The sequence below is a fragment of the Onychomys torridus genome, chromosome 13 (assembly GCF_903995425.1).
Source record: "Onychomys torridus chromosome 13, mOncTor1.1, whole genome shotgun sequence".
Lineage (NCBI taxonomy): Eukaryota > Metazoa > Chordata > Mammalia > Rodentia > Cricetidae > Onychomys > Onychomys torridus.
Genome location: NC_050455.1, coordinates 38,824,030 through 38,968,208, shown reverse-complemented (window position 1 = coordinate 38,968,208; position 144,179 = coordinate 38,824,030). Strand labels below are relative to the sequence as shown.

The 144,179-nt window shown below is 41.2% G+C and overlaps 1 protein-coding gene across 1 annotated transcript; it reads right to left on the bottom strand.

Annotated features, from left to right (window-relative positions):
* Positions 1–54,505: 54,505 nt before the first annotated feature.
* On the bottom strand, positions 54,506–136,341 carry Hsd17b4 (hydroxysteroid 17-beta dehydrogenase 4). The gene is made up of 24 exons (XM_036204869.1): positions 136,141–136,341; positions 134,292–134,345; positions 119,594–119,701; positions 117,201–117,260; positions 114,562–114,583; positions 114,416–114,462; positions 112,423–112,507; positions 110,646–110,833; positions 103,147–103,238; positions 98,835–98,859; positions 96,887–97,015; positions 95,309–95,409; positions 92,776–93,012; positions 88,707–88,758; positions 84,512–84,583; positions 82,939–83,042; positions 81,697–81,762; positions 78,790–78,859; positions 77,958–78,064; positions 76,437–76,523; positions 72,085–72,171; positions 69,635–69,773; positions 59,985–60,112; positions 54,506–54,925 (listed from the first exon to the last, which is right to left on the bottom strand). Exons 1-24 carry the CDS (start codon positions 136,196–136,198, stop codon positions 54,836–54,838), a joined length of 2,208 nt encoding a protein of 735 aa, XP_036060762.1. The 5' UTR covers positions 136,199–136,341; the 3' UTR covers positions 54,506–54,835.
* Between the last annotated feature and the right edge of the window lie 7,838 nt (positions 136,342–144,179).

Here is a 144,179-nt window from a genome sequence, read left to right as displayed (position 1 = left end):
CAGACTCCCCATCTCCCCAACATCTAGCCTAAATAGACACCCACATTTTTCTTGAATACTAATGTAAGCATCTGGCTTCAGATTTGATTGTATGTCATTTAGAAATAATCATGTTTCCATTCTGACCTCTCACTTTCACAGGGGATGTTTGAAAATTCCAAGTCATGAGTATCTAAGATTACCTATTACTATTACGGAGGAGGGGGAACCATTGCCCCCCTCATGTCCCAGACAGACACACTGAACTGGCACACTAGGTCTAATCTATTTGGAAAATTGGTTGGCATTGACATTTCTTATATATTTAAAGTTGACCCAGTTTTAAGCTCTATTTCTCTCCTAAAATAATGGTGTTCCAAAACACGGCTCTAACAGGAGGGGTCAGACGAGGCTGATGGGGAAAGGCAGTGTCTAATATATCCAATTTCTGACCTATGCTTCAGCAAGCTAAAAGAAAATTTTGTTGGTCTCCAGCGTACACCCTGAGCAGTAAAATGAAGACGGCTCACTCCCACACTGCTTCAGACAGACTGAAGTAGTTGTTAACCGTTGCGGCTTTAGCAACTTGAGTGGGAGATGATGAGGATTCTGAAAGAAGTTCATTTACTGCAAAACATCCCAAATATCTCCTTAGTCTGCTTTTCATTCTGTAAACTTCCCTTTCATTAAAAGTGCCACGCTCTGCAGCTCAGGACCAAGCAGTACTGGGTCTAGGAAGGCACAGCAGCAAATCTGAAGCAACAGTTTGACTTCCAGGCCTCACAGGCAGGCCAGTCCCCTTCCCCATTGTGGTGGTATTGTGTTCCCAAAAATATTGTGCACCCTAATAAATTTATCCGGGGTCAGAGAACAGACAGCCACTAGAACAAAGCCAAAAAATGGTGGCTAGAAAAAGGGGGGGGGGGGTGCACGCCTTTAATCCCAGCACTTCGGAGGCAGAGCTAGGCGGATCTCTGAGTTCAAGGCCACTTTAGAAACAGCTAGGCTTGGTGACTCAAGTCTTTAATCCCAGAAATCCAGCCTTTAATCCCAGGGAGAGGGGGCAGAAAGTAGAAAGGTATATAAGGCGTGAAGACCAGAAACTAGAAGCTTTTTGCTAGTTAAGCACTTTGGCTGGTTAAGCATAGGCTTTGAAGCAGCACAGTTCAGCTGAGAGCCATTGGGATGAGGATTCAGAAGCTTGCAGTCTGAGGAAACAAGACCAGCTGAGGAACTGGTGAGGAGAGGTAGCTGTGGCTTGTTCTGCTTCTCTGATCTTCCAGCATTCACCCCAATAACTGGCCTCAGGTTTGATTTTATTAATAAGAACCTTTAAGATTCATACCACACCCCATCATCTCTTGTACCTTAGTTTCTTCATCTGAAAGAAGACAGCTGCCTCTGAATGCTGAGATCAGTTGTAGAACTTGGGTGACTTGCTTTGTTTCTTCAAGGCTCATATCGTCATCTCCAAAATGAAGCCCATAAGAGTATCAATTTCCCACAATTTGTGATGAGTATTTAATGAGTGAATACATGCAAACTGATTAGAAGTTAGTGGATTAAGTGCTCCATAAGCATTTTTCATCATCATCATCATCAATTAATGACACATGTAAAGGGTGCCTTGCACAGTATCATGAAAGATAATAAAAAATGTAGGGGGAAACATCTCTGCTCACACCCAGAAACTTTCCACTGGGATCTAAGAAAATTATAGGATGCAATGATATATTCTATTATACAAAATGGACTCAGGATTTTAAGGAAGGGATCATGGAAACCAAGCTTCTTTCCAAAGGCAGACAGGGGTTTCCCTAAAAAGCTGACATAGTTAATATTGACATAGTAAAAATGTCAAGTCTTCTGAAAACTGTTCACTGCATTTTTGTCCCCATATTTTCTGCTTTTTAAAATCACCTTCCTACAAGTAGGTTGCATACTATCAGCTGGTATCTGCTCTTTTTTTTGCAGTGTCTGTGGGATCAGGATAGTTGGAGGTGATTAACTGAATGGAAAGGATGTCACCCCCAGTAAATTTTCCTAGGAGGCCCAGTTCAGACTGGGAAGCTTTCATCCCCCTCTAAATACAGAAGTAGTGCGCCTAGATGTGTTGCCCAATTATTCAAATCCAGCACGTTCTGGCTTCCTTGGCCAATTTTATTTATTTTTTTAATTGAAAATAGATTCTTCTCTCATATAATACATCCCTATCACAGATTCCCCTTCCTCCAATCCTCCCTGCCTTCCCCTACTACCTCACCACTCCCACAGATCTACTCCCCATCCATTTCGTCTTTGGAAAAGAACAGGTCTCCAGGAGATGTCAGCTAAACAGAACAAAAGAAGATACAATAAGACAAGGTAGGGTTGGGGATTTAGCTCAGTGGTAGAGCACTTGCCTAAAAAAAGAAAAAAGAAAAAAAAGGACAAAGTAAAAGCCCTCATACTGAGCTCAGACAAGGCAACCCAACAGGCGGAAAAGAGTCCCAAGATCAGGCAAAAGAGCCAGACACACACCCACTCCCACTGTTAGGAGTCCCACAAAAGCACCAAGCTACACAACCACACCATATGCATAGAGGACCTGGTGCAGACGCATGCTTGCTGCTTCAGTCTTTACAAGCCCATGTGAGCCATGCTTAGTTGATACTATGGGCCAGGTTCTCCTGGTGTCCTCCATCCCCTCTGGTTCCTACAGTCTTTCCTCCCCCTCTTCCATGGGTTTCCCCAGTCACTGAGGAAAGGGACCCTATGAAGACCTCCAATTTAGACTCTATCTACACATAATGTCTGGCTCTTGGTCTCTATATTTGCTACCTAGTGCTGCCAGAGGAACAGATGCCTCTATGATGGCAATTGGATAAGGCACCAATCTATGAGTATAACAGAATATTATTAGGAATCATTTCATTGACTTTTCTTTTCTTTTTTTTTTTTTTTTGCCAGTTGTGTTTGATCTCTAGGCCAGCAATCTCAACCTGGGGGGTCACATATCAGATACTTACATTACAATTAATAACAGTTGAAAAATTGCAGCTACAAAGTAACAATGAAATAATTTTATGATTGGGGGGTCACCACATCATGAGGATCCATATTAAAGGGTCACAGCATTAGAAAGGTTGAGAACCACTGCTCTGGGCTATCCTGTCCCCAGTTTCTGGCCATCCAGGCAGTATCTAGTGTGGGCTTGCTCTTAGGCATGGGGTTTCAAGTTAAACCAGACATTGGTTGGCCACTCTCAGAAGTTCTGTGCCACCACTGCCCCAGCATATCTTGTAGGTAGGACAGATTATAGGTCAAGGGTCTTGTGACTGGGTTGATGTCCAGTTTCCTCTTTCTGAAACTTAAAGGACACCTTCATATGCCAAAGAGACTAGAACATATTGGTGAAAGCTCCACACAGGCACCAGCTTGACCTCTACATTCAATGAGATGTGTGGATGTTGTCCTCAGCAATGGTACCCCACTGTTAGAGGAAGCAACCCTCTGAACTAGCATCACCCTGGGTTGTTTGGAGATCTCCACAGGACCCCCTCAGCCAACAGCTCAACGAAATGCAACCTAATCCCACCACTAGAAGCCTTGACTGGATACAAAAGATGGCCAGTGTCACCCTCATAGATTCCAGGATGTTTCCACTGCACTATGTTTCCACACCATGCTCCTAATGCTCCCAAATTTGAACTGTCTCTCCCTACACTCCCACCATCCGTTACACACACACACACACACACACACACACACACACACACATACACACTCACACCTGATTCTTCCCATGTATTCCCACCCACCTCTAGTCCACTCACAAAATTCATTCTATTTCTCTCTCCCAAGGAGGTGCATGTGTCCATGTCCCCCTACACACCTCCACTTTACCTAATCTCTTAGGGTCTGTGAACTATAGTTTGATTTATCATTTACTTAACAGCTAATATCCACTTATACATACCCCATATTTGTCTTTCTGGTTCTGGGTTATCTCATCCAGGGTGATTTTTCCTAGTTCTATGCATTTGCCTGCAAATTTCATGATGTTGTTGTTTAACAGCTGAGTAATACTCCATTGTGTCAATTATCATATTTTCTTTATCCATTCTTCTGTTAAGAGTCATCTAGGTTTTTACTGGTTTCTGGCTATTACGAAGAAAGCCACAATGAACATTGTTGAGCAAGTGTCCTTGTGGTAGGATGGAGTGTCCTTTGGGTATATGCCAAGAGCAGTATAGCTGGGTCTTGAAATAGATTGATTCCCAGTTTTCTGAGGAACCATCATATTGATTTCCATAGTGGCTGTGCAAGTTTGCACTCCCACCAAAAATAGGGTTCATTCCCCTTGCTCCATATCCTTGCCAGTATGAGCTGTCACTTGATTTAATCCATTCTGAGAGGTATCAGATGGAATCTCAAAGTAGATTTGATTTGCATTTCCCTGATGGATAGGTATGTTGAACATTTCCTTAAGTGTTTTTCAGAAATTTGAGTTTCCTCTATTGAGAATTCTGTCCAGCTCCGTACCAATTTAAATTAGATTATTTGATTTTTTATATCTATTTTTCTTGAGTTCATTATATATTTTGGATATTAGAGCTCTAGTGGATGTGAAGTTGGTTAAAAAAAAAAAAAAAAAAAAAAAAAAAAAAAACACTTTTCCCATTCTGTAGGCAGCCACTTTGTCCTATTGATAGTGTCCTTTACCTTACAGAAGCTTTCAGGTTCATGAGGTCCCATTTATGAATCCTTGATCTTGATGACTACACTGATGTTACACTTTCTGCTCAGAAAGCTGTCTACTCTGCCAATGTGTTCAATGTGTTCTCTTCTATCAGGTTCAGTGTGTCTGGTTTTATGTTAAGAATTTTAATCCACTGATTTGAGTTTTGTGCACGGTGATAAATATGGATCTATTTGCATTCTTCTACATTCAGAAATCCAGTTTGACCATCACCATTTGTTGAAGATGCTTCCTTTTACCAGTGTGTATTTCTGGCTTCTTCATCAAAAATCAAGTGTCTATAGGTGTGCGGGTTAATGTCAGGGTCTTCAATTTGATTCTATTGGTCCACATGTTGGTTTTTATGCCAGTACCAAGCTTTTTTTATTATGGTAGCTCTATAGTAGAGCTTAGGTCGGGGATCGTGATGCCTCCAGAGGTTGTTTTATTGTACAGGATTCTTTTGGCTATCCTGGGTTTTTTGTTTTTCCATATGAAGTTCAGTATTATTCTTTCCAGGTTTGTGAAGAATTGTGTTGGTAATTTGATGGGGATTGTGTTGAATCTGTAGATTGTTTTTGGTAAGATCACCATTTTTACTATGTTAATCCTGCCTATCCATGAGCATGGGAGATCTTTCCATTTCCTGACATCTTCTTCAATTTCTTTTTTCAGGGACTTAAAGTTCTTATCATATAGGTCTTCCACATGCTTAGTTAGAGTAACCCCAAGGTATTTTATATCATTTGTGGCTATTGTAAAGGGTGATGTATCTCTGATTTCCTTCTCAGCCCATTTGTCTATTGCATATAGAAGGGCTACTGATTTTTTTTTAGTTGATCTTATATCTGGCTATGTTGCTGAAGGTGTTTATAAGCTATATCAGTTCCTTGGTTGAACCCGCACACCTATGAACATATAATTTTTGACAAAGAAGCCAAAAATGTACAATGGAAAAAAGAAAGCATCTTCAACAAAAGGTGCTGGCATAACTGGATGTCAATGTGTAGAAGGCTGCAAATAGATCCATATCTGTCACCGTGCACAAAACTTAAGTCCAAGTGGATCAAAGACCTCAACATAAATCCAGTTACTCTGAACCTGATAGAAGAGAAAGTAGGAAGTAGTCTTGAATGCATTGGCACCGGAGATCACTTTCTAAATATAACACCAGTAGCACAGACACTGAGAGAAACAATCAATCAATGGGACCTGTTGAAACTGAGAAGCTTTTGTAGAGCAAAGGACATGGTCAACAAGACAAAGCGACAGCCTACAGAATGGGAAAAGGGCTTCACCAACACCACATCTGACAGAGGGCTGATATCCAGAATATATAAAGAACTCAAGAAATTAGACATCAAAATGCCCAACAGTCCAATTAAGAAATGGGCTATAGAACTAAATAGAGAATTCTCAACAGAGGAAGTTCAAATGGCGAAAGACATTTAAGGAATTGCTCAACATCCCTAATTATCTGGGAAATGCAAATCAAAACAACTCTGAGATACTACCTTACACCTGTCAGAATGGCTAAGATCAAAAGCACAGAAGACAGCTTATGCTGGAGAAGATATGGAGCAAGGGGATCTCTCCTCCACTGCTGGTGGGAATGCAAGCTTGTACAGCCACTTGGGATATCAATATGGCACTTCCTTAGAAAATTGGGAATCCATCTCCCCCAAGACCCAGTTATACCACTCTTGGGCATATACCCAAGGTATGTTCAATCATACCACAAGGGCATTTGCTCAGCTATGTTCATATCAGCATTGTTTGTAATAGCCAGAACCTGGAAACAACCTAGATGCCCTTCAACTGAAGAATGGATAAAGAAAATATGGTACATATACACAGTGGAGTACTACTCAGCAGAGAAAAACAATGACATCATGAGGTTTGCAGGTAAATGGATGGATCTATAAAAAATCATCCTGAGTGAGGTAACCCACACTCAGAAGGACAAACATGATATGTACTCACTCATAGGAGGATACTACATGTAAAACAAAGATGACTAGACTGCTACACAACTCCAGGGAGGATACCTAGAAAATGGGACCCTTGGAAAGACACAGGTATCGCCCACTGACAGAGAAATGGATGAGATCTACATGAACAACCTGGACGACAGTGGGAGTAATGAAGGGCAAGATTTGAGGGAAAGAAAGCTTAGGGGAGCAGGAGATCCCCGCTGGATCAAGAACAGAAAGGGAGAACAAGGAATAACAGACCATGATAAATGATGACCACATGAGAACAGGAATAAGCAGAGTGCTGGAGAGGTCCCCAGAAATCCACAGTGATACATCCTCTGTAGACTGCTGGCAATCATCAAGAGAAAGCCTGATCTGACCTAGTCTGGTGATCAGATGGCCAAACACCCTAACTGTTGTGCTGGAACTCTCGTCCTATAACTGATGAAAGTGGATGCAGAGATCCTCGGCCAGGCCCCACGTGGAGCTCCAGGAGTCCGATTGTCGAGAAAAAGGAGGGACTATAAGAGTGTGAATTGTTGAGACCAAGATTGGAAAAGCACAGGGACAAATAGCCAAATTAATGGAAACACATGAATTATGAACCAAAGGCTGTGGAGCTCACAGCTGGATCAGGCCCTCTGGATGAGTGAGACAATTGAATGGCTTGAACTGTTTGGGAGGCACCCAGGCAGTGGGACCCAGACCTGTCCTTAGTGCATGAGCTGGCTGTTTGGAACCTTGGGCTTACATAGGGACACTTTGCTCAGCCTGGAAGGAGGGGACTGGACCTGCCTGTATTGAATCCACCAGGGTGAAATGAATCCCCAGGGGAGTCTTGGTCCTGGAGGATATGGGAATTGAGGGGAGGGGCTTGGGGAAAGGTGGGGGTGAGCAGGAGGGGGGAGCACAGGGGAACTCATGGCTGATATGTAAAATTAAAACACAAATATAATAAATTTAAAAAAGGAAAAAATCAAGTGTCTATAGGCTTGTTGTGAATTGATGTCTTGGACTTCAATTTTATTCCATTGACCAACATGCATCAATTTTTATACCAATACTATGAAGTTTTCATTGCTTTAGATCTGTAGAACAACTTGAAATAAGGAATGATAATACCTCCAGCAGTTGTTTTATTGTTCAAGATTGCTTTAGCTATCCTGGGTTTTTTGTTTTACCATACAGAGTTGAGAACTGTTCTTTCAAGATATGTCAAGAAGTATGTTGAAATTTTGATGGCAATTGCATTGAATCTGTAGATTGCTTTGATAGGATGGCCATTTTTACTATGTTGATACTACTGATCCAGGAACATGGGAGATCTTTTATTTTCTGATAACCTCTTCAATTTCCTTCTTCAAAGACTTGAAGTTTTTAATCATACAAGTCTTTCACTTGTTACACCAAGATATTTTATATTGTTTGTGGCTATTGTGAAAGGTGTTTTTCCTTGATTTCTTTCTCAGTCTGTTGTCATTTGCATATAGGAGGGCTACTGGTTTTTTGTTTGTTTTTTGTTGTTGTTTTTGTTTTTTTAGTGAATCTTGTATCCAGCCACTTTGCTGAAAATGTTTATCAGCTATGGGAGTTCCCTGAGGGAATTTTTAGGGTCACTTATATATACTACCTTATCATCTGAAAAAAAAAGGACAATAATTTGACTTTCTCCTTTCCAATTTGTGTCCCCTTGATCTCCTTCAGTTGTCTTACTGCTCTAGCAAAAACTTCAAGCACTATACTGAATAGATATGGAGAGAGTGGCAACCCTGTCTTGTTCCTGATTTTAGTGGAATTGCTTTGAGTTTCTCTCCATTTAATTTGGTGCTGGCTACAAGCTTGCTATAAATTGCCTTTATTATATCCCTTGTATCCCTAATCTCTCCAGGATTTCTATCTTGAAGGGGTGTTGGAGTTTGTCAAAGGCCTTTTCAGCATCTTATGAAATAATCATGTGGGTTTTTTTTTTCCTTTCAGTTTGCTTATGTGGTAGATTTACATTTACTGATTGTTGTGTGTTGAACCATTCCTGCACCTCTGGGATGAAGCCCACTTGATATGGTGGATGATCCCTTTGATGTGTTCTTAGATTTAGTTTGAAACTATTTTATTTTTGCATCTATGTTCATAAGGGAAATTGATCTGTAATTCTTTTCTGTTGTAGAATCTTTATGTGGTTTGGGTGTCAGGGTGACTGTGGCCTCATAAGGTGAATTGGGCAATGTTCCTTCTAATTCTATTTTGTAGAATAATTTGAGGAATATTGGCATTAACTCTTCTTTGAAAATCTGGTAGAATTCTGTGCTAAAACTGTTTAGCCCTAGGCTCTTTGTGGTTTGGAGACTTTTAATGGCTGCTTCTGTTTTACTAAGGGTTACAGATTTATTTAAATTGCTTATCTGATCTTAATTTAACTTTGGTAAGTGGTACCTATCAAGAAATTCATTCTGTATAGATTTTACCAATTTTTAAAGTATGTGCTTATGATTCTAGATTTCCTCGATGTCTATTGCTGTCTACCTTGTTTTCTCTTCAGTTGTATTCATTCTGATATTCTCTCTGTGTCCTTTAAGTTAGTTTGGATAAGGGTTGTTTATCTTGTTAATTTTCTCGAAGAACCAACTCTTTGTTTCATTGATTCACTGTATTTCTCTCTTTGTTTCTGTTTTATAGATTTCAGCCCCAAGTTTGATTATTTCTTGCCATCTACTCCTCTTAGGTGTGCTTACTTCTTTTTTTTTATAAATAATTTTTTTCTTTATTATTATGTGTTTTAAATTTTATACATCGGCCATGGGTTCCCCTGTCCTCCCCCCTCCCGCCCGCATCTCCGCCTTCCCCCCAGCCCCTCCCCTCCATTCCCATGTCCTTCAGGATCAAGGCACCCCTGGGGATTCATTTAAACCTGGTGGATTCAGTACAGGCAGGTCCTGTCACCTCCTTCCAGGCTGAGCATGTGTCCCTGTGTAAGCCCAAGGTTCCAAACAGCCAGCTCATGCACTAAGGACAGATCCTGGTTCCACAGACTGGGTACCTCCCAAACAGTTCAAGCTATTCAATGGTCTCACTTATCCAGATGACCTTCTCCAGCTGGGGGCTCCACAGCCTTTGGTTCATAATTCATGTGCTTCCATTCATTTGGCTATTTGTCCCTGTGCTTTTTGCAATCTTGGATTCAACAATTCACACTCTTGTAGACCCTCCTCTTTCTCGACAGTTGGACACCTGGAGCTCCATCTGGGGCCTGGCTGAGGATCTCTGAATCCACTTCCATCAGTTATTGGATGAGAGTTCCAAGATGACTGTTAGGGGTTTTGGCCATCTGATCACCAGACTAGGTCAGATCAGGCTTTCTCTCGACCATTGCCAGCAGACTACAGAGGATGTATCATTGTGGATTTCTGGGGACCTCTCCAGCACTCTGCCTATTCCTGTTCTCATGTGGTCTTCATTTATCATGGTCTGTTATTCCTCATTCTCCCTTTCTGTTCTTGATCCAGCTGGGATCTCCTGCTCCCCTAAGCTTTCTTTCCCTCAAATCTTGCCCTTCATTACTCCCACTGTCATCCAGATTGTTCATGTAGCTCTCATCCATTTCTCTGTCATTGGGTGATCCTTGGGTCTTTCCTAGGGTTCCGTTTTCTAGGTAGCCTCCCTGGAGTTCTCCATAGAGGAAGTTCAAATGGCTGAAAGACATTTAAGGAATTGCTCAACATCCCTAATTATCCAGGAAATGCAAATCAAAACAACTCTGAGATACCACCTTACACCTGTCAGAATGGCTAAGATCAAAAGCACAGAAGACAGCTTCTGCTGGAGAGGATGCAAGGGGAACTCTCCTCCACTGCTGGTGGGAATGCAAGCTTGTACAGCCACTTTGGAAATCAATATGGCGCTTCCTTAGAAAATTGGGAATCCATCTCCCCCAAGACCCAGCTATAACACTCTTGGGCATATACCCAAGGTATGTTCAATCATACCACAAGGGCATTTGCTCAGCTATGTTTGTATCAGCTTTGTTTGTAATAGCCAGAACCTGGAAACAACCTAGATGCCCTTCAACTGAAGAATGGATAAAGAAAATATGGTACATATACACAATGGAGTACTACTCAGCAGAGAAAAACAATGACATCATGAGGTTTGCAGGCAAATGGATGGATCTAGAAAAAAATCATCCTGAGTGAGGTAACCCACACTCAGAAGGACAAACATGGTATGTACTCACTCATAGGAGGATACTAGATGTAAAACAAAGATGACTAGACTGCTACGCTTACTTCTTTTTATTCTAGAGCTTTCAGGTGCACTGTTAAGTCTCTAGTGTGAGATCTCTCCAACTGTTTTATGTAGGCACTTAGTCCTATGAACTTTCCTCTTAGCACCACTTTCATTGTGTCCCATAAATTTGGGTATGCTGTGCATTCATTTTTATTAAATCCTAGAAAGTCTTTAATTTTTTTTCTATTTCTGTCTTGACCCATTTTTCATTCAGTAGAGAGTTGTTCAGTTTCCATGAGTTTGTAGGCTTTCTGTTGTTGATATCCAACTTTAATCTATTGTGGTCTGATAGAACTTAGAGAGTTATTTCAATTTTCTTATATCTATTGAGACTTGCTTTGTGTCTAAGTATGTGGTTAATTTTGTAGAATGTTCTATAAGGTACTGAGAAGAAGGTATATTCTTTTGTTCTTGGATGGAATGTTCTATAAATATCTGTTGGATTTATTTGGTTTATAATGTCAGTTAGGTCCAGCATTTCTGTGCTTATTTTTTATCTGAATGACCTGTTCTGTGATGAAAGTAAGGTATTTAAGTCTCCTGCTATCAGTGTGTGATGGTCAATATATGATTTAAGCTGTAGTAGTGTTTCTTTTACAAAAGTGTGTGTTTGAGGCATAGATGTTAAGAATTGAAATGTCATCTTGGTGGATTTTTCCTTTGATGAATATGTAGTGTCCTTCCCCATCTCTTCTGATTAATTTTGGTTTGAAGTCTATTTTGTTAGATATTAAAATGGCTGTTCCAGCTTGCTTCTTATATACATTTACTTGGAACATATTTTTCCAACCCATATCCCTCAGGTGATATCTATCATTAATGTTGAGGTGTTTCCTGGGTGCTGTAGAAGGACAGATCCTGTTTTCCATCCATTCTGTTAATCTGTGTCTTTTTATTGAGGAATTGAGTACATTGGCATTGAGACATATTAATGACTAGTGATTATTATTTTCTGTTATTTTGTTGTTAATGATGGTGGTGGTAGTGGTGGTATGTGTGTGTACATGTAGGTATGTGTGTGTGAGAGAGAGGGGGGTAGAGCACTTCTCTTCTTTTGGTTTTTCTGGTATGAGATTATTTATTTCCCATAGTTATGGGTGTAGTTAACCCCCTTCTCCTTTCCTTCTAGTACCTTTTATATAGCTGGATTTGTAGATAGTTATTATTTAAATTTGACCTTATTGTGTAATATCTTATTTTCTCCATCTATGATGATTGAAAGTTTTGCTGAGTATAGTAATCTAGGCTGGCAGCTGTGGTCTCCTAAAGTCTGCAGCACATCTATCCAAGTTCTTCTGGCTTTTGGAATCTCCATTGAGAAGTCAGGTATTATTCTAATAAGTCTGCCTTTATATGTTACTTGATATTTTTTTCCATTGAAGCTTTTAATACTCTTTCTTTTTTCTGTATGTTTAGTGTTCTGATTATTATGTGGTGAGGGGATTTTCTTTTCTGGTCCAGTCTATTTGGTGTTCTGTGTGCTTCTTGTGCCTTCATAGGCATCTCCTTTAGGTTAGGAAATTTTTCTTCTGTGATTTTGTTGAAACTATTTTCTGGATATTTGAGCTGAGATTCTTCTCCTTCTTCTATTCCTAATATTCTTAGGTTTGGTCTTTTCAAAGTGTCCCAGATTTCCTGAATGTTTTGTGTCAGGATTTTTTTAGATTTAATATTTTCTCTGACTGGTGTATCCATTTCTTCTATCAGATCTTCAGTGTCTAAGGTTTGCTGTTCCCTCTCTTGTATTCTATGGGTGAAGCTTGCCTCTATAGTTCCTGTTTGAATTCCTTAACATTTCATTTCCAGGATTCACTCAGTTGTGTTTTCTTTATTGCTTCTATTTCCATTTTCAGGTCTGGAACAGTTGTATTTCTTGACTTGTTGTTTGATTGTTCTTGGCTTTCTCTGGGGTTTTATTCATTTTCTTCCACTGTTTGTGTTTTCCTGGATTCCTTTAAGGGATTTATTCATTTCCTCTTTAAGGACCTCTATTATCTTCATATAGTTGGTTTTATGGTCTTTTTCTTATGTTTAAGCTTTGTGGAAATGAATACTCAGGCCCTGCTGGGGTAGGGTTGCTGGACTCTGGTGGAGACATATTGCCCTAACTGTTATTGATTGTCTTCTTTCACTGACATCTAAGCATCTGAGTTTGGATGATTATAAGTCTCAGTGTTATCTTTATTGGGTGGGTGTTCTGTTCCTTGATTTCTGTTTTTTCTCTAAATTTTCAGTGTGTTGATACTATGTTGCCTATTTTACTAGTCTGCTAGGCTGGTGTGTTCATGGGGGACAGGGGAGCTTGGTACTGTTGGAGGCTGGGAAAAGGAGAGGCCAAGGAGAGGTGGTCTGTTGCATCACTAGGGGTGACCCTAAGAATTAGGTCTGGGAGAACAGAGATGAATGGAAAATGTCCACAGACAGCATACCTGGTCATCTGGCAGCTGTGGCCTGTGGTTGAGCAGGGGTGTCTGCCTAAGTTGGGGGCTGGGCACAGCAATAAGGCAGGGAGGGAAAGCTGTGGGGGGGTCTATGGGATCCACAGAAGGTATGGATATTGGGGGGTGGGGGTCTGCAGCTGGTGTTCTGTTGCAGGGCTAGGAGTGACCCTGAGTGTTGGGGTCTAGGGTAACCGAGATAGTTCCCTTGGCTAATTTTAAATATCTCTTTTCATAGATCCATTTAGGTTTATTTTGTTGTGTATGTACAAGGTAACTGAGTTCCAGATTCTTGATTTCTTAGCCCTGGGAAGTGAGTAGAAGTGAGTAGCCCTTCTCAGCTGAGTTGATGTCACATACTACCAGAGGGAAATAGCCTGTCCCTCTTCTGATTGGAAAGATGTAACTGCTTCAGTCTGCCGTCATTTTCTTCTTTCCTCTCACAGAGACAGATCTGACCTAAGGAGTTTGTTTTACAAAGCAATTTCCTTTAACAAAAGAAACAGAAATCAAGAATGCAAGAGAGAGAAAGAGAAAGAGAATGGGAAAACAGAAAATATATCAGTCCTGAGTTGAGCACAAAGTACTGACAGAGTTTGTTCCCAATGGGCCCCTCTAGCAGACCATTAAAGAAATGAGGTTAAAGTCCATTTGCATGGGGCCAAACAGAAGACAAGGGGTCCACAGCATTTGATATTTTTCCAGCTTTGTTCATATCTATCTACCCTCATAGGCTCAGATCTTGGTACTAAAAACAGAAACACCTGTATAATCAAGAAATAAAGAGAAAAATATAATAAAAAGCTGCTTCAGCCTGGCCCACATCAAGACCTCAAGGAAGGAAAGAAAAGTTAGAGACAGACATGGTAGCCAGGGAGGCTGCCAGCTACTGGCTACCAGCTGAAAGTAGAGGATGTGTCCCTTCCGAGAATAGCCAGCCTGACACTGTGGGGCCTGATGCAGGAGGATGAAAAACATACATTCTAAACTCCTTGGGGTGTTTGGTAGAACTAGGAAACACATGTAAGAAAGCCCTTGGGGGAGTCCACTGGGGTAAATAGGGGTAACATGATGTGTAATCAACAGAGAAATCAAAAGCTAAAGTTGTGTGATATTAACATTGATCTGACTCAAGCTACGGGTTTCTATAACCTGAGAAACGATATTGCGTTAGAAACGCTCCATCCTGAATGATAGAAAGAAATAAAAAGGAAGGACATGACTGTTCCTAGGTATGGTGGAGAAGTTTATTGCATATTTGAGGGACAGCATAGTCAGAGACAGAGACAAAGACTTCTGGGAGATTGTGATGTGAACATGAACCTGAGCCATGTGAGGAGATGGGAGAGGAGAGAGGGAGGAGCCAGGAGAGTAAAGGGTAGATAAAAAGACCCCATAACTTTAATGGCTAGATTACATAGGGAAGGGCAGCTGAGGGAAGGGCAGCCCAGCCCCTGGGCTGGAGAAGTTTAAGGTAGGGGGTGTGGTATGCCATACATACCCTGTAACAGGTAGGGACTGAGGGATGCTGGGAAACCTAGCAACCAGATCTGCCTTGATGTGTTAAATAGGTACCTCAGTTAGCCCTTTGTCCTGGGTTTGAGACCTAACACCACCTTTTCTTCCTCTGTAATTTGAACTCCCTATGAGGATCTCTAGCAAGCTGTTTATCCTAACTAACTCCACTCTTTGTAGTTTCTAGGAGGGTGGGAAATTTTGATTTGGGTACTTAGAGTTTCTTCATTCAAATTACTGTACTGCATAGCACTGTAAGAGGTTGATACTGAACCACCTGTTTTCTCCTTTGGTTTCTCAAACACACTTCAGAAAGCCTAGGTCAGGGTTAGAGGGAGTCTGTGCCCTTGACAAAATCACTGTGTAAATACACGTTATATATAATACATGTAACTAAGGAGAGCTGGTTCAGAACATAAAAAAAAAAAAATACTCATTATCATAGAGCCTACCTTAGCCTATCTTGGCCTCAGTTCCTTCATAAATTATAAATAATCTTGCAGATAATCTCTCTTAATATCTACCCCTTCCCTGCATTCTCTTGAGGGTCAGAACAGATTGTTTGAAAGCTTTATTTTCCTATAAGGGATCATAAATAAAGGATTGCTTGGTCCATTGGAAAAATAGAAACAAGTTTATGGGTGAGTTAACATGGAAACCTAGATGTTGGTATTCAAATGGAATCATTTATCCAGTTTGCCAATCTAGTTCCTCATTCTTCTGTGGTCACATGACATATGGGTAGGGAGATATAGGAACAAACCCTTCCACTAGTCTTCTGGCAGTCACAGCTCATAATGGAAATCTTTGATGGATGCTACATACTAGAACCCAAAATCAAGATTTCTTTCAGAAAACAGAAAAGAATATATACCAATACTAAATTGCTTTTGCTGTTCTCTTCAATGCACACTGAAAATCAATATGCCACCAACTTAGTGACATGTGGCTGCACATACAAAAAGCGTGATGAAAAAGAAACATCTTTCCTATGAAAAAATAAAAAATAAAAATAAGAACATCAGTGGCTTTTAGTGAACTTAGAAAGGAAGAAATTAGAGTCTGTAGATGGTGATGGCAGAAGCAGATCATTCTTTTAAATCCTGCTTCTTTAGAGAGTTTATGCTAACAGAAGTCCCACCTCCAAAATATGTTTCCATAACTACAGCGGTGGTTCTCAGTCTGTGGGCCTCTAACCCCACAGGGGTCACATGTCATATATTTACATTGCAATTCACAACAGTAGAAAAATTACAGATATGAAGTAGCAATGAAATAATTTTATGGTTGGGGGTCATCACAATGTGAAGAACTGTATTAAAAGGTCACAGCATTAGGACCTTTTAATAGGTTGAGGACCACTGACCTACAGGAAGTGATGCTACAGTACTCTGAATGCTTTTTTAATAACTTGCCTTAAAACCATATGCAACTGAGAACCCCCAAGCCTATGAATCTTAGCAAAGCACTTGTTTCCTGTGTTTGGATTTGGCATTCTTTCTTCAGTTATGGATGAATAACCTTTTCAATCAAGTAGTTTCTCTTGTTACTCTGGGAACCAGACTCTTTCTATAAGCATAATTTTCCATTTCAGACTTCTCTTTCTAGTCCCAGATAGAATATAATTAGCATTTCAGGAACTATATGGGGTTGTGGAGGAAATGCTGTATTGGAGGAAAGTACCTTTGAAATCCTAGAAGTACCTCCAAGAAGATGCTTAAGCCCTCCCTTTGAATCAGGATCCTCTATCCCATCAGCCTGGATAACAGAAAACTTTGCAAGAATCATCTAAGACTTCATTCCATTGCATCCCCTTAATGAATGCTTTTCTATCCACTTGCCCCCAGATTCCCAGTAAGAATGGCCCCTGCTTTCCACATTGTGCTCCCACAAAATTTATGCAGCTAACATTTTAGCCCATTTATTTCTTGATATTTCCTTCTTCTTCAGCTAGACTTAAAGCTTTGAAGAGCAAAACATTTGTGGTACTTATCTTAAGAAGACTCAAATCAAGATTACTGATGATTGTCCTGTTACGGTTTCAAAGAAATTTCTATTCAAGTACTGATTTGTTAATTGAGTAGTTGATTGATTGATTGAACAAGTCCTGCAAATGAAAGCACCTTGTAAACCTCCGAACACTAGACAAATGTAAGGTATTATTAGATGTAATTCCATGAATTAGCTTGGAACATAAGGTAATTAGGCAATTACTCAAAGTCAAAAGGTAATGGACCTTGTAAATGGTCTTATTTCATAGCATTCTTAGCTTTTGTTTATTTGTTTAAGCCAGACAGCTGCCACAATTTAAACACCCTAAAACAACCACAGTCAAACATAGACTATACAATAAATATAATGATAATATTTTGTTAGTTAATTTAGTGTTGCCTCTTAGAGGCACAATGATGGAATGATGGCCATACTTTAATTTCTTCCTCTGGTACAAGATAGTTGATGGCAGGATACAATACTAAGGCCAAGAAAGAAAAAAAAATGAACTAAAGGGATTCTTTTTTCCTTAGCAATTGCCATCTATATGAGGATACTTAAAAGTAGTAGATAGATTGGGATTTTTTTTCCTATTAGTTAATGTAATACCATAATATTAGAAACTGCCTACATGCTAGTTAAGTCTAACATGGGTGTAGGCTTATGAAATAGTCTTGACAAGACTACAAGGCAGAAAACAGATATCATAAGACAAATACACACTTTCCCAGGGTCACAAGTCTAGAAAGAGAGAAATATCAGCAACTGGAGAAGTTCAAAGCAGGGGTCATAGAGGAGATAGACTCCATGATGAAGGGTAACATTTGGCAATACTTCAACCCAATAGTAAAAGCAGAAGACAGTGAGGGCTTCCAGGAGGCAAGGCACATACAAATTACCTAAGGAAGGTGAGCTGCCATGGCTAATGCTGTTCTTCATTTGCATAGCTTCAACATCATTGTTCCTCATCTGACATCGGCCAAACCATTTTGAGATTGCCTGCATTTAACATAAAATTGCACTGATATTATCATTGTAAATATATCTCCTCCTTAAGAGCTACAACAAATGCCTTCAGGTAATGTGTCAAATGCCACATCTGAGTAATATCCTTGAGAATCTATTCAAACATTAAAATATATTTTGAATGAACCATAACTACATTCTCTTTGGCTTTCATTACATTTTGTACAAATTCCCAGTCCTTTTTGAAAGTATTCTGTGCCTCACAAGGTGAAGAACTGTGGAGTACATATCTTAAAGTATGCCACTTAGGTTTCAGGATTATTTGAGCCAAAAGGAACTCAAAAGCAGAAGAGTTCTATGCCTCCCACCCTAAACATTTTGCTAAAAGGACACAAATTTGCAAAATTTCACCACCAACACAGTTGCAGATCATTACCAACCTGGGGATACTCAAAAATAAAAGGCTCACAGCAAACTTTACCAACTGCTCTACCCCACCACTAATTTCCCACATAATTATGTTCTCAAATTTTGCAGTCACTAGAGACTAAGCTACTTCTTCTTTAGCTTGTGACATCCCTAAAAATATTGAGTAGGCTAGATGAACTTCTATGAGTCTTTTTCAATTTCTCTGTTTCTCCACATATATTTGAAATATACTTCATTGTTTTTTCTTATATGTTTTTGTTATGAAGGTTCCAGTCAATAACTTAGGAAAATAGAAGGAAATTTTTTTGCCTCCCCTTTTAAAGAAAAAAAAAAAAGCTTAAATTTTTATAGCATCACATTTTACTAACAGCTATATCATTCCATCCTTGCTAAACTCCGTTGCCTATAATTAGCTCCTTTATTGTATTTTTGAGACATGGAAAAATGGACACATACAAGTGTGTAGTGTTTCTAATTTGTAAGCCCATCTAATTCTGGAGTTGCTCTTTGATCTGTAGGAGAAATAAAGAATTGTCTTACTAGAATACCTCCAAAATTGTCATTCTACAAGATGTCTATAGCTATTTCTTTTAAAAATAGCAAAGGATAAAATACCAAAGTAAATAAACAAGTTTTTGTTTTGTTTTATCAACAGAGATTTTGGGCTTTAGTATGTTCTTGCAAGTGGTAAAAATCCAAAGAAAAATACATATATTTGTACAATTATTTTACAGTGAAATATTTTATCCACAACTATAAATTCCAAGAATTTGTTTCAAGATCAATCTTTCTACAAAAAAAGCATCTAAATACCTGTGAAAATAAAGGGTCATACTTTGGTGGGGAGATGGCTCAAGAGTAAAGTCCATGTTGTGTGAGCATAAGGACCTGAGTTTGAATCCCCAGAACCTATGTAAAAGTGAGTGTTCATGATACACATGTAATCCCAGTGGGAGACACAGAATTCTCAGAAGCTCATGTGTCCTTCTGTAGAGTTGGTGGGGTCTGGGAGAATGGATCCAATAAATGAGATAGACCAAAGTCTCATAGAGTAGCCAACTTTATTCAGAGTATTAGACAATTTCTACTCTGAGAGTTAAGAAGAATCACATGAGTAAAGTATACAGTCACAAGGGCACACACATGGCTGACAAGCTGCATGTGGCAAAAACATGGTTTTCCATAGAGGCGTATAAACAAATAGCCATAGCCAATTGTAGTGAATAATCTGAAGCAGACTCACTCCAGTCACACATGGGTGGAGTATGAAAGCATAATCCAAGAACAACTCCCTGTTTTTGAAGAAACTGAGGTCACAAGGCTCCTGTCTTGGTTTCTAGGAGTTTTCTCACAAGCACGCAGAAGTCTCCTGACATGACTCCATTCTTGGACTGTATTCCAACACTCCCAGGCTGGATAGCCAGGTGAATGCATTGATGAACACTGTCTCCAACAAGGGAGGTAAGGATGGACATCTGAAGTTATATTTTGACCTCGACCTGTATCCCATGGCATTTGTGCACTTGCATTTACACACACACACACACACACACACACACACACACACACACTATACACACACATAAATAATTAAAATTAAATATTATTAACAAAAACATGTTTAAATTTCCAACAGGGTATATGTGAGGGAAGTAGGGTCTGTGGCATTGTTCCAGCAATTCTGATAATAAAATATACCAACCTAAAGACAGTAAACTAGCTTGAAATAAGTTGAGTAGGAAAAATTCCAAAGTATATTAATTAATAGCATCTTTAGAAAAGATCTATCTTCATCTGAAATGGTTGTAAAAACAAAAAGGTAAAACTTTGGTTATGCACATTTAGATATGACAGTCAAAAATGTTCATAGGGGAGAGGCACAGGATTTGTCTGGGGTTTAAGGCCTAGAGATTGGAGTGGTTTAGCTGAGAGACCAGTCACTCATTTGTTCTTCCCATTGGTGTGGGTGGCACTTGTGCCTTTGGGGTCTGCTGATATCGCCAGAGAGCACTGTCCACGGGGAGGATGCTGGGGTAGGTGGGTTTGGCCGGCAGGCAGAGTGAGTCTTGTGGAAACAGAGTCCAGCAGGTGGCAGAAGCGGTGGTACAGCCTGCCTGCAGGCCTCTCACCTGCTAGCCTGCTGCTGGGGTCTATTGAAAATATTTTTTTTTCATGCAATATATCCTGATTGCTGTTTCCCCTCCCCTAGCCCCTCCCACTTCCTCCTTCTCTCACTCCCCCTCCTATTCTGGATCCACACCTTTTCTGTCTTTCCTTAAGGGGGAAACAAAACAGGCATCTAAGGAATAATATTTTTTAATGGATTAAACAAAAAACAAACAATTTGGAATAGGACAAAACAATCAGAAGAAAAACGAATAAAAGAAAAATCATGAGAAACACAATGGAGACACACACAGGTCCACACGCGCGCACATGTGCACATACACACACACACACACACACACACACACACACACACACACACATTCATACACAGGAATCCCATAAAAACACAAAAAGGAATCCATAATATATATAAAGGACTTAAAGCTCTTGTCATACAAGTCTTTAACTTGCTTAGTTAGAGTTACCCCAAGGTATTTTATATTATTTGTGGCTATTGTAAAGGGTAATGTTTCTCTGATTTCTTTCTTTTTGTATATAGGAGGGCTACTGATTTTTTTGAGTTCATCTTGTATCCTGCCTCCTTACTAAAGCTGTTTAACAGCTGTAGGAGTTCCCTGGTAGAATTTGGGGGGGTAACTTATGTATACTATCATATAATTTGCAAATAGGGAAAGTTTGACTTCTTCCTTTCCAATTTGTATCCCCTTGATCTCCTTATGTTGTCTTATAGCTCTGGCTAGAACTTCAAATACTATGTTGAATAAGTATGGGGAGAGGGGACAGCCTTGTCTTGTTCCTGATTTTAGTAGAATCACTTTGAGTTTCTCCCCATTTAATTTGATGTTGGCTGTTGGCTTGCTGTAGATTGCCTTTATTATGTTTAGGTATGTTCCCTGTATTCCTGATCGCTCCAAGACCTTTATCATGAAGGACATGTAAAGTTAAACAAAAATGCTTAAGACACAACATTATGAGACAAAGAACCCCCCAAAATGCCAAATATGTGAAGATACCATTTAGTTTGGTTTGTGTTGGCTATCTCCTGCTGGGCATGGGGCCCACCCTTAAGAGGGAGTTGTTTCCCCAGGGACACCCACTTGGAGAAAACTGATTTTTCATTTGCAAGTGGTTACCAATTGGAGACAGCTTCTGGGTTAGGTATGAGAGCATATATCTACCTCTCCTCTCATCTCCAGGACCCCATCTCATGCAGACCCATGCATGTCCTGTACATGCTGCCACATACTCTGTGAGTTCATATGTGCGTTAGTCATGCAGCGCTTGGAAAGCCGAGTTGTCTTGGTGTTCTCCATCCCCTTTGGCCTCCTTTTTCACAGGGTTCCCTGAGCCTTGAGGGGAATGATTTAATGGAAACATCCTGTTAAGGGCTGAGTGTCCCAAGGTCTCTCATTCTTGACACAATGGTAATAGCCTGGGTTGTTCCGGGGTTCCCATGGGACCCTTTTGACCAACAGCTCAATGAAATGTAACACATTTCTGGTACTGGAGGCTTTGTTTGGTGATGAGAGATGAGAGGTGCCCACTTGGGGCTCTGACCTCCCTGTTACTTGGCAATTTCATTTAAATTGACATCATATATGTGTATCATTCAGGAAGCTTCTGCTGTATTAGGTCTCCACACAAGCCCTCAAATGGCCCTTAGTTTTTGATGTTTAGCTGTCTCTCCCTGTAGTTCCCCCTCAGTCTCCTCCTCTCTGCCCCTCCCCATTTGATTCTCCTGTTCCAGCCCCTCCCCCAGCCATCCATAACTATCTATTCTATTTCCTCTTTCCATCACCGTGACAAAACACAATGACCAAGGAAACTTATAGAAGAAAATGTTTAATTTGAACCTCATAATTCCAGAGGGTTAAAGTCCATGGCCATCATGGCAGGGAGCACAGCAGCAGTCAGACAGGTGTGGTGCTGGAGCAGTAGCCGAGAGCCTACATCAAAATGCACAAGCACAAGGCAGAGAGAACTAACTGGGAATGGTGTGGGCTTTTGAAACCTCAAGGGCTGAGTGATACACCTCCTTCAACAAACCATACCTCTGATACTTTCCCAAACAGTTCCATCCGCTGGAGACTATTCAAACATGTGAACTTCGGGACCACTGTCATTCAGACCACCACAATGCCTGTGAAAGAAAAAATGCAAAAAGGCAACATTTGGCAGGAGGCACATTAAGCTGAAACATGGCCAATCCACCATATTTCACCAAACCCAGAGAAAACTTCCTGAGCAAACATTGCCTGTTAGCCTATATTGAGCGGATATGACCCAGCCAAGTGTCTCCTGCCATATGCCAACAGTACCTGGAATATTCCTAAAGAAATTGTAGCCTTTGTTCCAAAGTTGAGGAATATCCAAAAGACAATGAATTTGGTGGTTCTTAGGATGACAAATTATTCATTGAAAGGAGACTGGAGCTTTGCACCTCTGTGATCATGGCTTCTACTGCAGTGAAGGTATCAGCTCTGATATCTTAGAGCTAGAATTACTGCCAGCAACTATTGGTGGAAGTATTAAGGCCACTCCACATAATTAAAAGGAAGGTTTATTTTGTGGGATAACTTACAAGTGAAGGGATAGGTTACAGGGTCCGGGAGAGGTGAAGTGCAGTCCAGCAGTGTTCTCTGGAGAACTCTGCTCAGTCTACCTCCAGCATTTAGGATCCAGGAACCAAGAGAGCCAGCACATCTGGATCTCAGGTCTTAAGGGCTCCTGTCTCAGCTCTGCCTCATAGGTGTGACAGTTAGTTACTGGAAGCCTCAATGGGGGTAGTACTTTTAGGTCAAAGCTGGAACAGCAACCCACTACAAACAACCTTCTAAGCCCCTCTTTAAACACACCACCTCTGGATTCTCATTGCATGAGAAAAATTAAACCCCTAATTTATTTAGTCCTCTGTATCGAGGTTTCAGTTCACTGTGCTTCTGTGAATTGTTAACCCAGATTCTTTCTACTTGCTGATTCCCTAGTTAATAGTAAATTGGATGTCTGGAGAGATGAATTCATTGTTCTGGGCTGAGGGAGTTCTGTTGAATGAAATAATACCTGAGAAGTAATGTGGCCACCAGTCAAATACAAGCATCACTTTCTTTGGATAACTTAATAGCGAAAGCAACTTGAATAATTACCTAACAAAACAGAAATGGCAGACTGAACCATGGTCTGTTCAAAAGGGCCGATACATGGGTACTGGTGCAAAGCCCTTTTCTACAGCTCCTCACATTAACAATATAGTTTTAGTGTCAATTCATAACTGCATTGTCAGTGATTGAAATGTAAGAAACATGTCTTCTAGATAACCTTAGGGAGCACACAGACTTCAAATTCCTGCCATATAAAATGAGCAGGGTAAGTATGCACCACTGCAAATATTTGTAACAGAGGGAACTCAGTGTAAAGAATGATTTACACAGGACATAGAGAAGCTGACAGCCAGGTTGATGTGATGTAGTAACTCAGATATTAGCCACAACAGGAAGCCAATACCACATTGGACAGAAGCACTGGTACTCCAGAGCACAGGAAGGTCAATAATCTTACAGAGGCTGAAGCAGTGGCAGGCTGATCCTATGAGAACTGGAGCATGGAATAAATTCAGTTGCTGTGCAAGAATCACTCAAGGCAGAAAGGAAGAAGGGGAGAATACCCCGGCTTCTCTCTTTCTCCTCACTCTACCCCTCTCCCATCATCGATGTCTTCCACTAGTTGAACTCATCCCACTGGCTTATTTCATCTCCCAGTTCTCAGGTCACACTCCATCACTGAGGGAATTCTGGGCAGGAACCCAAGGCAGGAATCTGGAGGAAGGAACTGAAACAGGGCCAAGGGGGAATGCTGCTTACTGACTTGATCTTCAGGAATTGCTTTCTTAAACAATCCAGGACCACCTGCCCAGGGGCTGCACCGGTCACAGTGACACAGGCCCTCCCACATCTATCATTAATCAAGAAAATTTCTAACAAATTCACCTCCTATAGGCCAATCTTATGGAAGCATTTTCTCAATTGAGATTCCCTCTTCCCTGATATGTCTAAGTTTGTGTCAAATTGACAAAAAAACAATCAGCACACAGAGGGGACCTCCCACAGAAATGTGGTGCATAACAACCAACCCTCATAAGTCAGCTCTACAATGAAAGGATAGCACAAGCAAAAGCAAAAAAAAAAAAAAAAGAATCAGAAGCCAGGCAGGTCTAAATCAGGGGCATCCAGCAGCAGCAGGATTGTATGGAAGTAAAAACATACAGGAAAAGAGCTTGAACTTAAAATGAGTATGGCTAGAGAAGACCCATGATTGGTAATAAATATGAAATTTTATTCAACTGTAAGACAAATACATCCCAACATGTACTGTGTTCATAATCTACTTGTCAAGTGGGTATGATATGATTTTGGCTGAACTATACAGTTCAAAACTATATACTTAATAAAACACATTCCCTTCACTTCTGCTATGTGATTCCAGAGGGCACTGACATATACAACAGGAGCTGACTTACATATATGTTTTGTTTATTAATCAAAAGTTTCAAGCAAACTCAAAATCTAAGCAGTAGGGAACTATGTTGAACTGAGAGCCTCTTACTGGCCACCAGCCAATACACAAAGAAGTGTTTCTGGTTGCAGTGGTTTTCTTTCCATGGCTACAGTGCCTGGGCCTATGTAGGAAGGCTCCCAGAAGACTCAAGGAAGGTTGTGAATCTGTCACACTGGTCATGCTAACGTTGTCAACCTTCACCAGGCTACAGGGTACTGACCCTCGGTTAGGAAGTTGCTACAGACTGGATGTCAAAAGTCACCCAAAGGTCCAGATGTTAAAGCTTTGTTCCATAGCTTGTGGCACTATTCGGAAGTTGTGGACCTTTAAAAAGTGCGGCCTACAGGGAAAAATTTAGGTTTGGGGTGGGCTTTCAAAAGAAATTGCAGAACCCTGGTCTCTTTCTCTTTTTCATTTTTGGCCATACAGAAAAAGTACTTCATCTGTGGCACACTCCCACATGATATACTCCATTCCTACAGGCCCCAAGCAACAGTCCAATGCACAGTGGACTGAAACTGTCAGAGAGACAAAATAAACCTTTCCTCTCTTTAAGTTCAGTGTCTTAGGTATTTATAACCATAGTGGGACACTGTGTAACACAGAAATTCTTTAGGTCAAGATCCCCATGTCATACAGATGATCCCCAAAAGCACTTAGAACTGATAAAATGAACTAACTCCCAGAATTAAAAGGATTTATTTCCCTTCAGTTACAGGAGGAACTGGGTTTTCTGAATTGATTGTCATTAAGAGCAAAGCCAAAAGGAAAATTCCTTCCCAATCCTGCCCCTCGGTGAGTTTCTTGAGGAGCCAGGTTGATGCTGCACAACAGGTCACTGGGAATAGAATACGCTGGTTGTGCCTTGTATGAGTATTGACCTCTTCACCCACACTTTCAGTCAGGAGCTGGCATGGTCACTGCAACTGCAGGAAACCATGAGCATTCAAAAGTAAGGCAGCCAGCACACAGAATTTCCTTCATGCCTTAAAAAAATTCCCCCATGCCTCCCACTGCCCACAGTGTGGGAATTCAGGAAGGAGTCAACACGGACAACCACTGGATTGACAGAAGTTATCAAACTCACTGGAAATTCTATCTGAGAGAGAACTTTCACTCAAAAGAAGGCATTTATCTGAGGCAACCTATGGGTCTAATTTGTTTACACTTAACATTTTAATAGCTGGAAGGTTAAGGTTTGGGAGCAAGAATTGCTGTTATTCATCTAGAAACAACTGATTGTGTTTTTGTGATCTTTCTTCTCCTGTGAGTATTTAAAGGGGGTCTGTTATAATGTCAAGCCCTGATCTTTTTCTTCAAAGGAGGCAGGAGACATAAGAATTAACTCAATAAAATGGCACTGTAGCACAGGGAAGCCAGCCTACCCATCTGCCCTTGGGGGAGATAAGTACAGACAAGGCTGAAAAGAACACAAGGCATTTGGGGACTCGGACTTGATGAAAAGTTCATTCTGCAGAAAAGTAAAGGCAGATTCTGAAGGGCCTTCAGGTGGTGACTTCTCACTGCAGGCAGAAGCACAGCAACAGCTTTCTCCTAGCCATTGCTCACCACCCATTCTTGCCCTCTTCTCTGCAGGATACAGATAATTAACCAGCACGTGTGGCCAAGGCTCTCGAAATTGTCCTTTAGTGTTTCTTCCAACTGACAAGTTAACAAGGTTCTGGGGTTTTCTAAACCAACTCAACACAAGGACCAGAAAACCCATACACTGTGGATAATCTTTTCGGAGTTAAATGTGCTGTCTTCAATCTTGTGCTCCCATTTAAATAGCCAATTCTATACACATTATGGCTTTGGAGAAAGTGCTGTGATTTCCAATTTGAGGGGTAACAGAGTACTTGAAGGCAATTGATCTCAGAGGGAGCAAAATAACTCAGTGCCCAGGAGTTTTTAAAAGCAATCGCAACTGCTGAGGCCACTTTGCGCATTCAGCTCCAGTGTGAACATAGGAAGAATGCCTCCGTAGCAGAAAACATGGGGAGAAAAATGGAGTAAAGCATCCAAAAGTACCTAAATACCCATCCTTATTCAGAACTTGAAGTTAAAATGACAGAATTTTGGAAATCAAAGTGGGAAAGTGGGGCCATCAGATCCAACTTTTCCAGCCTAGGCTTTATAGTTTTTCTTACAATTACATGTTATTAGCTCTGTGGGCCACATTGGATTCACCCTGGGAGCTTCTAAAAGAGAAACTAGATGTATGTCCCCATGCCACATCAATTAAATAAATACATGAGGGGAGGGGACAAGCTCTGAGCAGTTTAAAAACCTTTGTTAGATGATTCCAGCATGGCAGGAACTGAGAGCCATGAGACCCTGGCAGCCCAACTTGATCAGAGGCCACATTTGGAATGCCCAGTGACAAGCATCTTTGTGGAAATCCCTTTTCAGAACATTCTGTGTTGTGTTTGTTTGTTTTTGTTTTTATTAAGTTTTACTTTGTTTTAGAGTATAGTCAAGTTTTTTTATTTGGGTTAGTTGTAGCAGAAGCCCGATCCTTCTCTCCACAGTTCCAATCCTATACCTACACAGTTGCTTAAGCTGGTGTCTAGACAAAACTCCGAGGCATCACTCCCACCTAGCATAATGGGCTCCCCAGCTTTTCAGATGTTTCCTTTGGGCAAGAAGGACTTGGGAAAGGGTTTTGCTGTATCCTCGACTGACCTTGAACTGACTTTACAGCCCAACTGAACCTCAAATTTCCATCAGTCCTCCTGACTCAGCCTCCCACGTGTTGGCGATTACAGGCTTGCTCTACCCAGTCAGCTGTTTCCTTCAAAGGGCTCCTTGAGGCAGCTGTTATGAACTTAAGCTGATCGGGCCCCTTTTCCTTTGTATATTGTTAGTGGGCACTCAAACTCCGCCCATTCTTCCTGCCTTGGGTAATTCAGCAATGGAGGGCTATCGGGATAGTTGCTTCATCTTTGCCTGCCATCTACTCTAATTCCATTGGACATTTTCCTTAGTAAAGGCTCAGAAAGCGAAGGCTGTAGCAGCATGAGTGCCAGGACAGATTTCTGGCTGGATGATGGCAAATGGTGGGCAGTCACTATACGGTCATCTGGTGCTGTGGCTACAGAAATTACCTGTGCTTCCTAGGGCTGCATTCAACCCTGCCATCTCCATAAAGAGGTAGGCAGGCGGGATACCTGGAGTAGGCCAGAGTGACTGCGCTTCAACACAGAAAAAGAGAGGAAAATGTGCTCACCAGGTGAGGATTGCTTTTTAAGTTTTCAGAGAGCTGTGGGAAACAAAGTAATGATACACACCTGTGATCTCGATGCTCAGGAATGGGAAGAGCAGAGAGCTCTCAAGTTCGAGGCCAGCCTGGGCTATAGCGGAAGACCATGTCTCAAAACAAAAACATACTTCTAAAAATTCAATTTGTTAAATTTAAAAAAAATCAAGAACTAAGAGGGAGGAAGCAAATGAAATGAACAACATTGAAAAAAGAGAATCTAGCATTTGAGTACATGTCTGGGCCAGGTGTCCTGTATACACGAGTTTAGGCAGTCATCAGCAATGCCCCATGGGTTACCTAATTAAAAGGGAAGATGCTCACATGGCTTCAATAGATAAAGCTTGGAAAGGGGGAAGAGTTACCTTCAAGCTTAAAAAAGAATAAAACCATTTTTATTTTCTCTTTGGGTGTCTGTTGGGAAAGGTAAAGTACTCAGGTTATTGATCTACACTGGCCCCATCTCTTACTAATTCCTTAATCCTTTTGCTTTTCCCCATGTATATGTTTTATTATGCTTATTTTTTTTTGGGGGGGGGAGGCACGGGCCCATGGGTACTACCACACACATGTGGAACCCAAAGGACAATTTGCAAGGAGTCTGTTGTCTCTTTGTACCATGTGAGGCCTGGGAATCAAACTCAGGTCATCAGGCTAGGCAGCAAGCACCTTCACCTGCTGGGCCATCTCACTGGGCCCCACGTATGTTTTAAATCCCCACGTCATACTAGAATTTCCCTCCATCTTTATAGATAAATATAAAAGTTCTATTATTTGTATATGTTCTTATAAATTTTGTGCATATTTATGCATTTTTGTTTCCTAGAGTTTGCTCTTTCCACTGAGATTAGTTTCTTTTTCTTATTAATTTAGTTCTCCTAGGTGTCCTGGATACTAGTCCCTTGTTGGCCTTAGAAACTTGATTTATAGTCTATTAACATTCACATCTTTCTAACAATGTTGCTTAGTTGTAATCGAAATCAATTTTTTCCTATAGATATCACATTTGAATTTTTATTCAATAAATCCTTCCTGCCTAAAGGTCAGAAAGCTAATTCTTCACTTTATTTCTAATTCACCTCCTGGTTTTGACATTCATATTTGTAACTTTAAGCCATCTGAACTCTACCTTTATACAAGGTATAAAAGGTATAAAGCTCGATCTTCTGCCTGTAGTGATCTTGTTTGTCTGACCACATCTGCTGCTGCTGTCCTCCTTCCCCATGGACCAGGGTCCCACCTCACTATATTTCCTTCCAGTCTGTTTTGGTTTTTTCTTGAGACAAGGCTTTTCTGTGTAGCTTTGGATATGCTGGCACTCACTCTGTAGACCAGGCTGACCTCGAACTCACAGAGATCTGCCTGCCTCTGCCTCCCGAGTGCTGGGATTAAAGGTGTGCGCCGTCACCACCACCACCACCACCACCACCACCCGGCTTTGTTTTCTTCCAGTCTGTTTATGAGGTTGTTGTTGGCTCTTCTTTGCCTTGTTTGGCTTCTTTGTACCAGGGTAACGCTATGTTTTTCACCAGTTTTATGGGCTGTCTTAACTTTTGCCAGGACAGGATACCCTGTTTCTCTTTTCCAAAATTGATTTGCTGCATTAAAAGCAAAAATAAAAATTTTTTAAAAAAATTAATAAATAAATAAAAAGACTTGATGGGGCCGAATCAGCTTGCTGCACACAAAGGAACACACTTGTAAGTGAACATGCTTGTAAGTGGACACACTTGTAAGGGAACACACTTTTGTAAGTGAACACACTTGTAAGTGGACACACTTGTAAGTGGACACACTTGTAAGTGGACACACTTGTAAGTGGACACACTTGTAAGGGAACACACTTGTAAGTGAACACACTTTTGTAAGTGGACACACTTGTAAGTGGACACACTTGTAAGTGGACACACTTGTAAGTGGACACACTTGTAAGTGGACACACTTGTAAGTGGACACACTTGTAAGTGGACACACTTGGAGACTGAAGCTGAACAATCACTTGAGTTCAAGTTCAGGACCAGCCTAAACTTTTAACAAGACCTTTCCTCATAGATTAATGGAAGTTAGATGGATGGATGGATGAATAGATAGATTTTTTTTTTTTTTTTGGTTTTTTGGAGACAGGGTTTCTCTGTGTAGCTTTGCGCCTTTCCTGGAACTCACTTGGTAGCCCAGGCTGGCCTCGAACTCACAGAGATCTGCCTGGCTCTGCCTCCCGAGTGCTGCTGGGATTAAAGGTGTGCGCCACCGCCACCACCCAGATAGATGTTTTTTAATTACTTTTAGAATAGCTAACTTAGTATTTGTGAACTTCCATTTTCCTAAGTAAATTTTAAATCAAAGAAATCAAGTTCACCTAAAAACAACTTTAACTACAAGATAGTTAAAGTTATTATAATAACTTACACACACACACACACACACACACACACACACACACACACACAACTACCCTGTTATCTAGTCCTGCCCAAAGAGCATCTCTCCATTTATTATTTATTCTTTCTGTCAGTTACAGATTGAACTTGTATTTTATAGGATTCCTGTGTATTCTTGAATGAATTAAATTCGGTCTGTATTCAAGGATTTCCTGGATAGGGACACAGAAATAATGCCAATTTTACAGAAGGCTCTGATTAGTATGACTTTCCTCAGCACATTAACATCCTAACACCATGTACCACCCAACAACATCAGCTAGATACAAAATAGCTACTCCAACTGCCCCACTCACCTGTCTCCTCACGGTTCTATTCTACCCATATCTGGCCGCCATCTGCCTTAAGTCCTAATTCTGTGGCAACTTGACCCTTCCCAGAACCTGGCCACCCAGTACCAAATCACCTAAGATCCGACGAGTCCTTTTTTTTCCCCCCTGGCCAATTGATGCTCAGTTTCCCCCATTTGGCAGCCTTGGCTTATCCCTTCCCAGCCAGCACCTGCCTGCAAGCAGCAGATTTCAGGGGAATGTAAGGAGAAAGGTTTGAGTAGTTGGGAGGGCATGGCTACCGAATAACCTGTGACGTCACTCCAGTCAAGAGAGCATTCACTCAGCCTGATGGAGAGAAATGATGCCCTTGCTGTCTGGAAACCAATACGAAGATCTCTGTAGGCACTTCAAACCTGTCATTTGGTGATTGCCAGTTTCTTTCTTTCTTTCTTTCTTTCTTTCTTTCTTTCTTTCTTTCTTTTTTTTTTTTTGTTTGGTTTTTGTTTGTTTGTTTGTTTTTGTTTTCTTTTTCGAGACAAGGTTTCTCTGTGTTGCTTTGCGCCTTTCCTGGATCTCACTCTGTAGACCAGACTGACCTCAAACTCACAGAGATCTGCCTGCCTCTGCCTCCCGAGTGCTGGGATTAAAGGCGTGCGCCACCACCACCTGGCATTTTGCCAGTTTCTTGAGTGCCTATTTAATCACGCAGCCTCATCCTCGAAACCACACTTGTGCATGACCCAGATTCCCGTAAAGGGAAGTGCTAGGATGATATTCCTGGTGCCCTGGGCCTGACATGTATAAAGACAGCAGTATAGGTCTTTAGGCAGGAACACACAGCACGTTCATCCTCTGGGCCACATGGGGTGAAGCAGGGAGCCAGGCATCCTGTGGCACACTTTTATGCACAGTGGGCAGCCGGTACTAAGGACACCTCACACCCTGGTAGAGGACGTCCCCTGCCTGTGCTCTGAGGATCGTTCATCACTCTAGATCCATAAATGTGTTTCCTCATTTTGTTTCCCAGCTTATCTGAGTGAGAAATCAACTGTTTCTTAAAAGGTCAGCAGAACTTTCCAGTGAAAGCCATTTGAGTCTGGAGTTCAAAGTGGGAGAAGAGTTATTAAACACCATTTCAATTTATTTAACATTTATGGTTCTGGTCAGTGTTTGCTTACTTGTTGCTAGAAAATTATTGAACCTATAAATGAGGGAATGTTTGACTATGAAATTGATGAAATGCCCAGAAGTTTCAAAGTTACTTCGTTAGCGCAGATTTAGCCTGGAGAGCTGCCGTGTGTTGCAGTGTGCTGCCACCTAGTGGTATCTTTTCTCTCTGGTTTGAAAATTGACGGGGCAGCCACTAGAACTATGGCTAACTCAAATCCCCCACAATTCCCAGAGTTCAGTGTGGTGAGCACACACTGAGTTGTCTGCTGCTGCTGCTGCTGCTGCTGCTGCTGCTGCTGCTGCTGCTGCTGCTGCTGCTGCTGCTGCTGCTGCTGCTGCTGCTGCTGCTGCTGCTGCAGGGTTAGGCCAAAGGCATGCCTACTGCCTTTAAGAATTCCGCAGAAATGACCTGCTGTTGTTTCCCAAAAAGATCAACAGGAGCCCACCACCATTTGGGGACAGGGAGACGATAAGGGCATCAATTCCAGGCCATTAAATTCACGTTGTCACGTTCCTTTTAATTATTCTTATCGTATTGGTCTGTATTTGGCTATTATCTTTCTGCGTTGTATTTAATTTTATTCACTTTCCTCTCTGTTGCCATAAGTTTGTCTATCTTATCAAACTGCTTTCAGTTTTGTCAAATTGCTTTTTATTTCGTTTTTTTAAACTATGTGGAATTTATATACCATAAAAATCATTTGAGCCAGTGGTTTGTGGCATAGTTGTATTAGGTAACTCTTAGCACTATCTAATTTCAGAACATTTTTATCCCCAAAGACCCTCTTCCCATCAGCCCTCACTTGCTGTTTCCTTCTCTCTCACAGCCTCTGTCAACCACTAAGCTTCCTCCTGTCTGCACAGATACTTCTATCACAGCCTAGATAGTTCATAGAAATGAGATCACACAGTATGTGGCCTTTAAAGCTGAGCACCTTCCTTTTCTACAAGGAGGGTAGCCAATGTTTCAGTAGATAGTCCAGCGACTGTGTATGTCATTTGGGGGATAGTTCCACCTTCTCATATCTTCCATCTACATACAAGAAATGTCTTTTCACCATCATGGTGGCACAGGCTTTTAATCCCAGCAATTGGGAGGAAGAAGCAGGCAGATCTCTATGAGTTGGAGGTCTGCCTGGTCTACATAGTGGGTTTCAGGACAGCCAAGACTATCTAGAGAGACCCTGTCTCAAAAAAAATAATGACTTTTCATTGACTTAGGATTTTGATGGTATTTTATAGTTTTACTATACAGGACTTGCTATTTGGTTAAATTTATTCCTGAGTGCTTTATTCTTGTGACGTCATTCAAAATGGAATTGCTTTCTTAATCTTTAGTTTTCTCATTGCAAATATACAGATATAATTGGCTTTTGTAGACGGACAGTATCCTGCAACCTTGAGAAGCTCTTTCGCTAGTATCAATAGATTTGAGTTTCAAATTAAAATAAACTACCTCGTTTCTCTTCTTCAGTTTTGTCACTCCAACTCCTCCTATGCCCCTCTTGGGCCCTCACAAACCCATGGGCTCTTTTTCTTTGTTAGATAGATAGATAGTTAGATGATAGATAGATAGATAGATAGATAGATAGATAGATAGATAGATAGATAGATAGTGAAAGAAAGAAAGATGGACAGACAGATAGATGGACAGATAGATAGATGGACAGACAGATATCATATATGTATAATATAATACATATACCATACATGCATAAATATATAAATATAACCTGCTGGTTCTCCCTTCCTGGGAAGTTATTAGTTTCCTGTAGTGTTTAGTCTAGGTATGGGACCCTGTGAAATTTCCCCATTCCGCATTAACATCCCACTGATAGTGTGTTGTTCCCGACTTGTTTATGCAGCCATCTCTAGGAGAGAATGTTTCACAAAAGACTTTCTGATATTCTAGGTCTTAGAATCTTTCCACCCCTCTTCCATGATGTTCCCTGAGCCATAGATACAGAGGCTGTGATATAGATCTATCCATTGGTGCTGGGCTCTCCACAATCCACTGATCTTAACTATTTCATAGTTTTTATGGAATTTTTATGCTGTTTTTTCAAAGGTTATTTAATATCATGCAACTAAGTCCCTCTACATATGATGTTTTTCTATGCTTTGGCTCAATTTCTCATTTTATGGCACTATTTTATTGATCCTCTGACTTTTATCAAGGCCTATTAAGTGTAGACTTTAAGTATCTAACTCCTTAAGCAGATGAATTATTGTTATGATTTGATGGTAAAGTGTTACCCACAGGTTCATGTACTTGAATACTTAGTCCCCAATTGGTGGTTCTATCTGGGGAGGTTGTGTAACCTCTGGGACATGGAGCCTAAATGAAAGACTCAAGGCCATATCGACAGGGGTAGGGGTTTATGCCTTCCAGCCCAAGGCCTATGTTTTCTGATCTGGGAAATAAAATAGGTCATGCCACCTGCTCCCATTACCACAGACAGAATCTCATCCTCAACACCTCCCCACATGAAACTATGAACCAAAATTAATGCTTCTTCCCCTAAACTACTTCTTTCCCTGACTTTGATCACTGACAGGAAAGGTAACTAATGCAGTTATGTATTTCAGAACATCACTGTTCATAGTTAGTTAGTCTTTGTCATTTGGATCACATTTGCTTTTTTCTTTTAAACTCCGTTTCTGTTTTTATCAATATTTTATAGTAATTATACATATTTTATTGTATATTATTATTGTATATTTATTGTGTGCATATAGTGTGTAAAAATTTAATCAGTGGTTGACATGTCTGTCACCTCAGATGTTTATAATTCCTCTGAGGTAGGAACATTTAAAATCCTTCCTACATCCGTTTGAACTATTCAGCTAATTATCATCAGCCACAGTTGTTCTATGCGTTACTCTTTCTATGTAACTTCATCCTGTACCCACTCACCATCCTCTCTCTTCTGCTTATTTCCCTTCTCTGGTTCCCATCACTCTATTTCTACAAGATGAAGTTTTTATCTTCCACATGTAGGTATTAATGTGTGGCATTTCTCCTTGTGTGTCTGGCTTATTTCACTAAGAACATTCCAGTTTCATCCATGCTTCTGAAATGGATAGATTTTCATCCTTTTGTGGATGAATATTATCCTTCTGTATATTACTATATTCATTAATTGAAGGACAAAGAGGTTCCTATAACCTGGCTAATGTAAATAATACTGTTATAAGTGAGCTTGTTGGTTTTTATAGTTAACTTGACATAACCTAGGGTCATCTAGGAAGAGGGAATGTAGTCAGAAGATATTCCTGTGTCCCACCCAGTCTGCAGCCACTCAGACCCAAGCAAATACACAGAGGCTTATATTAATTAAAACTGCTTGGCCATTAGCTCAGGCTAACTACTGACTAGTTCTTACACTTAAATTCAGCCCATTTTTGTTCATCTATGTTACCACGTGTTCCATGGCTTTACCTGTGTGCCATTACATGCTGGTCCCTAGACAGCGGGCTGGCATCTCCTCACTCAGCCTTCCTCTTCCCAGGATTCTCCTTGTCTGCTTACCCTGCCTATACTTTCTGCCTGGCTACTGGCCAATCAGTGTTTTATTAAACGAGTGTACAAAAGCATTATCCTACAGCAAGGGAACCTCTGTGAAGAATTGCTTCAATCAAATTCCCCTGTTACCATGTCTTTGAGGAATTGTCTTGATTGGTGATTTATATGAGAGGACCCAAGTGCACTGTGGGCAGCACCATCTCTAAGCAAATAGTCCTGGACTGTATAAGAACACCAGCAGAGAACAAACTGAAAAGTGAGTCAATAAGCAGAATTTCCTCTGAGGTTTCTGCTTCAGTTCCTGCTTGATTTTATACCCTCAGTGATGGACTGTAACCTGAAAATATAAAACAAAATAAACTCTTTCTTGCTCAAGTTGCTTTCCATCACAGTGTTTTATCACAGCAACTGAAAACAAACTTGAGTAGTCAGCATTCTAGTGGTAATATTTCTCCAAGACACTGATTTCATTTCCTTTGAATATATATTTGTGGTTATAGGAGTTCTGGATCACAAAATTGTTTTGTTCTTAAAGAACTTGCATGGTGCTTTTTGTAGTAACTATAATAATTTATAGTTGTACCAACAGTACAACCATAGCTGTACTGAGTTTTTATAGAGTTGTCCCTTCTGTGACTCCTCACCAGAATTTGCTGTGTTCCTCTTTGTAATACTAGCTATTCTGACTGGGTAAGATGATACTGTGATAAGTTTTTACTTACTTTAGTGATAGAAGACTTTTTATAAGCTGTTTGGCCATATTACACCCTCTTATCCTCTTGAACAATGTCTATTCATGTCATTTATCATCTTAAAATGTGTGTGTGTGTGTGTGTGTGTGTGTGAGTGAGAGAGAGAGAGAGAGAGAGAGAGAGAGAGAGAGAGAGAGAGAGTTGTGGTGAACTATTTGAATATCTTATATTCTGGACAATAACCCCTTGTTGCCTACATCATACCTTCCAATGTCTAAAGTGTAAGTACAATGTTCTTCCTTCACTGTGAATGATAAATTGTTTGGTTAGCCTACAATAGGGAGTAGCTTACATAACCACGTAAGTGTGTAGCTATAGTGATAGTTTCCCTTGTCTGTTGTTATAGTTACCTATTATTTCTGTCTACATATAGTTAACCATATATAATATGTAACTATGTAAATATTGTATAACTACATGTTTAAAACACTATTCTAATATTATGTTTTACATGTGGGTTTATATCCCATGGGGTGAAAAATAAAAGCCTATGCTTGTTAAGAGCTAGTCATGTTTTCTGAATGTATTTCTGATTCCAGTTTGTTGCTTCACATTTATTTCCCAAAGATATTGCCAAATGGACTTTTATCCTGAAGTCCTGAAGCTTCATTTGTTTAAAAATGCATTAACATAAAAGACTCCTGACTAGAACTCAAAAGAAGATATATTACTTCATTTTTTCTAGATATCTAAGGGCAGAAAGCACATATTTTATTTAAAAGACTAGAGTTTATCAAAACAGCATATGGAAATCAGATTCATTATTTCTAAAATATGTAATGGAAATAATAAGTCATAGAGTAAACATATGAGGAACTGAGGGATCTTTTTCTAGTCTGTGTCCAACTTTTCTTTCATTCTTTGTTTTATTTTGTTTTGCTTTTGTTGTTGTTTTATTTTTGTTTTTGTTTTTTTAATTTTGTTTTGTTTTGTTTTTGTTTTTGTCTTGCAACAAGGTCTTACTATGCAGCCCTGCCTGGCCTGGAACTTACTGCATAGATCAGGTTAACCTTGAATTCACAGAGATCATCCTGCCTCTGCCTCCTGAGTGCTAGGATTCCAAATTCCCTTTCTAAACATTTTGACTATTCACCATTTCAAACCATTCATGATAGAGAATCGGGTCAAAATGATACTCAACAGAGGGTCATTAGTTCAGCACATTATATACAAGAGGGAAGGGAGACAGGAGTCCAAGATCCCAAAGTTAATGGCTCCTCCCTTATCTATATAAAGTATTTTATTTTCAAAAGCTTTGGGCTTTGCTTGAGGTCAGAGTTGCTTGTTATTGTTGTTGTTTTTTTAAGTTGTCTATAATCACATAGTTTACTTACTCTTCATGTGGTATGGCTTTCTTTCTATTATTGCTTGGAGAAAGGAAGAGAACATTGCTATGCGACCACCCACAAAGAACTGTGCTGCTGGTCACATTGATGAAGGGAAAGAAGCATAAGGTTCTGTATTCCATTGGCTGTTTGCACCTTAGTAAATGAATCAACCTTCCCGCAGGATAACTTTGCCCACAGTATTATTTTAAGAAAGGCTTCATATTTCTACATGTACCATTGAATTCCTGAATCCAGGTTACACTAGGCTTTAGTAATCCTGTGACAGTTACAGGTGACTTTCATCCTACCTCTCATTTGTGCAGAGTTAACAGTGCAATCTTTGCAGAGGACAACAACCTATAAAGAAATTTTAACAGTTTTATTGAACACCCACCCAAGTTCAATTTTCTATGACACATTCAATTAATATGTTCATATTATGCATTTATTCTAGGATAGCATGCATTCAGTATCATCAAATAAGTTCCCCTTGGAGCGTAGGGATTATCATATTGTCAACTTGGTAATCCTAAATCAAGTCTGTGATTTAATGTTTCTTGGAATCATCCTTTTTGTTTTTTCTCCCTTCTTAGGTCCAGAAGTATTTTTCCATTTTTTTATTTGTGTGGTGGTGGTTGTGGTGGTGGTTGTGGTGGTGGTGGTGGTGGTGGGTGCGTGTGTGCGTGCATGTCTGTGTGTGTGTGTGTGTGTGTGTGTGTGTGTGTGTGTGTGTGTGTGTGTGAGAGAGAGAGAGAGAGAGAGAGAGAGAGAGAGAGAGGTGGTGTGATCAAACTCAGGTCTCCAGGCTCATGTGGCCAGCACTATTGCCCACTGAGCCATCTCACCAGTGGCCAGAAATATTTTATATGGCAAAGAAAAGGTACCTCCCAGATTTTTAAAAAAAGAAATTTTGTAGAATTTGTCCTCAGTGCTAGCCACTGAAACGCCACCTCCTGTTCCCTCATTCACTACCCCAGGACTCAGAACCCTGGTTCTCATCTTTACCATTTCACCAAGAGTCACTTTGGAAATCCCACAGTGTTCCTGATTTGAGAGTCCATTAAGGCTCTTATCCTGAGCATGCATCGGAATCACCAGACACTTGTTCAACAGATCAGATTCAGTGTGTATAACAGTGATCTAAGAATGTGCCTTCTCACTAGTAGGATGCAGCTAGTGTCTGGGTTGAAGCACAATTTGGAACTGCTGAATACATTCTTGAAAATTAACATTCACCCTGAGAAGAAACTATCTTTCCTAAGTCCATGTCAACTTCCAAGGTTAAGAAGACCTTCTACAGGGCTAACGTTTTCAGCCTGTTGTTTATCTTCTGATTCAGCCAAAAGCCCAATGAAGAGAAAAATTAGCCATTTTGTAAAGGCAGATATAACTTGTTCATCCAGTCACCCTTAATCTAAAAAGTGCTCTTAGGGGGTAATTATTTATTAGCAATTTAATAAGTCCCCATACATTGCAAAATTTATTATTAGTCTCCTCCCCCCCACTCTCTGCAGTGTATGCATATGTGAGTGTGTGTGCATGTACATGCATGTATGTGTGTGTGTATAAATATGAGCATGTACATGCCTGTGTGCACATGTGTATGGAGGCCAGAAGAAAACTTTTAAAAGTCAGTTCTTTCCTCCCATCTTGTTTTTGATGTAGACTTTCTCTTGTTTCTGCTGGACGGTGTACTGTAGCCTAGTTGTCCTGGGAATTCCTGGGAGAGTCTTCTCTCTCTGCCTCCCTCTTCATGGTAGGCGAGCTGGGATTAAAGATGAGTGCCACCAAAGCCAATTTGCTTAATGTGGGTTCAGACAGTTGAACTCAAGGTGTCACGCTTGTGCAACAAGCGCTCTTACCCACTGAGCCATTCTGCCAGCCCCCATACACATTTTTTTAAACATCTCCACATTCACTGAGAGAAAATACTTACATTGGCTTCCACCCCTGTGGTTGCTTTAAAGCTTATGATCAATAATGAGAAATCAGTGGGTTTTCCATTGTCCTCAGGGAGTTAAATGGCAGCAATGGAGACTGATAGACCGGAAGAGGAGCCATTGCATTGGAACACATGCACTCATCATCAGCACCTTATTTCCTATTCTAATCCATTCTCAAATGTGCTTAATTAATGTGCAACTTATGCTCTACCAGGATCCCCAGCACAGATAAGCCCCCAAACACAGCCCCTATTGTCTTCATCATGGAGTAACATAAAGTGTTGATTACCTTGCATCTGATACTACATGTGAAATAGCTTAAGGAACAGTCATGAAATATTTTAAAAATATATTAGTAACCCTCCCAGCCACCTAACTATTGCACATAATCTCAAAGCATGCTAATAACCACAAGAAATTTATGGAAGAGACTTAAAAGCACAAGCAAAAACAAAAAAACAAACAAAACCAAGAAAAAACAACTGTGCTGGGAAAAATTGTAGCTCTCCCGTTTTCACTTCCGCAACCCCAGTCTCTAAGCAACAGACTCAGAGAAAAAAACTCATTTGTTAAAAACTTAATTCACACAAAATGAAGTGACCCTCTTAGCACCCAAAGGCAGAGGAAAACATATCAGCCATCCTTGCCTTTCTCCCAGGTTCTAATCTACACTCTGCTTTTCTGTGGGTCTTGGGCCTCTTTCTCCATTGCATTTAGAGAAAGAAAATCTCATACTGGTAAGACTCGTTTCCTTGAGCCACATATAATAGGGATGCTTCAGGCTTCAAAAACACACATCAGGTTTCCCCTCAGGTCTTCCATGCCGGAAGCATGCAGGACCACAGAAGAGAGAAAAGCATCATTGGTCCACATAATGAGTGAGGAACAACTGAAGCCACTCTCCAGACAATCCATACACCATGCACATTGGTGCTTTCCCCTCATTAGGAAAGCTCTGATACCATGGCTTAGGACTGACCTGTCATGAGGACAAGTGAATCCCAGTGCTTCATGTTAATAAGTTGTTTACCATCAGGTGTTTTATCACAGTTAAGACATTTCTTTATAAGCATTGCTGGACATTAGCAAGTAAATGGAGGGAAATATTGTGGAGAGCAATTAAGATGTTTTATAAATATAAGTAACTGGGTGAAAGGCTTAAGGCAAAGCAAAGTGGCATGCCATAGGCACAGCCTTGAAGACTCTATCCCTGCCTTCCTCATGAATGAGTACTCCAGCCTTCAGACTGTTTCAGCCTGAGTGAGGACATCAAGCCTCTCCTTTCTCACCCACCTACTTTGGATCTAGTGATACAAATGCCAAGGTCCTGAACCAGTTTAGACAAGGTAGGGTGAGGGTTGTCCAGTTGTCAAAAGAATTTGGTAGTAACATTTCCCAGGCTTCCTTCTTCATCCTTTATGGACATATCAAGGGTGGCAAACTATTCTATCAATTGCCTTTGTTGGGTAACACTGATGTACAGTGATTTCCCTAAATGAGGGATTTCATATTATTTTCTAAATAGAACTGGAAATGCAGTTTAGATCTGCTACAACCTATAAACAAAATTTTTTACCTAAGTTTTGCAACTGTGTCCTATAAGCCCACAAATTATAGAGGGAATATGACTTTGCATTAAGAATATCAAGGCCTACAGGCACCCAAAAAAGCAGTTGAATGTCCCAGCAAAGACAGCCATCTTTATTTCAGGCTGTATTTGGATCCTATTATTGGTGCAGATCAGACCCAGTCTCTGTTTTAAAGCACATATCTTGTTTTCATGACCTGTTCAAATATACAAAGAAAGCAGAGAGAACAAGATAATCAACCCATTATATTACACAAGTCAGCACGCACTCTGTAACATGAAAACATTTTATGTGTCCTTTTTTATTATTAATTAAGTTTACTTATTAGGTTTACATCTTGACCACAGTCCCCCCCCTTCTCTCCTCCCATGGCCTTCCCCCTCCCTGCTGCCCACCCCCAACCCATTCCTCCTCTGAGTCTGTGTCTGTTCAGGAAGGGGCAGGCCTCCCATGTGTGTCAACAAAGCATGACATATCAAGTTGAGGTAGAACTAAGCTCCTCCCCTTGTGTTAAGGCTGGACAAGGCAATCCAGTATGAGGAATAGGTTCCTGGAAGCCAGCCAAAGCATGAGAAACAGGCCTTGCTTCCAGTGCTAGGAATCTCACAAGAAGATCAAGCTATACAACTGTCACACATATGTAGAGGCCCAGGTCAGTTCCATGCAGGTTCCCTAGCTTTCAGTCCAGAGTCTGTGAGCTCCTATGAGCCCAGCTTAGTTGTTTCTGTGGGTTCTCTCATGATGACCTTGACCCCCCCACCCGGGTTCATACAATCCTTCTTCCCTCTCTTCAACAGGATTCCCCAGGCTCGGTCCAGTGCTTGGCTGTAAATCTCTGTGCCTGTTTCCATCAGTCACTGCAGGATGGCTCTCTGATGACAATTGGGGTAGTTAATAATCGATTACAGGAATTGGCCAGTTCAGGCTACCTATCTACCAATGCTAGGAGTCTTAGCTGGGGTCATCCTTTTAGATACATGGGGATTTCCCTTGAACCAGGTTTCTACCTGACTCCAAAATGTCCCCCATCAAGATGTCTCTTTCATTACTCTCCCCTTCCATTTACACCCCAACAAAACAATCCCTCATGTTCTATCCCTGCTAGTCCCCAGTCTACCCAGGAGATCTCTTCTATTTCCCCTTCCCAGGGAAATCCATGTATCCCTGTCCCCCTTTGGTCCCTCCTTGAAACCTATCCTCTCTGGGGCCATGGATTGTACCATGGTCATCCTTTACTCTAAAGCTAATAACGGAAACATTTTTAACAGCTGCAGAAGCATTGGTGCATGTAGTAAAATCATTTAATTCAACTAAAACCCAGTCTGTATTCAGTCCTGAATTGAAATGTTTTACTTTGCGATAATGTCATAAGGTTTGATACTAAAATTGATTATAGTAACACCAATTATAGATATTAAAGAACTATCAAGTAAAATCAAAAAACCCACATTTTTTTGTTTAACCATGTTTAAAAAAAAAAAGAAAACACTAAAACAATCTTTTCCAATTTTCTGATACTCATCCCTAACAACCAGAGATCACAATAACAATTTTTCATGTCATTAAATATGTGCCAGATTAGGGTTAGAATCAAGTAAAGTGTGTATAAGTAATACTGCCTGCAGCTTTAAAGGGAAATGTCTGTTTCAAAAGAAACCAAATTGACCTAGATAATCTGCTTCCAGGCTGAGGGAGGTGTAGTCAAATCTAAGAGTACATCAAACTGACAACCTGCTTTCATTACTTTGGCAATGGTTGATTATGCTCTTAGTTCTAAAAAAAAAAAAAAAAAAAAATGCTGGCATAAAACAGTTCTGGAATCTTTTCATGTGGAAATGTTGGGTCCCTGAGGCCTATTTTGTACATCCTAGCTATTTACTAACACCATTCCCTTCTCTTCCTACTCCCTAAACCATCTCAATTTAGAAGACTGCACATAGCCTAGATTTGAGAAAACAGAGAGAGATTCTATTCTGTGTGACCTTGAGTAAATTACTTCCATGACTCAGATTGTCATTTAGGAAACACTGCTGGTTACATAAGAAGGCCTTCTGCAGTGCCCCTGCACTGAACACAAGAACTATGTGCCAATTCCTTTCTAAAATGGAACCAGAACAATGAACTTGGTTTGGAGGACAAAGGACTAACCACAGGGCAAGGGGGCACTCCGTGTATTCAGGGTCCCATCCACTTTCTGGATTTGCTTTTGCCCCAGATTTTTGTTCTTGCTGGTTCCCAGGCCTCGTGGCTTTCTTGTACAAAATAAAATTTGAAATTGAATACTTAACACCAGCCAAGTGATCAACCAAACCTAGACTCCCTCGGAGAACCTCTGAAATGCTAGCAACTAATTAGCAAAGTGGTAAGCATAGCTAGGCAGCTCTTGTTAAGTTCACGTTCTCTGTGGGCATCTGCCAAAGGGAGCAAAGGAAGAAGAGTAGAAAGAGAGGCCGAGGGAAGGAAAGACATGCGGAGGAATGGACGCACCTACCAGAGACCTGGCACTCATTATAGAGTCAGTGCCTGATGCCCCAGCTTTCCCAGACCGTGGCTATAAAGGGAACATAATAATTATACTTAACAGAAGCCACCTGCATTCTGAAGTCATCTTAAATTTAAAGCTTGTGGAGAGACTTAATTAAATTTAATGAAAACCATGGCTTCCAAACAAAGATGTATTATAGTTCCCCCATAGTTATTTCTGAGGAAATTGAGTAGCGACCCTGGAGGGTCCCCTTAGATCTCACATTTAACACCTCGATCTATAAATAAGACACTGTTCTCTTCTATTCATTAGCTAATAACATTGTCAAAGTGCTCACCTGTTCCTTTAGGAAGAAAGCATGCCATAGCTAGAAGGAAAAAGAAAAGGGGGAAATAAGGAGAAGTTATTCTGTGTGAACCAGGGCATCATCTTGACATCCTCCCCTTACCTGGTATCTTCAACCCACCACTCCCACTTTTTCTGAAAGAGTTGTATATTGTCATGATGTGTACGTGTCAATAAGAAGTGAATTACAACATCAGATATGTGGCTCATGGTGGTATCATGGTAACTGTGCCCTGCTGTTCGTCAGTCCGTCAATACGATGGTGGTCCTCCTGCTGCATTTCAGGAGACTGTGGCTATGCAATGCAGAGTGACAAGCACTGACTAGGACAGAGAGGAAATAAAGTGGCCTCACCTGTGTCCACAAAGGACAGAGCGAAAGTCAAAGACAGAATTCTCAAACATTACTGTGCATCACAGTCCCCTGGAGAGCTTGTTAAAGCATATTTCTGGACCTCACCCCAGAGTTTCTGATTCAATAGGTCTGGAGTGAAGCCTGAAACCTATCCTTTCTAACAAGTTCCCAGGAGATGTTGGTCCAACTAGCTCAGGAACTCTATTTTAGAACCACTGGTCTAAGATACAGTGTCTCAGAAGTTTAGGAAAATGATGTATTATTTAGAAAATTGTTGGATATTGGACAAACCCATCCTTAAAAGACATTAAAAAAAATCAAGCTACCAATGACAAAAAACAAGTGAGAAAAGGTTGAACCCTAGAAATCTGTTCTAGGGGGAAGGCCCTTCACCACCAGGATAGGGTTCAAGTCTCTCCCTGGGAACATTGGACAGAGCTAAGAAGCATCCCACTGACTTGATTTGCCTGTTGGAATCAAGTCAGGGCCAGGCCTCTTGGGCAAAGCAGGCAAAAGGTTGCAGAAGGGTCCTAGGTTAAGAAATTCTCTGAGGTAGAGGGTCTCAAGGTGGAAAAATGTCACCAGCCTAGAAGAAGCAGAGCCTTTTACATGCATGTTTCCTCCCCTGGCATCAGATCTTTGGCAGGCAGAACACAGCGTCATCCCACAGAGACCAACTCACATCTTGGGGGCTCCAGGACTTGACAGTTCATATAGGATGAAACAATATCTTTATAATGGAAGACTCATTCACCTACACTCAGATCACTGTCCAACACCATCTTCATGAAATATGAAGCACAGGACAATAAGGCAGAGTTATCAGATTTTCATTTTATTCTCATCTAACTCTTCACTCCATGGAAATGAGACAAAAGAACAAGCCAAAGAACACATCCATGTATCAAACTGTGTGGTCCAGAAAGCCAAGTCTTAGCCATCCTTGATAGAACATATTCTTTTGTGGAATGGATGTCAGCCAACTCTCTAAGACAGGAGAGCTTTATCCTCTCCTGTTTCATTAAGCAAAAACCAGAGTCAATAGATTCTAGCAGGTAACACGTTAATACAGCACTGAGTTTCCTAACACAACACCACACTTTCCTAGTTCAGTCCCCTGCAGCCTTAGGACCAATGAAGTTCTCCAGCACTGGAGGCAAGTAAAGAAGTTTCACAACCTCTTGTCATGGAGGTTGACAAAGGGATTAACATTCATTGGATAGACCTCATGCATTTGAATCTATTGATTCATGGCTTTAGAGTCTCCAAACTAGAGCAATACTAATCCCAGGTATATTTCTTGCCCAAAGACATCTTTACAAAAGAATTGTCTTTAACCTTTTTTAAACTTTTCTTTTTCTGTTTAACTAAACTCTTAAAAACAAATGTCCTTTAAATATCAGTTCTGTATTCCTTATTACAAAATCTTACTTTTTTTTATAGAATCAGTAAAAATTCTGCTTGTGAAATTCCTTGTTTTTTGAAGAACATTTATACTGTTCTGAAAAATGGATAGATTAGTTTGCATACCCATCCATCAGTGTGCCAGAGTGCCTCATGATCCACACTCTCACAAGCATTTATTCTTTACAATAGAATATCGTTCTAACGGGGGCAACGGTATCTGTAGTTTTAATCTGTATATCCGTGATATATGTTTATTGGCCATTTTTATTTTCCCTAATCACATCATCTCCCCATTTTTTATTTAATTTTGAATTACTTGTGTTTTATTAAATTTTTGCATTTATTTATATATTCTAGAAACTAGACATCTGCCAGATGAACCGTTACATATTATTGGTCATCTCTTCACCATTTTAATTGCTGTGGGAAAACTTTTGATTTTGACATAATGTCATTTGTCAATTTTTCTGTTTATTTTCTGCATGTATTTTGGGAGATCTTACTTTAAAAATCTCTGTATATCCCAATGTCTTCAAATATTTCCCCTAATTTTTTCTCTATTAGTTTCATGTTTCAGATTTTAGTCCATTTTGAGTTGATTTATGGGTAGAGCTAGAGAAAGAGTCAAATTTCAATGTTTTTATGGATATCCATTTTTCACAGCTCCATTTATTAAAGAAGCTGTCCCATCTCTGATGCATGTTTCTAGCATTGTTAATGAAAATTCGTTGACTATAAATACATATCTCTATTTCCGGGATCCATATTCTGTTGGTTTATGTATCTGTTTTTATGCCAGTATCATGGTGTTTTGATTGCTGTGGCGCTATAGCTCCAATGATGTCTCCAATTTTGTTCTTTTTGCTAAGCATGGTTTTGTCTATTCGTGGTCCATTTTATTTCCATGTCAGTTCTGGGACCAATTTTTCTAGCTCTGTGAAGATGTCACTGTAACTGGAATGGGTCTTTGTTCAGTGTATCGACATTAATCTTCCGATCCATGGACTTGGAAGATCGTCCCATCCTTTTGTGTTTTCCTCACTTCCTTTCTTCCATGTGTTGTCATTTGCAGGGTGTACATCTTTAGTAGGTTAAAGTTATTTCTTGGGATCTTTCTGTAGCTATTTGAATAGGAATGCTTTTATGATGTCTTTTTCAGCAAATTCCTGATTGTGTATGGAAAAGCCAGTAATTTATATACTGGTTTTGTTTCATGCAGCGTTACTGAGTTCACTCATTCCTGTAGGGTTTTTGTTTGTTTGCTTGCTTTTTGTTGTCTTGGTTTGGTTTGACTGCAGCTTTTCCTAAGTACAGAAGCATCTGTGGACAGATGCTTTGAGTTCTTTGCATCTTATTTGCACGTCTTTCATTTCCTTCTCTTGGGAAATTACTCTGGGCTAAACCTCTACTGATATATTGATAAGAATAACGGGAGTAAACTCCACTCTTGTTCTGGCTCTTACAGGAAATCTTTCAGCTTTTTCCCAGTCAGCAAAGTGCTTTGGCTGGGGCCTTCATATATAGCCTTGTTACTTTGAAGTCTGAGCCTTCTGTACTTAAACTGTTCAGGGGTTTTATCAGGAAGGAATGTTGAAGTTTAACAAATGATTTTCTGCATCCATTCAGATGGTGATATAACTTTTTATACTTCATTTTATAGATTAAAAAGTACCACACTTACACTGGTTTCCATATTCTGAAGCATCCTTGTATCCCTGGTATGAAAGTAATTTGGTCACAGGGTATGACCAATTTGGTGTGCTGTTGAATATAATATGCTAACATTTGTTAAGAATGGTTACATCTATTACTGTCATACTCTATAGTCTCCTTTTCTTATGTTCTCCAATTTGGGTAACAGAATAGTTGCCTCAGACAATGAGTTTGGAAAGGTTCCCTTGCTTGTAATCCTGTGGAATAGTTTGAAAAAAAATCAGCATTAATTCTTCTCTTAAAATATAGTAAGAGGCAGCAATGAACCCAGCTGATTCTGAACGGTTCATCATTGAGAGGCTTTTTACTACTGACTTAGTTTCCTTACTTGTTATTGGTATATTTAGGATTTTTTTATATCTTTGTGATTCAAATTTAATTGATAATCAATGTCTAGAAAATGCTTCCGTGTCTTCTAGATTTTACAAAATGTTATCACATAGTTAATTTGTTATTGTTTTTTCATTTTTATACTGATTATAGTATCTCATCTTTAATTTTTTTGTTGTTGTTTTGGTTTGGTTTGGTTTTTGAGACAGGGTTCCTCTGTAGCTTTGTGCCTTTCCTGGAACTCACTCTGTAGCCCAGGCTGGCCTCAAACTCACAGAGATCTGCCTGCCTCTGCCTCCCGAGTGCTGGGATTAAAGGCGTGCGCCGCCACTGCACAGCTTGGTTTTCTTGTTTTATCAAATTTAATTGATAATCAACATCTAGAAAATGCTTCCGTATCTTCTAGATTTTACAAAATGTTATCACATAGTTTTTCATATCAATTTTTAATTTTTTTCATTTCTGTATTGATTAGCTGGAACTAGGCCAACTTCTTCTCTAGGATGCCTTTGGACACGCATGCCTAGAGACGGGTCGGTAACCAGGGAACTCACCTCCACATTCCTTCAGCTGTAGTGGACAACTAAAAGGAGGATGTTGGTTAGAGCTGGGCAAAGTTACAGTCTTCCCTCACTTAGACTGATGTGTCTGGGGGCAGGACAATAGCCAGAGCCTCAGAGATGCTTACGTTTTCTTCCACACCCTCCTTTAGAGTAATCATAGCTTTTCCTTTCCTGTCCTTCAGAAGCGGGCAGCTGAGTATGCCTCAGTGAGGAGATGTTCTGGGAACTGCACGGGTGTTTATTTTCATTTTGACACTTGTATGAGTCCACACAAAGCTATCCAGACATTTGGTCTCAGAGGGCTAACCCCCTGATCTGGTGCTTGAGGGTGGCACCCTGTATTCACTGCACACGTTGCAGAGCTCATCTCCGGTAGGGCAGGATACCCATCAGGTCCTAGTCACTCTGCTGGGCCAATGTGGACTCATCCCATTAGCCAGAGCTGAAGGAGGACCCAGCATCAGTGATGCAGCAGAAACTAGGGGCCTTGAGCCAGACCAGGATTCTTTTTGGTAAATGCCTGCATATAAAAGTATGTGGACAAAGGGATGACTGTATGACTTACTGTGTCACACTCCAGCGTCCGCGATGAGATTTTCCCCTTCTTCCTTTTGTTTTTTTTTTCTTTTTTCCCTCTTTTTCTCTTAAATTTTATTTTGTTTCATTTTGGGGTGGGGCAGGAGGTGGGTAGGATCAGCATGATGTGGAAGACACAAAGAATAAAAAGAATTTTTAAAAGTAAAATATGTGACTAATAGCACGGGGGAAAGTACAATAAAATTACATTTACTTGTTTAATATTGTCAACTATGTGAAATAGAATGCTTCCTTATTCACATCTAAATTCATGTTATACAATAGATTAGCTTAGCTATCTATTCAGTCCATTAAAACAATTCATGGTCTGTTTAGGAAACGATCAGGGAGGCTAGAGAGATGGCTCGGTGGTTAAGAGCCCTTGCTGCTCTTGTGGGGGACTCACAAGTCACCAGCTCCACAGAGTTCCCAGGTGCTCCTCTAGCCTCCTCAGACACCTGCACATGTGTCACACACACACACACACACACACACACACACACGCGCACATACACACACACACACACGCACATACACACACACACACACACACACACATCTAAAAGGAATACCCCAAATAAGTAGAAACATGATGCATTTGGGGGTGTGGTTTCCTCTCATCCGTCTTAACCCACACAATTAGGCTGGTAGGCTCCTTAATAGGAGAGGGAGGGAGGGGGAAAGGGGAGAAACAGACAGAAAACAGACTGGTGTGCAGTGTGTAGTGGGCCGGAAAGGAAGAGTACACGCAGACTTCCCTCTAGTCTCCCAGGTCTACGTCCAGAAGGACTGTATTGTTCAGGTGTCCTTCTCACTAGGATCTTGTCTTCAGTCAACAACAGCCACTCTGTATAAAAAGATACCACATTGTGGGGTTTTTGTTTTGTTTTTATTGGTATATATTTATATGACTTTTATGGGTCATAATAACTTTCTACTTACACGCACTGTATAATAATCAAGAGTAGTGAACATTTCTATCTCTAAAAACAGCCGTCATTTTCTATGTTTATATGTACACGTGTGTATTTGTGCTTCTTTGAACATGTTGGTGCATGTACACGTGGAGGCCCCAGGTTGCTGTGAAGAATCACTCCTGATTGCTCTTGCACCTTAATCAATGAGGCAAGAGTCTCAGTCAAACCCAGAGTTTCCCTATATGGCTCATCTCACTAGTCAGCTTGCTCTGGGGATAAAGGCCCCAACCCCTAGAATGGGGTTATGGGCAGCTGCCACACCCACCCAGTGTTTACATAGGCTCTGGGGACCAGAATTCTTATCCACATGCTTAAGCAGCAATTTGCCATGTCCTTTGCTCCGTGTGTGTGTGTGTGTGTGTGTGTGTGTGTGTGTGTGTGTGTGTATGAGAGAGACAGACAGACAGACAGACATATAGACAGACAGACTGACAGACATATAGACAGACTGACAGGCATATAGACAGACAGACAGACATATAGACAGACAGACTGACAGACATATAGACAGACAGAGACAGACAGACAGAGAGAAATTTGGGACCCACCCAGTAAGTTTGAATGGCTCTCTATTCTGGTAGAAAAGCAGAGCAGGTCCTCATCTCATTTTGGTGCCCTTATTTATGAACTTTCTGTCCTGCATTTCCCACTCTCTAATGACTGATATTCTATTCTGTTCTGTAAGATCAGCTTATCCATTTCTACAAACAAGTGAAAAGATGTGATATGTGCCTATTTATGCCTGGCTAATCCCACTTAACATAATGATATCCTGCTGTACCATTTCGTTGCTGCAAATGCCATTCTTTATATAACAGAATAATATATATATATATATATGTATATATATATATATATGGATGTATGTATGTATGTATGTATGATCATAGTTTTTTCATTCATCCACTGATGGCATCTAGTTGACTTCATATCTTAGCTACTGTGGGCAATACTACCATAAACATGAGAGTGCAGCTATCATTTTGATGTAACAATTTCATTTCATTTGGATGCCCACTAATAAAAATGGTGACTCACATGGGTAGACGAATTTCTAAACAGTTTTATTAAATAAGAAACACGGAGCCAAACACAGGGGTGAAAGCCTTGGAGATCAGAGAAACAGTGATAGCTACCAGCTAACCTTACTCACCACATCACCGCCGTAGCTTCCCGAGAGAACCAGCTTCTTCCTGTCTAACCTGCGCCTTTATTGCCCTGCTGCTCTGTCTTCTCTTTGGTTCTTAGCCCAGCCACCTCACTTCCTCCTCACTGCCTGTCTATACAGACCTCCAGGTCTCTATGGTTGTATTGGGATTAAAGGTGTGTGTCACCACACTTGGCTATGTCATTGAACACACAGAGACTCTGCCTGTCATGTGATCCGATTAAGGGTGTGTGCTATCATCACCTGACTTTTGTTTATGGCTGGCTATATGACCTCTGATCTCCAGGCAAACTTTATTATTAACATACAAATAAAATATCAGCACATTTCAGCACAAATAAAATATCACCATACACATGGCAGGTCTACATTTTAGCTTTTAAATGATTCTCCACTGTTTTCCATAGTGACTGTACTGCTCCTAAGTGTATTGAGTTCTCCTTTTCTACATCCTCACCAGAATCTGTTGGAGTTTATTTGGTGGTAGCCATTCTCACGGAGGTAAGATGGTATCTTACTGTGGGTTTGATTTGCAATTCCCTAATAGTTGGTGATACAGAATGTTTTCTCATTATTTGTTATCCATTTGCTTGTCATTTTTTTAATCTGTTTAGATCATCAGCATTTTTTAACTCAGTTTTTTTCTATTGCTCAGTTTTTCTGTTCTTTTGATTTCTGGATAAATCTTTTGTCAGATGACAAGTGTACAAAGATTTTCATTCTTGTTGCCTTTTAGTGTTTATTTGCTGTGCAAATGTTTCTGAGTTTGATATAATCCCATTTGTCTATTTTTGAGGACTATTTGGAAAGATTATTACATACATTATCTGAAGTTTCCCCCATGTTTGTTATAGTAATTTCTTTATTTCAAATTGAACATTTGAAACTTTGTTCCATTGAGTTGATTTTTGTGTAATGTAAAGGAAGCCATCTCAGTCCGCTTCTCTGTAAATATATATCCATATGCCCCCAAAACTGTCAGCTTTCCATTGTATGTTCATGGAGATCCTGTTAAAGGTCAGCTGGCCCAATTATGTGGATTAATTCCTGGGTTCTCTATTTGGCTTCATTTGTCTGTGTGTGATGTTCTGTTATTTTGTAGATAGGCATCGCCATGGGCATTCTCACACCTCCAGCTTCATCATTGTGCTCAGTGTCTCTTTTGCTATTATGATGGTTAATCTTAATTGTCAATTTAATAAGATTGAGAGATATTAGTAAAAGACACTTCTATGTATGCCTGTGAAGTTGTTTCCAGAATTTAATTTGATCACAGTCTCTGAACTCATCCTCACTGAGAAATGTTAAACAGCCTCTGGAGTGGGCAATGGTGACTTGTTTTAGGATATGTTGCTTGAGTGGGACCAATCTTAACACTGTAGAAGAGTGAACACAACTGCCCTGGAGAAGGTCTTCATAAGAAGATGTTCCTGCACATCCCACTTCATCTGCTCTCTGGGAGCTTCGAGGGAAAATGTTCTGACCACTCTCTTACTGACGCTTTACCCCACTGTATGTACCAGTAATAAAGCTTATACTACATACCTGCTTTCCTTCCTCTAGTTTTGATATGCTGAGGAAGGAATATATGAACATTTCCCAGTAAAAACACCAAATGCCAAGTGTCTAGTAAACTTTGATTGTAGACAAAAATAAGAGACAAATAAAAGTCATATAGGTTCATTGAAATTTTACACATTGCTTATTGGAGAATATAAGAATTGGTGGTTCATTCAACAATATTTAAATAGTCCCAAACTGCTAAGGAATGTATGACTAATAATATACTTTCTTCTCTGGATATTAGTGGTTCTCTGACCTTTAAGACTGACAGAGAGGCAGATAAGATAACTAAAACACAACTTACTGAAGACAAGCATTCAGCATCTAATAATCAACACTTTTATTAGTGAACTGTGACATTTGGCTTGATAAGCTATTTCTACTGGGATACCATTGAGCTTTCTCAAGCTCATAACAAGCAGGAGTTTAATATAATAAAGATCAACATTGTAAGACTGTCATTGCTTTAATAAAATTGGCAGAAAGTAGATCACTCTGCACTAAGGTCAAGACTGAGGGACCCACTTCCTCAGCTGCAGGGAAGACAATGACTATAAGCCCACTCCAGGAATTCCTTTTCCCTTGGCCCAAGGTCACAACCCTCTTCATGACTGACCATAATCAATTATTAGTTGCCTCAGGATAACCTCTTAAGGAATATCCCAGCTTCAGAAATGCCTTCAAAGAAAATCTGAGGCTGAGCAATGTTCTTTGCACTGAGCCCACTTTTTTTCATTAAAAAATTTTTTTATTCATTTTACATACTAACCACAGATCCCCCTCATCCCTCATCCTACTCCCCCCACTCCTCATTCCCTCCTCCAAAAGGGTACCATGGGGGGACAGCAAAGCCTGGTACATTCAGTTAAGGCAGGACCAAGCCCCTCCATCCTGCCTCAAGGGTGAGCAACGTGTCCCATCATAGGTAATGGGATCCAGAAAGCCAGCTCATGCACCAGGGATAGATCCTGATCACACTGCCAAGGGCCCCTCAAACAGACCCAGATACACAACTGTCTCCTATATGCAGAGCGTCTAGTCTGGTCCCATGCGGGTTCCACAGCTGTCGGTCTAAAGTTCGTGGGTTCCTTTGAGCTTGGTTCAGTTGTCTCTGTAGATTTCCCCATCATGATCTTCACACACACACACACACACACACACACACACACACACACACACACACACACACACACACACTTGCTCGACTACACTCCCAGAGCTCAGCCTGGTGCTTGGTTGTGGATCTCTGCATCTGCTTCCTCAGTTACTGGATAAACCAAGCCCACTTCTGACAAGTACAGGGCCTAAGAGAAGAGTACTTCCACATCAACTTTCCACCCATGAAATCTACATTGCCAAGTCTGATTCTCAAAGAATCAGCAAAGAATGGGAACTCTGAATGCACGAAACTGAAGCTGACTCCATCCCAGCCTTACCCTCCACACTTCCCTTGTTCCTTTGCAGACAAGCTACCAACAGCACATTCCCAGACACACTGCATCAGAGGGAAATGCAGATGCAAACAGCTATGTGGTCAGACCTGCTAGGAACTAACTAACTTTATGATTTCGGGCTACCAATGAAGCAAAGATGTCCTGTCTTTGGTGGATTTAAAAACATGGTGAAAATATAGTTTCCAGCAGAGGAGATCTAAGGATTATTTGAGAGCACAAAGACTTTGTTCTGAAGCACAGCACTATTCTAACAGTGGAAAATGAGTACATACTGGGAAATTCATGAAACATGGCATAGCAATGAAGAGAAAAGAAGTAAGTGAGATGAGCATTAAAGTGGCTTTTATTCATTCAACTTTCCTTTCAACATACTAACGCTATTACAAATCTAAAGGAACCAGACTTGGTTGAAAAATTTTTATTAAGATACAGATCTATGAACAGAACAATTACTTGCTAGCTAGATTACAGTTCCTTGTAAAAATAATGTGTGAAAAATTAGTAGAAAATGAAAATCTGAGTTATCTGAAATCTGAAAATGTTAAGTGATTTCTGCTGCATGTTACTGTTGATCACGTCACAGAATATTGGAGCATAATTGGACGGAGAGTACTTAATGATTCACGGTAACAGAACAGCAGGCCCTTCAGATCTTGGCATAGTCTTTAAGAATCATCTGAAGCTTCTGGCTCAGCATGATGTTCCCTCTGGCCTTCAGTTTGCCGCTGAAGAAGGCCTGTGAAGAGACAGAGGAAAGAGAACCAGCCGTTACCCTGGCACTTGATCTTTCTCCAAAGGGACAGTTGTTCAGACTGACAGCAGGTCAGTTAGGGACAACAAAGGCGGCTCCGGCTAGCTGAAGGATTTAACAGTTATGGAGAGCATACATAATTTTAGCTAAGAAAAAGGACTCCTACATGTTTATAAAAATCATAGACTAAGTATGTGACTTGACAGGCCTGGCAATCCAGTCTGAATCTGCACTCTGGCTTTACTCTGTTACTACACATGGGTTGGGGAATACCTGGATAAAAGACTATTCTACTCAGAACTTGAGAAGCAGACTGAAGATGTGAATTACATCTCAATCACACAGAGGCCATATAATGTCAAAATAAGACAGTAGCACACTGTGGTGAATAGATAACAGCACAGGAACCTTGGAGTCAAGTCCAGGCTCTGTCGCTCATCAGCAGTGTTAACTTGGGCAAACCACTTAATCTCTACATCTATAGAAACTCGAGACAGCAGCACTGAAGTAACACACCTTTGTCATGTGAGTTCAGTAATGTGCACGGTATATGGTAATAGTGTATGAAGCCAAGCAGAAGGCTGTTAAATAACATGTTTAACATGTTGAATACATTCTGTAAGCTCTGAACATTTTAACATTTCTAAGTCTTGATAGAATCTAGATTTTTCTACATATAAAAACATTGTCTGCCAAAAAGAATGTTTTAGCTTTCTCCTGTCCTCTATGTATGTTTCTTTTTAAAGGTAGGCCTTGAAATTAAAATACATCATTTCTTCTCTGTCCTCCTTCCACCCTTTCCATTCACACTTTGCTTTCTCTCTCTCAGATTTATGACCTCTATTTCTTTAATTGTTGTTACACACATGCATACACACATACACAGTCTATTCCTAAATATATAAAAACAACCTGCTCAGCCCATATGTTATTTGTATGTAAGTTTTCAGGGCTGACCACTTGGTACTGGATAACCACTTTGAGGGCTCTTCCCTGAGTAAGACCATTTCTCCCGCTCTCAGTTCCCCTTATTTGACTGTAGTTCTTCGTGTAGGGTTGAGGCCCCATGAGACTTTCCCTTCCATGTTAGCATGTCTCTTAGTATTTTCCTCCAGGTTTTGTTTAGGAGCTGTATTAATGAGGCTTCATAGATGTAGTCTATGTTCATCTTTTATGCTTTCCTGGTGCCCTCATGTTCTGGCTAACACTACTATTACTTAAGAGTAGGGGAGAGTAACACCCATGTAATGCTCATGATCGTAAATGCTTTTAGCCTTTCCCCATTCCATGTGACAGTGCCTGTGGGTTTGACATATGTACCCTTTACTATGCTGGAATTTGATCCTTCTATATATAATTTGATTGGGGCTCATATTATCATGAAAAGTGAATTGCATTTTATCAAATTCTTTTAATGCATTTATAGATGGTCATATGATTTTTCCCTTCCTTCTGTTGATATGACATATTGGCATATGTTGAATCATCTTGCATGCCTGGAATAAAATACATACTTTTCCCCACTTTGGCTGTGTGCTCACTCAGATACATACACAGGCTGTTGAGTTTGCTTTGCTAGTGTTTTTGTTGAGAACTATTCTGTTTATCTGGGACAATGACGTATGCATTTATGTCCTTGCCAGGTCTGAGTCACAGAGTGATGCTGTCCTCAATAAGTATGAAGGACTCCAGCCCTTACAAACACTAAGTTAGTTCTTGTTTAAAAGCAGGATGAAATTCAGTAGGGAAGCCATCTTGTCCTAGGTTTTTCACTCTTATCAGAAATGTAATCAATGGTTAACATTTATTTTATAGCTTAATATTTTGTCTATTCTAGAGAAACTTCCATATGCTAATGAGAAGGTGTAGTCTATACTGTTGGATGGTCTGTAAATGTTAAGTCATTTGATCTATGATACAGTTGATCTATAGTAGAGTTTAACTCTGTAATCTACCTATTCACTGTTATATGGTGTGTAGAACTTTCCCACTACTTACTGTATTGAAGTCTGTCTTTCCCTTTAGTCTAACAGTGTTTGTTTTCTAAAACTCAGTACTTCAATAGATATACATTCATTCATAATCATCCCACTCTTTGATGAATTTGGCCTTTGGTCACTGTACAGTGAGCTTTATCTGCTTATGTTTTTGTCTCCTTTGTCAGATGTAAATATAGCTACACACATTCCCACTCAAAATTTCTATTTACTTCAGAATGTCACTTCCAATTTTCTTTCAGTTCATTTTGGGATTTTACTTAGTAAGATGAGTTTCTTGTAGGCAGAACATTGTTGGACCTTATTCCCTATCTTTTAGTTGGTGAATTATAACCATTTACATTTAGTCACTACTGGATGGTATAGATTTATGTTTGTCATATGTTGATTTTCTTCTAGTTTTGAATTTTCTACTCATTTTTTGTTTCTTATAATGATTTATAGTTGTGGTTGACTGTCCTGACAATATTTTTATTCTTTTATATGTCTGCTTGTCTAATAGGAGTTACGCTTTCCTAACTCCTCGTGTTATCTACTTTTCACTTGTAGATGGGATGAATATTCCATCTCCTTCACTGCTGCTTACCTCCAAAGGTCTTTACTTCTCCCATTCTGAAGGAGAGCGTCACTGATATCGTAACTTTACTTGGCAGTTACTTCTTTTCAGGCCTTGAAATACATCCTTCCAGTTCTCCTGCCCTGTGGTGTTTCTGCTCAGAAGTCTGCTGTCAGTCTAATGGGGCTGTTGAGGACTCACATGTGATTTGGCACTTTCTCAGGTTTAAAGAATCCTCCTTTGCCCTGTAGTTTGACTATCTATCACAGTGAGTGTTTTTTTGATCACATTCATTGGGGAATGAATCCTTTATCTGGATGTTCATGTCTTTCCCAACATTAGGGAAGTTTTCAACCACAATTGCACTGAATAGTGTCTGTCTGTAACCTTAACTTCTAAGTATACTGATGATAAAGTTCAGTATTTTCGTGGTGTCTTACACAAACTGTCTCTAAATTCTTTATTTTTTTCTTTCTGTCTGATGTGACATTATGAGAGACCTACCTTCAAGCTAATATTCTTCTTTATACTTGATCTAGTTGGAGGTTGTGACTAAAGTTTGTATCTGTGTTATTGAGCTCTTGGTTTTCCAAGATTTCTTCCTATTTGCAGAATTATCTCATTTATATCCTGCACATATTCCTAATTTCATTCAACTATGATCTTTTGAGCTCTTTTATTAAGAAGATTATTGGTTGATTTATTATGTTTGTGTACCACATGTGTACAGGTGTTTGAGGAGGCCAGGGGGCATCAGATACCTTGGAACTGGAGTTACAGGTAGCTCACAGCCACCTGATATGGGTGCTGAATCTGGGTCCTCTCCAGCAGCGGAGTGTTCTTAACCACTCATCTCTCTAACCCCATCTGCTTTAGCATCTTTAGGACCTGTTACTAAAGAGATGCCACAGTCAGGAGGTCTCACAGTATAGTGTTTGTTTCTCATATGTGCTATGTTGAGATTTATGCTGTGTGGTAGAATGGATTCCCTACTACTTTCATGGGATGGTCTTTTCAGAAAGCAAATTTCTCTTGAAAATGTGTCTTGAGATATTGGTTTGTTACGCAGTTTTGAGTTTGGCACCATGGGTTCTTGTAGGTTCTTTTGACCATCGTTAGTGTCTGGGCAGTACAACATGCTTGAGTCAGAGAACTACTGTCGCTGCAGATTGTGGAAAAGTTGGGGGACTCGAGCTGTCTGGATGGTGTGGTCTAGACAGCAGAGTGGGTGCACACTGTGTGTAAGGATGGAGCGGTGACTTCTAGCAGGGGCATGCACTGACTGTTAATACTGGCTTTGATGCTTGGAAGGGTCTCTGGGACTGGCTGCTCCCAGGGATAAAGGCCTGAAGCAGTAACGCTGGCACAAGCCCGGGGGTTTCACAGGAGACACTCGGTTGTATTCACGTGCAGCTTTAAAGTCAGCAGCCCCTGATCAGTAAGGGAGAGGAGCGGAGGAGGCAGGAGGCCCACAAGGTGGGGTAACAACAATTTCCCTCCTCCACTGTAGGGGGTACAGACACCCCCAAACCCCTAGCTGTGCACCCTGGGAAAAGAAACAACAGCCAGGGTTGGTTTTGTTGTTTGTTCCCAATTCTCTCCAGGGACTGAGTGGAAAGTATATTTCTCAGAAAGTTTCAAATTTCGAAAATAACTTATAAACAGGTTTTTATATAGCATATAAGTATGTAACTTATAAACAGGTTTTCTTCAATTCTTTCATCTCATGAGTTTTGCTACTGTGTGGAAGTTGTTTTTAATACTAGTCCATTCAAACAGTCTGAGACTATCCGTTGTAAGGACCATCACAAACTGAAAATAACTAATGTTTCTCTTTTATGCAAATTACTACATTGGCTACTTCAATTCTGTGTGTGAAAATATTAACAATATTAACAATTAATATGAACAGTAGTCACAGAAGGCACTCCTGTCTTAATGATGATTTTCACAGAAATGCCTTGGGATGCTTCAACTTCCATGACACAGTGACTATTAGTTAAATATCCTATTTCTAGGTTTTGAATGAGTTATTAATACTTTATATTGGCTGGATGTCACTAATACAAAACTCTAACTTCCAAAATGCTTCAAAAATTGAAACTTCCTGAAAAAAGCAAATCAAGGTTTTGTTTTGGTTGTTGTTTTTTTTTTTTTTTTTTTGCAATTTTGGAGCATTTACAGATTTCAAATTTTTGGACTAGAGATTCTAACCCAGTAAAATCTGTGCAAATATTCCAAAATCCACTAGCTGAAAGTTGAAACACAACAGAAATTACAAGCAAGAAATATTCAACTTGTATCACATACCTCAAACTATATATTCAAAATGCCTAGTGTGGGTTTTATATTGTTTTAGTAAATGGTATGCAAGACTTATACCCCCCAAAAAAATCTTTACAAAACTCTAACTGAAATAGTAATTTTTAAAATGACTTGCTAATGAGAATATAAGTATAAACTTAATAAATGAAAATCTTGAGAACATTACCTTCTGAGGATCAAGCTTGCCCATGACCACTTCCATGAAATCTTCATCGGAAATTATGATGGTCGTATCAGCGGAACCTTTTGCAGGGCCTTGGTACACTTCTCCAGAGCCGTTCTTCAGGTCGATGGCTGGGAAAACAAAATAAAAAAGTGACACGCGTTCTCAAAAATATCATAGCACGAAAAGTGAGCTAAAACGGAAACTGTTCCAGTTTCCACATTAGGCAATGTTCATGTCTCTTGTTCTACTTCTAGAACACGTACTTCCTGGCATTTAGAAAAGTTTTGTTGTTGTTGTTGAGACAGGGTCTCACCCGGTAACCAAGACTGGCCTTGAACTCACAGCAATCCTCCTGCAGTGGGTACTACCCGGTGTAAATCTGTTTTAGATGCTACTTTTTATAAAGTTCTTTGAAACAGTCAAGTCAATATTAGTTTTTTCTTAATGAAGAATTTCATGATAGAAATATTCATATAAATGTTAATTAAATGTAGAATAAGTTACTAACAAGAAGTGAAGTTGCTGGACTGTATCTAAGGCCTTTAAAGTGCACTCAGCAAAGAATTCTAGTTCATTGATTAATGTACCTGACACTATCGGAGAAAACTGACTTTCCCTTTTCCAGCAGGAATCAAATGCAATTGTGAACGGCTTCTCAGGTGGGGCATGGCGGGGCATGGCGGGGCATGGCGGGGCATGGCGGGGCACACTTTGAATCCCAGCACTCAGAAGGGAGGTGTATCTATCTCTGTGAGTTCGAGGCCAGCCTGGTCTACATAGTGAGTTTCAGGACAGCCAGAGCTATGTAGAAAGACCCTGTCTAAAAAAATTAAAATTTTTAAAAAAGGTCGGGGTGGGACTTTGCAGCCACTTCCCCTCTCAGTGCTGGAATAGCATCTGGTTTGAACCTGTGCAGGCCAGGCCTTAGGTAAGCTGCCAGTCTCTGTGAGTTCAGATGCGCAACAGTCCTGTTGTGTCTGAAAGACACGGTTTCCTTGAAGTTATCCATCACCTCTGGCTCTTAGAATCTTCCCACCTCCTCCTCCTCTTCACCCCTCCTGAGCCTTAAGGGGAGGGGTTTGATGAAGTCATCTCATTTAGGACTGGGTGCTCTGGAGTCTCTCACTCTTGGTGTGCTGTCCAGTTGTGGGTCTCTGTGTTAATTACCATCTACTGCAAGAAGATGCTAGGATGTTCATTTTTTTAACTTTTCTTCCATTAACAAACTTTTGGTAGAAAGGTTAATGGTCCCAGAAACAGGCTCAGTAGTTGAGAAAACTCTTCACCAGTTTAACTTGAGAGTTTCTGTAACACTTAGAGAACTTCACCGAAGTTACAGTACGAAGTCTGAGCTGTCTCCCCTATGATTGATATCATGCTTACAGGAAAAGCCAATTAGCATCTTCAGGGTCAGCCTCACGGCACTGGGGTCAGGTTGTTGCAGCTATATCAACCCTCCTAGAGGATGTAAAGAACTCCCAACTTTCATAAGGCAAGCTGAACCTCCATAAGAACATGCAGAATGCTTAACTAGCTTTCTGTTACCAAATGCTAAAAAAGGAATAGTGAACCACTCAGGTCTCTACAGAAGAGAATTCTGCCAAGCAAGCAAGCACGCAAAAAGTTTAAGGAAAAAAATAAAAACTTAACGCTTAATCTAGGAAGGTAAAGAGCAAGGAAGGACCATTTTGTTTTGGAGACTTCCTGCACTTCCTTGTTGAGGTTTCCAGTGTGACTATTAGAAAAGGTATCAGAGGTACTTGGGGTATGACATGAAGAACAAAGGACCTATTCTGACTGGGACGTCCATGAATACACTTTCATTGTGTGTATTATTTCTATAGTCAAAAAGAAAGGTAACAGAAGGGGACAGGAAGGAGGGGGTGTGGTAAAGTTTAAAAGAAAGCAACCCTCTGCTAACCAGTAAACTTACCAAATATGCTTTTAATTCTACACAACTCTGCCCGAGCCCCACTCACTGGGTGGGGTGTACATAAAAATTCTGCTCAGTAATAAAACTGTAATTTGCACACATTAATACTAGAGTAAAGGGGTAAGTCTCCAGTCAATAGTAACCCATGGTTGTTCAGTCACACTTTCCCTCACACTTACCTACTCACCATCGCAGATGTGAGACTTGAGGGTGTGAGAAGCTAATGGCTACACTGATACAAGAAAAGATGGCACTTAGCAAGAATATAGACACTGGGGTAAAGGAGTAAAATATTCAAATGCACAGGGGCTTTGGTGGGGGTATGTGGAGAAGCACCCACTGGAACCATTTAGAATCCAGATGCCTACAGGTCACTACTAGTCTTCTATAAGAATAAAGAAACTGCACCTCCACCCAATGGCAGAGTTGGCTGTGTTTGAATGATTATAGTTCAAATTTATGATCACCAAGTCTCTAAAAGAGTTGAGGAAAATTTCCACTAGAATTTACTGCCTTTCCAGGGAAGGGGTGAGGTACAATCACAAAAGGGGCTACAAAGAAAAAAAATGTGCTGCTTCTGCCTCAGATGTCTAGGACAGCAAGGTCTTTGTGGGCACAGACCCATCTTGTCACCTAATCTCATATACTTCTTTGAAGAGAGTGTTTCGGAAGTGTTAAGTAAGTGGAAGGGCATAAGAAAGGCTCTCTATGCCTCCAAAGGGTAGCAGCAAATGAAAAACTTTCACACAGACGCCTAGGCTGTCCTCAAACCCATGGGTCATCCTCCTACCTCTGCCTTCTATAGTGCTAGGATTACAGAAGGGGGCCACCACTCTCTACTAAAATATAGGGTTTTTTGGAAGAAGAAAAAAAAGAGATAGCAAGGACATAATACTTTGCTACTATTCTGTCCAAAAATTCATAAACCTAATCATGAATATCAAATAAATACAAAAATAAAGAATATTTTTCAAAATAACTTTTCCAAAACATCACGATGATAAATAAGACAGACAATGTGTCTGGGCTCCAGCAGCTAGGGACTTAAATGCAGAATGTGAGCAGGCCAGACAGGGAGCATTCATCCCCTCTCTCTCCATTTCTACTGTTGCTACTATTACTGTTATTAGTCCTTTGCTTTAAATGACACTATTGGGACAAATGGTGACGCATTAATAAGGTGGTAGAGTAGATAAGAACAGTATATAAATGTTAACTTCCTGACATTGATAACTACTCTGTAGTCAGAGAATGTCTTTGTTCTTGGAATAATAGAGTAGCCTTCACCCTTACAATGCCAAGTCTCCAAGTTACTCTTAAGTATATACACTTTTATGAAATGGGATAAAATTTTAAAAATTTGAAGTACTGGATGAAAGATAACTGTTACTTCTCTTTATAATTTTTGCAGTTTTATCTCTATGTCAGAATTTACTGTTAAAAAAAAATTGCAAATGATGTTAGGACATATTGCACACAGAGAGGACTGACGGCCTGTGAAGCGGTGCTATTGTATGGGCATGGAGTCAGGACTGCTCTGGAGAGCAACGGCTTCTCATGGTTGGGGAAACCCTTAACTGATGAATAGATAGCAGATTCTTTCCAAAGACAAACTGTTTCCTTGAAATTCATGAGACATTTCTGAATCTCAACCCCAAATCTGGAAGTGGTATCTTTAAATTTTAGTGTATAGGGCTGGTGAGCTGACACATGCCTATACTCCAATCACTTATGAAGTTTAAGGGAGGAGAGTTTCTGGTTTGAGGTCAGCCTGGGCTATAAAGGGGCTATAAAGCAAGATCTGGCCTTAAAAGGTAAAGGAAAACCCAATTTGACTTCAGAAGATGAATTCCAAACCAAAGCTCATAGGTTCTGATCAGATGGCTTCCTCAAGAAGGTTGGATTCTCATCTGCAAAGAATGCCAGTTCTCAAATCTCTACACTTTCTTCCACATGGTGACAAGCTTCCAAAATGTATGAACACTGACATTCATGGAGTATCGTCCTCCAGCCACTGTCATAAGACAGTGCACAAGGGACGCCTGGATTCAGTCCAGATACCCAGTTAGCTCTGGACACTTAGTTAAAATATACATCATTAAAACTCAACCAATTCACTTCACCAAACAATCCTCAAAGAAAAATGCATAGTATCTGTATGATCGTGGTATCTAGATGAAAATTTTACACATGTTCATATAATGTAAAAGATTATAGATATGAGATTGGAGAGAAACCAACCTGTTTCAAGCCATTTGGTTATACCTATCACTCTAAGAAATATGGAACACATTATGTTTTGCAACATGGTGTCTTTAGTCTATAATAAGTACTTGTAAACAGTTTCAATAGTTTGAATGTATCCTATAACTATAAATATTCAAGCAACAAACAAATTACTTGGAAACATGTATTAAGTACTTAGCATTACAATAAATTATACAATGAAAATTTGTAAGCCAAATTCTATGTGAACAGGAATGGCAGACAATCCTCCACAGTCAAAGTCCCATTCCATTTTCCTCTTGCATGACATTGTCAAGGTGGCAAAGCCAATGGGCTCTCTGCTTACAGCGGTCACTCAGCCATGAGCTGCAGGAGGCACACAGCCCACAGTCTAGCCCAAATCTTGACTGACCTTAATTCTGGCACCACAGTTCATTTTTTTTCTCTATAAATTCCTACCTCTTCTCCATTTTGCTCTTCACTAATGAGTCACCATTCTCAAGAGTACAAGTTCAAAACCTCAGTTTACCCAGATGTCTTCATTTCTTCTGATATTCAGACCTATATAGTGCCTTCGGAGGTTGGTCCTACCCTAGCAATGGTTTCACATCAGTCCTTTTCTCTCTCTCCGTTATTATCATGACTTTAACTTAGGTCTACCTTCCTTCCGGTCTTTTCATACCCAGAGGGACCATGGCATTTAAATGCTGATCTTGTCCCTGAGTGAGCCAGTTTTCCCATCCTCTGAAGCCAAGCTCATCTTTTCCAGGCCTCTGTCACCTGTGTTCCCATGCACATGTGTAAGTCTGTATTTCTGAATCTCAATTTTCAGCCTGGATGTGTTTGGAATTCAGAATTGTTCTGATTTTAGTAACTTTGAATTAGAAAAGACCCCTCAGTGGTACAACATTATATAAACAAGTGTATTATTTCTGCACTCTAATTGACACTAGGTGAAGTAAATAAAGGCACTAATAGCAGTGAGTTCTAAGAGGAAAGTTTTCTACCTTCAAATTGTTCTGCTTCCACATTTCAGATCAGAATAACTGCTTTAATTTTCGGCCACCAATGATTCTGCAGCCTATCTAAAGCCTCCTGATCTTCTTCCTTTGTTGTGTGGTGCTGGAAATGGAACCCAGGGCCTCCTGCACAGCAGGCACCCCAGACCCAAGCTGCTTATTCTGCCAACTTTTATTTCTCTAAATTTTACTGTTAACAGAATACCAGAATAGGACCAAATAGCTTCCTAGACAATTTCTGGATGGTTTTAGAAATAAATGAATGGATGGATGGATGGATGGGTGGATGGATGGATGGATGGATGGATGGGTGGATGGATGGATGGACAGACAGACAGATAGATCAGATCATTGCTAGTAAAATGTTTCAATGGTACATTTCCACACTACACAGTAAACTTACTGAACAGAAAACAAGCAACCATTTTTGTTCTTCCAAAAGGACAATGATCTCATCCCTGTAACTCCCATGTGGCTTTTAGCACTTACCAGCCTGAGCCGGTACATACTGGACATGTACTACAGACCTGACTAGGAGCTGCCAACAAACAGAGTGCAGTCCTTTCTCAGAGTTAAGCCCAAGGTCAGACGAAAAGGGACATGTAACTAGAAACAACCAAAGTACAGCAGGGTATCAGGACAAGCAAGAGACTGTTCCAAGGGGACTCGGAGACATCTTTACCCACAAAGATCCCTAGAAAAATACAGGGACAAGGATGACCTTTATTCAAAGGTGAGACAACCAATGATACAGAACCTTGGAAATGCTTGTGTCCAGACATTCAGCTCCAATTATTTATTAACAACAGTCACTGTTCTTGAAGAAAGACAAGTGTGAACTTGATGTCCTGTCTATGAATACTGCTGTGACTAAACACTGCACCTGAGGTATGAAGATGAAGGCATGAGACAGTTTGCCTTCCTTCCCCAAAGCCCTGCACTGAGGCCCTTCTCTGACTTGCGATAATAACCAGGGGCACCTCTCCCCTCACATTGGCAGGAGGGGCTTTAGATTTTCTCAGCAGCCCTGCCAGCAGAGGCAACACTGCCCTCACCTAGGCATCCCTTCTGTTCCTACCTAACAATGTGTGCTGGGCCTTAGAAGTGGCAGACTTCAAGGCACACCTATGACTCCTCTGTCTCCACAATCAACAAGAACAGTGTCTCAACTGATACCCACATCCTCTCCAGATCCAGATTTAATTGGATTGGAAAAAATTCCCCCAATACACACACACACACACACACACACATACACACACACACACACACTCTCTGCCCAGAGATGTGGTACTGCCAGGGAGGGAAAGGAAAAGATGGGCGTGGTCTAGCATCTTTGGGTTGGAATGTGACCCATCAGTGCCTACATTTGCCCAATAGCACTGACAGCACACCCAGTATGCTCATTTCCATTCTCTCTATCCTGTTTCCGGAATGCCATAATATGAGTATGGCTGGGCTTATATCAACAATATAAAACACACAATATTTGGTACTTCAGCATTTGGCAAAACATCTTAAAACTCCTTGTGGGGGTTAAAAGTAGAGGCAAGGTATTCCCTAAGGTAACCTTTAAATGCCTATTCTATATCAATAAGCACCACACTGCAACACAGGGCTGCCAAAAGGGATGCCTTCTACCATACCAGTGAGCCAAAAGGGGTTTTCCCTACAGCCAAATACAGTGATTTACATCAGAGACACAAAGACTGGTTTCACAACTATGTATCAAGCCAAGCTGACAGACAAAGGCAATCGGAGCACAGGACGAACCCTTTCAGGGGAGGTCTAGAGCCTGTCACTGCTGGCTTTGCTAGGTAAGGACCTGGAGAGATGCGAAGACACACGAAAGCTGCAGAGAACTGATGGTGGGCAGCAATGGACAAGACTCCAACAGTCTCATTTATTTCTAATGGAAATACAACGGGGAAAACTGTTTGTGTTAACAAGAGGTAACTTTTCAATGTTAGCACGTTACTTTCCAAATGAAGTCTTAGTTGGTTATTAACCACTTACATCAATACTGCAGGAAACCGGCCTGCTGGCCCAGGTCAATCACTTGTCTTCCATAGGAAGCCCTATAGTATATTGCCAGCTTCGAGACTCATACTTCTCGCCCTTTACTCGTTCCTGTGGCATTCACTCTTCACCAGTATTTCACTAAGCCTATGCTCTGGAACTCAGCTGCTAATGTACTTTATCCATAAAAGAAAAGTTGACTTCCACCACAGGAAAAAGTGGAAGAAAAGAAAAAAGGACAGCATGCAACAGCAGTTGTGCACACTGTTAACCTACAACACTAGCTTGGAAACCACAAGGCAAGCCGAAATCTGGGGAAGGCACAATCTGACTCTTCTGCCTGCCTTCCTCTCCTTTCTCAACTAACCCATTGCAAGCACAAATGTTTACCTCAAGGAAAAACCAACAGATTACTTGTGGTTTTTCTTTTTAGCAGACACACTGTTGCTTTTTCCTCTTTTACTTTTTTTTTTGGTTTTTTGAGACAGGGTTTCTCTGTGTAGCTTTGCGCCTTTCCTGGATCTCACGTGGCCGCCCAGGCTGGCCTCAAACTCACAAAGTTCCGCCTGCCTCTGCCTCCCAAGTGCTGGGATTAAAGGCATGCACCACCACTGCCCGGCTTTTTCCTCTTTTACTAATACAGACTAAATGTTAAAAAGAACAAGAAATAGGAAATCACTTCCAAAGTTCTAAATGATTTAGACAGGCTTTAAGTGGATTAGATGTAATGAATAATGTACTGTGTGATTTTAAGGGACCCAAGTGGGAACTATTTTTTTCCTCCAGTGCTGGAGATCAAACACAAGGCCTTCTGAGTGGCTGCTAAGCATCTTCAGACAGTACACCTTCAGCCCTAAACATATTCTTTCAATAGCTACCAATTTCATTAAGGAATATGCACCAGCACATTGCCTATATAGTAGGCAATACAAAAATCCTAGTTTAAAGGAGGTCCCATCCATCAGCTGTGGGCTATCCAAAGCACAGTCTTCTTGCTCAGTCATGAACACAGTATATTACATTCAACACTTAACTCATAGACTATTTCTGGAGGATTACTACCAAAACCAAGCTGAACCTAAAAGTTTGCACAGGTCTACGGTCTAAGCAAATCCCGGGCCTCCTCCAGACTCTCACAGGATTGCACGGGCTTTTTTTCTTTTTAAGCCTTACTTATTTGCACTTTTAATGTGTATTTGAGTTTTGCCTGAGTGTGGCTATGCACCACAGGCAAGCAGTGCACCCAGATACTAAAAAAGGGCATTAGATTCTCTGAAATTGGAGTTACAGACAGTTGTGAGCTGCCATGTGGTTTCTGGGAATTGAATCTGGGTCCTCTGGAAGAACAACTGCTCTTAACTGCTAGGCCATCTTTCCCACCTCCTTCAGGGACTCATGGCAACCTAAACTACATGGGATCTCATTTTCTCAGTTAGAAGTGAAACTTAAAAATCCTTTATAAATTTATGGATGGGGGCATGCACGCCAGAGCACCTATGTGGGAAACGTCCTCTTCTAAAAATACCCTGTAGGCCACTTTTCCCATGTTCCTATGGAGATTTAGGAGAAAAAAGCTGCTAGACTTCCAGTGAAAATATTGTGGCCTTGGGCTTCCAGGACAAAAGCTAGAAGTAAGCAAAATGTCTCTGGGAGTATTCACTGCTCAGCCCCACTTCTCACACAATCCTACAGGATAGAGTAAGACCACACAGCACATACAAAAGATCTGCAAACATGTTTCACTCACTCTTCATAAATCTTCCAATTTTTCTTTCTTCAGATAACAGTACCAGGGATAATCATCACATGGCCTCATGCATTGTCAATCACTGGCTGACTGAAACCAGGGACATGGAATGCCAAGTGCACTGATTTTAGGTATTATAATAGAATCATGAGCTCATAGCAGCTGTGTCTATATGCACTAGATCTACACAAGACAGGGCTAGTCAAAAGCCAGTAGTGGATGGGGGTATTCTTTTGGGGTCCTGGCCCTCCCTGGGGAACTATTGGCTACTCATGGATGCTGGGAGGTGGGGGGATCAAAATCATGTCCTCAGTTATCAGTCACAAGTGAGTGCACCACCAGAGTGGATAGTTCTACACCTATGCTCACATGGACAGTGTTGCTTAAAGTCAGTGGGTCACAAAACAAAAAGATACGAATGTGGGTAAGAAACTGGCAGGAAGGAGAGGTTTAAAAATAGGGTGGGTCAGAGTAATTAGAATGCATTATATATGTGCATGAAATTGCTAAATGACATATATGATTTAAGGGAAAAAAATGCATGCCTTTGAATGTCCTGAGACCTATCAGTTCTCATGGAAAACAAAAACAAAAAACTATGTAGGTCAGATTCACCTGTTTTCAGAGAGACTATTACCAATTACAAAATATACTTTATCTCCACTAAAAGTTATCTTAGACTAACAAAGTCAAAAATATTACTTACTCCACTTGGCTGCAGTATTTCCATCTTTTGTGATATGCCATTCAAACACAGCATTTACTTTCTTTACCACCTCATGTCCAACGTCCTTAAGGCGGCGACCTATTTCTCCAAACACAAGAGCACTCTGGAGCTCCCCACCCTGACAAAAAGAAGAAAGTTTATTGAAAAACTTCACAAAGAAATTACAAACACATGCAATAGAAGTGGTTTTTATCCAGCGCATAAATAACACAGCTAAACTATTTTCTTCACACTGGGCTTATTTCACATTTTCCTTGTATTATTCAATCCAGAATTGGTTTACCTTACCAGAAAATTCTATTTTTAACCATAAATTGAAAATAATATTAGAATATGGGGTAAAGTACCTCCAGTAAAACCATTAGGTTCTGATTTGAATCCCAAGCACCCACGTCAAAAGCTGGGCATGGTAATGCACGGTCTATCCCCAGCACTGGTCCAGGGGCTCACTGGGAAGCCAGTCTAGCTAAAATGGTAAGGTCCAGGTTCAGTAAGGGACCTTGTCTAAAAAATAAGGGGGAGAAGCAATTGAGGAAGACATCTGATGACAACCTCTACATTTGTGCCTGCTCACTCTCCAAGTTTCATAATTGAAAAAAGAGGAAACTATCCCCCTAGGTCTAATTAAGATCTCAAATACCCTAAGCAAATAATCATAAGTAAATTCCATGAAGCTTTTAATTTCTTCTAGCTGGAAGATGTCATAGGCTTGGCCCTTAGATTATTCTTACAAGGATGTTAATTTTTGTTAGTTATCTAATAACATAGTTTATGAAGGGAAAAGATCATAGTGTGAATGTCTCAATATTATTAAGTTAATATTTTGGACATAAGATACAAATATTTTTATCAAAAGCCTGAACCTTATAAAATATTAATATTTTAATAAATAAGACGTGCTATTGTCTTCATATCTGCATACAAACCTTTAAATCAAGGGAAAAGAATAGGTTACTTAGCTTTTCACTTTTTTTTTCTCCAAATACTTTTTAAGATTTCTCATAAACTGAGTCATTCCATAGAGAGAAATGACTGAGAGACTCTAGGCCTATGGGCTAAAGATAGCTGTCCCAACTTTACAAAGGAACTTCAGATGACCATCCAGGCTGCCAGCTGTCTCTGTCTACTCTAGCAATACTCCCAAAAGTTGCTTGTATCCTTCTCGAATTTCTCAGGTAATAGTATATCCTTCTGGGGTCTTTGAGGTAGTTGAAGACTAGATAGTTATTATTTCCTTAGCTATGATAAAAGATGAGTTAGACCTTAGACTCACAAATATAGGATAGACAGGATATCTTCTTTAATTCTGCCAAGTACAAATAGACTAGATATTATAAACAGACTAGATATTGTTAGCTGTAATTCTTGCTTGATAATTGTTTTGTTATATGTAATTTTACTATCTTAAAGTTAAAATCTTCCTTTTTAAAAAAACAAAAAAGGAGAAGTTCTGTGGGATGTCCTGTATGCTGTAAATATATGTTGCTATGATTGATTGATAAATAAAATGCTGACTGGCCAGTAGCCAGACAGGAAGGATAGGGTAGACGGGACAAGGAAGAGAAGAATTTTAGGAGGTGGAAGGCTGAGGCAGGGAGACACACTGCCAGCCACCACCATGAAAAGTGAGATGTATGGTACCTGTAAGCCACAAGCCACATGGCAACTTATAGACTAATAGATATGGGTTAATTTGAGGTATAGGAACTAGATAGCAAGAAGCCTGAGCCATTAGGCCAAATAGTTTAAATTTAAAAAAAAAAAATACAAACAGCTATTTGGATATTTTCTTAGAGTTAATTGTGCCACATTACAAACAGCTCATATAATTGCTAGTCCATATATATCATATATCATACACACACACACACACACACACACACACACCAGAGCACAAAGGTCCATGACATGAGGCAACTTTGTTCTCTGGCTTAGTAGCAAATATTCTTACAAGCTGAGTCATCTACATAGTCAGTTTCTATTTAATTTAAGCCAACAAACATACATGTCTTTACATTTGGCCACATTAATATATTCATTTCTTTATTATTTTCTCCTTTTCCTCTTTCTCTCTTTTCCCTATCCCTCTACAACCACTGTATACTGTGATGATTTTAATCAAGACAAATTTGATAAAAGAAAATAATCTTATTGAGTTATTTCCAAATAAAAATGGTTAAAAAAGAAAAAAAAAAAAAAACTAAGTCATTCTTAAAACAGAAAACTATTTCCTCTTAAAATTATCCCAATATTCTACAAAGGTTTTTAAAACTAAGTTGTCAAAATATTTATTTCATTCCAATCATTTTAAATTATGTCATTTCTTCAAGAGGCTTTTCATAGCTACAGGAAGTAGCCTGAAAATCCTGAAGCGACATTAACTAAGACCGGCACATCAGAACTGAATGGGTGCCAGCCTTGCAGCCTACCTTAGAAGGTGTCTGAGCTGAAACTCCAGATGTAGGCACAAGATCCACATATGCATTGGAAATGACAATGTCTCCAGTCTCTTGGACCTGAAAAACAGAAGCAGGGTAGGAAGAAAGACAGTTCACTCTGACTGTTTACAGTTCCATCCTGGAACGCTATAGTCATTTTAAGGAAACCTCATACTTATTTTTGAAATAGTAATAATTAAAAAAAAAAAAAAAAAACTAGGGAGCCAAATAAAACAGAAGGTCAAAGCTATAAATAACAAAATAATAAACATGAAGATTTTCTGATTTAATATAATTGTTACTAAGCCTGGATATAGAATCAACTGGTAATCTTTAAAGAAGGGGAAAAGAGAGAAAAACTATGATCAGGCTTCACCTTCCAAAATATCAATTAATGGAGCTGGAGAGATGGCTCGGTGACTAAGAGAATTTTCTGCTTACTCTTGCTGAAGACCCTAGTTCAGTTCCCAACACCCACATCAGGCAGCCCACAATCATCTGCAACTTGAGTGCCAGGAGATCCGACCCCTCAGGCTTCTGTGAGCACCTGCACTCACGTGCACATACCCATATACAGAAACACACACCTACACATAACTTAAAAGTAATAAAAACATATCTTTTTAAAACCTAAATACTAATTTAAATGATCTAGAATAGAGCCTGGGCTCTGGTATTTTGGAGATTTCCTTTTCCCAAGCCCAATGTATTTTGAGGGGAGCCAGAGTGGGCCGTCAACTGTTAGAAATAGTAGAGGGTATGTCATGATACCCCCACATGGAACAAATTTGTTCTGTTGATATAGGTTAAAACTGACTAGGAACAGATGATAGTGTTTGTAAAGTCATAATTCTGGATCCTATTTCAAGTTACAAGTGTACACAACATGAAGTAAATATCCAAATAACCTTTACACCTGACATTAGAGAAACTCTCATTCCTAATCCTATATTTCAAATTATTTCAGTAACTATCCTCCCATAAGAACAATACTGTCAGCCAGGCTTTTAATGCTAGCACCCAAAAGGCTGAAGCAAATGAAAAAAACATGACATCACGAAATTTGCAGGCAAATGGATGGAACTAGAAAATATCATCCTGAGTGAGGTAACTCAGACTCAGAAAGACAAACATGGTGTGTACTCACTCATAAGTGGATACCAGATGTAAAGCAAAGGATAACCACACTACAACCCACAACTCCAGAGAAGCTAGGAAACAAGGAGGACCCTAAGAGGGATGCATGGATCACCCTGGGAAGGGGAAACAGAGGAGATCTCCATGAGTAAACTGGGGTGAGGGGGGCAGTAGAGGGGAAGGGGTGGGGCATGAGAGCATGAGGGAGTGGGATGATCAAGCTGAGGAAGGGACAGAGTAGGAGAGCAATGAAAAAGATATCTTGATAGAGGGAGCCATTGTGGGGTTAGGGAGAAACCTGGTACTAGGAAATTCCCAGGAATCCACAAGGATGATCCCAGATTAGACTACTAGCAATAGTGGTGAGGGTGCCTGAACTGGCCTACCCTGATAATCAGATTGGTGAATACCCTGTCATCATAGAGCCTTCATCCAGTAACTGATGGAAGCAGATGCAGAGATCCACAACCAAGCACCAGGCTGAGCTCCAGGAGTCCAGTCAAAGAGAGGGAAGAGGGATTATATGAGCAAGGGGAGTCAAGATCATGATCAGGAAATCTACAGAGACAACTGAACCAAGCTCATGGGAACTCACAAATTTAAGACCAACAGCTGTGGAACCTGCATGGGACCGGACTAGGCCCTCTGTATACAGGAGACAGTTGTGTAACTTGGTCTGTTTGAGGGGCCCCTGGCAGTGGGATCAGGATCTATCTCTGGTGCACGAGCTGGCTTTTTGGAGACCATTACCTGTGGTGGACACCTTGCTCAGCCTTGAAGCAGGGGGGAGGGACTTGGTCCTGCTTCAACTGAATGTACCAGGCTTCATATCTGTCCCCATGGGAGAACTTATCCTTTGAGAGGAGGGGGTGAGGGGTGGGGTGAGCAGGAGGAGGGATGAGAGAGGGAACTGTGGTTGGTACGTAAAATGAATAAAAAAATTTCTTAAATAAAAAAAAAAAAAGGCTGAAGCAAGAGAACTGCAAGGTCAAGGCCAGCCAGGCCTAAGAAAGCACGTTGTTGTACATACTGTGCTATAACAAACACCATCTCATAAGAAAACAAACTTACAATACAGAGAACAAGTTTCCAAGTGAAGGTAGCAAGTGTTACAACTTTGATTTTAACTAATCCCCCTTGACTTCATTCTTGAAAGGAGGAAAAATACCTTCCCAGCAATGCATTCTTTATATATGTGTATGTATATGTGTATATATGAATGTATGTATGTATATATACATATATGTATGTATGTATGTATCTACACATATATATGCAGTAAAAAGCACAGACACAATTAAGAAAAGAACAAAATATACTTTAGCAAATTGCTTTTTTGTAAGCACATGAGCAGAGAGTTCTGAAATACTTGTTTTAAATGTTTCTTAAAATACACTAGAAAGGAGGGAATCGAGGTGGGAGTCTTCTATGTCCCTGTAATTACTAGGGAAGGAGAAAATCCTCTGCAAAGATAAAACCTGTTTAGAGCCATTTAAAATGGGAAGAATGCATTACATTTAGGTTATTTCTCAGCTCTTTAAGCTCACAGAAAGTGCCCATGCACTGTTCTTGCTGGGGTTGTGTGAAAATGAAAACCTGTAACGTTTCATGTGGTGGTGTCGTGGTCCACACAGTTTGGAGTTCACATTCTTTTGGGTCTGTGTCTTTCTTGCTTTTTTCACAGTGTCAGGGATTGAACCCAGGGCCTAGTGCACAACAGATAAGTGCTCTGTCACTGAGCTACATTCCCGGCCCATTTGCACATGTTAATTTTCAAGAAAGACTCTGAACTCTGGGGCTGGGGTTATGCAGTATTTGCCTAACATGGGCAACACCCTGCGTTCAATCCCCAGTACCAGTCCAAGTACCCTGACTCCGCGACAAACACTTTAGGTAAGACGATTAGAAAATGAGAGAGTTGAAAAACAGGAGGCAGAGATTCTAATGAAAGGAGGTTTCAGGGAAAGCCAGGGCGTGTGCACGTGAAAGTGGGAATGACGGACCGTGTTTGAGGTAGGGCACGAACTGGGCTTGGTAGTACATGTGTGCATTGCCAGCACTCTGAAGGCAGAGACAGGATGGGAGGACTGGAAGTTCTAATGGGGCAGCCTGGGCTACAGAATAAGATTCTGTTCAAATTTAAAAAAAAAAAAATCAGAGAGACTTTCCTAAGGGTAAGGCAAAACTGGTACTGAGGTCTTTAATATAGAAGAAATTTGCAAAATAAAACAAATGATATCCCTAAAGCACGAACATGTTGTCAGCAGCAGGAAGGCACTGATACTAAAGCAGAATCCTGCTAACTTACCAGTTCCTGGAGGAACTAACTACAGCAAAAAGTTTTGGGGCCACATGCAGCTGGGTGTGTGCATCTGCTTTGGGAACACATGGAGCTGGGTGTGTGCACCTGCTCAAATGCCCTCTGTCATTAGCAACATCAAGACTTTCTTGTACTTCAATGCAGAGTTGTTACTGAAAGTTGCTATTGAAGACAACAGTGTTTACTGTGTCTCCATCAAGAGAAGCATGACTGCCATTATTGGAGTACTTAAGGCTGCTCTATGTAACACAGAGGAACCAACAGAAGGCTATTAGCTACTTACCTGTGGCAACCAAAGTTGCTTTTTAAACTGTTAATAATGAGACAAAGTTAAGTGTCCTTTTAGTGCTTTTCTGGAGAACTACTAAGTCACCCTCAAAATTACTTAAATCAACAGAGAGACACCTTGATTGGCTTAGCAATTATTAATTAGGCCCTGGCTCTATGATACAAATATTAATTTACAGATTTTGTGTGTGTGTGTGTGTGTGTGTGTGTGTATGTGTGTGTGTGTGTGTGATCAAAAACACATGGTCTCTGTCCAGGGAAAAACTAAAGGCTCCAACCTCACAGTTCTCTAGCTCACAGTAGCAGTGCCTCTAACACAGTAAAAATGTATTTCAAATGACTTTCCTGTTAACTAGATAAACTGTTCCAATTCTCCTGAGCTAAGCTGCAAGATCTTTCATTAGTGAGAGAAAAAAAAAAAAAAATTAAAAGGTACATGAGGAATCTTAGCTAAAAGTCAGCATTAACTTTAAAAGTACTCCCAAGTTTCTCTCTCAGAGATTCCTATTATAAACCACAAAAATACTAGCAGGGAACAAAATGACAGTGTGTGGTTAAGGGGTCACATCGGACATACTTCCAACCACATGATTCATACCTTGGTTTGAAAATGAATTCTGTTTCCTTCCTTCCACATCTCAGTTTGTAGAGTTTGTCCAGGATACACTGGTTTGGCAAAACGAACCTAATTAAAATAAGAGTTTTAGCATTAAAAATGTTTTTAAATGAAACTCTTCTACTTGTAAGGGAAATGTCAGGGAAGGTCAGCCTAAAAGGAAAAAAGTAGAGATTTAAATACATTAAGCTTCATAGCAGATAACAAAAATGTAGAAACTAATCAAGGATGCTAACAGTCATGGACACACACAACAAGCTAGTTTGCTGTGGATATCGCTCTGTGTAAATAAAGTGCTGATTGGCCAGCAGCCAGGCAGGAAGTATAGGCGGGACAAGAGAGAAGAGAATTCTGGGAACAGGAAGGCAGAGGGAGAAAGCTGCCAGCCGCTGCCATGACAAGTCAGATGTAAGGTACAGGTAAGCCACAAGCCATGTGGCAAGTTATAGATTAATAGAAATGGGTTAATTTAAGACAGAAGTAGATAACAAGAAGCCTGCCACGGCCATACAGTTTATAAGTAATATAAGCGTCTGAGTGATTATTTTATACGTGGGTTGTGGGACCACAGGGGCTTGGTGGCATCTGGAGAGAAGCTCTCCAGCTACACTAGTTCTTTTCTCTCAGAACAAGAGAACCAGGGCTGGGGATGCAGCTCACTGATGGAGGGAGTGCTTGCCCAGGTTATGGTAAATTCAATTCCCAACAATGGGAAAAAAGAAAAGAAAAGAAGAAAAGGCAGCATCAGTGAGCAGCATTTTCTCATGACAAACCAAAAACCAAAACCATAATCCTATTAGTTAGTGATACCGGCAACCACCAGAACAATCTGGAGTTCAAATACTAATTAATCTGGGAGCTGAAGGCATCAGTGAGTACACAGAACAAAATATTTCCACATCTTAGAGCAGGATCATTTATGCTACTGTGTGAATCTATGCTCACATTACTGAACTAAAAAAACTAATTGTGATTACATAAAAAGCATGAAAATGATGAGTGTTATTAAGGTCCAGGCATCAGAAAATGTATCATCGCTCTTGCATGGAGAATAAACTAATAAATACTTTTAAAGCCATTTGACATTGCCATGGGGCCTTTCAAGTATACAAATCTTGACTTAGACAAAAATACTGTAGGCAGAAACATTTTCCTTTGTTATTAACAAAGTGAGTAAACAGTAAAATCTTGAAATCAACCTGTAAGCACAAAGCTAAAATGGTTAAGTCCCATCAGTGTTGCAGGTGGTGTTACAGAGTTGAAACTCAGCCCCCAACATCTTCTGTTAACACAAATGTAGAGTTTAAAAGTACATAAGTGAGGCTGGGCAGGGGTGGTCTACACCTTGAATCACAGCACTCCAGAGGCAGAAGGAGGTGAATCTCTGTGAGTTCAAGGCCAGCCTGGTCTACAGAGTGAGTTCCAGGACATTCAAGATGACAAAGAGAAACCCTGTCTCAATCTGCCCCACCCCTCAAAAAAGATTATGCAAGAGACATATACCTTAATCGCCTTGAATCTTGACACATCATTATCTGCAAACTGCTGCAAAACATGCCTTGCAGAAAATCCAAAGGTACATAATCCATGTAATATGGGCTTCTCAAAACCTAAGAAAATTGGGGTAATTTTTTATATATGAAAAGTGCTATATCTAAGTACATATTTAATTCAACATTTTAATGTCTTTTAAACTGCAGTTTTACCATGAATTATACCATGTATTAACAAGTAGAACATGCCAGGAGAGATGGCACCACCTTTAATCACAGCACTGGGGAGACAGAGGTAGGCAGAGCTCTCTAAGTTCAAGGCCAGCCTGGCCTACACAGTAAGTTCTAACCTAGCCAGGCTATAGATTGAGACTGTATCTTTAAAATAAAATTTAAAAAGTTCTGTAAACAGTACTTATTCCTTCCTAGGGAAAAATTAAGATATAAATGACAAAAACGATTTTTGAAAAGTCTTGGGAACACAAAGGACTTTTTCATTTTGTGTGAAACAAATCACAGAGAGTGGCTTCATATACCTTTCTAACCTTCCAAGCTCTTGTTCTCCCTAATGACCTTGCCCCCCACCTTGTGATAGCTCACCTCCTTTCCCAAAGCTTTATCCTAGGCCTACAACAGCAGCAGCTTCAATCCACCATCTGAATTTCAAGCAAACCACACACCATTTTCTGAATACTTCATACCTTTCTACAGCCTTTGAATAAATACGAGAACTATCTTCTAAATGTCATTTGAATTAGCAGTCATAAGCAGCACTTTCTTTAAGTGTATAGGTAGTTAACTGAGCTACTATTGTTCAGGGACTCACAGAATTTACAACTCACCAGCAATGCTAGCAAAGTTAGGGTCAATGTGTAAAGGATTCCAGTCTCCACTGAGGCGGTACAAAGCAGCCTGCAGAGAAAAACTATCACTGTAATTCAGTGTTTCCTGAGAAAGCATTAAGTGTTGGACAGGAAGCATGACCAACTATTGATTAAAATATATAATGCACATAAATCTAGACTGTGATCTAAAAGATAACTAATTTTTACAAAACAAGATTACCTATAACTTTAAGTTTTAATGAGGTCTTTTGCTGTAATCAGTAGAGTAAGGGATTAAAGCAATAAGAAAGGAAGACAAGAATTACACCCCACTGCCTAAGTGGAAATTCACAGAAAGCGAAAATCCAATGTAGATAGTTAAAGGTTTAAAGTCTCTATTAGCCAATCAAAATCTTTGCTGATTTTCTTAATGGGTTTTTTAATTTTCACTCTATAACATAATACTGGACAGATAGATAAATGTCAAAGACTTCTCACTAACTTTCATCTTTCTGACACATTAAATCCTGAATATCAGCTCATGCACAAGAACAAACCCATGGCTTGCCAGTCTGACTCAGTGTCTATGTAGCTCGGATTTCACACTATTAATTTTCATAGGTAGGACAAGAATAGCAGGAAAATGTAGGCAACAACAGGGAAAGCCGTCATTTTCTGGAGTTTAAACTGTGAGGTTTTAAACTAGAGTGCTCTGCAGAACTGAAGGGAAGAAATTCATCGGCAGCTGGGTGTTTATGCATCTTTATAATAGCTTGTCACAGTTTGTCGGACCTGCCTCAACATCTGTTCCTTCACGAGTCTCTTTTTGAGAAAATTTCACTTTTCAGTGCACAGTATTCTTTCCTGTAGTTGTGGTCTTTTAAATATAAGATTCTGTGTGTTAGAAAATTAAATGGCTGGTTTTTTTCAAAAGCTGTATATAAACAGTAAACACTAGGCAACTATGCACTACTCACTACTGTGTATACTATGAAGAACGACACATCTCAGGGCCACCAAGGGAAGTTGTCCGACATCAGCTACATAATGGGCTTTGATTCCAGAGGGAGCTGGGTTCACATCCATCCCTACCACTGCTAAGCAAGTTCCTCTACCAAGATAAGCCTCAAGCTAAGAAGACTCAATTTCAAAGAACAACTGGAGAAATTAAATGAGATAAAAAACTCATGGGTATTGCCTCGGTGAACATTAGCAATTTCTAAATCTTTTTATAAGACTTTAGCAACAGTGTAAGTCAACAAAGTCTCTGATTAGCACTTGATTAGAGCCCTATCTCCACAGAGGACAAAGTATGCATGCCTGCGGATACAAGCTCCAGAAAGCTTCTCTTTTAGAGAAGAGGATAAGACAAAAATATTCCCCAAGAGCTACCTGGTGAATGAAAAGCACCAAGCAGGGATTTGAGGCCCTGTGAGACAAAGCTAGCTTTAAAAAAAAAAAAAAAAAAAAAAAACCTTTCCAAAGCAAAACACCTCCCTACAGTACTCCCTACAGCCATCCATTAAGAAACTAGCAAATAGCCCTTCGCTATGGGGAAAGGATGGCACAGCTCCAAACTAGCAATCTTGGAAGCCAAGCCATCATCGTTATGAACGGCGTGCACAGAGGTAAACAGATCGGGTAGTTGTACAGGACTGCATCTCAGTGTTGTTCTCTCTATCCAGAACGCTGGATCCTTTTGAGTCTTTCTCCCAACTATTCTCTACCTATCCTCAGTTCCTGCCCTGATTTTCATTTTCTTTTCTCTCAGACTGACTTAGTTTTATGTGTATGGACTGGACGCTTGGCCTGCACGTATGTCGGTGCACCACATGCATGCCTAGTGCCCACAGAGGCCAGAACAAAGTGCTGGGTCCCCTGGAACTGGAGTTACAGAAGGTTGTGAGCTACTACCACCACGAATGAGCTGGGAATTGAACGTGGGTCCTCTGGAAGAGCAGCCAGTGCTCTTAACCCCTGAGCCATCTCTTCAGTCCCCTTCATTTTCTATTTCATTGTTCTTTTCTTCCTTTATTATTCAGTTGTGTTAGTTTTTAATTGCTGCCGTTCACCTCCCATGGGTCCTGAAGAGCAGTGCATCTCTGGATCCCTTTTATGGCTCCCCTGAGGATGTATCCCTTGTACTTTCTCGAGCATCTACCACTGAGCGTCACTTCTGCCCTTCCAGTCTCTAGCCTGGTCCTGGGTTTGCACTTGGCCGTTCATCCTTCTGTCAGTGTTCCTCAGTCAGCACTTGGTTAGATGAAGTTCCACCTTCGTGTGGAATGTTCTTGAAGGACAGCTAGGTTGACACAAACTTTCATTTCTCAAGAATGGTGCCCCATTTCTGCCCTGCTCTGAAGGAATCTGATGCCCATCTATATTCCTCTGCAAGTTACTCCACCATTGCCTTACAGTCGCTCAAGGTTATTTTCATAGTTTTGTTTGCTTGCTTAATAAAATGTTACTAATGTATAAAACGCAGCACAAAGTTGATTCTCTAATGGCACAATTTTTCCATTTTTTTTTTGTCAAGATCTGCCCATACACATTGTCCTCCATTACCCGCCAATGTAAATGTGACTTGACCCTTCACACACCCTGACATGCATCACACTTCCTCCTCTCCTACACTCTGCTATACTTCTCGACCTCTTCCCTGACAAACTGAAAGCCCCCCATCTCTGAGGAGGAAACATCCATGCACCACCTTTCTGCAAAGCCAGGCATCACTGGCAAACCTTTCTGCCTATCACTCAATGGAGTACCCTTCTCCAAGAACTTACTCTACAGAGCAAAGCCTGGTGTTCATTCTTCCTTCCTTGGAATAAGATGCTTTAGTTACTCCACTAGAGATACACAGAAGCAGGGTGTCCACACTTTGAACAGAGCAGTATCATAGCCCGGTGGTTCGGCACTGCTCACCTGATTCAGTGAGGTGGTATCTCTCAGTACAGCATCAGGAGGTCGTTTCGGTACAGCTACAGCTGCCTGAAATCAAGACATTGTTTATCAACTTAAATATATGTGACTCTCTAACAAAACTGACATCCAATAGACAATCATGTGTCATTATAATAAACTCTGCAAACTGGATAAAGGGTTTTTAATATTCTATATACAGAGAAAAAAATGACATTTAAAATTTCATAAATCCTAGATTTTTATAAATTACAATTTCCCTAAAATGACTCTTGTCAATATGAGAAATATTACCAGATCTATTCTCCAGGTCACAGAGGACAAAAGACAGTTTTTCCTGTGTAAAAAGATGGTAACAACTCTAAGAATTAAACAATTTACATATTTTAATTTGCCATGTTAACAAAATAATACATTTTTGTCAGCTTTTTAAAGTTTGATTTTTATTATTAATTATGTGGGGTGTACACAGGAATGAAAGTGCACATGGAGGCCAGAGACATCAGGTTCCCCTGTCATTGGAATTACATTATAGGCCACGAGGAAAGAGGCTGCTTCCACAGTAAGAGGCTGCTGCTTTTCAAAAAAGACTTTTCACTTACTTTTAACTGTGTGGGGGGAGGGCAGGAGGGAGAAAGAGAAGGGAAGTGGGAGAGGGAAGTCACCACAGACAGACTCATTGGGAGACTAAGTCAGCCTAATAGAGGAGTGAAGAAAGCTGGGTACAGTGGCTCATTCCTACAACCCTAGCACCCTGGGAAGCTGAGGCAGGAGGACCACTACAAGTTTGAAGCCAACCTGCTCTATAGAATTAGATTTCCTCTGCAAAAAACAAAAATGGGGTGGGTCTAGAGAGACAAACTGAGTATACATGGCTCTTGCAGGGACTCCACTTTGGTTCCCAGCACCCTCCAGAAGACTGCTGCCTCTGCTTCCCCAGACACCCTCACACACCCACACAGACACACCTAATGAAAATGGGTTTCCAAAGGGAAAGTAGACAGCAGTCACTAGACAAGAAAGAGTAGTGGGAAGGAGTGCAATGGCATGACCAGCCAGTGGGGACCAGGATAGTAGGAAGGTCAAGCAACATACATCAAGAGTATGAAATTCCCATTACATACAAACGATCGATGTTCCAGGACATGCAAATGCTTTTTCCTGACATATACTGAACACATATACTGAGTTGCTATAATACGCCCCATAAAAATATATAGATATTATATCTCTAAAGAATCTTACTTTGAGTTTGTCTGATGTCCGTTTTCCACCAAAGCCCCCAGAGCCAACAACAAAGACAGAAAACTGATTGTAGCATATAAGTTCATTCCCAGAATAAGAATGGACTATAACAGAAGCAAAAGAGAAAAAAGAATTATTACACAAAATATGTCTAGTTAGTGAATATGAGCTTAACACTTCCTTTACTAGTTAAAAAAATAAGATACAGCCAGTGCAAAGGTCAGCGTTTACAGTGAGCATGGGTGTCTGCAAAGCTCTACTGCAGTGTGTTCACCTCCAGTCTCTGAAGGCAGGAAGAGATCCCCAGCCCTCCGCCATGAACGGCAGGGATTTGACCTCTGAAATCCCCCAACTACCACCTGTATCTCAAGTTTTATCTGCCACTAACATTTCAAACAATTCCTCAAGAAAATTCAAGCTACCACACTCAAGCTCTGAAATACTGTCAAACTAAGAGCATGGGACATCAAGAGACAGTGACCAGGAATGGAGACAGAGGAGTGGTCCAAGGGATGCCATCTGCCTGTTTTGTTCACTACTCTAAGAAAAAGAGTACCTGATACAAAAAGGTTCCTCCTGCCTCAGCCAACTGAATGCTGAGATCATTATCATGCAACCATTCATGGCTTTTAATGCAGTTTTACCAATGATATTTCAACTTCCAATGTGTTTACCAGGATGCAACCCCATGGTAAGTCAAGGAGCATGGCATGGTCTCCAGTAGTTCCCTCAGAAACCACATGTCAGGCAGAGCTGACAGTTCTACTATTCTTAGGGGCAAACATTACACCTCTATTTCTTTTCCTCTTCTTAAACTTAATTAAGTTTTTGCACTGTCTTTAGCTTATGTTTAATTACTTACACTTTATTAACCCAATACTTATAAACTACCATAAGCTTTATTTCGTACCACAGATAAAACATGGCTACAGTGGTTAAACCATATTACAAGTTCAACAGTCTTAAACGCAGTTGAGAAACCCAACTGCAATCTAGAATAATCAAGTTCCAAATAGCTAACACATAAAAGAGCATCACATAAAAGAGCATGGGCTGGAGAGAGATGGCTTAGCGGTTAAGAGCTGTTAAGAACTCAAGACCTTCTTCCAGAGGTCCTGAGTTCAATTCCCAACAACCACATAGTGGCTCACAACTATCTATCATGATATCTGTACCCTCTCCTGGCCTGCAGGCATCCATGCAGGGAGAACCCTGTATACATGATAAATTAGTAAATCTTAAAAGAGCATCAATGACGCAGCCCAGCTGCATCAACACTACTGCAGCAGGCATAACTCTTCCCATGATTGGTACAGGGACACGCGTCTCACTTCTGTGCTTTGGTTATGTTGTTTCAACCCACTGACATGCCCCAACTGCCCCAGCCTTAGCCCCGGTGTGCCCTCCTCCTCCCTCACTTTTCTTAAAGGCCGTATGAAATTTTAAAATGCTTACTTTGCTCTCTTACAAATTATAAAATGAATACAAACTGGATCAATCTCTGTGATAAAATATGTTACATACAAAACCTATCAATCTAAGAATGTTATTATAAGAATTATAAATGTGTTACCGTCCATAACAATCACTATGCCAGATCCTTTATCCAAGATGTCAGCAATAACTGTTTCACTTTTCAATTCTCCTAAAATTAAAGTAAGATAAATGAATACATTAAGTCACCAAGGAATTGCCCATGGTTTCCACTTACTTCAGCAAAGCTAAAAAGTTATGGTTTTAAATATTTTCCAGTGACTCCTCTTGCAAGGCCCAGCTGGCATCTAAATATTGGTTGAGCACCAATCCCAGTTACCCCATTCCTTCTGAAATCTCCATGGCTTTGGTGAAACACTTTCAAAGCATTCTTTTCTGAACATTTTATTCCTTACTATCTGTTTAAACTCAGTGGGCAACATAACAAAAGCAATCACAAAAATATAAACAACAACGGGGGGCTGTGGGAAGGACGAAGGGGGAAGAGTGGGAGAAAGGAAGGAGGGAGTGAGGACTGCCCGACAGTACTATATACAAGTACAAAACTGTCAAAGAAAAACGGTAATGTCCTTGAGACCTGTTTTTCTCTTTCTTCTACACAACTGGGACTAACACCCAGCCCCGACCACACAACTTGAAGCAAGTCCAGGTTAATACTTGACTACACAGAGACAGGTACACTTTTAACTTAACCCCAAAGTCCGTGGATAGCTATCTGAGGATTTAATAGGGAAAGAGCAAACACGTTTGCACCGGAGATTCAGCACTGTGGCTGCAGTGAGGTGAAAGTCCCTTACGGAACAGGAATGGAGGCAGACGACACTGGGAAGGTGAGGGGGGACGAAGTCAGCAAGGCGTGGGGATGCAGATGAAGAGAAAGCAAAGACTCCAGATGCACAGAGGATCAAATAACGCCCTACGTATCTACCGGAGGGAAATGGTGAAGGAGAAAAAGCATCACAAATGTCGTCGTCGTCGTCGTCGTCGTCGTCGTCGTCGGTGTGATGCTTCCCAAAACGATCTGTTTATGACTCTTCAGTAAAGTCCTCAGTGCCTTCTGAAAAGAGCCTAAACTTCTCCATCTGAGTTTCAAGGCCTGTGACAACCCTTCTTGCTTCTTTCTCTATTCTCAAATCTTGCTACACTCCCAATTCATCCTTAAGGAAGGGAGAATCCCCAACAGCCTCTACCTCCAGAGTGCTAGGATTAAAATGGCACTACCATGTCTGGTTTGCATCTTAAATCAGTATTCTTACTAAGAAAAAATTTTAAAACTATATAACAAACATAGAGACACTATTGAAGACAAAGAACTCACAAGAAATAGAACTTGAGGCTAAAAATATGTAAGAAATCAAGAAAAGAATTATCCATACATTCCTATTATATCAGTATGTGATTGTAATTATTTGGAGTATATATCTACTCCCTTTTCATATTACAAAATCCCAAAGAGCAATATTTAATACACATCTACGTACTTTAACAATGGTTCCCCAAATGAACCCACTAGGCTGGCTACACATGAAACATGCAGGGACCTTTATGAAATGACATCTCACATATATACATATACACACACACACACACACACACACACACACACACACACACACACAAGATCGATCTCAGGCTTGGGTACAGAATTTCTATTTCACTAAAGTAACAGACATAGCCAGGTTTTTTTAAAACAGCATTTAATACCTGATGCTATACCTTGAAAATGGTGAGCATCCCACAGTCACCACCAACTGTGTATTGGCTCAGACTAAATAAACAGACTAGAAATGCATTCTGCAATATAATGAAACAAAGCTATGACACTTTAAAAGCAGTCACAAAGCTCAAAGATTTTGTAAAATATAAAGGTTTGGGGGGGGGGTCTACTTGCTGACTTCTACATTATATGATGTGAAAAGATACCAAATCTCCCTTTGTTTTTAACAACCTTATTTGGTAATATTATATAATATATATACATTATATAATATATACATATAATACACAAACATTCTGACATCAAAAATACATAAATTACTGTGAAAGGATAAAAACATGGGTTGGGTGCATGTTCTCTCCCATGTGTGCTTCCTCAGATACAAGCCTACAACATGGAGTGACAACCGCGAAAGTTGTGACGTATAAAGGAACAACTGGCCAGTGGGGTGGGAGTGGAACAGCAGAATACATACAGGTGATATGAGGTGGAAAATGGGAGGATGAGGAAGGGTTCCAGCTGCAGAGGAGGATCAGACAGAAGGAGGAGGGGCAGGGAGAGGGACAAACAGCACTAAGGGTGTTTGAGAAAGCCGCAAGGCATCATACTATTCCTACTTACCTAAAGTTATACGCAATACATATAAATGGCTAGGCATACACATATAAACACCCGCAAAAAGTAGTAAAAGAAATTAGTTACTTGGGCTGACAATGCTCCCCACAAGAACTATAAACTAACAAAACACCCAGGCATATGGTTGCCTCATAGGGGTTGAAGGTGGGCCCCTATTGCTGAAGACACCACACACTTAGAGCACAGGGTTCGAATGATTTGACCTGGACCTAACCCGAACACCTTTTCTTGCATTCTAGCTCCCATGATTCCAGAAAATGTAAACTACTAAGCGGGGGAGAGAGTTAAACAGTTCTACGCAGATGCAACACCTATACACCATGGCAATTGCCAGCATGGCAAGACATGCATAAAGTGGTAATAAGGGTGCTTACAGGTTTGTGGTAACCAACAGTTGTCTAATTAGACTAAGGATCACTCAACATGAGGGAAATCATGCCTGGCATTGGAAATCTAGCCAGCTTCCTTGGGCTAGCTAGCGAGGTCAAGGACATTAGAAAAGAATCTATTTACTACCCAGATTTTTCTAGACCAGCATAATTCCTTACTACATTTTAAATCTTATCCTTAAACCCCCAGAGAGTGTAGCTACCACCCTTCATCAAGGAAGCCTCTCTTTATAGCAAATGAAGGTGATCACAGAAAACCACAACTGGACACAATGCACAAATCAATGGATGGTGGGGATCCAAGCCCCAATAATTACATCTACATCACATGATCAACATCATGGAAAGCCCAGCCCCAATGGAAACATCTACATCACAACTCCTCCATCTCTAGCTCAAGGAACATCATGAAGGAGGGGGCACAAAGATTGAAAGATTCAGAATTTCAGGAACTCTCCTGTGAAAGTCTCTCCTAGATATGACTGAACACAGAAGACTAGAGCAATGGTACTATCAATGGACACGTTAATACAGGAGGGAAATTCCAGAGTTCCACTCCCAGACAAAGAATTATAGGCAACTACAGACTATTAAGGAAGAAAGCCATACTTTCCCAGGGGTGAGTCCCCTTTTGGATGTCCAATAGGAGTAGTCAGCCTTGAATCCATATTTACACAAACAACAAAAACTAATTCAGCAGTTTCTATTCCTATGTATTTGTATATATGCATGTGTAACAATAGTCAAAGGAAAAGGCTATCAACTTGAGAGTCAGGAAACATGGGAGAAGTTCAAAGGAAGGTGGCTGGGAGGTACGAAAGGGCTGGGAGTGATGTAATTCTGTTTCAATTAAATACATATTTTAAATCAAAAAATGGAGCTGGGGATATAGTACAGTGAGCAGGGTGCTGCCTACCAAGCACCTCAGTTCCATTCCAAGCACCACACAAACCTTGTGTAGTAGCTCAAGCCTTAATCCCAGTAATCAGAAAGTAGGAGGAGGGTCAGAAGTTCAAGGTCATCCTCTGCAAGGGGGAAAAAACCCTGGGCCACAAGAGGCCTTATCTCAAAAAAGTATTGATAGAGAGATGGACAGCCAAATAGAGGAGTGGATGGATAGATAAGCTTTTGTGAATATCCAAAGTATTACTAAGAAAAGAAAAAAATGATTAGGTAGGTTTGGTTTTCTTCTCTTCCAAGGGAATAGAAAAAAATTACAGATGCTGTATCTTTCAGCATTGTTTGCTTTATGCAAATCAGTATCAGGGTAAACAACCACAGGAACCATAAGTGACACAATCACATGGTGCACATGTCAATACAGATAAGCTGGTAGTATTAAATCAATAATTTTACTGTTGTTAGTGGAAGTCTGTCAGGGACTGGTTAACATCATCTACTCTAAGGTTACACATGGAAGCTGCTGAAATCTTGATGGGTTGGACTATGTCAGTTTAACACAATGGGATAGTTTAGGGGGTTAATCAGAAAATTAAAGCATGGTATTAGGCAATTAGTTCACATAAACTCACCTGATCGAGGAAGTGGTTTATATAACTCCAAGTATTGCTCCCCATGAAGAATCTATGTTACAACAAATACAATTTTATTAGCAAACTTTCTTGTACCAGTGTCTACCTGTGGGTACTGCTAAGCACAGGTAACATTTTATTATCCACGTACCACATCAGTATTCTTCCTGTGTCATCTATCTCAGTATAGTTTTCACTTCTTAATCATGCATCGTATAAATAATAAGTTCACCAACATACAGACAAACATCTTTTGGATGAGATAAGACATATTTGTGTTCTTTGAATCCAGGGATCCTTACTGGCTATATATGATTTACCAATAGAGCCACTCAATCAGACTCTGTTCCAAATGCTTATCATAAAGCCTAGAATACATTAGGCATTCAGTAAGTATCCACTCAGTACAAATGAACCAATGGGCCAGGGCTGGTAACTTCAAGTAACACAAGCTAAGTAGAGATAACTCAACTAAAACACAAAGACAAACCTTATAAACCTATCCAAACACAAAAACATCATTAATGTCAGCATTCCCTTTGTGTATGTATCTCAGAACAGAAACCAAACACACAGCAAGGAACCAGCAACATGCGCTCAGTGCAGCAAAGCCTGCAAGTAAACCTGAGCGGAGTCTCCACGTCCAAGTGTCCGTACTCTACTACAATAGGACAGCTTTCCACCCTCCCCCCAATCCAGAAGGGAGAGAGTGCATTGAAGGTGATGGGAAACAAGGAGTGCCTTCCTCACTGTGCTAGGCTGCCTTGAAACCCAAAGGTAGGAAAACTGAGAAAGAGGTTTCCAGATGGCTGTCACTCCTGGTCACAGAAAGTGAGCATCTTACCTGATTCATATATAACACAGGAGAGAGATTAAGAAGGCAAAGTGCCCAGCACAGGCTTCCAGCCCTTCCTTCCAATGTTATCAAATATTCTAAGAAAATGAGATCCCATGACTCCGACAGGAAAGCCATCAGCAATGCGCTGATCAGTTCAACTAGACAGAAACCTGCTCATAGCTCTGATCCAGTGACCATTGCTGGTGGCATCTCACACCTACATGAGGAACTAAAACAGACAGTATGTAGGTCAAGTTTTCTTAAGTTACTTCTTCCTTCTTGAAATACTTTCTTCTGGCTTCTTTAATGTCATGCTGCTGGCGACACGGGCCATCCTACCCAATCTGCTTTGCTAGTTCTTCCGTATCTCTTCGACCTCTAAACACTTCAGAGGCCCTAACTCAGGCGTCTTCTCTACTTAAATTCACAGATTAGGTAATTTTAGCTAGTCCCACACTTTTAAACATTACCTGAAGACCTGGTTAGATCTTTCCTTACCACTTTAGACACAATCAACTACGCCTTCTTCATCTCCACTTAAATAAGTACCAGACCGCTCAAGCTTGTCCAAAACAAGCTCTTGACCATCCTCCCTTAAAACAAGTATGTGAAGGCAAAGTCTTTGCTATCAAAGCATGTGGGTCTGAGTATGCCCAGAGCCCATGCCAAAAATCCAGATATGGCAGTGAATGCTTAGAATCATGGGAGGGTGAACACAGGCAGATCCCTGAGGCTTACTGGCAACCAGCCTAGTCTAACAGTAAATTCCAGACCAATGAGACCCTGTGTCATAAAACAAGGTAGATAGTACCTGAGAAATGGCACCTTAGGTTGACCTCTGGCCTCTGTGTGAACCCATACATGTATGGACCCACATGCACATGTACACACTACAAAAAAGGGGTGTGTGTGTGTGTGTGTGTGTGTGTGTGTGTGTGTGTGTGAGAGAGAGAGAGATAGAGAGAGAGAGAGAGAGAGAGAGAGAGAAATTCTGAGTGACAGAACATGCCTATAATTCTAGCACTCAGACAGCTCAGACAACAGGATTCCAAGTGTAAAGACAGAATGGGGCTTTATAGCAAAACTGTCTCAAACCATGCAGGCAGAAAGTTTGTAACTACAGGACTATATATAATAATATATGATATGCAAATACTATATATATCAGGCATATACTAACAATTATATATGCATCTATACATAATTATATCTACATGATTTCTGTCATTTGAAACAAACACCTTCTTCCTTACCTTCTTTATCCTTTTATTTAGAGCTTTTGCTTGGATTACTACAATAGACTCCTTAATGGTTTCTCAGCTTCTGCACTTGCCTCTCATACCCTTCTCCACACAGGAAGATTGAGTCAGAAAGTGAGCATATCTGGTTCATATCATTCCTCAGTTTAAAGGGCCACACCTGCTTCCCGTGCTCATTAAGAGCATCAGCTGAAGGGAAGCTAGACATACACTCCCACCCCTAGCCATGGAGCTATTGGCAACAGTTGGCTGCTGGGAGGAAAGACAGTTTTCTCCAACAGCATAGCCCTGGTAAATTAGCCAGGCTTCAACTGAAGACCACAAATCCAATAATATGTGGGCAGCACAAATTGGTCTTGTTGGGCTTAAAAAAAAAAAAAAAAAGACCCAAAATTGGGTGGGTAGAGAATGGGAGGTGAATCTGGGAAGAGTTGGAGGTATAGGAATAAATATGATCAAAACACATTGCATGAAACTGTCAAAGAACTAAGGAAAAAAGTTTTAAAGAAGAAATCTTACAGGGCAAAAAGAGTATAAACTAACACCCTTATCATCGCCACAGGCTTCCTTTTCATACAGCCATGACTAGAGCCTCTTCTGCACCCAGTCAAGACTGATGCCTTGCTGTTCCAAAACAAGTCAAGTACATGCTCCCTCCGGGCCTGTTCATGCTCATTTTCTCTGTCCTGTTGATCCTTCCCCCAGATAATTAGTGGGTGCTCTCCATCAGTGTCATGAAGTGAAGATAGCCTATCCACTCTCTGGGTAAAGAAGCCAAAGCCTGGGGCAGTTACTTACAATTACAGTAACAAGTAAATGGTGGAGAGAGAATTAACAGCATTATTCCAGGATTACAGGACTATAAAGAAGTATTTTCTTCCTTCAATTTTAAACTAACTCTCCTCTCTTTTATTCATGAAAAGAAAAATCAAAAGATATACTAACTCATTATTCCTAAGCCAACTACCATAGTCGATTTTACTTTAATAGAAATAATTTATATAATCTTTTTATATATGTATGTGTATTCATGTATTCATATTATGTATAAATTATATGTGTGTAGTATGTAATACAGTGTGGGAGCCCACAAAGGTTTTCTACTGAGATCTGAGCTTGCTTTACACAGCAGGGCTGTACTGTGGGATGTCCTGTATGCTGTGAATGTACGTTGCTATGATTAATTGATAAATAAAAGGCTGATTGGCCAGTAGCTAGGCAGGAAGTATAGGCAGGACAAAAAGAGAGGAGAATTCTGGGAAGTAGAAGGCTGAGGGAGAGATGCTGCCAGCCAACACAATGAGAACCAGCTGTTAAGATACCGGTAAGCCACGGGCCACATGGTAACTTATAGATTAATAGAAATGGGTTAATTTAAGATATAAGAACAGATAGCAAGAAGCCTGCCACGGCCATACAGTTTATAAGTAATATAAGTCTCTGTGTGTTTAACTGGGCCTGAGCGGCTACAGAAGCCAGGTGGACAGAATACTCAAGTTACAGGGCTGCATTAGGGGATGGCTTGACCACGTGCATGGTCACCATGTGTCTGAAATGGTCTTACCCTTGGCTGTGCTGCAGGAAGGTCTTTTGCGCCACCCCTTGGCATTCTTTTAAACAGCCCTTTAGTAGAGACAGAGGGGGCTGGTGGGTTGAGATCAGGCCCTCCTGAGACTATCCTATGTTTTCTATCTCTCTCTCTCTCTCTCTCTCTCTCTCTCTCTCTATATATATATATATATATATATAGATATTCTTATATATATATATATATTCTTACACCTACAAATTCTTCAAATTCTTCATTTCTCCCTGCTCAAGAATACCCTGGGGGAATAAGAGAGAACAGGTCTCCCTCAATACAGTATGAGGCATTCAGTTTAAAAAAAAAAAAAGAGGAAAGAAAGAAAGGAAGGAAGGAAGGAAGGATGGAAGGAAGAAAAGCCAAAGAAAAGTTTCTTAGTAGGCATACCTTTGCTAAGTCGATTGACAGCCCAGGAACCTCTGCTAGCCCTCCACTCATCAAGGGCTTCTGAGCAACAATAACACCAAAGGTGGGCAAACAGGAGAAGTCGGCACTTCCTTCATACACAAACTTCAAATCCTTCGGATTCTTGATTGAAGCTCCTACTCCAAGGGCATACATGATACTCTCCAGTTGCGTATATGAAGAGGAAAATGAAGGAAGCCTATAGCCAACAGCACTATCCTAGGAGAAAAACAGGAAGACTATTACCCTCCGCAGCAGCATCTGATGGCCAGATTTCACATCTTACCTATAGCTAGCAATATTCTCAGGCTTAAAACCAGATTTCTAACATAACTACATCTTCCTGGTTCACAAAATACCAGGGCAATCATAAAAAAATGATTTCTTTCTTATCTACTACACTTCTTTTTTCCTTTGATTGAAAATAGATTTTTTTTCCTCACATAATATACCCTAATTATAGTTTTCCCTTCCTCTACTCCTCCCAGCTCCTCCCTGCCTCTCCTCCCATCCAGATCCACCCCGTTTGTCTCTCATTAGAAAACAAACAGGGCTTCTAAGGGATGATCAATTAATTAATTAATTAATTAATATGATAAATAATATGATAGGATAAAGTAAAAACTACCACATCAGACTAGGACAAAAGAAACAGAAGGAAAAGCCCAAGCAGCAGACATAGACACAGAGACCCACTCATTCACACACTCAGTATCCCCATAAAAACACTAAACTGAAACCCATAATATATACATCAAGGACATGTAGGCTAAAGAGAGAGAAATACACATACATATTTATATAATAAAAATAGTTAGATATATCTTATATTAGTTTTATATATATAATAAACTATGTATGTACACAAATTATACATATACATATACATATATTTGTATCTCCTGACCTGACATTACATCCAGTGAACAGTAAACTGACTAATGTCACAGAGCAAGAGCTAGAACCTTCCTCATATTCCTGATCCTCACACAGTGAGAAGCCTCTGGCTGACAACCATGTCAACATTTTGTAATACAGTTTATCAATGCTGTCCCTGAAAAGATCTGGCCTAGATAGCCAAAAAAAAAAGTAAAAACCATTAAAATAAATATCCTTTCCCAAAATTTTAGAAAAATTGGCCGGGTGGTGGTGGCGCACGCCTTTAATCCCAGCACTCGGGAGGCAGAGCCAGGCGGATCTCTGAGTTCGAGGCCAGCCTGGGCTACCAAGTGAGTTCCAGGAAAAAGGTGCAAAGCTACACAGAGAAACCCTGTCTCGAAAAAGCAAAAGAAAAAAAAAAAAAGAAAAATTGTGACTGAGAGGGAGGGTTACTAATGGCCAAGAAAACAACAAAAAAGAAAGCTATATTTTAATGTTCAGCTCTTGTGTGTTCATTCTATCTACTTGTAGGGCATAGTTCACAATAAGTCACTTATTTATTTTTCAATAATGACTTAAAAATCATTTTGTTAAAATGTTTTGGAATCATTTAAATTTCTAGTGTTATTGGTTCAGCCATTTTCAGCACAGAGGCGATGCTTCTGGTTGGCAAGACAAAGGAGAACATGACCAAGAACCTGTAGCGCAGACACCCAAATGAGCTATGGATGCCATCTCCCCCAAAATCTGTCAAAAATTCAAATCTAGTTCAAAAAGATTTAAAGTTAGCCATGAAGAGGTAGGGAGAGTGAGAGGTCAGAAGGAGGACTGCACATGGAGGCAGATTAACAGATAGGAGAACCACACATCAACACTAGATCCCACGTCATGACAGACTCACAGGAGAACCACACATCAACACTAGATCCCACGTCATGGCAGACTCACAGGAGAACCACACATCAACACTAGATCCCACGTCATCTCAGGTCTTTTTCATCAGCAGTAGAGGTAGAGCTTTCTCTCTCTTCCATCTAGTACCTCCCTGGGTTACTTTTTCAATAGCAAAGAAGGTGTAGCTAGTCAACACATCAACTGAGCAACTAACTTGATTCATCACAACTCCAAAGAAAGACTATCAAAAATTACACACAAAACAATACCCCTGAGAACAGAGAAAAGCTTTCAGCTCCTATATTTATCACATAGAAGTGCCAAGGGCAGAAGCTGAGCTGGTATCTTCCACTCTCCTACCCCAACTCACACACTAAGAAGAGCTTTGCAAAGCAACCCAAATCCCCTCCTCTCCTCTCAAGACAGATCTCCATCCAAGCAAAAAGCATGGTACAGTCCAGAAAAATCTCAGAGTAAAAGATAAAAGAAAAGTGGAAAAGAAGAATAGAGTTATCTGGACAGCTTCAGAATTGACTTCAAGCCATATGCTCATGTGCTCATCATGAATTCCTTATATGTGAAACTCAGTCTTATTCCAAAGCCAATCATAATCAGTTTCTGAAGACACACCACCAATTGTCTCCATGATCAACGACGGAGTGACTGTTTCCAGGAGAAAGGCTAAGGGGGAAGGGAGGGAGAACGGGTCTGTAGGCAAGCTTCAGGCACCTCCCCTACTTACAAATTTCGATGTGGCTGTAGATGCCGCGTGACTGGTGTGATTTTGTGAGACTCCTTCTGAATCTACCTTATGTAAAACTTCTATTATACCACTCGTTGATTCTACAATTAAAAAGACAAGAAAAGATAGAGATTTGCTGTAAAATCTGAGTAAAGAAAACTACAATATGCTAGAGAACATCTACCACACACTTCCACTGGCCCTCCCATTCCAGTGGGTGGCCCCACAACCATGGTACCGAACTGGATGGGTTAGGAAAACAACAACAAAAAAGTGGACAGGAAGTTGAGGGTGGGGTAAGGGTAAGAGGTTAAAAGGTGGATATGGGAGCCATTAAAGGATAGAGTGGGTAAATAGGACCAAACATGGTACACATACATGGAATTTTCAAAGAATTAATTTAAAATATATTTTTAAAGGTATTCCACATAGCTGGGCGGTGGTGGCGCACACCTTTAATCCCAGCACTAGGGAGGCAGAGGCAGACGGACCTCTGTGAGTTCAAGGCCAGCCTAGTCTACAGAGTGAGATCCAGGAAAAGCACCAAAGCTACACAGAGAAACCCTGTCTCAAAAAACAAACAAACAAACAAAAAAAAGGTATTCCACATAAACTGGATTCTACTTGGTGGTACAGTGCTTGCCCAGCATGCCCAAGGTCCTGAGTTCTACCCTCAGCACCACATAAAATAAATACATGTAAAATGGTCTCTGCCTCAAAAGAACTTAGCATGTGGTTAATACGCCAGAAACAAAGGCAGTAAGAACAGTTACGTTTGCTGTTCACATGGTAGTTCAGCTAACAGAAGAACAACACGGCCCAGGATATCTGGGAAAATCTTGCCGAACATTCGAGGTCTGACCTTTCCTGAAGTCCTAAAACTATGTACAGGTGAGAAGGAGGAGGAGCCAGGACGGACGGGAGAGCAGCAACCAACGTGCTGACTCAATGCCACCCCGATAACTAAACAAGAGAGCTAAGCGGGAGCAAAATCCAGATGAGTGCGCGTTTGGGGCAATGAAGAAAACTGCATCCGATTGAGAACATGCGGCTAGGAGAGATGGCTCCAAGGTTAAGAGTGCATTCTGCTCTTATGGAGGACCTGAGTTCAGTCCCCAGCACCCACACTGGTGAGTTCACAACCTTTAACTCCAGCTGCAGGACATCTGATGTCCTCTTCTGAACTCCAAAGTCACCTGCACCTGCACACACACACACACACACACACACACACACACACTTAAAAATAAAAAAGAGCATATGGCTAGAAAATGGAGGACTCCAAAAGTAAGCACCATTTGGGCATATAGCACCAATGAATACACACCCCACTACCATCCATCCACCAGAAACCCACCAACCAAACACACAGGACCGAGAAACACTGAGGAAACTGCCTATGAGAGCATCAACACTCTACTAAGGATGAGAGTCCTAGCACCCAGTGGAGCAGAAACTATGTATGTACCCCAGCCCCAAGTGTCTGCATCAGCACAGTTGGAACAGATGAAACTGCTTATGGAGAAGACAGCTTGTCGCCTCTGCTCCCTGTCCAGGACCAAATGGCTGGGACTGTACCTTGAATGGTCTGTGGCTTGCTGGCATTGTTGAAGTCGCAGATCTTCTCCCAGCTGTCCCTCACTGCCTCGGGAGTCATGGGCTGGTTTGTCTGTCTGACGATGGCTCCGAGGGTCCGCTCCCAGCGCACTGGTTATGGAGACAAGACTAAGACACTGAGCACAGAGCTTGAAGAACAAAACGTAAGATGCTGGAGAGCCATCTTCATGAAAAAGTAAGATCCTAGAGGAAAGACATTCTGGCTTCTGAAGAGCTCTACCAAAAACCTGAGAATGCATTTCTCTTTAAAAGCCCATTAGCAGAAATGTCAGGTTTTTAAAGAAAGATCTGCAGCGGAAGGGCAGGGGAAATGAATTGGCATGAAGTATAAGAACATTTATGGACGATAATGCTGTAGTAAAACCTACCACTTCATAGGCCAAGTTAAATAACACAAAATTAAATTTCAATTGAGAAAAGAAATATCTGAAGCCAAAGAGAAGACTTCTCTAACTGTCAGGAACTGTCACTAGCACAGCCTCCTGCTGAACCTGGAGACTCAGTCACCTGTAGTCACACCCACCACAGATCCCTTAGCCAAAGGCACTCCCCTTTCCTTGTCTGTATGTGATGACTGGCCGGACAGTGGCTGCTGCCGCTGCCCACTGAGAACTAGACGTGGCAGCAAGCAGAGGTTCCAGTTACAAATCCTGGACTACACAGCCACCAACAACTCTCCTTCAACCCTCCTTGGCTGGCCCTCCAGCCCCACAGCCCCACACAACTTTGCAGGGTCACGAGAAGTACCGGTGCTCCTAAGTTCTCTTGAGAAATTGAACACTGTCTTCTTTTTTAAACATTCCGTAGGAATAACTAACTGCTAACAGCATTGGAACATGATGGCGAGCAGGCACTGGTGGCCACTCAGTTTAAGACATCTTAAAGGGGTGAAAAAGATGCCAAGTTTCTAGATTTGTTTTCTTCCTGTAAAAGTGCCCATATGTGGCTGTCACTGCAACATTTACCTTGCTATTTTAAATGCTATTTAAATGCCATTAATAAAATGCTTGAGAAATATGTCACTTCATGTTTAACTCGACTGAAGTCACTGATGCATGCATATATATTCTACAATATGTGTAACAATGTCCTCCAGTGATAGAAGTTGCCTAAATAACTCAATTAATTCTGTGATTAATTGTGATACCAGCACACAACTAAAAGCAAGAAACAAGCTGAGATTCTGAATTTTCTACTTTTTTGTTTTGTTTTGCTTTGTTTTTCAAGACAAGGTTTCTCCATGCAGCCCTGGCTGTCCTCGATCCACCTGCCTCTGCCTCCGAGTGCTGGGATTAAAGGAGTGCGCCATCATACCCGGCAATTTTTCACATTTTCTAACACTATAAAGCAACTACACTATTTGAAGCTCAGAAGGTTTAAGAAAGAAAATATCAAGAGTGAAGCAAATGAATTTCCTGGGGGGGGAAACAATTCCCACAGACCAGCTGCAGCTTCTGTCCCTGAAAGCTGTGCCCTGTACTCTCTTACTCACTCCTGACATCCTACATTCCACAGAGAAGAGAATCACATGAGAACTGGAGAATCTGTCTGTCCATCTAGAATGGGCTCCTCCCACCTTTCAGACAGCTCTCTCTCCTCCACTCGCTGTTCTGGTGAGACAGGAAGAAGCATGAGGGATGCCAGAGTCACTGGAGTATAAACGTCCACCAAAAGGAAACCACAGTATCTGAAGAGAATAAGACAAACCAGCCGCTACCTAGCAGACAAGTCCTTAAAAGTACAAGAGGCTGCAGAATAACTCCCTGTTTTAGTGTGTCTTGCTGGACAGTATTCAAGTCTGAGTATGTGAACACTAGTGATTAAGCAAAATCCTTATCCATCTCTAATGGCTAGATAGGTTATAAAACTAAAAAAATCCATCACAAACCAAAACCCAGCAGAGACTTACATTTTCCAATCCAGCCTGCTCCAACCTAACAAAAAGAAGGGAAAAAAAATCACCTGATGTAAATCATTAAGAGAACGTTTTAATTATGCGGAGGTCTAGGACGCTAGATGACAGTGAGTAAGGCATTCAGCTCTGCACAACCCCCTGGTCTAAGCCTTCGCAATGCTGACGACATCAAAGCAGCAGCCTGCAGCAGGCAAGGCTATGGGGACACATGAGGTGAGATAAGGCAAAAGATCACTTTCTATTTCCACAGGAAGAGATACTATGTTTTCTTTCTGCGATATTTTAGAGGTCATTCAGGTAAACCTGGGGCGGGGGGGGGGGGGGAGTATCTGATTGAGGAAACGTATACTTTCACACACTACTATTGGGCAGAACTTACCGGAATTCCTCATGCTTAACAGAAGAAACACATGAGCAGCAGACAATGCAGTGGAATTAGCTCCAACATTAAGATGTTTCATAACCTTTTGCCTTTACTGTGTATGCTGATTTAAATAGGAATGACCCTCATAGACTCACTCATGTGTTTGAATTCTTGGCCCATAGGGAGGGGCACTATTAGGAGGTGTGGCCTTGTTGGTGGAAGTATGTCATTATAGGTGAGGGCTTTGAGGTCTTATATCCTCAAGCTATGCCCAGTGTGGTACACAGTCTCCTTCTGCTGCCTGTGGATCAAGATGTAGAACTCTCAGCTACCTCTCTACACCATGTCTGCCTGCATGCCACCATGGTTCCTGCCATGTTGATTATGGACTACACCTTTGAACTGTAAGCCAGCACCAAGTAAATGTTTTCCTTTATAAGAGTTGCCATAGTCATGGTGTCTCTTCACAGCAATAGAAACCCAAACTAAGACAATGTGCTCACACCTTTTATAATATATCCAACTAATAGTGGATTAATCAGCTTTAGTTTTGACCACAGGCAAGGGTGATGGGGAATCAGAGAAAGAGACAGATTCTTAAGAAGGCAACTTCAAACTTTCAAACATCAGCCTTTCAATGAACAATTCTTAAACTGTTTGGACTGGTTACTTAAAAGCAAGCCTGCACTGGGCACCTTTCTAACTGACCAAAGCTTTAAGGTAAACAATATGGCTAGATATTTCCTCCTAAACATTCATTCTAAATTTGGGACCACCTGGAATCACCTTAGCTGACCACAAAGTGAAAGCCGACATAGCAAAACGTGGTTATTCTCCTCTGCTAGCTGGAAGACACGGGGTGCTTATCCTGCTTAAGGCTCAAGTCATCCTGAGCAAAAGAGTTTCCAGTGCCCACCGCAGCAGACACTATGAGTTTCCACTGCCCACCGCAGCAGACACTATGTTTCCAGTGCCCACCTCAGCAGACACTATGAGTTTCCAGTGCCCACAGCAGCAGACACTATGAGTTTCCACTGCCCACCGCAGCAGACACTATGAGTTTCCAGTGCCCACAGCAGCAGACACTATGAGTTTCCAGTGCCCACAGCAGCAGACACTATGAGTTTCCAGTGACCACCTCAGCAGACACTATGAGTTTCCAGTGCCCACAGCAGCAGACACTATGAGTTTCCAGTGCCCACAGCAGCAGACACTATGAGTTTCCAGTGCCCACCGCAGCAGACACTATGAGTTTCCACTGCCCACCTCAGCAGACACTATGAGTTTCCAGTGCCCACCGCAGCAGACACTGAGTTTCCAGTGCCCACCTCAGCAGACACTATGAGTTTCCAGTGCCCACAGCAGCAGACACTATGAGTTTCCAGTGCCCACCTCAGCAGACACTATGAGTTTACAGTGCCCACCGCAGCCGATACTGTTTCCAGTGCCCACTGCAGCAGACACTATGAGTTTCCACTGCCCACCACAGCAGACACTGAGTTTCCAGTGCCCACTGCAGCAGACACTATGAGTTTCCACTGCCCACCGCAGCAGACACTATGAGTTTCCAGTGCCCACTGCAGCAGACACTATGAGTTTCCAGTGCCCACCTCAGCAGACACTATGAGTTTCCAGTGCCCACCTCAGCAGACACTATGAGTTTCCAGTGCCCACTGCAGCAGACACTATGAGTTTCCAGTGCCCACTGCAGCAGACACTATGAGTTTCCAGTGCCCACTGCAGCAGACACTATGAGTTTCCAGTGCCCACCACAGCAGACACTATGAGCAGACCTTCTCACAGCAGCCAGCTCTTCATTATCCCTCAGTTGGCCCGACTTCTGTTCTTGCCAAGTAGACTTTATGTCCTGCCTTCCATCTCATTAGAATCTAAGCCTTTCCTCTGGTTGCCCGCTAGCTCTTCAGAAGGTGGTCAAGGGTCAGCATCTCTAACTTTGGACCATCTCACCTGACTGAGGTGTTTCTCCAGCGATCTGGTAATAACATCACCTTTAACCATATTGTGAGTGAAGTAACAAACTACAAACTCTCATCAGAGGCCAAAGTAACTGCAGCAGTTGGATAATCCGCATCTACCACTAACAACTCCAGGAGTCCATCAGAACTGAGCAAAGCATGCTTTCAAGTTTAAACTCAGGTCATTACATATATTTCTTACTATATTTTTTAATTATACACATCAAATATTACTCATTTTTTGAAAAGTCCACCAGAAAATAACAACATAAGAATTTATATGTATGCATGATGTCAGTTGTATGGTTACAGAGATGAGGATATATATAAAATATCCACCTAAAAGAATAGTCTATGTAAAATGCACACCTAATACAAGACTAGAAGGAGATATTTCAAAAAATCAGTAGTTCTCTGGGTAGTAATTTCTTCTATTTACATTCCTATGTATTTCAGATTTCCACAAAGATGATATATTATTTTGTGTAGTTAATAATAACATAATTATAAAGAAATAAGTAATAAATATTTTGATTCCTAGCTAGGTAAAAAGAGGTCAGACCAAATTTCAAGTTCCAAGTGGCTCAATACCATTAAAGTTTTCTATCCTGTAAAACTGAGAGCAAAGTTCTTCCTATGTTTAATTTCCATAGTTTACATTCATTTGGTATGATTAGAAAGGTGGAGGCATGTAGCTGTGCTCAAATATAGGGACCTTTTCTCCTTAATTCATTCATCAGCTTTTAATTCAAATAAACTTGGCTAATAATATATTACTTCAAACTGAGGCAGGTTCTTTCACTATTAAGTGTTTTGAATGCTATAGTCTATACACTATAGGTTCATTATTGCCAGAGTATCAAAAATGGAGTAAGGAGAGATCTAATATACAACACTTTAGGCTAAAATAAGGAGATCAGACATAAATGGACATTTAAAATATGTAAATTAGCTAGGTCTAGTGATGTGCATCAGTTAATCCTGCCTTCCTGAGCAGCTGAGACAGGAAGAGCTCAAGTTCAAGGCCTACTTAGGTATGAACTAAGTTAAAGGCTGGCGGAGGTGAGACCCTGTCTAAAAATAAAAATATAGACATACTAGAGCTGAGACTGTGACAGAGCCCTTGCCTTGCACAAGACCTTAAATTCAACCCCTAGTACAAATGATTCCAACAAATGGTGGGACTGTTTGTAGCTTTTGTTCTTATAATAAACATGGAAAGCTTCATAACAGGGAAAAATAGAAAAGCTTACTGCTGAATTTACAATGAGCAAGCTGTATTTATTGATCTGTCACACTCAAACATGATTTATAAGTAAAAGTGGAGGAAGGAAATACTAGACTACCATGCCAAGGGTCGTTAATGATTTATAGTTGTCACAAAGACCCCAAGAAAAAGAAAGTTCTACAGGGTAAATTTACACCATGACCCTGCGAGCTGGCAAGTGTTAGGTCAAACGTTCAAATCCTGCCTAGTTGACTTGAAATGTCTGTGTTATCATTCAGCTTCTTAAATCAAGAGACTTTATATTTTACTAAACACATCAAAAAAGTCACAGTACAATTAGGAAAAAATATTAAAAATGGAAAGCTTTGAAAAAAGGATTTATAATGATAGTGTCATGTTCTTAAAAAAAAAATTTACAAAGGGGGCATGGATCCACACTTGTCTGTTTAAAACAGGGTCTTGCTATGTAGCACAGCAGAACACAAACTGACGTCCTCCTGCCTTGGCCTCCAGAGTGCTGGCTATATATACAGTGTGTTTAACAGTATAGACAGCATATACCACCTTTTCTGGCTTAACCCTTGTTCCCTAAACAACATATACATAATATTTGACAAATCAAATCAGACAACTAGCACAGACTTTCCTAAATGTAAGCATCTGGGAAATACTAATATGCAATCTTATTTAAAATGTAGATAAACAATGCTTTAGAAGAAAAACAGAATTTCAAAATACCTCAAACAAACCACCATTTTCCTTACAGCTCTCATGGCAAAGCCAAAGTACTAGAGGGGCCACGTAATCGGGCTTCAGCGCTTCCACAATATCTGAAATAGATACAAGGACATCTATAAGCAAGAGCACATACAGGTTTCATAAATCATTTTACTTTCTGGAGAGATTTTACATAAATAATAAGAGATTTTGTTAAAATAAATGTGAACAAAATTATGTCTAGATTATCTATTATTATTATTAATCTACGCTTAAAAGATTTTAGAGCTTTTTCATCCCAACTGAGAAAAATCTAACATACTCTTGAGTTTCTCCAAACACAATATGCCTTTCACTGATGGGTTGCATATATTCATTGCAAAAAAAAAAAAAAACATTATCAGAGCTGCCTAGGCAAGAACTGTTGAGAAAAATAAAACAAAAATTGACAATCGTAAGTACTGTTCACCCTCAAAGTCATTTTACTCAGCGTGCTGCTTAACAAGAATCTAGGACACTGCAAGCATTTAGCCAGTGAAAGCACAGATGATAACTGAGATGGAGCACGCAGCTGTGCAGGAGAGGAAAGCCTCTAAGAATGCTCTCCCAGTGCACTCTTGTGAGCAGCATGTTAGTGCAGACAGGGCTGCACAAGGAAAGCGAAGACCTGGACTCCAGTGTCGGCTCTGCACGTACAAGACTCAACTCCCTGCTCCCGGGTCCTCCTCAGTAAGCTGGTAACTTAAAGTACTTTCCCTGCCTATGGTACTAAGATGTTCCAAGCTCAAATAAGATGTGACTATATCCTATAATACCTTATTTGTTTATAATGCCTTATAGCTGTACCTAAAAGGATTGTGCAATTTTTAATTGATATAACCAAATACAATTATACTTAAATGAAAAAAAAAAAAAAATGTTTGGCTTTTCAAGACAGAATTTCTCTGTGTAGCTCTGGCGGTCCTGGAACTCACGCTACAGACTGCCTGCCTCTGCCTCTGCCTCCCGAGTGCTGGGATAAAAGGCGTGTACCACCACGATCCAGAGAAAATTTTGATATAAAATCTACTTGCATGCTATATGCAGTTTTGCTCACCAATCTTTGCCAAGGCAACTCTACTTTTCTCTTGAAAAACTGTTACTTTGTTGCTCAGGCATCAAGGATGCAATTATCACAAAAGACACTTAAAGGAATCCCAAACAGAGAAAAGGAAGAAAGTCGAAACCAAGAGAATGCAGGAAAGAAACTGCATGGCAGGAACAACAGAGGAACCCAGAACTAACAAGAGTCTACCCAGCTCTACAGACCAACAAACCCCTGATGGCGATGCTGATAACGCTAAGAAGGAGGAGGAGAACCATGACAGTGAGTCGGAAGAAACGAACAAGAGTCCAAGCAAACAGAAAAACTATGAAATTAAAGGAATTAGAAAACCTCTCTCAATGGTCCAAAATGTAAATACTTTTAATTTCCCAATTAAATTATGCAGATTCACTGACTGGGTTTTAAAAAGATGCTTCTTTTGTTGTCTCTGGAATAGACTTCACTGGCAAAGACACACACTGAGGAAAAAAACAACCTATGTCAACTTACCAAGGAAGCAGAAGTTAGACAAACACCAGTGTAGATATGATGGTAACAGAAAAAGTAAGCTTCCAGAGTAGTCAGAAGAGACAAAGACCAGCGGAACATATTAATAACACAGACAACCCATAAAGAACATGGGACTGGAGAAACAGCCCAGCGGCTTAATGTGCTTGGGCTGAACTGTGAGGATGGAAGTTTGGATCCCCAGAAACCCACATAAATGCCAAATTGGGGTGGCACCCTGCCTGTAATTCTAGCCTCAGAAGGCAGTGACAGGAGATGCCAGAACAGGCCGGCAAGCAAGACTAGCTATACTGGCAAGCTCCTGATTTGATTGAGAGATGGTGCTTCAATGTATAAGATGAAAAGGGAAGATTCCCAACATCAACCCGGGGTCTTCACATGCACATAAAACACAAAACGCATGCATGCATATGCACACCCACATCCACACATGTAAAAGCATGCATACACAAACAAATGCACACCACACATATACACGCATGCGCCAACCCCACAGCTCCCCAGAGTTTTCTTGGGAGTGAGCAGCAGGAAATATTAGATAGAAGGATTTATAGTGCGGAGATAAACAGAAAATAAAGGATAGACACGAGAGGGCCTGGAACCTATTCCAACGGCCCCCGACTGTCTCTGCCCCAGGGTATTTATAGAACTGCCAAGGGGTGGATCAAAAGACCTCCCCCCAGCTCAGCCAAGTGCAGACCATTTCAGACACCTGCACTCAGGCCTAATCATCCTCTATGCGGACCTGCTGGGTAAAGCCAGGAGGAATCTGAAAACAGGCTCCCACACATAGTGAGGTAATACAAGAAGTCAGTAGCAAGAGAAACCATAGAAATACACAAAACTTACAGACTGAAGACTTTTGAGTGACCAGTGTGGGTCACAATGAACAAATCAGATAGAAGCATTAATATCTTATAACCAAATATAAACAAAGTCATAACTTATCAGAACTTGAGACCTCTGATGGTTCCAAACTAGGACTCCAGCCCATTTAAACAAATAGAAAGTTAACCATAAAAGTACAGAATGCTTCTCCTCCCCAATACCACACAGCCATATGAACAATGCTCTAATGTAGCAACAGCAGACTACAAAACAGAGTGTTCCATGACACAAACACTATCTTAACAGTCTCTAAGGAACCCAAACGAACAGCAGGGTAAGCACAAGTGCTTGGAGAGACGCGGGATACAAGGAACATACCTAAACATAATAAAGGCAATCTACAGCAAGCCGACAGCCAACATCAAATTAAATGGAGAGAAACGCAAAGTGATTCCACAAAAATCAGGAACAAGACAAGGCTGTCCTGTCCACTCTCTCCACATCTAGTCAATGTAGGACTTGAAGTTCTAGCTAGAGCAATAAGACAACAAAAGGAGATCTAAGGGATACAAATTGGAAAGGAAGAAGTCAAAGTATCATTACTTACAGATGATATCATAGTATACATAAGTGACCCCAAAAATTCTACCAGGGAACTTCTACAGCTGATAAACATCCTTAGTGAAGTGGCTGGATACCAAATTAAAAAAAAAAAAAAAAAAAAACTTCCTATATACAAACGATAAACAGGCTGAGAAAGAAATCAGGGAGACAACACCCTTCAAAGTAACTACAAATAATATAAAAGGTCTTAGTGCAACTCTAACCAAGCAAGTAAAAGACCTGTATGTGCTAAGAACTTCAGGTCTTTGGAGAAAGAAGTTGGAGAAGAAATCAGAAAATAGAAGGATCTCTCATGCTCATGGATCGGCAGGATTAACATAGTATAAATGGCCATCTTAACCAAAAGCAATCTACAGATTCAACACAATCCCCATGAAAATCCCAACACAATTCTTTACAGACCTCAAAACAACAATACTCAACTTCATATGGGGAAAAAAAAAACCCAGGATAGGTAAAAACAATCCTATACAATAAAGGAACTTCTGGAGGCATTACCATCCCAGATTTCAAACTCTACCACAAGGCTGTAGTAATAAAAACCACATGGTATTGGCATAAAAACAGACACAGGGATCAATGGAATCAAACTGAAGACTCAGACATAAATCCACACACTTATGGACACCTGATTTTTGACAAAGAAGCCAAAACTGTACAATGGAAGAAAGAAAGCATCTTCAACAAATGGTGCTGGCATAACTGGATGTCAACATTATAGAAGATTACAAACAGATCCATATCTATCACATTGCTCAAAACTCAAGTTCAAGTGGATCAAAGACTTCAACATAAACCCAGATACACTGAACCTCATAAAAGCGAAAGTGGGAAATAGCCTTGGATGCATTGGAATAGGAGGCATCTTCCTGAACAGAACAACAATAGTGCAGATACTAAAATCAACAATCAATAAATGGAACCTCATGAAACTAAACAGCTTCTGTAAGGCAAAGACACTGTCAATAGGACAAAATGGAAGCCTACAGATGGGAAAAGCTCTTCACCAACTCCACATCTGAAAGAGAACTGATCTCTGAAATATATAAAGAACTCGAGAAATTAGACATCAACAAATCAAATAATCAAATTTTAAAAATGGGGTACAGATCTAAACAGAGAATTCTCAACAGAAGAATCTCCAATAGCTGAGAAATGTTTTAACATTTAAAGAAATGTTGAGCATCCTTAGCCATAAGAGAAATGCAAATCAAAACAACTCTGAGATTCATCTTATACCTGTCAGAATGGCTAAGATCAAAAACACAAGTGACAGACAGCTCATGCTGGAGGCAATGTGGAGCAAAAGGAACACTCCTCTATTGTTGGTGGAAATGCAAATTTGTACAGCCACTTCGGGAATGAACAGGGTGGTTTCTCAGAAATTTGAGAATCCATCTACCTCAAGACCCAGCTATACCACTCTTGGGCATATACCCAATTGATGCTCAATCATACCACAAGGACACTTGCTCACCTATGTTCACAGCAGCTTTATTCATAATAGCTAGAACCTGGAAACAACCTAGATGTCCCTCAACCAAGGAATGGATAAAGAAAATGTGGTACATTTACACAATGGAGTATTACTTGGCTATTAAAAAAAAACGACATCATGAAATTCGAAGGCAAATGGGTGAAACTAGAAAAAAAAAAAAATCATCCTGAGTGAGGGAACCCAGACCCAAAAAAACAAATATGGTATGTACTCACTCCTATGTGGAAGTTAGCTGTAAAGTAAAGGATAACCGTGCTACAATCCACAGAGAAGAGAGGCTAGAGAAGGGGAAGCACTCAACGGGACACTCAGATCTCCTTGGGAAGGGGAAATAGAAGAGATTGCACGGGTGGACTGGGGGCAGGTGGGGATGGAAACATGAGGGATCAGGTGGGCGGGGGGGGGGGGGGGGGGGGGGCAGGACGGGGAAGGGAGGACTGAAAGAGCTGACTGAAAGGGGGTCATTTCCGGGTCAGGTAGAAACCTGGTGTAAGGGAAACTCCCAGCAATCTATAAGGATGACCCAGCTAAGACTCCTAGCAATAGGGGATCCATAGCCTGTACTGGCCACCTCCTGTAACCAGGCAAGACTACCGGTGGAGGGACTGGAACACCAACCCAGTCACATGAGCTTCAACCCACAGTCTGTCCTGCCTATGGGGTTTGGTGCGATAAGGGTGGCACAGAGATTGGGGGAGTGGCCAACAATGGCTGGTCCAGTCTGAGACCCATGCTATGAGAGTGAGCCCACCCCTGACACTGCCTGGAGTGCCAGGACCCAGAGGCTGGATGGCCCAGAGACCTGGGATAAAGTAAAACATGACTGGAGGAATAAAAAATGGCAACGTAATGATGCCTAACAACATCTGCTATACTCATAGACTGGTACCCAGCCCAATAGTCATCAGAAAGGCTTCATTAAGCAACTGGTGGAAACAGATGCAAAGACCCATAGCTAAACATTAGGCCAAGTTCAGGGAATGGTAAAGAGAGGGAGGAAGGATTGTAGGAACCAGAGGCATCAAGGCTATTACAGGAAAACTCACAGAACCAACTAACTTGGGCTCATAAGAGCTCACAGAGACTTAACTACAACAGGGGGCCTGCATGGGACTGACCTAGGCACTCTGCAGATATGTGACAGTTGTGTAGCTTGGTCTTCTTGTGGGACTCCTACAGTGAGAGCAGGGGCTGTCTCTGGCTCTTTTACTAGTGTTTGAGACCTTATTCCTCATATTGGGTCGCCTTGCCCAGCCTTAATACATGGGGAGGTGCTTAGTCTTACTGCAACTTGATATGCCATGTTTTGTCGATATCAATGGGAGGACTGCCCTCTTCTGAGTAGAAATGGAGGGGGAGTGGATGGTGGGGGAAGGTAAAGGGGAGACGAAGGAGAGGAGGGAGGGAAAACTGCAGACAACATGTAAAATAGACAGACAAGCAGGCAGAACAAAGCTCACACAGCAGAAGTGGAGAGATGACCTGTAAATAACAATAAACTGATGTTGGAAACTAAAAAAAAAAAAGGCACAGAAAAATGAAAAATAAAGTGGATTTGATACCTACACCTAAAGCAAAGAATAAGCCCAGCCTAACTCCTAACAATACAAACACCTGCCTCAGTTCACATTACCTACAGCATCATGTTCAGAATTAAACAAAAAATTGAGTCATGCTAAAAGGCAACAGGAATGCAGGTTGAGGAACAGGTGCCAGGGCCGGGTTCAAACACAGCAGAGACTTGGGAATTATCAAGCTGGGAGGAAATATGCTAAGGGCTCTAATAATAAAAGAAAGAAAATACAAGACAGATGAACACCAAAAGCACAAAGTAACAAAGAAAGGCAAGAATCGCACGCTACCCTTCATATGAAGAATGCAGACTTTAGAAAAACACACATGAAATGAGAAGGAACCCTGAGGCAGGAACTGATGCAGAGGCTACCAAGGAGTACTCCTTACTGGCTTGTTCCTCATGGTTTGCTCAACCTGCTTTGTTACACCACCCAAGACAACCTGCCCAGGGGTGGCACCACCCACTACAGGATGTGCCCAACAGCATCAATCATTAATCAAGAAGTTCCCTACAAGCCAGTATGGTAAGGGCATTTTCACAACTGGGTTTCTGTCTTTCCAAATGATTCTAGCCTGTGTCAAGTTACCATAAAAACACCTAGCACAGTAGCTTTATTCACAATTAACAAAACCCAGAAGTAACCAAGACGCCCTCGTATGTAAGTAATCACAAACTGTGGTACTCCCATACCATGGAACATGTCCAAACAATACATGAGTTTTAATGCCCCCTCCCCCAGAGGCATCCAGAAGGAAAAAGGAAGGAAAAGGTGAGGCACAGGTGAGTTCTGCATGATGCTGTAAAAGTAGACACATAGGGGTATGTATTACATCTATGGAAGACAAAGTGAATCCTAATGCAACCATAAGCCTGGGTTAACAATGACAAATCAGTATTGTTCATCAATTATAACAAGACACCATAGGCATTAACAGAAACAATGAAGGGAGACATACATGAGAACACTGAACATACTGCCCAATTTTCCTATAGAGCAAAACTGCTCTAAAAATAAAGTACGTTACATTTCATATTTATGTTATGCATTTCACATTATATTTTATCTATTATGTTAGTAAGCTATTATTATGAATGTGTTATAATTATTCTAAAATAGTAAGAGTGTTATTATCTTGTCTACAGAGATATATGTGTACATCTAAGTATGCAGAGATAAAGGATGAAAGTTTACTTCTGTGAGGAAATCAACGGTCACTTTTCATCCTTTCCACTGTACTCTAAATTTTTCAAAAATGGCCATAAACTACACAAAATGCTTTTGAAATGGGAAAGAACTTTGCAGGATTCAGAAGACCAAATCCCTTTGCACAGCTTACTGCACACACGGCATGAGAGAAGCGCAGGGCTCTAAGCACACTCACCTTCCGGCATCACGGTCTGTGTCATCCGTGACCCAGCGCTGGGGGCGATGGTGTTACAATGAATGTTGTTCTTGCTGCCTTCGATGGCGAGGGTATTGCAGAGGCCCAGAATGCCCAACTTTGCAGCGCTATAATTTGCCTGGCCAAAGTTGCCATATATTCCAGAAGCTGAGGAAGTCATAAGGATCCTAAAAGAAAACAGCCCCTCAGCATCATCTCTCCCATGTTCTGCCAACACTGAAATCCTAACTCTAGCCTGATGCTGTGGTGCCTGGTAAAAGCAACTCTACACACCATCCTTCACTTCTTACAGGCGTGGCTCACTAGTCAGAATAATGTTGATATAAATGAGACATTTTGAAATTCAACTATAGGATTTAAGTACATAGAAAGAATATCTGATCAGAGCCAATTGAATTTAAATATAATAATGTTTATATATTATCTATCAAAAACAAGAATATATATAAATATAAACTAGCAACATGTAAATTAAAATTTTAGCAGGAAATATTAGATCAAACAGTTATAATTTTTCAATGGTCATGGCTTGACCGCTCAGTTTCTGGATAATACTAAATGCCATCTTATAACCTAACCCAACCTCACTTTACTTAGAACAAATAAAATAAGTCACATCATTTACTTTCAGAACTGTCAAGATCAAGATAAAATAGAAGTCTCAAAAAAAAAAGTAGCATCAATAAAAATTTGCTTCTATAACTGTCTGAAGCCTGAATTGCAGGGCTGAGCCTGACACCTGCGTGGATGGTAATAAATGGACCCACATCAAGTTACACTCATGCAGGAATAAACAGGAGTCCTGTTGCCAAGCATTTCACAAAGTCTAGCTCATGGTGGGCTAGCATCAGAAGAAATGGCAACTCATCTCTGCCTGGCTGGTGACCGGGCACACCAAACAAGATTCTGATTAAAGAACAAATCTCTGGTGCTTGCACTGCTTTCTAACACTGTTGTGTGCAGTTCCCTACAAAACAGAAAATCTTCCATCTTGGGAGGAAGCTCATCAAGCCACATAATGATTGCAGAGGGAAACAACAGGAAGTTCTAAGGGGAGGTAAAACATTCCACACTTCTGGGTAGCTCAGGAAGCTCAGGAAGTAAACTACTCAAAGACTCCAGGAAGTCCCTGAAACCAACAGGATTCACTAGACCCTTTTCTCCCTCCCCAAGGGCACATAAGTAGCAAAGGCAGCTGCTGAAAGACACTCTCGGCCAAGGTGAGCTGTCCAGAAGAGGCTCAACTCCACAGAGGCCCCTGGAAAGTCACTCCAACCTGTTGAGCTTCCTGCAGGCTGTTCAGTGAGCTCTAGGTGTCCAGTTTTTGTGAGCTGTCAGCCATGCTGAGGTGGAATTCTGGGGATGCAGCTGTCTTTGAGTCATTTCTCCTGTTAGTGGTCCCTCACCCACATTCCTGTAATTAACTCCAGTAAAACTCATTGTTTTGTTTGCCAAGCTGAACTCTGGTTTCTGTACTTCTCTCTGCTGTTGGTTCCCTATCTGAGATGAATAGACGTTGCTTCACACCTTGTCTCCCCAAGAATAGTGCCACACACCAAAAGTGACAAAGGTTCATGGGAAGTGTATTAACAGTGAAAAGCATGTGGGAAAGAAAAACCCACATCTAGAGAGTGTGCAATAAACGGCACTTTAAAGCCTGCACACGTGAGAGCACTTGCCCTGGCACCAAACAACTGTTCAGGAGCAATTGGTGCAAACATCTCCAGGTCTCTCTGGTGACTCCAAGGAACTTTACCTTCCATACTTCTGCTTCTTCATGTGCTCCCATGCTGCCCGGGTCACCAGGAAGGAGCCTCGCAGATGAACTCTCTGAATTATATCTAAAAAAGGCATCATTTGTATGACATAGTTTGTGAAGTTAGCTATGTCTTAGAGTAAAGTTATCCAAACATATTATACAAACTTACACAAACATACTCATTTTATACCCAGCATTCATAACCACCTATTGCCATACCCAAATAACCACTTTTGCTCTGTTACAGCTACTCTACCAATCAACAGTTCATACCCATACCTATGAGCTTTTCCTATAATTTATAAAATTATTGTAATCCTTGCATATATTTCAACATAATGCTATATTTAATAAATGCCCACTCAAATTAAAAACTTGTTAATACAACCTGAGAGTGCAGAGGGACAATTCAGACATCTCTGTTTGAATGTGCCCCAGGCAACACAAACTACCACAGCAAATTCTGACCACCACCCCCCCTTAAATAAGTATGTGCAGGGATTGAGCTGGCAAAGTGCTTGTCACATCAGCATGAGAAGCCATGAGGAAAAGTTAGACATGGTGGTAAATGTGTGTAATCCTAGTGCTGCTGAGGTGAAGATGGTCCCTGGAACTGCCTAACCAGCAAGTCTAGCCTAATTAATGAGCTCCATACCAATGAGAAGCCCTATCTCCAAGGAGGTAGTTGGCATTTCTGAGAATAACCCAGTGTTTTCTCTGGCATATAAATGTATATGCATACACACATACACACACACACACACAAACTAATATACATGCATTAAAAGCAAAAATCTAAATAAACAATACTCATGAATTTTACATATATAACTCGTACTCAACATAAAAAACATCATTGGGGAATATTTATAAAATACTATTTTTGCCAAGATTTTCAAATGAGTTAGAGGGAGTCTACTTCAAAGACATCAATCCAGTGGGTGGACCACTCAAACAACTCTAGATTGAGTGTTCTCAACTCTAGAATGAATGTTGACCATTCTTAACTATTTGGTTTCACTTTGGAACCCAAAAAAGGTTTTAATACAAATATTAGATGAAGGGAAGGTAAGTGCAAAACCGAGGCTAGAAAAAGGGATGATGGGCAGTGGACCGGGTAGGATGGCATCTCTCCAGCGAGATGGAAAAGACCCACTTGCCAGCCAATCCTCTCTTTCTCAGCTTCCTTCCCCAACGGTCCCAACAGAGGGGAATTAAAAGCTTCCCTCTGCTGAATTTTGGGTCACAAGGATACTGTGCCTCTTCCAAGTTCTAGGGTCAGAAGCTGAACTCTTAGCAATGCTGTGATCACCCCAGCTCAACTGCTACTGTGATGATCACCCCAGCTCAGCTGCTACTGTGATCACCCCAGCTCAACTGCTACACCTGCCACTGTCTCAGCCACCGGTTTGTTTACTTGTGATGGCTGAGGAGAACAACCACAAACAGGAACAGAAGAAAAATTAACTACACATGGGATTTCATCACTGTATAACCTCAACCTGTGCAACACGGGAAAGGGAAATGAAAAAGATTTCCTATTTATTAGAAACGTCAGATGTACATGCAGGTTTTGTGCTGTCCTCTTCTGAAAAGCTGTTTTTAAATTTGTAATGCCCTGGGCTCTTCTAAATCCTGCTCTACTCTTGGGTGGGTGTCGGGGACACAGCTAGATAAAACACGGCAAAAGCTATTAAAAAGAGCTAATACTGTTTAAAAAAAAAAAAAAGACTGACAGCTTCCTAGGGAGAAAAAGAAGAAATATTGCAGACAACAAAACTGTTTTCAGTAACTTCTGCAAATGACTTCACTATTTTTTAACAAATGTTTAAAAATATGATACTTCTACCTATATAAAACATCACCAATAGTCTAATTCATTTATGTCAACAGCAGCAAACAAGGTATTTCCTTAACTGTATAAACTCATTAAATATTAAAAGGACAAAATGGATCGTTCCATCCCACAGAAGCATGAAAAACAGCTTACCCCAGTCTTCATCACTGATCCTAGAGAAGGAGCGGTCCCTCAGGATTCTAGAATATTGACAACATGTACGGTCAGAGTGAAAGGGAAAGAATATAGTGCTAAACACAATGGTGTGTACTTTACTGAAAATGAAAATAAAAACTTACCCAGCATTGTTGACCACAACATCTACAATATAAAAAAAAGAGGCAAGTTACATAAAAGAAAGCAAGCATATTAATTGCACTTGCTTACACTCACATTTGTTTTAAAAACTGTGTTTTAAAAGCCCCCCAAGAATCAGGATCCATCCCTGGTGCAGAGGGAAGGGGCTTGGACCTGCCTGGGCTCAGTGTGCCAGGCTCTGCTGACTCCCCATGAGAGACCTTGAATTGGCGGATGTGGGGTGGCTTGGGAGAGAGGGCTGAAGGATGGGAGGAGGGAGGAAAGGGGGTCTGTGGGTGGTATGCAGAGTGAGTAGAGAATTTCTTAATAAAAAATGATAAAAAATTAAAAAAATAAAAATAGAACCCCCCCCAAGAAAACTAAATAGAACAAGAATGCTGTCAAAACAAAATTTTATATCTATAGCAAAAAAATGACTAACTTACAAAAACATAATCATCACGCCATATCTTCCTGTCAGACATAAATACTTAAATATCCTTTCTTCTACCAAAATCCTTTTAGCTCAGAGAGCTAGCTACACCCTCTTGAGTTCTGAGGACTCCGCATCAGCTGTATACCATCTTGGACTTAACTTCAAAATCCAATCAGAAAGTTAACAGTTCTCTCTCCCCTTGCTCCTCAACAGGCACAGGTCAAAACTTCAGCCAGCCACTGAAGTAAGCACCAGGATTCAGGCCTGCAATCCAGTCATGTGAGAGGTGAGGCCAGGAGGCTCAGGAGAGGAAAGCCAGACTCGGCTACACAGCAAATTTGAGGATAGCCCATACTACCTGAGACCTTGTCTCAAAAAAAAAAAAAAAAGAGGAATCCAGGAAAAAAAAGTCAGAAACTAATGCTCTGTTTGATAAGTCTTCACGATCTCACTATGAAAAGAAGTAAAGCTTTTAAAGATTCAGCGACTGGAACCCTGAACCCTGTGGCTCTCCCCTTCCTGCCATCACACTCTGGTTTCTGTCCCTGTCAGCGGCACATGGCCACGGCTCTTACAAGCCAACCTAACCAAACTAGAAGAAGAAGTGTGTCAGACCCAACAAGGAAGGGCTACATTCAACTGACAAAAAGCAGTGTGTCCAGACTGAAAACAGTTTTGTTTCCCTCTAGCAATCCATTAATTTTAGTAAGAATGTGTGGGACTAAACCAGGCGGAGTATCTGGAGAGGAAGGACCAAGAGAACATTTCGAAACTGAAGAGCCTTAGTGCTGGGTAGTTCTCTGTCAACTTGACACAAGCTAAAGTCATCTGAAAAAAGGGAGCCTCAATTAAGAAAATGTCTCCTAAGATCTGGCTATAGGGGCTGGAGATTTGGCGCCGGGGTTAAGAGCGCAGCCTGCTCTTCCAGAGGTCAATTCCCAGCCACCACATGGTGGCTCGCAACAATCTCTAATGAGATCTGGTGCCCTCTTCTAGAATGCAGGCAGAAGACTGTATATGTGATAAATAAATCTTTATTTAAAAAAAAAAAAAATCTGGCTGAAAGCCTGTAAGGCATTTTCTTAATTAATGATTGATGAGGGAGGACCCAGCCTATTGTGGGTGGTGCCATCCCTGGGCTGGTGGTCCTGGGTTCTATAAGAAAGCAGCCATGAGGAGCAAGCAAATAAGCAGCACCGCTCCAGGTTCCTATCATGTTTGAGTTCCTGTCCTGACTTCCTTTGATGATGAACAGTGATGTGGAAGTGTAAGCCGAATAAACCCTTTCCTCCCCCAACTTACTTTTTGGTCATGGTGTTCCATCACAGCAATAGAAACCCTAACTAAGACACTTATACATATTTCTTCTAAATTTGTAAGACAGCAAGTCATTTAAACCTTTAAAATGTTCATTAAACACTTAAATGAACATAATTATTAAAAAGAATGCGCCAGGTCCATTATTGCCAAAATACTGATTTATCTCAGAAATGTATTTAAGACTTAATTGAATTACGATTAAAAGGGGCAAAGAGCTTATGCTCACAAAATTTTTTAATCATTTAAGGCACAAAAATTTTAAAAAGCTAAATATATACATGTTATTAAGATTATCACCTCAAATCTATTATGAAATAAAGTAAGTTAAATAAAATATTTGACTTATAAAACAAACCCAAAAATCTCATTAGCAAGAGAAATTTGTTTGCTAAGCAAATGCCAATTCAGAAATATTACATTAGGAAGCTAGAAAGTGCTTCATTAAGGCCATGCAATAGTTAGCTTTCATTGTCAACTTAACCCAAACTACCATCACCCGGAAGAAAGTCCCACTCAAGGACTGTCTACATTGGGTTCACCTACAGGCATGTCTGTGGAGGACTATCTTAATTAAGCTAACTGATATGTGAAGACCTGGGCCACTCGAGGTGGCACCATTGCTTAGGCAGGGTTTTCTAAACTGTGTAAGACAGGGAAATCGAACGGAGCACAGGCAAGCAAGGAGCACGCACCCATCCACTTCCCGCTGCTGACTGCTGGGGTGGCGGTATGTGAACTCCTGTCATGACTCCCACAAGGACGGACTGTATCCTCGACTTAAAGTCAAAAATGGATCCCTTCCTCCCTTAAGTTGCTTTTCACAGCAGTTTCTTAACACCGCAACAGAAATGGGGAAAAGGAAGCATAAATGCCAGAAAACATCACCTATTCTGCCGAAAGCATCCAGTGCCGTCTTCACGAGCTTCTCTCCTGCTTCAACCGAGTCTGAGAAGAGCAATGAGGATGAAACGTCAATCATTTCCTCACAAGTCACTTTCTGTGGCTCAGAGCGTGAGTGATGCTATCACCAAACAGAATGAAACTCAAGGAAGGCACACAGCAATCAACACAGTCTACTATTACCAAGGGAGTGTTTATGCCAGACAGCTTATTAACCAGCAAAGTAAGGGTAGACTGGGGTGGACAAGAGGTGCCAATGAGAACTAACCACAGCAGCACTGTCCAATGAAACTGCTTATGGAAAAGGGCAGGCGTGCGAAGTAATTACATGTGAATTAAATTTTTAAACTTCCTGTGAAGTCAAAAATGCCCTGTTTCCACCCTTGTACAATATAGTAGCCAATAGTCATATATGGCTACTGAATGTTCCAAAGTATGGCCAGGATAGCCAGCAAATACTTAGTTTGACTTAATTTATATTTAATCTTACATAACTGTCCAAGTATTTCGCCTTAATGGCAAATGAAAAATTGGGAGAGATGGAGGTACACATTTAATTTGTAAAAGTATATATTTTATTATATAACTGCAATGAACTATCAATAAAAACCCAGTTTTGAAATAGTAACCACAAAGAGTAAAGCAGACATTGTAGATTTGCATATTCAGCTGGTAAGGTCGAAGGCAGGGCACTGCCTGCTGTCACTTTCCATCACCACTGACGGCAGAAATACCACCAGTGCCCTCCTCAGAACCCAGGAAATGTCAGCTCTTCTATCAGACCCAGGAATGATGTCAGCCTCTTTCACAGGACCCAGGAAATATTGTCACTCCCTTCCATGAGACCTATACAATCCTTGGTAAGAGATACAGGTTGAGGTAAGGTGCTATAGCACACCCCTGTAATCACAGAATTTGGTAGGCTTGGGGAAAGAGTGTCTCAAGTCTCAGGCCAACCTGAACTATACAACAAAATACTGTTGTGTGTGTGTGTGTGTGTGTGTGTGTGTGTGTGTGTGTGTGTGTATAACTATATATATGTATATGTAAAATGACTATATATATGTAGCCATTTTCCAAAATGCTGGGAAACAGAAGTATTTTTTTTCTCAGATTTTGGAGGATTTTCCTACGCATAATGATCTACCCTGGGGCTATAACCCAACTCTACACAGAACATTTATTCATATGTCCTGTGAATTCACCTTACACTCATACCTGAAGGTAAGTTCATATATAATTTCTACTGTGCTTGTTCAAAACTGACTACACTCTGTTAGGTGAGGTCAGTTGTGAAGTGTTCTACATCTGACACCATGTTAGCACTCAAGAAGTTTTAGGCTGCAGAGCTTGGGGTTCAGAAGTTCTGGTCACCAATGTGCACTGTCTAGACGGCTGCAAAAGCAGACTTCCCAGGTAAGACTGAGGACTCATCCAGGGGAGCCTATGAGGAATGCCCCAGCTCTGTGGTCACTGGCAGCTTCCTGAGCCTCGCCTACCCAGCCCTTCCAATGGCTGCTGAGCTTCTAACTCCCTGCAAAGCCTTAGCACTTGGAAAACCTGGAGGGGCTGCAGTCTTGATTGACAGACACAGACCACGTCAATGAGAGCTGCAAAAGGGAGGAGCCTGAGTTCTTACCCTTGCAAGTTTTTAAGGTTCTAAAGTTTAAAGGAAAGGCTGAAACATTTTTTTCTAAATCACCAATGTGGGGGAAAAAAAGACAGTAAGCTTCTCATTACTCCCTCAAAGAATATGGATCAAATTCTACTTCCTGCCCTGTAAGCTGTCAAAATGCAGTCAAGCTACTTACAAGCTGGCTGCAGAGAAGTCAGTAGCCACAAGCTTGAAAAGTAAATCTAGTCAACAAAGTCCTCTCCACTACCCCTAGAATAACACATCAAAATGTGAAAGCTGTATCTGCAGGTGGTTTTTCCATGCCATACTCCTATCTAATTTGACACCTGAGTTTTTGCAAGGCTAAAGCTACATTCAGTGGTAACAGCTTGAGCACAACAGAACATGGCAGCTGATACAGCAAAGGGCCCTTCGCCACTTAGCACAGGACACTGTGAGACTCTTTTAAGAGTGCTAAGAAGAATTAAAGATGATGCTGTGGAGAGATGTAAGATCTTTAGTTTAAGCAACCCTGTTAAGAACACAACAATTTAAGTATCAGAAGAGTTTGTGAAATTACTTACATCAAAAGTTTAGAAATGTCTCACATGTGATATAAAGCCTGTTCTCAAAAGGCTCGGTAGATACCGGTAAGATCTAGTTTCAGCGTTCCAGTGGAAGGCTACGTTATGTCTCAGCGATGACTAGTGAGGGCGGTTTCCATGAGCAGAAGGAAAGTCAATGGTCTATACCTGTCACATACCATAATTGGCCACTGCTTTCCCGCCTCGCCTTCTTATCTCTTCGACAACTTTGTCAGCAGCTGAGGAGCCTTTACCAACTCCCTTGAAGTCTCCTCCTAAGTCGTTCACTGCAAGGCAAAACAAGCAAATAGTTCATTTTTCACATCTTCCAAATACGTTAGATATGAAGTCCAGATTACTGGTCTGCCCACTTCCCAGCTACATTATCGTAAATCTTACTAAATATACCTAAACATGTGTTATCCAAACAGGCCTCTCGGCTGGGGCCTAGCTCTGCTGCGAAATGCTTACCTCACGTGTGCGAGCCCCAGATTCATCTCCAGCACCAAGAAAACAAAGTTTCCAACACAGATGCAAATGGCAAAAATACTTAAACCCAGGCTCAGATCATGAATGTTTTATTTTCACTATGCTTTTCCTCTTTTGGAATGGAAAGGGATATGACACCCCATTTTGAAAAAGAAACATAAAGAGGAGGATGGGTGGGGTAAGGATGTGAAAAATCGCCTCAAGAGTAAATATTCGAGAAAACAATGCAGAGGTTTCTGGAAACCTTCAAACGCATAAACAAAGAAGTGGGCCTAAAAATGACCTGCTGATTGGGGAGAGAGAAGGGAGGTGGAAGCAAGTGTGGAAGAAGAGAGGAGACTAGCTAGGACTGACGCATGCTGTTCGCGCCTGTGAAAACAGCACACTGAACCCCACGAATGCGTGCAAGTAAAAGGAGCGAACAAAATGAAAACTACAACCATCCATTTGAAAGCACTCAGCCAACAGAGCTAAAGTCAGGAGAAGAGCAATAGAAGCTCCCAGCACTGCAGCACCCTTCACAGCAGCTGAGGGACGGGAGCAACCCAGCACCCACGGGGGCAAATGGACAGGAGGGACGGGAGCAACCCAGCATCCACGGGGGCAAATGGACAGGAGGGACAGGAGCAACCCAGCATCCACAGGGGCAAATGGACAAGAGGGACGGAAGTCACCAGCATCCATGGGGGCAAATGGACAAGAGGGATGGGAGCAACCCAGCATCCACGGGGGCAAATGGACAGGAGGGACGGGAGCAACCCAGCATCCACGGGGGCAAATGGACAGGAGGGACGGGAGTCACCCAGCATCCACGGGGGCAAATGGACAGGAGGGACGGGAGTCACCCAGCATCCACGGGGGCAAATGGACAGGAGGGACGGGAGCAACCCAGCATCCACGGGGGCAAATGGACAGGAGGGTAAACGCTGATGTCCTGCTTGGCGAAGTACGACAACCAGAAAATGACAAACGCTGAATAGTTCCCCTTATATGTGGCTTTTGGAATAGTCAGATTGCTAGATTCATAGACTAGACAGATGGTTCCGGAACCGGGAGAAGTTGGATCTGGGGGAATTTAATAGGCCTAAAGTTTTAATTATGCAGGATAAACAGTTACACAGACTTATTATGACACATAGTGCCTATAATAACAGTGTACTGTAAACTTAAAACATAGGTTAGCAATCACATTATCTTCTTACTACAATAAAGCTTTTAAAGATAGTAAACACACTCTATAAAGTATCTTCCCCATGTCAAAAAAAAAAAACATTATTTAATGTATGTGTGCACATACATATGATTTTTAAACCACTAAGCATAGAACACTTGTAAATTTTCCTAAAACACAATGTTATTATCTAGAATTCAGGAAAATACCTATTAAAAGAGATCACAAATTATATACCAAGCTAATGTGTTTTCTTTCAGTCACTAGTCGCAAGAAAACACACAAAATCTCCATACACTCAATATTATACAATTACTGCCATCGATTACGGACTGACTGTACTCAGAGAACATCTACAGTGGGACACATAAGGCATGAGAACAGTGCTCGCCCTCAGAGTTTCTGACTCACTGAAGGTGAATAAGGGAAGATTTTAGTATAGAGTACTTATCACAGCCAAGTAGTTGAGTACTAGGGACAGATGACAAATTCAACTGCCCAGAAATTCAAAAAAAAAAAAAAAACCATGCCAGCACTAATGAAACTTGCAGACCAATGCCAAGTAACTTAGAAAAACAGGATTGAAGAAAAATATTTGGAGTTGATGGCTCCTGGCAGGGGTGGGATGGGAAGCACTTGGTTTTTTGTTTTGTTTTGTTTTCTGGAGCTGAGGACCGAACCCAGGGCCTTGCGCTTGCTAGGCAAGCGCTCTACCACTGAGCTAAGTCCCCAACCCCGAGACACAACCTTTGCCACCTCTGGAATGTAGCTTCAGTGTGCTGACTCTGAGGACACACTTCCCAGAAGATGTCACCTCAGTGACACCGGGCTCTTTTTTTGGAGCTAAGGATCGAACCCAGAGCCTTGCGTTTGCTAGGCAAGCACTCTACCACTGAGCTAAATCCCCAACCTCTCAGTTTTCTTTAAGGGGCTGGCCCCTGGGAGTTTTGACCATGCTCCAGTGAGTATATGGGCAACAAATTGAACTTTTTTTTTCTTTTTGGTTTTTCGAGACAGGGTTTCTCTGTGTAGCTTTGCGCCTTTCCTGGAACTCGCTTTGGAGACTAGGCTGGCCTCGAACTTACAGAGATCCGCCTGCCTCTGCCTCCCTAGTGCTGGGATTAAAGGTGTGCACCTCTTAGGAAGGGAGGTCACAAGGAGAGGGGGCAGACCGGGAAGGACTGGGAAATGAGCGTGATCAGAGTGCATGATATGAAATTCCAAATAATCAATAACAATGTTATGTTGGTAGAGGGAAGAAAAGTATTTGGGGTGAAGGCTGTATTGTGAATGGCTCATTTTTGCAGGGATACCACATGATTTTGACCATAAACCTAATAAATTACTAATTACCAATGGTGAGAGGTTACATACTACAATTAAGTTTTTCAATATTGATGAGTGGAGTTTTTTTTTTTTTTTCTGGAGAAAAATATCCCTTTTGATTGAAGTGGGATGACTAAGGAGATAAAGGGAAGACAGAGAGAAAGCCAACACCTAGCCACACTAAAAACAGCCACAGGAAATGAGTATCAGTCCTTTTCTTTTTTAAAGAAATGAGTTTTCCTAAATTTAGACAGGGATGTTTTCCTAATCTAGTAATATTACCAGCCTTGCTGAAAATGAAAACTCTCTGTAAAGACAAAAATAATAAACATGTTTACATTACCCTCAAGACATGGAAAGGGAGATTATTCTTCAAAATCTGAATTCTATTAATTGCTCATTTCCATGCAATTATTCAAATGTCAGAAAACAACTAGTTAAAAATAATCAAAATTTTGAGACAAGCGAGAGTTTTGATGACTCTTTTTAATTAATTTTACATTTTTAATTAAAATATAATTACATTACTTCCCTTTTCTCCTTTAAAAAAATAAAAATAAAATAAAATAGCACAAGAACTTCCAAGACAAATATAGCATTTAAGTAGTGAAACACTGCCCCCCAGTGGAGAAATCAGAAAGTGCAACCAGACACATTAAACATGAAAGGTTAGTTAATGCAGAGAAAAGGGACACATCGTTAAAAGTACAGATACTCAACAGGTCTCTACATTAGAGGACTAAACTAACAAATTCACTCAATCACCAGGTCTCAATTACAGGACTAGAAACACACTGTTCAAGGGCTGAATGGCTGAGGGAGCAATGATTTACAAGTTTATTTGTAATCAAATCTGAAAAGAACTGATGGTACCCATGCTATACAGCAAGCCACTCCAATGCATGCTCAAAGTTCCGTATGCAATAGTAACAAGCCAAGTAGTTTCTATTTACGTATGTATCCCATCTTTTACCAATTATACACTGATGCATCTATTGTCCACGGTTCTTCAAGAGTTCTCAATAATAACTGCTCCTGTGTTCAATGATGAAGACACAGTTTACACTTTAACTCAGACTCATATGTGCAAAACTTAGTCTCGAGCCAGGACTTCCTACTGCAACGGCACTGTGCTCTAACTATCACCCCCAAGCTACTTGGCCTTCAAAGGAATAATCACTTCTACCAAGCAAAGCAAGCATGTTCGCTTGAGGAAGATATGGAGAAAAGGAGAAAGCAGCCACTCCCCTCGGGTTAATAGCCTATGTGGGAAGATCATGAAGGCGGAGAATATTCTCAGCTGGAACCATCACCAGTTTCTAAAGTGGGATAGATTTGTAAATTCTCCCTTTAAAAATCCCTTTCAAAGGCCAGGTGTCCCAGCATGTGCGGGAGACAGAGGGAAGCGGGTCAAGAGTTATGAAGTCATCCTTCGCTACACAGTGATTTCTAGGCCAGCCTGGGCTACATCAGATCCTGTCTCAAAAGAAAAAAGAAGAAAAAAAACAAAGAATCAGCTCACACCTGGAAGGTCTTTGGTTTAGTTTCTTAGACAGATTCTTTTCCCTTTTCTTGTCATTTTAAATACATCGGTGAGCTAGCTGGGCAGCCTGTGAAGGACTGTTCTGTTCTGATTGGTTGGGTTGGGTTGGGGGCAGGTTCTCCTAAAAATCTACTCTCAGAGTTTCAGTAAACAACAGCTGTATTGGAAGTTCATGGATCAACAGACTCTGAAATGCCCCTGGACCACACACATAGATGCCATATAATCTAGGCTGACCGGTGCTTTCATTAATCTTTCCACTATAGTTCATATATATAGTTTATAGAGCAATTTCTTCTAACTCTCCACCCACCCACCAAGAGTAATGCTGGTTTAATTTAAAGAGTACTGCCTAATATACACATTTCCACACTCATGTAACATTCAAAGGATTTGTCACCGAGTCATATCCAGTTCCTCTGACAACGGAGATGAAAGCCAGCTAGATGACTCAATGGGTAAAGGAGATTATACCAAGCCTGATGACCTAGGTTCAATCCCCAGGACTCCCATGAGGGAAGTAGAGAACTGACTCCTACAAGCTGTCTTCTGAATGTTACATGTACATTATGGCGTGCACATCCCACCCTCCATATACATATACATACACTTACATACACACACACACACACACACACCAATAATAATAATATAATTTGAAAAATTGTTTTAAAAAAAATTACTTTGGGGCTGGGGATATAGCTCTTCCCCAGCATGCATAAAATTCTAAGTTCAATTCCCAGCACAAGGAGAAAAAAGAAAAAAAAAAAAAAAAAACATTTGATTAACTTTACAATAGCTTGGTCCCAGTGGATTTTTTTTCTTATATTTATGTCCTGATTACTACCAAAAAGAATTTTTAAGTGTCTGCATTTGGGGGCCACACAGGTGCCACGGGACTCACATAGAGGTTGAAAGCAAAGAGTTAGTTCTCTCCTTCCACCACATAGGTCCTGGGGAAGGAACTCAGTCAGAAGGCTTCTCTGCAAGGGCCTTAACCTGCTGAGCAATCTCACTGGTCTCCAATATAAAATATCTATAACCCCAGCACTTAGGAGTGGAGGCAAGATGATCAGGGGTTCAAGGGCAAACTAAGTTATCTGACAATAATATCTGTTTCAAAAGAGAGAAAAAAATTAACATGGTGTGTGTGTGTGTGTGTGTGTGTGTGTGTGTGTGTGTGACAGAGACAGAGACAGAGAGACAGAGAGAGAGAGATTCACACATATTTATGTTAGAGAAAACCAGTTTCTACAAGGCATAGCCAGTGTTTGCTGAGGACCTTGTCCAGCTTCATCTTAAGCTACATGACTGCCAGGGAACAGAGGGAAAAACCGTGCTGGCTATCACATTGTTCCTACTGTTTGATAGAAAGACCTACCCACATCTTGGCTCAGGAAGAGTCTTTTCTAGAATGGCTACAAATGTATCTAAATGTGTGCAGGGCTCAGAAGTGAAGAGCCACTCAGAAAGCAAAATCCTGGACTAGCTTCTTGACTTGACTCAACTGGTACTGCTCAGACCCAACACTACCGATTGAATAGTTGTGGCCCCGAAATTACCTGAGGGCTGTCCTCTGTCGGGGGTTCCCCTGCAGGCTTTACAGCAGACAGGGAAAAACCATCAGAGTGAAGTAAGAATGAACTCAACCCGATGTTACTGTAAGTGGTGCTGGACCAGGACTTCTAGAATCTGGTCCAGATCATTTTACATTGGCCATACTTAAGCACAGCATAATTTGGGGATGGGGGGGGGAGGTGAGGGGTAGTATTCAGATAACCATTAACTCAGCCCTGTAAGTACAGCAAAGCTTAAGACATGATTACATTGGAGCTCTTTACAAAGTACATATCGCTTCATCTGTAAGATGGTCTCTCGGTGACTTACAGGACAGTGATCCAGATAAGGGTCTAGGGAGAATGACTGAGGTCATTCTTAGGGCCTGGCCCTAAGATAACACAGAAGTCACTTAGTAGTAAAGTACAAACGACATCTCTCATAAGGATGGGCTGTATGGACTAAACGCAATGCTCAAGCTTTAGGGGGAAGGGTCTGGGATTCAGTAAAAACAGATTCTGGGAGATACAGTGGACCCTGACCCATCAGACAGCAGGGTCACCAGGTTGTAAACCACATCACTCCTGCATCCCAGGAAAGCAGCCCTCCACCTCGTCCCACTGAAGAGGTGAAATTCCCCTGGCTCCTCCGCTTCTCTGTGTGTCAAGGCCTTTTCCCTCTACAGTTCTGTGTCCTCAACGGTGCCTTGTGGCTGCATCGTCCAGAGGGGAAGAAGGCTGAGGCCTACAGGACAAAAGGGCCTGGAGTCCAAGGGAGAGCTCCTTCCGCCCTGATCCCTTGACATGCCTGCTTAATCCCCTTCAAAACGCCACAGCTCAGCACAGTTGGTATCAGTTTCAACACCAGTAGTCAAGCCTCAGCAGTCCCTCAAATTGATTTCCTTTGCCTCACCAAGGAGGCCAACATTTCCTTAAAGGAGAAGAAAACTGGAAGTGAAAGATGAAGACTGATCCTTGGACCTCTTTTCCTGTTCGTCTGTACTCAGTTCGTAATCAGAGCCCTGGTTTTAAACACTCCCTGTACAGGAGAATGCTCTGATTACGTGTCAGAGGAGGAACACAGGGCAGCACCAGCCGATTTGAGCACTACATCTAATATTCTGTTTTCTGTTTGGGACCTGACCTGTCAGAGACCAAGAGTGGATATGTAACGGAGACTAGCCACTCAAGAGGCAGAGGCAGGAGGATCAAGAGTTGAAGGCTATCCTTGACCACAGATTGAATTCTAGGCCAGCCTGGGCTACATGTGGCAGTGACAGAGAGAGAAGAGGAGGAAAATAAAGAAGGGAAATATGTTTTCAACCTGCCCCTGAATGCTGCCTACAGCAAATCGAACAGAAATGTCTCCTGTCTGCCTGTCGGCTCTTTCCTCCCAGACTTAGGAAACGGACACACTTAATTCTTCAGATGCTCAACTCAAAAACCTTGAAATCATCCTTAACTTTGATTTCCCTTACAATTCACATATAAGCATTCAACAAACCCCACCTCACCTACCTTCAAAACATACCCAGAGTTTAACCTCCATTCCTATCATGCTTCCAAAGGCACTACCACTTCTTGCATGGATTTATGATGTGCTTTTCCATACCTTAGCTAACTACCTGAAGCAGGTTGTTTTATATAGAAACAAGAGGTTTAGGGGCCGGGGCTATAGCTGCATTAGTACAATGCTTGCTAGCATGCCCAAAGCCCTGGGTTAGAGCACCTGTACCACAAAAACTAGGCAAGGAGGCACACACTTGCAATTGCAGCACTTGGGAGGTGGAGGCAGGAAGTCCAGAAGTTCAAGGTCATCTCTGTTAACATATGGAGTTCAAGGTCAACCTGGGCTACATGAGCTCTTGTCTCCAAGAGGGGAGAGGGATATAGCTTGGCATATAGCTCAGTCGGTAAATGACTTGCCTTGCAAGCATGAGGCCCTGAGTTTAATCCCCAGAACCCACATGAAAGAACTGCGTATGGTGGTGCACTCAATCCCGGGGCTGGGAGAGCAGAGACAGAGCATACCTGGAGCTTGCTAGCCTGACCAAATGAGTGAGCTCCAAGCCAGTAAGAGCCAGCTCCTGATGAATGGTACCCGAGGCTGACCTGTAGTAGGTACACATGGGGGCCGGGACATGACAGAGTTAACACCACATGACCGACCACATGACAAGAGGCGGAACCAGTGTTTCTCCCTGGCTCTTCTCTTTCCTCAGAAAACCAGCAGATTTCACGGGCAGTGCACAGAAGGTCTACTGAAGCCTAATCTCCTCCAGAGATCCCACCTCAAAACATCTTTATCAGACTAGACTTCACCATCTTCATGCATACAACACACACACACACACACACACACACACACACACACACACACACACACACTTTCCCACATGAAGCCTCAGCGGACACCCAAATCCTACACAGTGGATTACTGCAATAGGCTCTGGCTAGCCTCTTCGCTTACACTTATCTTCATTTTAAAAAAATTACAAAGCATATTCGAAAACAACCAAGCCATGTACCCCGCCATCACGACCCTCCATTTCCCTTCCACTCATGGTCTGGGTCATCTAGTCCTCAATCAATAGCCAAATAAAACACTGACCCCTACACCAGGTCACCTTCCACTGGTGGTCTGGGTCATCTAGTCCTCAATCAATCAATAACCAAATAAAACACTGACCCCCTACCCCAGGTCACCTTCCACTGGTGGTCTGGGTCCATCTAGTCCTCAATCAATAACCAAATAAAACACTGACCCCTACACCAACCAGGTCACCTTCCACTGGTGGTCTGGGTCATCTAGTCCTCAATCAATAACCAAATAAAACACTGACCCCTACACCAGGTCACCTTCCACTGGTAGTCTAGGTCATCTAGTCCTCAATCAATCAATAACCAAATAAAACACTGACCCCCTTCCCCAGGTCACCTTCCACTGGTGGTCTGGGTCATCTAGTCCTCAATCAATAACCAAATAAAACACTGACCCCCTACCCCAGGTCACCTTCCACTGGTGGTCTGGGTCATCTAGTCCTCAATCAATAACCAAATAAAACACTGACCCCTACACCAACCAGGTCACCTTCCACTGGTGGTCTGGGTCATCTAGTCCTCAATCAATAACCAAATAAAACACTGACCCCCTACACCAGGTCACCTTGCTCCTCCACTCACACTCTCTACTCTTTCACCATCCAAATCAGGGCAAAAGCCAACCGGTCCAACCTCCTGCCTCTCATCTCTAACTTTCACCCCCTTCAGTGGCTCCACCAAGTCCAGCCACACCGACCCCCTTGCTAACTTTAAAACACATCACGCCTGTCCCCAGCTCAGGGCCTCGGTGCCAGCTGGCGTCTCTGGCAGAGACTCTTGAACCTCAGCTCTCCAGGTCACTCCTTCACAATCCACTTCTGGGAGGTCTCTGCTCAAAGTCCTCTCTTAGCATTTTCTATCCCGACCACTCATCACTTTTTCCCCTCCTAGCATCTATCATTATTTATGTTCTTTTCACATATAATACTATTCTGTATCTTTTTACTGCCGTCTTAGTACAGCCTAAGCTTCCTAAAAGTAGGGGCTACCAGGCATAGCTGCACATGCCTACACTCCCAGCAGGAATGAGGCTAAGGTAGGAGATTCACAAGTTCAAAGCCAACCTACACTATACAACAAGATCTCATTTCAATTAAAAAAAAAAAAAAAGTAGGGCCCCTAAAATCCTACACAGCTCCCACTACAGTGAGTGCTCTGTCTAGCAGATGATGCGCTCTTCATAACAGGCACTCAATAAATCACTCTAGGGTAAACAAACGGCTCCAACTGATGCTAAGTCTATGTTTCACTTGCTCAGTCAACGCACACTCTGGATTACCAAACAAAGCACTGTTTACACTTGCAGAGAATACGGATGCCTAAAGCAGGCATTTTTCTTTTTTTTTTTTTTTTTTTTTTTGGTTTTTCGAGACAGGGTTTCTCTGTAGCTTTGGAGCCTGTCCTGGAACTCACTTTGTAGAAGGCTGGCCTGGAACTCACAGAGATCCACCTGCCTCTGCCTCCCGAGTGCTGGGATTACAGGTGTGCGCCACCACCACCACCGCCCAATGCATTTTTCTTTAAGTATTCCGAGGAGACAGGTTTTAATAAGGGCACTGGGCTGCCTCCTCCTGTTCGGGTACACATGTGGAATCTGTGGGCTAATGAGTATGGAAAAGAAAAAAGAAAGAAAATAGGCTTTCTACTGGGCCTCCAACCGCCAAGGTTGCCCACCAGCTATTAGTAAACAGGACAATGGTCCAATTAGTTCCCACCGTCCCACAAGGCATGCGCCCTACGCCTTTGCCATTTTGAGATAATCTTTGGGTAGTTAAACCCTCATACATAACCTTATACCTCACACACCTAATAACAGAATAAATTGTGAGTAAATGGGTCTTCCAAAAATCCTGCCCAATTCCCTGCTGGGCCAAGGGAGAGAAACGGAAGACTGGTATATATGTTCAGACCCCACAAAGAGAGAGAAACATTGCCACACTCAGTCCACTCTAGCCTCAAGAGTGTAATTACAGGACAGATGGGATAGCTGAATGGTTAAAACCACTCCCTATTCTTCCAGAGGACCCAAGTTCGATTCCCAGCACCCACATACAGGTCAGTTCTAAAACCCTCTGTAACTGTAGTTCCTGAGCACCAGGCACACACATGGTGAATGATGTAAGCAGACAAAACACCCATAACATGTACGATAAATGAGTTTTTAAAAGAGTGCAATTTTACTTTACTGCTATTAGAAACACTCTGGGTTTACCTACCTTACCTTACCTACCTTACCTACTTCTCTCTGAATTCTTTGTCATCAACCCAAGAACCAAGACTGCTGCTGTGGCAGTTGCTGAAGGTTGGAGGAAGACAAGACTCCCCAATAACACTAAGGGAACAAGATCTCAGCTTCAAGCTAGTGAGTTAGCTCATGTGCTGCCGTGCCTGATGATCTGAGTCTAATCCCCAAAACCTATCTACATGGTAGAAGAAGAGAACCAAGTCCTGAAAGGTGTCCTCTGACCTCCACACATACACCACTGAACACACACACACACACACACACACACACACACACACACACACACAGAGAGAGAGAGAGAGAGAGAGAGAGAGAGAGAGAGAGAGAGAGAGAGGGGATCAAAAAAACTTTTTAAAATCCATTCTTTTACAAGATTTCATGTGGACTTATGAATTCAGTCCAGTTCTGGCACACAATGTATATACTCAGTACTCAGGTGTAATGCTGGTTCCTTTATCTTCTATGGAGGTCTTCAATGTTTCATATAATTTAATCTCACTGTAATCCTACAAACTGGGAAAAGCAGCTATAAAGAGCTCATGTAATTAGGCAATCAAGGCAAGATTTGAACTTTCACCTGGTTTCAAGGTCAATCAATGGATTTTCCTCGTTGACTTATCTCCCAGCTGTCAGGATCACACAAGGGTATAAACACTCTGACTGTAGCCAACAGGAATTAAGATATGCTTCACCCATTATTGTGTAAGTGCAGCACAGAAAAGAAGTCATGTCCATCTTACTTCATAAGAGTGTAACTTCACTTGTCCAAGATGCTACTCCCTCAGTTCCAGAGGACAAAACTTTCTGACTTTCCACCTGAAGTTCCTGCTAGAAGACCTCCATGTGTCGTGTGTTCATGCTCTCAAGATAAAGCATTACTGAGGGAACTGGGTACAGCTCATCTGCTCAGTTCCCAGCACCTACCTCAGACATGTGCAAACCTTTACTGAAATCTGTAATTTATGCAAAACCAAATTCAGATTGTTAGAGTGTAAATCCCATGCACTGGATTACAGGTGTGTGATACTGGTAACATGGGGCCTGATAGGAGGTTTCAAATGAAGCTTGTATCTTAGTTAAAACAAAAGAAAATCTTATGCCCAAATTTAAATATCCCATAATACTTTATATTGTGGGATATAAAGTGCAGCATTTGTATTATCATGAACTTAGAGCATATCTTAAATTATGCCCTTAGCTTCATGCTTGGCTAAAGGATTTTGTCACAAAAACAGGAGGGGAAGTCACCAAGCCACTTCTGAGGAGGAGTTTCTAGAGCCGACCACCACATAGATCCAGCATGTCTTAGGGTTTCTAATGCCGTGATGAAACACCATGACCAAAAGCAAGGCGGGTAGAGTGAGGGGTTACTTGGTTTTCCCTTACACATCATAGTCCATCATCAACGGAAGTCAGCACAGGAACTCAAACAAGGCAGGAGGCAGGCACTGATGCAGAGGCCATGGAGAAGTGATGCCTACTGCTTTGCTCCTCATGGCTTGCTCAGCCTGCTTTCTTATGGAACCCAGGACCACCAGCCCAGGGACAGCACCACCCACAATCAGTCACTGATTAAGAAAATGCCTTACAGGCTTTCCTACAGCTGGTTCCTATGGAGGCGTTCTCTTAATTGAGGTTCCCTCCTCTCAGATGACTTTAGCTTTGCCAAGTTGACATAAACTATCTGGCACATAGCATTATGTCCCCTCTGACCCAATAGCAATGCTCCAGGTAAGAGCTGATTTGTCATCTGGGATCACAGTACAGGAACAGCTGAATGGTCATATAAGGAAGGGGTATCTGTCTATCATGACAAGCCATTACAATGTGAAACTGTAAATTCATTATAATCTAGCATAAGATGATTTAGATAGGAGACAAGCTACTTTACTTCTTGAGGTCTTACACTTCTTACTGAGCCAATTACAGACTATACGATTGGTCAATCTTCCGGAAACAAGATAAGCTGAATCATCACAATGAACAAAAACAATTAACAAAAAGGTTAGCATTCTACATTGCAACCTTGAGACCTTGAAGCAAGATAGCTATGCTTTTTGTTTTTAATGCTGAAGAAGAGCACAGTATTGATTAGAGGGGAACAAAATGCCTTGGTGGCCCACAACATTCTCAGGAAAGTCAAGGATGAAAAGGATCAAAAAGGTCCACTGTAGTGGTGGTGCACACCTGTAACCCCAGCATTTGGAAAGCTGAGGCAGAAAGATAGTTACTCTGGGTGTGTGTGTGTGTGTGTGTGTGTGTGTGTGTGTGTGTGTATGTATCTGTCTGTCTGTCTACAGCTTCACAAAGACTGAATCCTGCCCTTTAACACCTAACTAAAACAGTTTCTGCCATGTTCAGCAAATACTTGAATTCTGCCTTCTTGAACTTTCACCTAGGACTTTTCGCAATACCACAACAACCATCCCAAGGCAATGAGAATGAACAGACACGCTGTCTTTGTATATTTGATCTCGCCTTTGAACTCAAACACTCACCGTCTGAATTTGACATACTCAAAGGTTACAGGAAAACAAGAACTGACGTATGCTCTTACAACACCATGGTTTGTTTCCTTTAATACTCTAAGAAAGAGCTTGACTGTAGAGCCCAAGCTTGCCTGCTGTGAAATTATTTATGAAAAAAGACTGGTGATGTGGGAGGTGTCTATGCAATTGTGTGTGTTTGGTTTGCTGTTCTGGGGTTTAGGGTTTTGGTTTTGGGGGGACTGTTTGCTTGTTTGTTTTGGGTTGTTTTTGTTTCTGAGAGTGTCTCATGTAGCTTAGGCTGGCCTTGAACTCACTATGTAGCCAAGGCTGGCCTTGAACTTCTTTCTGATCCTCCTGTCTCCACCTCCTAAGTACTAGGATTACAAGGATCCCCATGACCCCTGGCTTGAAACAAGTTTATATACTATGTTCACTTCTTAGTTAAAACAAAAGTGGGTGGAGGGACTCGTGCAACCCCTCCTCCAGAAAAGATCATGTCAACAATAAAAGCACCAATGACCAAAATGGCCTCTTTGCAAACAGAAATATTCTAGGGTAAGAACTTCACAGCACGTGAAGAAAGAAAAAATAGTAACAGCATGTGTCTCCAGGCCTGGCCATGGAACATCCTCAAGAAGACCTGTCAAAGAGAGACTGAAATACACAGCCTTGCCAAATATTACAGTGTCCACGTTCAGGAGGCCACTGCCAGCCAACAGTTTTATCCTAGGAAATATGCTTCAACAAATCATCAGGGCAGATCATCTGCTCTGAATATACCCCAGGTCTAGCACTCATTCATTCCCAACTGTGGACAAACACACAAGGCCAACGCTAACTATGCAGGTTACTAAATCCTTCAGTGGTCTACAAGAGCTCACCTTTCCATCAGTCTCCACCCCATCATTGAATTAACACTCACACAGTTGACATCAGGATTCAATTTTGTAAGTTTTAAAAAAGTTTCCATTGAAATTGTTTTTAAGAGATAGATAACTCATAGTTATGGCCTCCTGACTCCAAACTTCCAACTTTAATGATTTACTTTTACCAAGGTATTTACCAAGGGCTTCTCTTTTCATCTCCTGTGGGGGATGAGCTCCTACCTCAAAAAGTAAGAGCCCACAAGATTAAAGCCAAGAATCAATGTCTATAACTCTTTATCAAATCTTGTAAATAAAAAAGTCTACGAAAGTAGTTTACTTTAGAAAGTGAGTTAAGCCGGGCATGGTGATGGGTACCTGTAATCTCAGCCAACCAGTGTTTTTAAATAAATAAATAGGCAACTTTTAAAAAGGAAAAAAAAAAAAAGTTAGCCTTAAACTAAAGAATTCTCTGACAGAAGCAAAAACTCTGAAATTAAACCTTAATTAATTACGCACTAGGAGGACAAAGGACACTTGTGAAAACTGTGTTTTTGATGACGACTACTAATTTAAAAGAAAACCACAACTTACCAACAACTAATGCTCCTCTTTCTGCAAAAGCCAGGGCATAAGCTCGGCCCAATCCTAGTCAAACAAAACAAAGAGAAGGTTGGGAAATGTCAGTACGACTATTTTAGTTCATGAAACTTGATCTCCATTTTAAAATAACAAGTCATCAATTAAGTTACAATAGCAGGCACCATCTTCCCTGGTACTCTCAACATCCTGTCCGCCCTCCTTCTGGCTGCAAAAGTTAGAAAAGTTAGAACCATATTTTCCCATCTATTTTCCCCACCATTCCCTAGCATCCTCCCCGGCTGCTAGATGCCAAGTGTGAACTGGAGTCCATCACTAGGTGAATGTTCGTGAAAGTTTAAAAGTAGAAACGACAAAGATACCGCGTTACCAGGGATCTGGCATTTGCTGCTTAAGAAGCTACTTTTCTTGAAATATCCTCATATTTACAAACCGGGTCTGAAGAAGTAACTACTTGATCTGGTCTCCTAATCCTTGAATGGCAGCTTCCATACTTTCAGGTCCTTGATGTCCTAGGCCACTTAAGACTATTGCAGGGATCCAATGACAGATCAAAGGGGTGACTTCCAAAACCCCATCACAAACCCAAATGCTTCTGCTGAATTCTTTCCTGTTCTAAACTATCTAGTGATTTCTAGAACCTGTGCTGAACCTTGAACCTGCTGCTGTCAACTGCAAATCATTTTAACTCTGAATACCTGAGACTGGCAAGTAGAAATGAGCTTTGGGAATTGACCAGGGAGGCTAGCAACCAGGGATGGAAGATTTTTGTCTGGCTTAAACTTCTTTAACTTTTTTCCTCAATTTTAGTTGATACACTTCATTGCTAAGTGGAGAAGCTTAATAGGAAATTTATGTTTGGGGTAAATTGATAAATATATATACAAATAAATCAAAATGGATAAATTAATCAGACTTTTCCCAGTGTTGGTGGCAGACATGGGTAATGACAGCCCCTGGGAGATGGAGGAAGATCAGGAGTTTAAAGACGGCTTGGGATAGATGAGGCCCTGTCTCGATAGTAACGATTGGTGCATGAGAGCCCCTTTAAGTATAAGAGCGAGAGACCAAAGGTCCATAAAGTCAATGCCCTACCCTTGGAGGTTGGAGGCCACTCACTAGGGTGAAACTAATCGAGAAATTTCACTGCAAAACATCTACCTGAGTGTGAGTTGTTTAATTTCCTGTCCCTTAAAAATTAGCTTTGCTTCAATTGCAGTTCTCTTATATTGAAATAAAAGATTGGCAGCTTTCCCACTGGCTGGCTCACTGCAGAAATGCCTTTGCTCTCAAGTTCTCCTGTCCCCTCACCTTATCCCCGTATCATCTCTTGCCCTTTCACACAAGTGAGTGTGAGACCTTTGCCACAATTCCCGGTGAACTTTGATGTGCGGCCCTCTCAAGAACTTGACTCATGAGACAGAGGAAAACAAACACTCAACGACCGACCTTTCAAAGTCAAGGGGCTGGCATCTCAGTCCCATGGGTGGAACGCCAGGTCCAAGAAGTCTTTTTAAGCCCACATGTGACATGACAGAGGCCTAAGCGTCCAAAGGCAGCAAAACTCACAGTCCATGCCCACTCTGGAGAGGGGAGGAACTTTTACCCAGTTGTGCACCAAGCAACCCTGCTGACATCTCCCCTGGGAAAGCCGTGGGCCCTGGAAGCTCCCTCGCGGCTGGGGACTCCGGAGCACCTGCCTGCATGGCCAGTGTCCCAGGGTGCCCAGTGACCCTGCGTGCCCGGCCCACCCCGGTCGCTCTCAATCCAGCACGAGCTCCGCAGCCCGCAGCTGCACGCCGCAACTCTGCCATCGGGACAGCCGGCCCGGCGCGAGGCTCACCTCCCCCGGCGCCGGTGACCAGGACCACACGCCCGTCGAACCTCAGCGGCGAAGCCATGAGTCTAGCCTGCACCACGCACACCCTGGCAGTGCCCCTTGGTACTGCTCGGCGAGACCAGGACGGCGAGCCGGGAGAGAAGGGGCGGGACACCAGCAAGCGACCTTCGGTTTCAGGAAATTGGAGTCTGTTTCCAAGTGCGCCTGCGTGGGGGCCTGGCTTGGCATCCTGGGAAATGTAGTGCAGGACGATTCCACTTCGTGAGAAAATTTGTCCAAGAGAATTGGCTTGGAAATTCTTTTAGAAGAGAGGGCTGCCAAGATCTGTGTGGTGAAATGGCTGGTTCCGCACTCTCCTTGCATATATCTCCCTATAGCTTCGTCATTCACTCAACAACGTGATCTGAGTTCAGCCACTGACCTACATAAATAGCACTTGGCTTCCATTCTGGAGAGGCTTTTTGACATAGCTTCTAAAAAAGAGAGTTATCCTTTGCAGCAGTGATCAACACTTCTCAGAGTGTATCCCCTGGATCTACTATATGAAAATCATTCTGAAACTGTCAAAACTCAGAATCCTGAACACACACACACACACACACACACCTGCCTTCCCAAACAGACACAGTGGACCAAAAAATAAATAAATAAATAAATAAGTGCGGCTAAATGAGTTTAGTATTTACATGTTGAGAACAGCCATACAATGTCAGTCATTTATTTAACAAATATTGAGCAATCAGGTCTTAGAAACGAACTTACAGATGAGCAAAAAAGGCTATAGATGTGTGCTACTTAACTTTCAATAGCATTGCAGCCTGACAGGATTTGTGAGAAAAGTGTGTAGGTGTGCTGATAGGTAGTGGCAACATAAAGGAACACTATGCAACCATGAAGAGAAAAAGAAAAAAGAAAGGCCGTCCCAAGGAAGTGAAGCAGAAGTGTTTAAATTGGGGTGGGGGAGCATTATCGGAGGGGAGGTGCTAACTAGGTTGGAACAGGAAGAGAATGGAGCCACAAAACTAAACAAAGCTAGTTAGATCATATTTAAGTGTATGAATTTCATGCAGAAAATGGTTCTGAGCAGGATTACTCCGGAGGGTGGGTAGAATACACTTACTTACGGAAAGGTCACTTTGTCCTTTTAAGGAGGGCTGAGGAGAGATGGGCAAAAATGTCTAAAAGACCTGGGAAGAGATAAAAGAGGACAGAAAGGGAAATGTTGAAGAGGAAAAATTTGGGTGCATTTCGAATGGCGTGAATAGGTCTTTCTGGGCCATAGGACGTGAGGAAAAAGCAAGGCACACTCTGCCTTGACAAGCTATGCCCTGGTGGCTCTGTCATCAAAACAAATAATGGCAAGAGCCGCTCCTGAAAGAGAATATGGCCTCCGTTTTAGGCAGTTGTGTTTCAAGAAAGGGAGTGAAGAATCTGGGGTAGGTACCTAGCCAATCACTTTAGCTCTGAGATCTGGGGATGTGGCTTCAGTGCTCCAGCCGAGCAAGAGGAGAAGCTGCCCGCCTCACCCACACCTTCAACTCCGAAGTTCACGGCCTTTCACTGACAGCTCAAAGCTCAAGCCAGTTCTCACAGCCAACGGTCCAAATCTGCTTATCGAATTTGATCCTTGAATCCCCCTGTTCACTGAAACAGACCAGCTCAGAGAGCATACCAGACTCAAGATAAAGGGTGGGTGGGGGAATGCAGCTCCGTGGTGGAAAGTTTCCCTGGCATGAATGAGATCCTGGGTTCAACATAATTTTTTTATTTTTTTTAAGATTTTTAGCCCGTGAAAAAAAATTAGCCAGCTAACGGCCAAATTTTCCAAACAGGCAAGTTTCAATTGCCAAGGTAATGAGCTTCTCTCCAGCTTAATCTACATAAAATAAAGTAACACGATGCTAAGTAACATCTTATTTGCCCATTGCCCTGACTCCTATATTTTCCTCGCAAGGAAAATAATTTTGAAATTACCAATCCACTTTGCTTTCTGTTCTGCTATTTTCAAGCCTTTCTCCATCGGTAAAGCCAGCCTCCTTCCCTCAGACTGTGAACACACTATTTTATGCACAATCCTGAATAGAAAAGCAGAGCCAATGGAGAAAGTCAGGAGGGAGAGGGGCAGGGTATGGAGCCAGTGACACTTGCCTACCCAGCTCCAGGCTCTGCTTTATGCCCAGCACCCACAGACAGTGGGTAAGCTGGGAAGCAGGGAGGAAGTACGGTATGCCAAGGGCTAGGGACCTTAGGACCTTTTCTCCGGCGCAGTGGCTTCCAATCATGAGAGTAGAGGCCACCTCTGCCCGGAAGGCATGTCTGTCCTGTGCCTAGCTGGGTTTTCTGCTTTCCTTACTGACCACATACAGCCCAGTGTGCGAGCATTTTAAAAGAGAAGCTTAAGCTAAAATATAAAGATTAGTCTAGCTGTAGGGAATCGAGAACCTGACTCTGGCATGAGCTCAGTGACGACTCTGTAACAGTGTGGGTTTTGTGGTCCTGAGCCACTCTGGGGAAGCCTCTACAGTGACAATGAGGAGCCAAACTTCCTCAAGCTAGCTCAAAGGGGGAATACTTGGTTATGTGTATCGTGTTTGGGGGGGTCTCCCCCGACCCCAGCCCCAGTCCTGTTGGCCACCAGGTCGAGAGGGGAAAGAGGTAGATAGGGCGGCAGAAAGCATTGGCCGCCTATGAGCACGAACAGACACAGCCCTCCTGGAGACAGATTTTGGTGAATCAGCTCAATTTTATTCCAGAATATAAGGAATATACCGGATTGGGGAGCTTGGGGACAAACCCTAATTTGCATTAAGTGGCACACTCCTATCACAAGACTTAGTTTGTGGTAGTAGGGTCCTATAACAGAGTCCCTAGCACAAAGTCTTAGCAGAGATCTGTGCCAAGAGTCAAGGTAAAGATGAATCGGGTCTCTGGTTTTAGACACAACTTTCAGATAAGACCCAGGGACGTTCTCCAGATAAGGGCAGGTAGAGGCAGAAAGTTCTGGAGGGAGGAAGCTTATTAAGATAAGCTGCTAGGCCATGGGAAAGCTGCAACCTCTGACCAGCTGGCAATGTCTTCCCACAGGTGTTTGGGTTAGCTCAGGTCTCAAGTCACCACTGCAGAATGTCAGCTGTGATCTTCTTGTCTTGTAAATTTCCTTGGTATTCCACTAGCCAATCTCAATCTTAAAACGGAGCTCTGGATATTTCTAGCTTGTCCTGGACCACGGCCAACAGAAGAAACGGGTAAAAGCAGGTGACAAAGTAAGTCTTCAAATAAATGTGTTTAGAATGTGAATAATTACATATTTAGAAATTATAAGTAGAAGGAGGGATCTGATTTAATGTGCTTCAAAGAGATTTGCAACATAACTATGGATTTATCTATAAATATGTGTATATAATTTTATATGTGTATATATTGTATATAATTGTATAATGTGTATATGTGTATATAATTGTCTTGTCTTGCCTAGAGTCCTAGAAGAAAAAGAGATTTATATTTACTAATTAAAAGCACATTGGTCCAGTCTTGGTGGCACATGCCTTTAATCCCAGCTCTTCAAAGACAGAAGCAGGTGGGTCTTTATGTGTTCAAGGCCAGTCTGGTCTATACCACTGCCATGAGAACCAGCCTCAGGGTTGGAGGTGGATCCAACGGTCAGCAGACTAATCATTCAGCTTGACTTTTCTATCTGAAGGAGTAAAACTTAATTCTCTGGGCCCAGTGAAAAAGGGAAACACACACACACACACACACACACACACACACACACACACACACACACACATCTCCAACGTGTCAGGATCTCCCTCCCCTAGGGAACTGATGAATGGCAAGGCTTCCACAGGTCAGAGAAACTGAAGAGGAGATGCAGAGCAGACGAACTATTGGACAGACCGATAGACACACAAGGGCTTTTCTGAGGGCCACAGCTTAATTCTTCATTTTATTATTTTTACTATTGTTAGTTCCACTCTATTTCTTTTCTGTTCTGTTCTTCTACCCTGATTGTAGCAGGAATCTTAAACGGTCTTATTAATAAAATCAAACCGGAGGCCAGGTATTGGGGTGAATGCTGGAAGATCAGAGAAGTAGAACAAGCCACAGCCACCTCACCTCACCAATTCCTCAGCTGATCCTGTTTCCTCAGACTGGAAGCCTCTCTGTCCTCATCTAAATGAATCTCAGCTGAACCACTGCTCAAAAGCCTAAAAGCTTAACCAGCCAAATGCTTCTAGTTTCTGGTCCTCATGCCTTATATATTTTTTCTGCTTTCTGCCATCACTCCCTGGAATTAAAGGCTCACTTCCTGAGATTAAAGGCATTTGAGTCACTGTGCCTAGATGTTTCCAGTATGGCTTTAAACTCACAGATATCCAGGTGGATCTCTGCCTCTGGAATGCTAGGATTAAAGGCGTGTGCTACCACTGCCTATCCTCTATGTTTAATATTGTGGCTGTTCTATTCTCTGACCCCAGATAAGTTTATTAGAGTGCACAATATTTTGAGGAACCACCATACCTGATGTTTCCCTTTTGTCTCTCTTGATGTCTTCCTTCTAGCTAACTTTATTTTTTTCCCTTAGAGCTTATATACCCCAGCAAACCCCTTCAAGCAATATAAAAATTACAATGTGATTTCAATTTATTTTTAAGTGAATGATTACAATGAATACAAGCAAAAAACATGTTTTCCATATCCCTTACATGATTAAACATTTTATGCATTACAGGTAAAAAACAAGTTGTCCCAAGAACCTACATACATTCACACCCAAGCAACTTGTTATAGATTATCAGAGTGTAAGTAAGCAAGGTGTTTTTCTCAGCCAGTTCTTTTACTGGCAGGCTGTATTTTGTGGTTACAAAAAAAGTATTAATCACTTTATCTCAAAAGGTAATCTTATAAAAAATCTGAAAGGAATAAGAAATCTAAAGTTTTATATATGAAAAACAACCAGTCAGCTCGATTTTAAATCCTCAGGGTGCATACCCACTCATCAGCAGTTGTTGCATCAGGAAGCTGAGGCAGAAATTATTAATAAATAATAACAAAATAATAAAATAATCCCTTACTATATTTAGTAAAGACCCAAGGAATTAATAATCACCCATGATCACCAACCCATCCTAGCAAGGAAGTTATACTAGCCAGCAATAGCCGGGCTGTCATTGTCCTTGTCCCCTGTCCTCAACGAGTCCCTCACTCAGCTATTGAAAGTATGCCTTCCTACACTTTAAATTGTTTTCCAAGATTTTCTACCTCAAATCCATTAACAGAAACATCTTAATCTAACCATAAGTCATATTTAAAGCTCTGTTTTAGCCCTGATGCACACCGGAACCCATGAACACATCTCTCAACATTAATATTAGAAGAACTTGAGCTAAACTAGCTTCTGGGAACTCAGTTGTTTTTCTTAATCATTAACCTAAGCTGAAGTCTATGTGGCTCCTCAGGAGAAACCAGCTGTGTGACACTTCCTTGTTCTTATTTCCTAGCCTTGGCAGCCCCTGCCTTAGCAGGGGGAGGGGCAACACCACCTTTGCTTTGACCTATATTAGTTTTCCCACTAAGCTAACCTTTATCATAATCTCTTACTATATTTACTAAAGACCCTCAATCATCAAAATCCTATTTAAACTAACACTATTATTGCATAAAATCATTACATCAGTTAAACAGGACAGCTTGGGAGGAAATCACCTTCATAATAATCCACAGGTAAAAATGCCCACTAGAACAGGGTATTTCCATGAAATGATCACACCACATTAAGGGCAGTGGGGATCGCCCCAAGCCCATTCACACCATGCCAGATACCAGAGAAAAAAGACAGCGGCAAACATGTGAAGGCACAGCAGTAGCAAGAGCCATTCTGGGGCCAAGGTTCTCCGGGCTTTGCCTATCAGAGATCCACCCATCAGTGCCTTGCATGCTGGTAGGCCAATGCCCTGAAGTCAATTGCCACATGCTGTTCCTCTGGCATGGCCACTGGCAGGTCTACATAGAGAGTTCCAGGCCAGACAGGACTGAATAGTCAGACTCTGCCAAAAACAAAACAAAACAGAAACAAAGATATCTTAGTGCATTTAGGGTAAATAAATGACCTGTGGGATTTTTCCCTTTTCTGTCTTCCAGAATAAATGCACACTAGCATAGAGGAAAAATTTAGTAAACTAGAGATTTCCTTAAGGTCAGTATGATACAGATCATGACAAATAAGGATTCTAGTTCATTCCCTCAGTGGTTCTCAACCCACCTGCACTTGGCTTCAGCCCAAATCTAGCTAGCCTCTAAATTATCTTACATCAGTATGTAGACTTAAGAGTTCTTCGAGCCTGCTGTAATTTATCTATTCTCTGCACTAATTTAGCAACTTGTTTTTTTGTTTGGTTTGGTTTTGTTTGGTTTGATTTGGTTTTTTGAGACAGGGTTTCTCCATGTAGTTTTGGTGCCTGTCCTGGATCTCACTCTGTAGGTCAGGCTGGTCTCGAACTCACAGAGCTCCGCCTGGCTCTGCCTCCAGAGTGCTGGGATTAAAGGTGTGTGCTACCGTCGCCCAGCTAATTTAGCAACTTCTATGTGAGTCAAATTATCATAATAAAAAATTATTTTTTAAAGCACTAAGGATTAAACCCAGAGTCTTGTACAAGCTAGATGTGCTCTACCACTGAGCTAAGCCTCCAGCCCCTTAAAATGTAATTTTCTATTTGCAAATTGTCCATAAAATAGCATCCGTGCAAAGGTGAGTAGCAGCAGATGCCACAGAGAATGTGTTTAAACTAGTTTATCCAGAGTCAGTCATTAATTGATTTTAATTTAAATTTTTCTAAACTTTAAACCATGTTTTAGATTTGGTCACAGTAAACAGAAGAGAAGAGACTTTTCCACCCTCTGATAGACCGAATACTTTATGTTTCTCCTCAAAGAGGAATGATCAATGATTGGAGAATGTCAGAGATGTTCCCTGAGTGAACCACATAAGAACGAATAAGAGTAGGGCTGAGAGATGACTCAGCAGTTAGGAGCACCTGCTGCTCTTCCGAAGATCCTGAGTTCAATTCCCAGCAACCACATGGTAGCTCACAACCATCCCTAAGGAGTTCTGGTGCCCTCTTCTGGCCTGCAAGAACACATGCAGGTAGAACACTGTATAAATAAATAAATAAATAAATAAATAAATAAATGAATGAATGAATGAATGAATGAATGAATAAATAAATAAATAAATAAATAAATAAATAAATAAATAAATAGGACTGAGAGATGGCTCAGCAGTTAAGAGCATTGGCGGCTCTTCCAGAGGTCCTGAGTTCAATTCCCAGCAACCACATGGTAGCTCACAGCCATCTATGATGGGACCTGATGCCCTCTTCTGGTATGCAAGGTGTAATGTAGATAGAGCACCATATACATAAAATAAATACATCTTTTAAGAGCCAGGCAGTGGTGGCACACACCTTTAATCCTAGCACTTGGGAGGCAGAGCCAGGCCGATCTCTATAAGTTTGAGGCCAGCCTGTTCTACAGAGCGAGATCCAGGACAGGCACCAAAACCACACAGAGAAACCCTGTCTCAGATATAAAGAAAGAAAGAATACCATGGGAGAAATGCAATAATAACAAGGCCCTGCCATTTCTCTTCCCTTCCTACATCTCTCCAGAGGCTTCTTCCTTCTACTTCTTTTCTTTTAACGTGTGGACCAGCAAGCTGCCAAGACCGTTTCTCAGATGGTAAGTGACTCCGCCATCCCCTTTCTTGTATGGCAGTTTGGTCCAGATTATCACTTAAGACATGGAGGGGCAGCCTGGATATACTTGCGACTGGGCAGGAGGATGAAGTAAATCTTTTTTTTTTTTTTTTCCATCTGTAAGACTTGTTTCCTGTGGTCTTCACTTTCCCATCTCCTGCTGAAGGGCAAGGTGTGTGAAATAGGGAGAGACCCACACTGAACCTTTAAATATATTGGTGTCAAATGTGGTAACACGTGAGAACTACCTCCTTGGAACCAGACTCTGAAGTATTGAGATGAAAG

Excerpts from the sequence above, each read along its gene's own strand:
- Hsd17b4 (XM_036204869.1), bottom strand. The coding sequence starts at position 136,198 with ATGGCTTCGCCGCTGAGGTTCGACGGGCGTGTGGTCCTGGTCACCGGC. Across the intron at positions 97,016-98,834 it reads AGCAGGCTGGATTGGAAAAT|TGCGCTGGGAGCGGACCCTC; the intron begins GTAAGTCTCTGC and ends CTCCATAACCAG. Across the intron at positions 76,524-77,957 it reads CAAGATTCAAGGCGATTAAG|GTTCGTTTTGCCAAACCAGT; the intron begins GTATATGTCTCT and ends TATTTTAATTAG.